Consider the following 144,179-nt stretch of genomic DNA (forward strand, 5'->3'; position numbering starts at 1 on the left):
TTACAATGCCTTTAAGGTTTATTTTGTATCTTCAGGTTTCTGCTCTTTTGTGATTAAATGCATACAGGCAAGTAGAATAATAATTATGTAATTTATGTTCATACACTTCCTCCCACTGGCATGCTGCTTCTTGACTGAAATTGTATTTGATTCATGAACAGCTACCTATTAAAGATGGCGGGGACAGATACTGCAAATCCCTAAGAGCAATCATGAAATAATATTTCAGCTACACTACTGATGTCAGGTCCATTTGCACATTTTTATCACTGATTCATGTTCTGTAACCTACCGCTTCAACCGACAGCATTTATCCCTGCTACTTTTGAATAATATTAAAAGCATGGATAGAGGTGAATCACACAGCTCTAAGTGTGAAGTTCTTACCATAGATTCAGGCAAAATAGGAATATAATTGTTAACCAAATCTACAAATACAGAGAGAAAAACCTTGCAACTAAGACAATTAAGTTGTGTTTGTGTTGTCTTGCACTCCAGGAAAAGTGTAATACCTCAAAAGTCCTAAACTAACACGTATAAATTAAATGGGAAGAATTCTGCTAAAGATAAAAGGGGCAACATTTCTCTTCTATGTCTGTATCTGGCTGATGAAACTAACCATAGCAACGTATTAGTTACAAAGCAAGGCCACTTAAAGACATGGTCCTGCATCGGGCCACCCATTGCGCCAAGCACCACTCCAGCTTTTCGCTTTATGGAAAAGGCAAAAGAGTGACAGGGAAATCAAAAGCAGACAGGAGTGAAGTAACTTGACCGACGTGACAAAGCGAGTCAATGGCAGAATAAGAAGCAGAAACCAGATCCTGACATTTTCCAGCCTTTGCCCTAGCTAGCGGGCATCAGAGTTTCTCTGGAGTCCTCAGACGTAGGCCCTGTAAACTAAGTTATAATTCATTCGGCTGCATTCCTCTAAGAACAACCTGCAGTCGATGGGTAATACCAATTCTTCACCTACACTTAATTCTGCGTAAATAAAAGGGAGATTTTTAAAGCTACGATCTGACAAATTCACTTCATTCTTTAGCAAATTCATGACCATTCTTTGACTAAATAACATTTAAAAGTGAGAGAAACACTGAGAAGTTGAAGGTAATACTCCTCATTGCAAAGGAAATCTACCAGTGCTTTGTCTAATTAGAATCTGGAATGAAGGGTTACGCCATTAAGTAAGTTGGGTGTAAGTTGCTCTTAACAAGACCCCTGAAATCTATGGTCGTTCTTATTTTACAAAGACAGGACTGAAAACTGGTGAAAATCCTCTTCTCAAGCATCGCTTATGGTGCTGCAATAAATACCATGAGCTACACAAACGCAGCCTAAACAAGTATCCAGTCTCATTCAGCATCAGCCTAAAAAGTTACAAAAAGTGTTCTAGAATTAAACTTTCAGTTAAGAAGTGGGGGTTTAGACATTAAATTGAGTTAAACTGACACTAAACCAGCCTCACTAAAGAACAACTATTGCATGAATGTATGAATGTATTTCATAAAGAAGGCATCTCTCGGGTTAAAAACACAGTTACCAAAGCTGAGATCTTGTTCTGGGTGGATTTGCAGAAGAGTACAACAAATGAAGCTGGGCGCCCTTGTATTACTACAGCAAAGCACCACTTGAAGGATTTCACTCAGGTCACAGAAAAGAACTGATGAATCACACAGTACACGTTAAGTCCTAAGATATATGTCCGAATGGAAGCTAAACTGGACTTACTAGATAACTTTTCCTGCGTGAGTAATATCCTGTTCTGAGAGCTGAACACAGAATTCGTACCTGTACTGAACCATCCCAGAGCTCTACAGCATCACATCTGTCACAAAAAGAATGAAACAAGCCATTTTTGTATTTTCATTAGTTACCTCGTTCACAACTTACCAGCTTAGTGAAAAAGCCAAAGTGGAGACAAGCAAGTCATCATTTCAGCCCAAACTAATGCTTATTTTCTTGCAAAGCTGTGAAAGGCTCAAGAAAATTGAGCCTTTTTCCAAAATCACCAGATCCAAACCAGGTAGCAGACAGTCAGAGGAAGGGTCCCCGCTATTTCAGTCCCCTAGTGTCTCTGTTTAGTAAGCCTTCAGTTTCAGATCTGTTTCCAGAATACAAAAGATCACGATGCATATTTTGACAGGCCTATTAAGATGTTTTGCTGAAAAACTGAACTGTCAGAGCTGTGGAAGACTGGACAAATCTGTATGATAATTCTTGTGCCACACTGACTTTAATTCACAGGGTAAGGATTAAAGTATTGCCCCACTGCAGTCAATTAGGGACCTCTCATGAGCAGCACATAATGTCTTGAAGGTTTTCCATTTAGTATCTATAGCTACACTCAACAATTACAACTACATCTTTGCAGCAGGGTTGGTTACTAACAGATTGGCTCCTCTAAAACTAGCCTAGTTCATCTGAATGCCACGTAATTCTGAAGCAGGGCCATGGGATTCTGTGAGTGAGTGAAGCTCTATGCCAACTGACAGCCCCGAATTAGCTAGCTTGAATTGAAAATTCCACCACAAGAGGAAAGTGTGGTTCCTTAGAGGAGAATCTTGATTCTGGGCAACATTCAAATTCAAGTGGAGTGTAGTGAAGATGAGCTATGTGCACAGAGAAACAGTTAAATCCTTTAGCCAGGTATCACTCATACATTTCTCCATGAATTCTTACCTACAGAGAAAGCCACCGCAGTTACAAACCACACCCAGCTTTCTAGAAAGTCAGAATCCCAAACACCCACTCAACACCTCCACCAAGAGTTTGTACGCAATACTAAAAAAATTATTATTTTCTCTGCAGAAATTTCCAAAGGATAAAGAAAGTGCAACACATCTCACATAGGATGCACCCAGCTACACATCTGGAAACCAGATACAGCCTGCAAGGCAAATTCATCTGACCCCGCTTACTTTTTTTACTGTCATCTTGCCATCTCCTGTGTATCTGTGCATGTCCATACATTTAGTCTCTGCTAGTTGTTGCCAAGCACGTGTAGTAAAAGGAGAAGAGGGTAAAGGGGCTATGGGAGATCACAGAATTTTCATCGCTGTCCCACAAAAGCGTCTCAAAAGTCATTTAATCCCAACGAAATTGAGTTTGGACCACCCAGATTGTATTATCCTTCACAAGCAGCTTTTTTCACCCAAGGACTACAAAGCAAATGTGTTTTACAACACACACAAACACACACCCCCAAGCTATCAAAAGTATCAAATCCTTTTATTCCCCCCACTTACTTCATACTGGAGAGTGTGCATCACTCGACCAGTTAGACCAGAAATCCTGAAGTCCTGACCTCATCCTCTACAGAATCTCACAAAGACAGAGAGTAGTCTCCTCGCATGCTCGAGCTTAAAAAAAAAAAAAAAAAAAAAAAAATTTAAGGATAGCACAGAGTTTATTGCATGAGATGTTAAAAAATAGCCTTCACAATAATGCATGCACTTAATTTACAGAATTTTAATATGGCATCTTTCTCTACTTGATAATTGCTGGTTTTTTTTACAACAGAAAGGAATGGGGACAGCTATTACACAATGAAACAACATTTCAGTGACACCGCCAGACCTCAATTAAAAGTTCCGTGCCGCTTGTATTGCTTCAAGGGATGGTTAAGCAATACCGACCCATTGCAAAGTGGTTTATGAATTGCTACTGATGAGAACTCTTGCTGAATAAGCAGAGTAGATCCTTTAATGCCAATTTCTTACAAACAGCAGCAAGGAGTGGAGAGAGACAATAATTAATGTGTTAGTATCAAGAGAAACAAAGAGCCTGCAAAGGTCTCTGTCCTTTCCCAGATAACAGACTGAGAAAGCTTCTGTAATATAGCTGGTACTGTAACGGGTCATGGAGGCTGGACTGAGGGTAAGCAGTGGTTGATTGATTAAGGTACAATTCTGACAGCATCTTAGAGCCTGGATAAAAATCCTTTCCCAAAAATATAGCCTCAGGCTGCAGGCAGCAAGTGAGGCCTGGTATTAGCGCGCAGGGCACACGAATTTTAAAAGCCAAAGCTAGTATCACTTCTAAACGCAACACATGACTACACCACATTCAGGAGCACAAGAATCAGGTGAACTGGAAAAGGGCTTTTATTGGCACTTTGTTAAGACAGCTGAATTCTGGGACAGTTAGTTTTCTTTCAAGAAATCCAACAAGCACCAACTAAATGGCAAGATATGTATTTGTACACAGTGCTAAAGAGGTTTGCATTGTTTAACACAACAAGAAATAAACAGCTTCTGCCCTCACAAATCCAAAAGACGCCACTGCCAAAATCCGGGACCGGGGAGGAAGCACCCGCACTAGTTATTGCTTCTCCCTTGGAAACGCCGACACAGCAAAACGGCACGAACCACCTGAAACTTTGCCACGACTGCAGGGTTCACACCTCATTTCTTACGAGAAGCACGATATGATCTTTCAGGACTAGACAAGGTCAGGACAAGTTTTATAGCTCACTCAAGAAAGATTTTCCAAGACCATATTAACCACATGTAGTGCTTCAGTGGAGTCAGAGGGAAAAGCATCACCTAATAAAAAAAAATAAAAATAGTAACTGCTTTTTGCAGCACCAAAGTCTCCCTTAACGAGCTTCCCTGACAATGTCTTCAAAGTCCTGGCTGTACAAGCTCCAGCCATCAAAGTTACCACAGCTGAAAACATTTGCCAGGCTGCTTACTGTCGTGAGCAGAACAGTCTGGACTGGGGGAATTTCACTCAATTTAATTTATTGCCAATTAACATAAAACTTTAGTTACTGACAGGGGAAAAAACCAAACAATGAAACAAAGCCTTAGGGAAGCACCTTTTTTTCCGTTTCGCCAGGCTCTGCCCAGTCTGCCACCTCTCCCGCTGCCTCCTCGCCTCAAGCTCCCTGGCTTTTCCAGCGGATCCCGTTCAGCCCCTCGGGTGAGGCCTTGGGCCGCGTGTGATGGTGCTGTTCAGCCACTCCTTGCTTCCTCCTCTTCTCCTCCACAGGTTCTCAGCTCTTCTTCCCGCTCCTCCGCTCCGCGGGGATCACCGTGGTGGGGTCCCTCCCGGCTGCCGCCCTCCCTCAGGCACCCGCGGCTGCGGCACCACCCGCTCCTTCAGAGGCCGCGGCTCCCGGGGCGGCCGGGCCCCCACAGGGCACCGCTCCAGGCCCGGCTACACAGGCCCCGGCCTTTACGCCAGAACACTCGTATGTGGCGCTTTCTGTGGGGTAACGGAAAGAAATAAGAGATTTCTCAGAGTAAAGCATTAGATTGTAACAGGGACGGGAGCAGTTTGAAAGCGAAGAGAGGACACAACATGGCTGACACAGAAATAGCATTTCCTCTGCTCTTTTCCTGAAACTCTCGGGGAAAGGCAATGCTAATTCAGAGCAAATGAAAAGGCCACAGTCGAGACATGAAATTCTAACAATTCACAGACTTTTTTTCCCCCTGCATTTCAGCACCTTGAGTGCTCCCATGTGGCAGTGCCATTTGAGTAACACCGACGGTGCTGGCGCAAGGGGACGCCGAGGACCCGCACACCCAGCCAAGGGTGACAGATCACACACGAGACACCAGGTGTTTCACATGTGCTCTCTTGAACCTCTTAAATGTGAAATGCACCCACACTGAGCTGATTAAAAGCTCCTGTGAGTGTGAATTCTTCTCCCTGAATAGGTTTCCACACCACAAAAGAACATTTCATACATCATATTTGAAACAGATCAGAGCCTTAAAAGCAACTTTATTCTACTGCCATTACGAAACAGAGCTTTCATTGTCTGCTGCTGAAATGCTTTGAGTCATCTTCTTCCAGTAATAACTAATCTCTCGCTCGCTCTCTTTGTATCTGACAATTCATGGACAGCCCAATTACAGGAGTTTCAGTTTCAGAGGATGGACTCAAACACCCAACTAATGTTAAATGAATTTGTTTTGGAGTATAATTCACTTAAGCAAATGAATTCTGATAATCTACTCTGAGAGCAGACTGTAATAATAAATGGTTAAATTGCAGCAGCATCGTCTAATGAAGATGGAGCCAAACATGATTACAAAAATCAGGAGACTGAAATAATACAGTATAATTTGAGAAACCTGACAACTATTTATTCTCTATGTAAAATCCACAGCTCACATTTTTGTCTAGGTTTTCATGCCAAATCTGTTTCTAGTTACTAACATTTGCGTCACTCGAGCGACCTGCCATAAAGCCCGCTTCACACCAACCCAGGTATGTGTGTGAAAGTCTACCGACATGTCTATCTCTACGCATTTCATAGACTTACAATATGGCTGGCACAACTTCGGTGCCAACGACTTGTCACTAGTTACCCTCATGAAGATCCAGCCAGGTCTGCCCAGGACTCTACAGGGGAAACAAAACCCAAAGCACAACAGGAGGAGGAATTTTAAGAATGGCATAATGCCCACGCACACAATTTCAGAGACAATTTAAATTTGATCTCTCTTAATTCTCAAGTGTTTGATATTACAAAGTAATAACACGGGCTTTTTTTTGTGTAACATCTAATCTGAGGGAAGAAACCTTAAAGGGAATACTTAGAGTGAATTGACAATTAATGTATTTCACTTTCAAGTATCTGCTCAGCAAGATCCATATTGAGCATATATCTCAACTAATGAGACGGAGGCAACCCTTATCTACAATCATAAAAAATTAAATGCAGCTAAGATACATGCCATGTGTTTTTGAAGATAATCAGGAACTTCATATACTGTACCTGCTAATAGACAGTTGCTGATCACACAAGATACGTCAGAAGATTTCCTCCAGACTCTGAAGAACGCCCACATATCACTAAAAGCTTTCAGGATTTTCCTCCTCAGAGCTGGTGGTAACTCTGGGTTAAGACTGTGTAAGCTTTCTCACAAAATAAGGTAAATCCATAGCATGTATTCACGAAAGAAGAGAACCAAGTATTAACATTTGCACATTAACACCCTCAGGGACCTCATTAAAGTAACTCTCTTTTCCCTATTATCTCTGCTCCCTCACACCCCAAGTTTTCTTTTCAGACTATATTGCAATAAACAAGAGAGATGTCACAAACCTACAAATAAAAAAGTCTGTCTCTCAACTTACATTCTCATTTTTCCATTATGATTTCTCTCATGAACAGAAAAGTTGATGATTTCCTTTAAGGGAATGCTGTCTTCTCTCCGAGTCGGACATCTATAAGACATGCAAATGATTAAGGAAAAGATAGCACAACTCCTCTGATGCAGCACGTGCTGTATTTCACAGCTACAAATGTTACAATCGTCAATAAAAGGAAGCGAAAAATTCCCTTCGAGTCATGAAAGCACTAAGCTCAGTTGTGAATGACGGCATATAGAATATGTTGTGACACATGCAGGAAGCATTAGGTTTTATAAGAAGAAAGTTCAGATTCTTCTTGCCAACACGATTTCCATAAGGAAGCAAGTCTTTGCCAAGAAGAGATATGTTTGTTTTGCAGATCCTGATATAGTCCTTACTATTCATGTATTTGAGCTTCCACTTGTACGTAGTGGCATACAGCGTGACTCAGTCTATCCTCTCTTCGAAATACAAGGAGCACACAAACCAAGTGCGGGAATAAAAAGGCCCACGCTTTATTCATCACACAAGGAAACAGAACCACCATCTAGAACAAAAAATATCTGGTGAGAAGTAATAAACTCTTTCTCCCAGCCAAATCCCACAGCAAATCCTTTGATCCACGTCTGAACTGTGTTAAGCAGAAGGGTTTGATCCCCTTGATCCAAATGCCTGCACCTCAAGTGCACAAACTGCCCAGCCTTACCTGTCGCCACGTGGCTACGGTCCAGGGTCAACCACTTGGCTACCATTGCTGGACACTTTTGAGGGCTGAATGCTTACCATCTGTTTCTGCTGGGCCTTGTCTGCTGCTGGCTCTCCTGCACCCAGGGAAGAGGTAGGTGGACACCTAGGAAAGTCATGGCTCACTTGAAGAGAGTCCCTTTGCTCTTGCTCATGTCCTCAAACCACAGACTGGGAAAGGCCGTAGTGATTCAGCTGGGAAACGCTCTGCTCCATCTCGCCTAGGAAAGAACTAAAAAGAAACTTGCATGTGAAATCCTGGAAGTGAAGTAATTCCTGAGAAACATAAAACGCACAACTGCAGCTGCAGTTCCAATTCGCTTTTTATTCCAAAACTTCTACTATTTGATTATTACAACTCTTACATGGAATAAGCTAAATTTATCACTGTTCCTTAATAGTGTTGTATTTTACAACGAAAATGGAACATTCATTCATTTTCCAGGCTTTTCCCCTAGAAATATGACATTTTTCCATAAATTAATTATTGCACATTTACTTTTCATTTACAAGAGCTAAGGGTATAGCTTTACTTTTCATTTACAAGTCAATAATATCTTAATTTCCATTTTCAAAATTGCATTTTATTTTTCTTGCTATATTATAGTTATACCTGAAGGGAGGAAAAATGCATTTAAGTTGGAGTGCAAAGTGTCTTCATTTCTAGTATTAGATGTACTTGTTACTAGTCAAAAAGTAAAGAACAGGTGCAAATTCATAAATTAACCTAGCAAAACTACACATCATCCTATATACTACATTTAACTGGCACCTACCGTAACACTTATGCATAACTAAGATACAGCAAAACTTTCTGAACTAACCCCCAAGGGCTTTGTGCCCAGTACAGCACTGGAACAGCCCACCCGAAAGGCAATGAGGACTGAGCAGGAATCCGATCCCCGAGGCTGAGATGACAAAGTGATGCCTCCTGGCCAAACACACAGTAAAAACCTATTTAACACTTAGCCTTCAAGTGAGTTTAAACTCATTAACTTAACATTTTGAGTTCATATTACAGCCATGGCTGCGAAGTGTGAGTGCGTGTTCTTCTATATACTTGTGCAGACACACACAGCCCGTCCTGCCCCCCAGCCCCAGCACTCCCTGCAGCTCCAGCGCTGCCCTGCTGCCCGCAGGAGCGCCGCGTGAGGGCCACCTACCCGCGCCTGACGCTGCCACTCGCGTCCGTATCGACTGACTGGTTCTGCCAACGGCTGCAGAGATGAACGGGACAGGTCTTCCTGCAACTCTGTAAGAGACCTATGGGAAGCACATGTTGCTTTGAATTTGAACATTGACTTGGCTACAGCGATACCCACCACAAGCCTCGACCTGCAGGTGGCCAGGAGTTAGATGTTCCTCTCTTAACTGAGCTCACTCACCTGGGAAAAGTCATCTCATCGGCGTTTAGCAATTCCCCTTCTCTCAAAGGCAGCACCCTACCCAGTGATGGTGATGAACTTCAATTACGCCTCTCATGTTATTCTGAAACCTCTGAGGAACCTCTTGACTGCTTATTAAAAAATAAAATAAAAAAGAAAGAAAGAGACAGACAGGCAGACAGACCCACCCTTTGCTATAGCAATAAAGATCATCTTTGTTCCTGTGGGCACAGCAGAAATAGAGCTAATGGGGTTCATCTGCAGAGACAATCTTGACCTCCGAACAACTACCTAAAAGCTGACGTTTTTGTAGACACGAAATAGACTATTCTGTTTAAAGAAAGACTTTTAGAAAACAGACGGTTAACACATTAACTGACTGGCCAGGAAGAAAGACTGTACACTGAATGAAGAAATTCATATTTTCGTATATTCGTCATATTTCATAGATTCAAGTCATATACACACTTCCTATTTGGCTTTTCCGTAAACAAATTCAACACTATACGTGGGAACACCACATCCACCTCTCATTAATACAGCCATCCCCCTTCACCATACAGGCTGTTTTCATTTATTAAAGATTACACCTGCTTTTGGGTGTTTTCTATTTAGTCCACAGTACTATATTAAAAATATTTTAAATAAATTGAATACCACAAAGCGTTTTACAAAATATTTATTTTGAAAAAAATCACTCTGTACAAATTTAACATTCTCAACACTGAACTTTTATAAAAATGCTAACACAACAGAAAGACGAGTGAAACATTAAACTGATCTTTTCTTAATTTACAAAGAAACGAATTCATTGTAAAGAAGCTATTGTAATGCTAAACATTAAAAAAAAGAGAGAAAACTTTATAAGATTTTACTTTTTTTGTCTATTACAGCCAAATACATATATCAAAGGATGACTTTTTCCATCCTTTTTATAAACGTCCCCCCCCCAACACTATCCACAACTAAACCAAATACCCAAAATGGTTTACACGTTTACTGTACACAGCTTGTGCTCCAAGAAAAGCTAGCACAATTTGATCATCATTTTCTCAGCGCCCAACAAAAAGTCACCTCTATACATTTGGTACAAAATTCTCTGTACAAACCAACTTTGCTCGTGGAAATTTGAAGCGATCTTAAAGGAAGAGTATTTGTGCCTTCAGTTTGGTACAGTGAAGGGACAGTGATTAAGTAAAATATCACAAAGTAAAATTCAGTAACTGGGAATACTGTCTTCTTTTTTTAATAATTACTGTTGTATAAAAAATTTATATACTGCAGGTTATTAGGAATGGCAGACCCTAAATCTAACAGTGCTAGTTTTATAGTCCTCATCATAAAATAAGATTTTTCTGTACATTAAGTTTCCTCTCTTCATTTTAAGCTATTTGTGAAAGCCGTTGTTGCATACTAAACAACCTGTTTTTTAAACAGGAGGAAGCGTCCCCTCATAAAATTAAAAACAGTAAAATTGTCACATTACTGTAAACGCAATTAAAACGAAGACTGACCAAATGCAGTGTGACAGGTAAGCCATGGTCTGGAAAGCTTTTTTCACATTTTCTTAACACAATACATGGCCGACACCACAAACACCAGCAAAAAAAGCTATGGAAAATTTCAAGTTAGAGCCAGGGGTGCCAGGCAGGATCCATACGGCAGAGATTATCCAAGCTATTCGCAGCTGCGACCAGAGTGTTGACTTTGCTTTCTCCTCCTTCAAACTGAGCGAGATTATGAAGTCGAGTCATGATAGCGGTAACAGCTTTCTGAACCAGGGAGACCAGCTGCTGGCTGTCCATATTTTCAGGCTGCCCAGCTGCTGAGAGTGGAGAGGAAGTATCCTCCTGTGTTTTTTTGTGCCATGCAATTATTTCATCCCGCAGCACAGTTTTTAGGATGCCATCAACCTATACGAAGGAGAAAAATCAGACCATTATATTTAATCCAAAGAACCATCAGGAGTTATAGAATCGTAACTAGATTTTAGTCAATGTCACTTCGACGCCTTTGGTCCCGCATTGCCATCTCCGTCTTTTGAAGATGAGTGTAGCTTCCAACTGTCTTCACTATTTCCTCTCAAGGTGTTTCTTTTCATAAAAAGCTTTCATTATGAAAACACAACACAATTGCTCCTACAGAAATGAAAAGTCTCATAAACTATAACATACATTACGATCTTCACACATGAACACAGTCACGTACATTCTATTTTTAGATGACTCCACCAAGTTGATGACTTGTCCCAGACACGTGCACACACACAGAGGAGTCTTCTGCAAAGATTCAGAGTGCTTTGAAAGTGGGGGAGGGGGGGTTGCACAATGACTATGCTCCCAGGGAATAGGGAAATTAGGCCAACATACAAAACCACATATTAAATATATTTTACCGACATTTGTAAAAAAGATAAATGCAGAAAATGTTAAAAGTATTCCTCTTCAGTCCAAAAGATACATAATCTCAAGCAATAATCGCCACATACCTGAACTGAGCCGGGCACCCATCACTCCAAAAAGAGTAAGTGGGTACCTGTGCTCTCATCTTCAAGAAACCACACAATCTCTCACCTTGGAAAGGACCCATAAGGATCATCGAGTCCAGCTCCCCACAGCACTGCCTAACACTAAGCTGTATGAAGAGCGTCGTCCAGATGCTCCGTGAACTCTGAGAGGGTTGGTGCTGTGACCACTTCCCTGGGGAGCCTGTTGCAGGGCCTGGCCACCCTCCCAGTGAAGAACCTTTTCCTAATGCCCACTCTGAGCTTCCCCTGCCGCAGCCTCCTTCCATTCCAGTCTGGTCACTAGAGAGGAGCTCAGCACCTCCCCGACGCTGCTGCCCCCGCGAGGGAGGTGCAGGCTGCCATGAGGGCAGCCCTAAGCCTTCTCTTCTCCAACCTCAACCAACCAAGTGACCTCAGCTGCTTCTCCCAAGTCTTGCCCTGGAGACCCTCCCGTCTCGGCTGCCCTCCCCTGGCCACACTCCAGTGCTCTGACGTCCTTCTTCTGTGCAGGCACCCCAGACTGCACACAGAGCTCGAGGTGGGGCCACACCAAATCCGTGTGGCCCCTCATCACTCAGATGGTGAAATTACAGCCTACGTCTGCAAATTTGCTTGCACGTACAAATGTGGCTTTGTAAGGTAAGATGATGAATTATTAAAAAATATTCTAACACAGCTTTCTGTATTATAGATAAAGAAAAAAAAAACACTTTAGGATACACTCCATCTTTTAAAAAGTAACTAGCTCACACCACAGCAACAGGACATTCTGTGCAATGTCCTTCTGGTGCAAATTGCCTGCCTAAGTGCAAGATGCCTCATTTTTGGAAAGCATTAGAATTTAAAATGAAGTTAGACAATTTCTTTAGAAAACTACACCCTGCTAAGAGCTAGAATCCATCAAAGAACAGCATATCTTTAGCATTCTATTCCGCTAACAAAGGGCCAAGACACATTTCTATTCACAGATGATTACGAAGATCTAAATGATGTTGCATTTGTCATTTAACTATTTACCACTGCCAGGATTTGGAAGGATCTGTGAGGCTACAGCACTGAAACAATCAGCTTGAATTAACATGTATGGACAAAAAAAAAAATTAAATTAGGGGTAGAATTACACCTATCTTCCTCCTATTCTTTCCAAAATTGCAAACATTTCAGCTGGCCTTTGTGATGAGCTCAGGGTAAGATTTAAAACCAAATACGGACTGTTCAGTTTCTGCCTTGACCAAGAAAGTGTTGTTTAGTTTATAAATTGCCAAATATAATATGCTGCAAACAACCTTTCAAAAGGTATACAAACCTTAAAGTTTGGCTGTGCAAAGCAGCGAGCTACTGCGATCATAGATGCTGTCAGTGGACCAGACACCCCAATGGTGGTAAGAAATTCAGAAATGTTTGGTGTAAGCCGGAACGGAACGGGACGGTTGGCATCCAAATCTCCAGTGGCGTCATTAATGTCAAAGCGAAAGTAAGCCACATTTAGCTTGCCAGTATCCTGGATTTAAAAGCAAGATGCACAAGAGTAATTAAAGGAACAGATTTTCATTAATGAAACCAAAATAACTTGGATTTTTGTTTCCTGTTAAAGCTCAGAGTACAAACAGTACTCCAATAGCTTTTCGCTCTTTCAGTCAAACAGGTTTTGAGCAAAAAAGTTAAAATTAAAGGCATGCACAAAGTCACGTATGTATTTCTCTCAAAACGCGTGTCCAAAACTCCCTAGTAAATACACATTATTGTAATCCCAAGCTTAAGGAGCAGACGGTTCTGTGGCATGGTCTCTAAGGAGTCATGCAGGCAGACAGGTCTCTCGTCTGGGCGTCCCCGCTCCGCACTCTCCATGCAGTGGTCGCTCGGGGTAAGCATCTGAACACTTAGCGAGAGGGATTAAAGAATCTTAATTGCTCTGCACAGTGTAGCCCTCCACACGTTAAAACGGCACTAAGACTTTAATACAAACCACTTCGCCCTACGAAGGTGGCAAGCCTCATTTTAAATGTTGAGTTAAAACAGAAAAATCACTAGTAATAGGAGTTGTAGCTTGATGTGGTGGCAATGCTGAAGAGAGCATGCTATTTCAAAAAGGGTATTCCCCTTTAAGAAAAGGAAGCTCTAAATTTTTTATTTTTTTTTTTAAATCTGTTTGACACAGAGATATATTCAAAGCAATATATTTGAAGAGGGACTAAAAAGAGAGAATTATCAGTCATTTACACGAACAGCTCCAATATCTAGGAACGATTTTACAGACAAAGTTCTAAATTCTCACCACAGAAGGCAGAGTTGATGTCCACGGGGACTGCAGTTTAAATTACTACCTACATGATGTGCAATCACATATAAATGAAAAGCCTACTGAAATGCACTGTTAATTATAGATGTCGAATTACTGTTTTGACTCATTTCAAAAGGATAGTCCGAATTTCCATTTGATCAAAGACGACAGCGTGCATCTAGAACAAACTAAAGCGTACCTGGGCAATCTGCAGCATTTCAGGGTTGAGTCTATTTAAATGGAAGATGAATTCTGCAAAGCCAATTAGGGCTAACTGAATAGTGAACATCTTCCGAAAAGTCCAGTAATCCGTAGCATTGGGGAAGGTATGCAACGCCCACTCCTTGAGCATGCTGCGCGGCACCATGTTACTCTGCACTTCTTTAAGTATATCTCGGAGAACCTACATAGGAAACATATTAGTTGAGAGAGATCAGTTTTAATACACTTCTTAGCAACAGACAAATATGCCAAAAGCAGCCGCCAAACTTCTCTCAACTGCTGTATCCCGTTCTAGGAAAAACATCTTGAACTTGGACACTTTCAATCCAACACTGTTTCCTGCCTTCTTTGCCAAAACACACATAATATTTTGTTAGCCCAACCTCTGCCCAGCTAGAAAATATTCTTTATCTTAAAAGACTGAATTTTTAATAAAACCATATAAGCATGAAACTGCAAGCAGGCATGTCGGAAAGCCTGAGACCGGGAAGTGGCATAACCTGATTTGAAATATCTTCTATTCAAGACTTCCAAGGAAATCAGACGTGCGCTAGAGACGTTTGACTCATGACGCTCTGCTTCCTTACGGGAAACTAATGGAATATACTTCACTATCTCCTAGCTTCAGTGCAAGCTGGATATGCATTTTGCAGCAATGAAATCCTTGCATAATGGCAAGATTTGAAATTATACAGGGGGCCTACAAAGCATGCAAGCTAGAGATGGCTCTCTGCAGGGTTTCTTCATACACTGCGTAAAAGGGGAAGGATTTTTATCACACAAGACAGGGAAAGACACTGGGTAAAGTAATTTGTAACATGTATTATTACAGCAAAATTACCTCCAAAATATAAAAAGATATAAGCTGAGAGCTTTATTCTACTGTTCCTGTAAGCGTACACTGTACAATAGTTTCCTCCCTGGATGTAAACATTTGCAATCTACCAAACCATTTAATTACTGTAGCATATACTAGCCTAATTAATTAGAAAAAGAACAGTTAGGATCTGTTCTATTACACCAGAAAGCATGATAGTCATACTGACTTCAATTAAATGGCTGTTAGAGAGTTTCATAACCTGAAGGAAAGATTCTCAAAATAGAAGCAGATGTTGGGTAACACTTCATTTTATTTTGTAACAAAGAAAGCCTGACAAGAGTTTCTCTAAACCATGTCTGGGATACATGGATACCATATATTTTCTAATAGCTATATTTGAAATGGGGCTGGCATTTTATGTAAGAATTTGCATTAACCTTAAGATAAAAAACATAAAATAACCTTATTTATCACAATCGGATGTTTGATGGAGGTTGCAGAGCAGGAAGCTTTGCTCTTTCTGAGTGCTATCGCTTATTAGGCTGAGATTACTCAACTGTTTCTATTTGACTTAGATGAAACGAATCCGCCGGCAATTTTAGGAGATACATTAGAAGAACATGGGGAAGGATGCATCACGTAACACGCTGTAACGGCTTATGTAAATTAGGAGCACTGTTTCCCATGTTATCAATTAATTATTTTCAAAGCATTATAGGAAAGGGCCAAAAAGCCACCAACGCCTTGTCTGGTTGCAGTTGCAGTTACCCAAACCAACCTAGAGTAAAACAAATACAGCAAAACCAAAATAAACCCCAAACAATCAAACCAGCTCCTCTGCATCTAACGAGAGGTGTGGCGTCGGGGCGGGGGGGACTGGACACTAAGTAGAGCCCACAAGAAAAGCCCTTGGTTAAAGTTCATCACAAACGGTAGTACCTGATGGCTCGCCTGAGTCCCCCGCGCTTGGACGGTGGCCAGTCTGTCATAGTAACGAGAAATAGGGTTGTCGTGCTCGATGCCCTTCTTGGCACAGCGCTGCTTATAGATCTCCACCAGGGACAGAGAAGAGGGATTGTCTTCCACCAAACGCATCTGGGGAGAAACTGCTACAACCCGGGGGACTGGGGGGGATTTGGGCAGGGTGAGAGAGGAGGGGGACGGGGGGCAGAGAGCAAAACAAAACAGTTAATCCATAACCCAAGAACTAAGAGAAGAATTAGCATGTAAGCATCAGCCCCTAAAACACAACTGTGATTATCAACTGCACACAACTAATTCACAAGCTCAGTTAAAAAGAAAGCAGAACATCTCTTAACATCATCATATTAACAGAAACATCTCAACTGTATTAGCAAAAAAAGCTGAGCACCCGTTATTCTTCCCACTTATCTGCAGAAAAGAGGGTAATATTCAGGTGCAAACGGGTTTATAGTATCTGATTAAATGACGCTGGCATTATGTCAATAAAAACGACTCTGAAGAACAAAACTACTAAACTCAACAGGGTATTTAAAGTGATTCAGAAAAAACAGGAAAAAAAATCTGAACATAGTTGAGGAATAGATGTTTAAATGACACTATGTGAAAATAACACAGGGAAGACGCAGCAAAATAGTCAATAATAAGAAAACTTAAGGCGCTGAGCTTTTCCCTGATGAGCAGTAAACTTGCAAAAAGCCTATCTGCGCTTTCACGGTGCTCCAAAGACGTGCCACCCTGCAGAGCCTCAGGCGCACCCCCACACCACCGCCAGGCAGCCCCTGCCGGAGCTGGCTTTTCCAGGGACACCCGTTGTCCTGTGGGACAGCCACCTGAGTCACCACCAAAACAGTTCTCATCATTCCCCTCAGAAGCTGTAATGATCTCAGAAATATATGGAAAACTTGTTTAAATGCATTTAAATTGTTTGACGTAATTCTTCAATCTTAAAGAAGAAAAAGCGTTCTGCAAGGAAGGGCTATTAATGAGCTATTTCTTCTGGTCTCCTTCCATTAACCTCGGGCAGCAGAGAAATGAACGTTCTTTATGTTTTTTCAAATAGTATCAAGCCACACAGTAGAGTATTATTTCCAAAACCACTATAGTTTAAAACCAGCTATTTGAAGCAAATAATCATGTTATATAGAGGATGTATTTCTGTATCAGTGGCCCTGTTTATCATATCTTTCAAGGCTTTTATCGACTGCATTTCGGTTATTTGGCCTTATTTTGGAGTGATGCAAAAGAGTCTTCACCTATGCAGATACCGTATTGACCTTTTGTTATAACAAATCCCGGGGCTTGTACATTTTGGTCTTTTTAAAGTCCGAAGCCAAAGAGACGTTTCTAGCTCTCTAAGTGCAACTCGCCTCATCTGGCCACCACGCTCCTCACAGCAGCTTTATGTCAAGAGACACTGCTGGCCCAAAAAGGAGGGCTGATAAAACCATACTTGGGTAAAATCAGATCTCAGCACTGTTTAAAAGGCCAACAGCAAAGTAGCAGCTTTGTCTTGGTGTCTTTGATTACAGTTTCCCTTACCCATACTGTATTCCCTGCGCACCACCCAAGGATTATTAGAAATGTACAATGTACAGAACTCATCTATGGGAACTTGGTAAGTGATTCATTGACCTTCTGAAATGAAAAGTATTTCTACATTAATATGAAGTGGCTACACAGCTGTAAGCTGGAACTTGCCAACACCCTCAGTATCTGTAAAACACAAGAGTTTAATTATCTTAAAGCATTTACATTGGTATTTGAATCACAAGCAGATCAAGTATGTTGCCAGGCGAGACTCTGATATTCTGTTTCTCATTTCATGAATGAATTATTTAGTATCGCCACATGAAAACGCCAAGATGCACAAGGAAAGAGAAAGAATTAAGACCGTGTTCAGCCTTCATTAGCTGTTCCTGGTTTAAATGCCTAAACGTGTGATCTTTTTATTACATGAATATTTTGGCAATTTATACACATAAATCACTGGAAGCCTCCTTAACTCTCCTCATTAGAGCCGCCCTACCATTATGTTTGTTAGTTCCGTAATGTTTAAGCATAGCCAGGTGCTGCTGGTGGCAAAGTGCGCTCTTCCAACCAAGTAACCTTTTACAGGATCACAGAAGTACGCTCAAAGTCCTGCAGCCAATACCTAGATTAGGAATGGATTTTATTTGGCAACAACTAACCAGTCCGTATATATTCCTGAAAGTAAGCATCACCATGGACATATAAAGGGACTTGAAAAATTACAGATACGTTATCATATCAGAGAATTCAGAAACTATATATCTAATTCAAAGCTCTACAAAAAATTCTTTCTTCAGTGTTATGTGGAAGAGGTAAAAGAAATTCAATATTCATATATTGCAACTTGGGGAGATAAAGCTTGGTTCCGTCCCTCTCCAACTGTCTCTAAATGCATGTTGGGAAGTACACGTATCCATTGCCGTAGCAACAGACCCAGCGGGCATGCCTCGGCCTTCCAGTGTCATTCACAGCTGAACTTGATACTACAAACGATGTGTGCAAGCTCTTCTAAAAACACCCTAGGTCGCATGAAATCACCTTTACCTCTTCAGAGGGGTGCTACAATACCAGAAAAGACTAATTACCTGGACAGGTGTGAATTTGCCTTCGGAATATTCAAAAGCCACAGTATCAGAGATTAGTCGTTGTCAAAAAGTTTAGCAATTAAATATAACATATATTTAAAAATAATACAAAAATCTCTCTTTTCAGTACCTGTAAAAAACAGATGTCTTTTTGTGGTTTCCTTCCTTTTCTCTAAGCAGGGGTTCAAAAGGCGAAGAAGCTGTAACACCCGCTCCTCTCTGCGAGACTCCGTCAGACAAGCGTCGTTCATGACCAGGTATGGGTAAATCTTGCCGTTGTGGCCTCGGATGTAGAGTCTTCTAGCTGCAGTGTTGTGTTTCTGAACGATCTCCACCCTGGGCATAAACCTACCGGGAAGAAAGGGATATTAAAGCACCTGAGCTAATATGCTCCAATATTAAATCATGATGTAAAAAAAAAAAAAAACAAAAAAAACCACAACAAACAAAAAAACCAAACCAAACCAACCAACCAAAGAAAACCCCACCAAAGTAGTAAGGCAGTGCAACTGTATTGCAGGGTACAATTCTATTACCCAGCTAGCCCGTGGTTTCTATTTTGTAGTCAAAAACTCTTCTGTTTGATTTATTTATTTTTTAAGAAAACGGTTCTTGAGCAAAATTAATCATTAGATCAGAGCTGTATCACTATTTTGAAGATCAGTACCCCTATTGACTACAACAGAACAACTAATCTCAGCTTATATCCACACAAAATAAAACCAAATACCCTCTTCATACAACAGTACAGTGGCTTAGTGAGGCAATGTAAATTACCGAAGGAGGATAAAATAAAAAAATAAAGATCTATACCAAAGTATGGCTCCATATATGTAATTTAAACATATGAAATGCACAAGACATCTACTTTTGCAGAGTGGACGGATGGAGGAGGTTTTCATTCTCTCCTCTGTTTTCAGAATTACAGCCACCGAAGGGCATTCGTAGGTTACCTTGCTATCTTGATGTAGTAGTGCGTTGGCTTTGGCATAAGGAATTCTCCCGGTATCTCTACTTCTGCAGTTTGAGCTGAAAAATTACTTAGGAAGCGGCACTTTTCCTCTATGAGGAAGAACTTTGGAAGCTGTTTCGTTTTTGCCTCCAGAATTTTGATCCATTTCTTCAGTTTAGAGATAAGATTGTGAAGTTTCATTGACCCTGGCACACTGAAGTCGAAGTCTAAAAGAAAAAAAATATACAGACATCCTCGGCATTTGAGATTCTATGGAGGGTGTCCTCAAGCAAAGCACTTTAAGGAGGCCCACACACAGCATCCCCCAATTATGCAGCAAAGCATCAGGCTGGTCTCAAACACTGTAGGAAAAAGGAAAGCTCCCGCAGTCGGCAGCTCCCCCGGCAGACGGCAGGCACACTACCAAGCAAGGCAGCAGAGAGACGCGGCCGCCCCTGGGCCCGCAGCAAGGAAAGGCCGCGGGCGGGGACAGGGACAGCGGGGCCAGAAGAGTCGTTCAGAAGAGGCAGAGCATCCCGGGGAGAGGACGGCAGAGCAGCAGTCCCACCACAGCAGGAGACGCCGGGGAACAAACCCTGCCGTCGGGCAGTGCAAGCCCAGCCCCCCCGGCGAGCTGCGCGGCCTTTAGAGGACAGGCTCTGCTGACGGCTTCATCTCCACGGAAAGGCTTTGGGTGAAGTCCTAGAATTACCTACCGCTTACACCTGTCAGAGCCTGCCACCTCTTTACACAACTCTGAAATATTCTCTATTTAGTAAGTAACGAACTTCCCAAGGTTTTCCTGTCTTTTACAGTCACGCAAACGTTAGAAAAACATAATGTGAAAATTTTAAGTACTATTATTGTATCTAACTGTCTACATACCGCAACCAGACAGACTGCGTAGAAAAAAAAAACAGGAATAAACCAAATGATTAGATCAGATCATTTAGTGAAAGAGGAAAAGTAAGCTTATTTTACAGTCGAGCTGTATAATTTTTTCCCTGCTTCATTAAAAGTGATTTTTTTATTTAAAATCAGTAGAGGCTTTTTACTTTTAAAAGGGATGAAAGAGCGTGATCTGAGGATACAATGTAGAATCTGTGAGCAACTGCAGGACAAATAGTAAAATCACTGTTACTATTATTCTACTATTCTAAACTGCAAGAAAATTCTCCTTATTCTTTCCTGGCTTAGGTAACAATTGCACGTCACCAAGGGAAGACCAGATACGACAGCCTATGCAAAAATGACAATATTATGGCAACAGCCTGCTCTTTCCTTCGCAACGTGCAGTGTTGCAGCGCGGAACCGTCTCCTCCAGCCCACGTGCAAGGGTCAAGGTCAATACACAGGCTTCAGAACGCTGCGCCAATAATTCTGTAACAGAAATCACTGCAATATCCACCCTTTTCTGGGCCAACACCAATGCCATCTTCTCAACACTGCTTTCACTAGTTTTGGAACACAGCAAAGAAATATATTTGAATTTCCCAAAAGAGGGAAAATGAATAAACCACATATGTGAAATTATGGCTCTGCACTTCAGTGCCACAACGAGAGATTAAACACAATCAGGTAAGAAGATAAACTGCTCGCTCTCTAACCCTCATTAGTTATGGCATCCCAAATTGCACAAGTTAATGAACAGACTTGAATTTTTAAAAAGCATTTCTATACCAGAGTCTAAAAGATGCCATTTTAAGTTCAACATGTTACAACTGAAAAAGCAACAGCAAGAAAGCAACACAGAATGTCGATTTGGTATTTCTGAGCTTTACAGCTAAAGCAGAACAGAATCTTCACTATGATTCAAGACAACAGAAAATTAAGTCTCAAAAATGAGTTTGCATCTTACTGCAGAACCTCCGTTTCAGTATGTCACACACACAGACACATTTTCCTAAGTTGACAAAAAAACCCAAAACAAAACAATCATGAGTGCTCAGAGGAGAAATTAATCTGACCACATAAATACGCTACAAGCATCCATCTCCAAGTACGCTAACAGTGAATGAAGTACAAGTGCACAGCAATTACTGCATATAAAAGTTTTTTTCAACCACAATTAAAACCACTCAAAACTCTGATTATCCCCAAGACTTACTCCTACAAACAAGCTTAGAACATTTTCTCTTCTAGCCAGCAGCGTTCAGACCACTCTACACCCACGCTCCTGTTCTCCAAGTTCTCTTCTTCGCGTGTGCGGGATACCATTACCAAATAAAATCATGCAGTCTGGGATTCCTTTCGTTTTGCTATTCTGTTACTTAAACAAAATCACCGAGAACACACAGCCCAGCACCCTTCATTGAGTATCCACAACATACTGCTATCTAACAGCATTTGCTCAAAGTCTTTAGTCTATTAGCCCAAAACAGAGCAAAAACCAGCACATACAAAACCCTTTCCGCCTCTATAAAAAAGAGCCTATAGTGAAAAATACAGTTTCATATTTATGGATGTTAGAAATTAGCATAACTCTGTAATACTCCCTTTTCTTTCTCACCTGGTCTGGGCAGCACATCTATTGCGGTATTGGAGTAAAACACTGATTCCAATCCCAAGCCTACCCTCTAGTGAGCAGTGGGAGTAAATCATTTCATCAAAGTGACAAAATTATTGAATCATTTATCTCCTGAATCTCTGAAGTGCAGGAAAGTATCCCCGAATTGCAACTAGTTTTTGTGCTAACGTGAATCACCCGAGTAGTAAAAATATGCATCAATATATAGTCCTTATTAAAAAAGTCCTTCAGTTCACCACGGGAATAGCTGTAGTTTGTCGAAATGCCTATTTTAAGATTTTTGCTGTTTTGTTTCCCAGTGGCAGATGGGAAAGCAGAGAGTTCAATGAGTCGTTTCACTCCTGACACAGAGAGCCCACCTGAGAAGAAAAATCACTGCAGCTGGAACAGGAAATACAAGACCAGACATTACTCGTGTACAAAGTCTCTCTGCTTTGCAGACATCTCAATCTGTGTAAATAGTATTTTTGTTTCAAACAAATCCACTTTTTGAGTACTTGCTACTGAAGATCTTTCTCAAGCTAACACATGCTGGTCTAAAATACGTTGGTACTACCACCGCCTTTTCCTAAAGAGAATAGCAAGTTTACCTCCGCTCCTTCAGTGGAGATACTGACAGAGGACCACGATACAGACTGGAACTGAAGCAGCTTGCTCTCTGTCCTCAATGTTGCTGACGCTCTTACAGCGTGCTATATGTATTTCCAACAAACGTGTTCATTCAGAGTCCTGAATGCCTCAAAAATTGCTACCTGACTCCATCCAACCCAGCATTACCAAAGAGTTCTTGCCACTCTGGGTGAAGGGACAACCTGGGGGCACAATGTTCCTGCCAATGAGACAGACCCAAACCATCCTGACGGTCCTTCACGCAACTAGGTACGGCTTCATCCTTTTGGAGAGCGGGCTCCACCATCACTTCTCATGGAGCAACACAAGAGAATACACTTCAGTTCGCAAATTAGAGTACCAACCAACACCCTGACCTACAGAACGCTACCATAGCACTAAAAAACATAGAAAACACCTCCAAACTAAGACTTAACACCTGAAAAAATCCTTCCTGCGAGACTGGCAGGAAACAGTTCTGATCAACAGGCGATTAATGCTTTTAGAGCAAGCAACAGTTCATCCGCAGGACTTCGAAGACTATTCTGACGCCAGACCAAGCCTGATCACAGTTAACGTTCATGACCCAGGGACCTGCAACAGAGAAGCCAGGACACCATCACATCAGACACTGCTCAGGAGGTGGAAGCTCAGGATCACTTCACATTCTCTCTGCATCTGATGCTGAAGAAGGCCCAAGCATCCGCCAAGACAGAAGAGCTGTCTTGCTTCTGAAGTGATTATTCAGACATTTATATACCCCACACTTTCCCAAAGGTTCTGTTTAATCTCACAAGAACTTTTGGAAAGCACCAACAAACATGACGGATCTCGGTGGCAGGTAAGCAGAAATATGAAGCAGGACTTAAGAGTTTATCACTCAGCTCCAGAAAACCACGACTGCAAAGACCAGCCCAAGGTCTCTTGATCTGGATTTTCTGGACAACATCCTGCTACCTAAAACTGTGAATGGAAGCAGAGAGCGAGCTACCCAAGTGATGTTACGGCTCACTCTTGAAAAAAGAAAAAACATCCTTAAAAAAGCTAAAAATTAATAACAGAGCCCTTCCCCCTGCCCTCTCCCCACACTTCAGAGAAACACTAGGACTTCAAGAAGCTTCTTTCTGATTCCAGAGTTTCCATTCGCAGCACAGAATTCATTCTGCTGGGTGCCAAAACTCTCAAGAAAATTATCTTGCCCATTAAGAGTATATTTTGGAATTTTCCATTCGTATTCAGCTTCAGTGGAGAGATGGCTACGGAAAGAAGCAGGATCCAAACTTTCATCTGCCCACAAAAGAACAATCGAGGCAGTTTTTCTCCTCCTTTCGCTGCTGCAAGAGCTCTCAAAGGGAGCATCTCTCAGCTTTTGCCTCTTCTTTGATGTCAAAGGTTTAGCAGAAAAGGAGAGAAGGAACAAAGAACAGATGGTCAAAGGACTACGCATTTGAAGTTCCAGGGGAAAAAATTCAAAGAAAAATTTAGTTTTAAAATACGTAATATTAGGATGGAAAAAGATGACCTATCAAAGCTCCAGCAGACCAGATGGCTGCAGACAAAGTATTTAGAATGTAAGAAATGGTGAGAGCCCCCAACGGCTCCAAACAGGAATCGAGACGCAACTCAGGTGCTGGCGGAAGAGACAATGCAACCAAACATAGCTGGAAGTGTCTACAAACCACAGCCGTCAGCATTACTCTGGAAACGACTGAGGAAAACAGCTCCTCAGCTTGGATACTGCTGAAATGGAAGGCAACCTCTGCCATTATCTGCCCATCACTGCTACCGGCAACCAGAAAACCAAACAAACGCGAACCTTCCAGTGTGACAAAAGGACACAGTAGGCATGAGTTACAAATGGTTTTCATATGTTAAAACAGCCTTTGCTATCTTTAGTACAGTAATTATAATCCTATTCATTTACTTATATACATTTTAGTATTATTGCAAAATTAATAATTTCATTTTCTGCAAAAATGCCTACGTATATCAACCCATTTAATTTCTTCTGCTTTCCCACACTTCATTTGTAAATTAAAACACTAAATTTATTAGATTAAAAACAATTCTATTTCTAAGCAAACTACTTATTTTAATCCTGTAGACATTCATGTTGAATCATACTTAAAAATAAAACATGAATACTTCAACAAAAAAATACAGAAAGTAATTACTGACTATTAAACCAAAGTTTAGTAAGAAGAACTTTGAATTTTATGACTTTACATGATTTTTACGTCCAGGCCTATGTTGGTGGTCTTTATTTAATATGTCGTTCCATATAATTGTTTATAAATGCTATGATTAGAAAGCAAACCTGAAAACCTTAAATGCCATCTATCTATCATAAAGACATGCAAAAAATCCACAACAGCATGTAAGAGCTGAAAATCCTCTCCATTTTTCATGTTAACTAAAAACTGTAGTTGAATGGTAATTAAACTTTGTTAATTATTTCTCTAGAAATGTGCTGAAACATCAGTTTAGATTCTGCAGACTTGAGCCTGGTGTTGTATTTAGTTTTCCTTTACACTTTTGGAAACTCCACATCTCTCTGGCGCTCAAAGGAAAGAAGGTAAGAGGTACAATGACAGACCACGTCAACAACACTCAGAGCAATAAAAAAGCGACTACACTACTGTTGTAAAGACATATAAACCATTATTAAAAATTAAAAACAAGTCTAAAGTTGTATTAAATGTATTTTTTCCCCCTGTAAGCTTACGTCAAAGACACACAAAGTGTTTCTACTTCCATTACCCTTCCTAGGACACTTCATCCATTAAAAAGTTAATCCTATGGTTCAGGACTTTCATTATCTGCTGTCATGTAACCGTTGTGCCTCAAAGAGGACATCCTGCCCTACACAGCGGGCGCGCGATGTGCGGGTGGTATCTACAACTGAGCTACGCTGGCCAGATTCCCATCACTTCACTTACTCTCACAACATTATCAGTAAAATGCCTGAAAAAGCACCGCGAGTCTACCTGCTGAACTCTGTGAATGCTCAGTAGCTGTGTTGACCTCAAATAATTTTAAGTTAAGGCAACTTTATGTAACTTAGAATTCTAAAAAGAGTAACTTTTCAATGCAAGATTCACTTTTGCAGAGGAACGAGTTTGATGCGGGAAGGGGGTGGTTTTTAAATCATTATAAAAGCGAAGATGATAGAGTTTAACTCATGCCAGAATCATCTAAGTCAGAGTCCCAGCAGGGTAAAGAGAAAAGTAGATTCAGAAAAAGATGAAAACCCAGGTCTTCGCAAAAATTCTATCTTTCCAGTTTTGAACAACTAATAAATTTGAATTCTGTTCAAAAAACCCCACCTATATTTAACTGTTCATTTTCATCTAACTCTACAGTTATCTTTAAGGAACAGCCGATGTTCAGATCGGAATTTATGCAGAACTCAAGATCTTGGCAACCCACACCACCGACACAAACCCATGTCGCCTTCTGTCACGCGCAGCTGCGTGGCCCTACCGCTTCTCCACGCATATCAAAACCACACGCCACTGGGCGCAAGCTTCTCTCAGAATCTTAAATCAACATCAGATACTCAAAGATGTAACCCCACTGATACAGAGAAAACGAATGAAGCAAAAAAGCTACTTCCCTTAAGTATCTTTTTTATTAGATCTGATTAAAGTTATTGATTCAATTTACCTAACGATGTAAATTTGTGTAATAGGATTTTTATAATCTAGTAAACCAAAACACTAAAGTAATCTTCTTCATCAGGAGTAGGCTGTTTTGAAAGACTTCACACAATATTGTCAGTTTGGAGTTCTGGGGTGAAAATTTCATTAAATTCTGGCATCACCATAGAGTAGAGATCATTATTGTCCCTCAGCTATAGCAGGCAGTCCTATGGAAATTGCAAAAATATCACAGTGAAGTAATCTAATTCATCTTTAGACACATATGTGCTTTGACCACAGCTGTAGGTAATAAAAATCCAACAATATACTCATTCTCTTTGTTGAGGTCTGTTTTTCACCTGAATTATCTTTATTACTCCACAGAAGACTGGAACAGACAAACTATTTCAGGTTTGTTGAATGACAGAAAGGTGCTGTTTTCTATGTTTTCCCTCAGGAAAGATATTGGAAGAAGAATAAAAACACCGAATGCCTTTATAGTTGAACTTGGGGGGGGATTTCTCTAGACATTAAAAGTAACATTTAAAAAAACATTTTTAAACATATACCTGTTGTAAATTGCCCTTTTAACTTCTGGAACACAGGATCTTGAGCTGTGGCCTGCGCTCTCCTAGCTAGTGACTCTGAGGCAGCGCTAGAAAACATGGTGGACACGTTAGAGACGTTCTCCAGACCTACTCCAAAAGTGCTGACTAACTTCTTGACAAAATTTAGGGTATGAGGAGTGATTTTGGCATCTGAAACGGCTCCACTTTTCTCAAAGGCGACCGAATAGCACTTCGCCAAGCCCTGCTGCAGTTGTCTGAGAACCTAAGGATTGACACACAAAAAAAAGACAAAACAGTCAGGAAGATTAGGACGCCTGATTTAACACCACGTATTTATTCCCACAGTGCATTTTATATAGTAACGTTATCCTCTCAGAAATGTTTATTTAAAGCTGTATTTTTAGATTGCATCAGAGGGTCAATCGGAATGGCGGCACTGATCCCTGCTAGTGCTGCACCACAAAGCACAGCCTGCGCCTTCAACAGCAGCCAGGTTTTACATTTCTTATTTTGTGATACATTAGAAAATGATGCGATACGAGGGATCCTTCTTCAAACAAACACCGTGCTAGGTAGGCAGCACAGAACAGCCTGACACTTTGCGAGGCGAGTAATCGAAGCGGAGTGGCGTGTCCATCTGCTCGCTGTTATAATTCAAGCTTTGGACGATAATCGCCACCTGTCACACACCACCAGATCAAGAAGGAAAGTGGTATCTGTGAAACATGCTCTAAGAATATAAATTTTCAGTTAGTACAAGCAACAGCTTAAATCCTAGAGGCGTTCATCAAATTAATAGTTTTGGGAAACCTCTGTACTGCTTCCACAAAGAACCAAGCTCCTTGAAACTCCAATCAGAACAATCAGTTCCACAAATACAACAGTTTACCAATCAAAACAAACAGTTACGTTTCAACGTTCAAAAATAATTCTAGATAAATATTTTGCAGTTAACTTTTCCTTAGATGATCCATACATCTGAAGGTGTACTAAAGCCAAATACCTCTTCGTGCCAATTCTCTCTGAACCAGACCATCTGATCTACAATGCCTTCCAGAGACGACAGCAGTGTTGGATGCAGTTCTCGCTGCATGTGCATAATCCTGCTGCATCGCCACATCGGCGCAGTGGCTCTGATTGGCCCCGGATCTGAGGCAGAGTGCGACTGATTTCCAACTGAACTTGGCTGCTGCTGCCCAGAATCTGGAAAGTGGAAAATTTAGAAAAATTAAAGTTACCTTTCATAACTTTGATACGTGCCTGCATGAAATAAAATAAATAGTTCCAAGAATTTGCTTTAGGTTTACATTAAGTATTAATCATATATTACCTACTGAATTTCAGAAAATTTGAAAAAACTTGTTTTTTAGAAAGAAAGCTCTGCTCCAAGTGCTGTTCAGTGGTACAGACTTCCCAAGGTTAGAGCAATATAAACACTCTTCAAAAACACCCAGGGGGCGTAGCCTTGGCTTTCACGCTACCGACCCATGCTCTTGAAGTAACTGACACTCTTTCATACGGGATCAGATTGTTTAAATTATGGGGGTTTTGCTGCCTTCCCTTTTGGGGCGATCTCTCACACACAACTGAAGAATAAACATGCTGGTGCCGCCAGCACAGACACTGCCGCAGAGGGTGTCTTCTGGCACAACTCATCTCCTGCGGCACAGCTGCACCAGAGAGCGAATGAGCAGAGATTTGCTCTAGCAGATGACCCCCACCTGCTTCCCATGACCCACCGACAGAGCGGTAGTTTGTGGCACAACCACTAGGAAAATACTTTATTGGTTATCACTGACTGTCATGTGGCATTATCAAGAATTTGGCAGGGGAACCTCTGTCGCTGGATATGGACGTAGTGAAGTATTATGGTACGTGGGCACCTCCTCCTCATCCAAAGGAGCACCCAAAGAAAAATAAGGCATTGTTTAATTAGTGCCCTTCAAAGTTTGATGCATAAATTTAATGAATCAATTCCCAAGTGGAAAGGGCAATTAAACAAACAATGCACTTTGTAACACAGAATACAGAACAGAAGGGAGAGTTTTCCAAGTAGCTCTCCTGGGATTTCCAGGAAATTATATGGACAAAAGAACAACTAAATTCTGTGGAATCACTTGACATAACAATTCTAAATAGGATTTGTTCTTGGAATAAAAGCTATTGTGCAAGTTGCTTAATGTTCTCCCCACCTCCCAAACATTTCCTCAAAGCCAAAACTGATTTTATTTTGCGTAAACCTACATGCTCGTTTTACTTGAAAATTAACCATAAGAAGTTATTATGGAGAAGTCAAAATACAGATTATTCAATGAAAGCAGTTTACCTCATTTGAGATACATGAACCCATCTTTTGTTAAATTATTTTTCAAAGTTTGACTCATCTGCAAAGAAACTGAATGTCGCATGGTTCATGCTTCCAGTCAAAATTAGACTAGATCTTAGAAAACTATGATTCTCTTCTGTATTTCAAATCCAAGAATTTTCTACCTCTCCACCAATATTTAAAGATAAAAAACCAGTAAAAACATTTGATTTTCAATAATTAAGGTGACATAAGAATGAAGGAGATGAAACTTCTTGGCGAATACTTTATTCAGGAAAATTCAAGACAGCTCAAGCCATCTGCAGATTTAACTTCACAGAAACGAATGAATGCAAGCAAAGTTTAGCAAGAGTTTTTCTCCTTAGCCTTGATAAGTTGGTATGTTTTCTAGACAATCTGTTTTCCCAGTAAAATCAGGTGAAACTCAAAAGAATAACTAAGTCAGAGAGAGCCCAAGGGCTCGGTGATTATCAAGCTCACCGCTTTTGTAGCGCTCCCGCTGCTCTATCTTCAAGGTGAGGTAGAGGGTCCTGATGGGGAAGTAGACAGCCTGGGGGTAGACTCTGCCCACCTGTTGGGAGACACACGGACACACAGCTCCCAGTTCAGGAAAACTGACTTGATCACATCAACACGTACAGATTCTCTTCGTAAATGAGTGCAATTCACTAATAATCAGAGCCTTGTTTTAAATAACAGCTTATGGAAAACTAGCAAATTGAAGATTCCTTCAGTAAGAGAAACCCAGAGCGGATGAAATGGTTAACTCCCTGCAGACACTCTTCAGGCATCACCTAATTAGAAGGCTACTGCGGGAGCTTGGCCTTTCACCTGCGCGTTAACGGGGCTCACTACTGCTCTACGTCAACCTGCACCAACACACGCCAAACTGCTTCCAGAGTCCAGCTCTGAAAACATGATGTTTGAACCCCGCTTGCACTAAGCAATAACAAAACAGTATCTAAAAACACCTGAACAGAAAGATGCCGCTTATTCTCCCTTAGTCTACAGATGTGCTTAAACCATCTCTGTACTGAGATACAGGTGTAAGTTCTATTCTTGGACTCTGCTTCAGAGCAGACGGCAATAGGCAGTAAAATCTTAAAATCCCAAAGCAATGTTAATCAGAACTCCTACCTGCCAGCTCAGAGGGACAGATCCAGGAAATCAGTTCCTTATCTAACTCCCTAAACCTTATCCTTATTCCTCTCATCATTTGTCCTACTAAGCTTCAAGCAAAAATTTATACAGCCCTGGTAAAGATTTCTGATGGCAGCAGACAGAACCTTGTTTTTTAAAAACAAGTCTAATAAAAACCAAAGCACTAATGAAACAGTTTGCCCTTTAGTCACTAAAGCTAACAATTCTTTATTCCTACTCCTACATTATGAGCATTTAACTATGTGTTTCTAATTGTGTTCTATAATGTTCACAAAAATGTAATAAATAGAATTCCAGAGGGAAAGCTATAATGCCTCGTGCACATATGGCATACAGTTTCACTGGATTTAATCTCATTAAGTAACATTCACTTTGAAATTTAAAATATTCTACTTATAGAGAGAAATTAGCATTTTTTAACTCATCAACGGTTGCAAACAATAGCATTTTTAAAGCTTGGCATTTTCTTAATTTGCTTGGGAAAATATTTGTCTCTCATCTTGAAAACAATGATTACAGCCAATAAAGAAGTAGTGAGCATCTTGGGTACCTGGCTGATGAGGTTGAGGAGGAGTTTGCCCTCTGAGCCCACCAGGCACGTCAGGAGCTGGGGAATCCAGGCCAGCCACTGGATGGGCGGGACGCCGATGCAGTACTTGTCCACGGCATCGGCCAAGGTGTTCTTGTCATCGTCGAAACTCAGCAGCCAAAGAACCTAAACGAGAATGTCAAGAGGACATCTCAGGGCTTCAGTTCAAGACACATCAATCATTACGATGCACAAAAAAACACAGATATTTTATTAATAGTGGAGTCCTCGAAAGCGTTAAAGGTGCCTCGGACACATAACAACTTACATTCGTTATGCCTGCCCAATGTCATTTTTTCCATTAGAAACAGTATTTAAAGGATGTAAAAAATAACTATAAGTGTACTATTTGCTATAAACCAGGACAGAAAAAAGCCAATGAACATGGCTGCATTCCACAAGTTGAGTTTTGGGTTGGGGGTAGGTGGAAAATGAGGCATGTTTACAGAACCTAAAATATATGCTATTCGGATAAATTAACTTTGATGCAAGAACTTGAGTATTTCTTTGTGTGTTTTTAATGATTTTAACTGTCCACTCCTAATAATACTTTTTCTACAACTTAATTTAAATGCAAATATATGAAGCACTGACTAAAAAAAAAAAAAAAAAAAAAATCACTAACAGTTATGCAACCAGGCAGGGAGAATAGGAGAATAATAAACTTCAGGGTGCTATGGAAGCCACCTTTAATCTAGAAAAATATTTTCTGTGTTTGTTTCATGTTCAAAATAGCCTTTCACAGTCTGCTATCGTTTTTTAGATTTTCTTCATGAGAGAGATTAAAGTAAATACGCCCAAACTGAGGAATAGATAAAACAAAGAGCTTTGGCTAAAATTCTGTTGAATTAGAGTAAGTTTACAGAAAAGGCTTATTTGGAATAAAACACAATACTGAGGTAAAAGTTAATATGCGTTATCCATAGTAATGATAAACAGACATCAAATCATGTTACTTTTTAAAGGACCAACGCAAGGATGCCTTTCTGCAGATACTTCACCGCATTATCTAGCAGACATGCTGGCTGTGATTTGTCCCTTTCCTCCCACCCGGGAAACCCCCAGATCTCCCAATGGAATAGAAAAAGCCAGGATGAGTGGCTCGCAGTGACCCAACAGCAACCATAGGCAGGCTCTCAGTCTAAATCAAAGCTTCCCATCAGAAACTGGTGTTTCTCTAATTGCACAAATGTGGGCCCTGCGCATTATCCCAGCCTGTTCTGAAGGGGTGGAGCTCCGAGCCTCTCGTGCAGACGGAGATCTTACCTTTGCTAAGTATTTCCTCGACTTGCTCTCATTCTGATGCCGACACGCGTGCAGGTAGCAGGTGATGGCGGACACACCCAGGTGGAGCTGACGCTCTTTCACAAAGATATTCTCCAGGTAATCACCCCACATGGCCCACGCTTTCACCAGCACGTCGTGCATCTGCACAGCTGCGGAAAAAGCTTTGTTTGCTTCTTCAGACCTGCATTGCGACAAGTAAGAGTATTAGTTTTATGCTAACAAGAAGTTACTAAATTATGTAAGAGTCAGACTTCTGCCAGGGTACTCAATTACTTCCTTAATACTCAATGATATTTTTCCATTAAGTTCTTTAGTAAGTTCTTAGGACTGTTTTGTCTTACCTTTCCTTCAAGTTCAGCACCTGTGAAAGTAAATGCTTCATAATGGAAACAACTGTGCAAGTACTTGAGATCTCCAGATACTCCTTGAAAATAACCTGGAAAAACTTCCAGTGCAGTACAACTGCAACCCAAGCAGAGCAACCGAAGAGCAAAAGCACATGCGTTACAAAGTGCTTCTCTGCTGAGTAATAAAAGGAGTAAGAAAAAGCAACACTGGGAAGATGTTCTATTAGCTGTCTTTTGGAGGACTACGGCTGACTTAACTGTTCTCCCACCAAAGTCATGAAAAAATTTACAATCAACAGTACGCAGAAAACATCAGTTCCGCATGCCCTCGGCTTTAAAAGGTTATTTTTCAACAAAAGGAAAAGTGTTAATCACACGGTTCTTGGTAACCGAAAGATTGTTTCTCTGATACTTTTGAAGGCTTCTCTAGGTTTCCTCAAGCGTTCCTAGTTCAAGACTTGGAGTGATTCATCCCTACACATATATATAAAATACACAGCCCTTGAATCTATGTAAGATAAGGATGAGAAAACTCACGTACACATTACACACTGAAATGAAGAAACTTTTAAAGCATTCCCAGATTCTTTATTAATAAAAAGTGCTCCACTTCTCCCTTACAGAACAAGTATCGAAATAAGCCACACAAAGCAATGTAATGCTTGTTTGACTAACTTTCTTAAATTAACTGCCAAGCATTTTTAATATAAAATATTAGCTTGGAGGATTATAGTGATAAATTAAAATGACTTGCTCTTGAGGCAAAACTACAAAAAGGAAAGCAACTTTGTGTGCCAAAGAGTGTATCGGTGTCTGTGTTACATGGCTGTCCTTCGCTCTCAGAGGCGTCCGCACCTCGCCTGAGGGTTTGGAGCGAACCCCCGCAGCAGCCGCTGACGGCTGACTCTGTACCACTGCCTCCCCTTTGCAAACAGGGACTTTCCAGGAGGTTTTCTTTCCTCCCTCTCTACAATCCGTCATTCTTGACACCCGCCATGACTGGTTTTGGAATGGTTTCTATCCCCTGGCCAGCAAAGGGCAGCAGTGGGAGGCGCAGGAGCAGAGGTGAGCTGTGACTCCGCTTTCGCCAGCAGCGGGGCGATGGCAGTGCCACGCTCAGGTCCCCAGCGGTGACCGTACCCAGCGCCTCTCCGTGTCCATGGGGCTGAGAACACCTGCTCTAGGGGCTGGCTAAGACTAGGAATCTCCAAGTACATCAGAACTGGGTTTTAAACAGAAAACTTTATCCATTCTGTCCTGAAAGAATACACAGAGATAGTTTAGCTGCCTTTCAATTTAGCTGCAGGAATTAAAAAAAAAAAAATAGAGATGGAGGGCAGGGGGGAAGGTACACTTTCTTCTCTTACACCTCAACTGAAACTAAGCCCATTGTGTTTTCCATTAAAGTAATTACATTCTGTCTGTTTAAAATTCTTTCTTGTATCCACAGAAGAAGATATTCATCATTTCCTGACTTCAATTGCTATGTCAGGTTGCAGTGTACAGCTTACAGCCTGATGGATTTCATCCCCTAAGTGTCCACAATGTAGTGGTAAAGGAATTATTCCACCCATATGTAACATGCAGCAATAATGCCATCACAAATACCGTGCATCCTAAAAGCTGTTGAAAGCTGAAGGGGTTTTTTTGGCATCACCGAACAAAATTTGACTGCTGCAATATTTGTTTGTTCCTTAAAATAGTAAGGTGCCTGGCAGCATATAGCAAAAATATTACAAACGTAGTTGTGTGAAAGCAAGGCTTGCACCTCGGTGTTTAATTGCTGCGATGCAAGATGTCTCCAACAAACACCACATTAATCCTTTCCATTCCATTATGTGAAATGAGTGCTGCAGTTCCACACTGCACGGCACGCCAGGCCCGCCTGGACCACCCCGCCACACACCCTCCTACGCCTTCACCAGCCGCAGCTATTAGCAGGACAGACAGTGAACAACGAAACAGAAGTGAGAAACAAAGAGGTAGGCTGGAAGCTTGTAGTCTGAACTTCCTTTCCTCCTTGGTTTTCTGTGTGATATTTACATTAAGAGCACAATTACAGAAACCTCCTTTTGTCATCAGTTAGACACCAGTTTGTCTCACTAAGTACTCACAGAACCAGGCGGGAAAAGGTATCTTACGCTGCAAAGCTTTGGGCAAACCTGTTCTCCTGGCCTCTTCCCATCTCAGGCCTTGAAATACCAAGCTTTTAAAAAACAACCTGGTGCCATGTTTGCTTTTACTATTTCTTTCCTGCCATACTTAGAAATATGACCAACCGTTACATCTCAGAACCGCAAAGGAACTCTCACGTATACTTTTACTTTCTCGTACAGCTGTGACAGATTTTAGGCTGGTATAAACATATGGAACGACTTTCCTGCTTAAATACTGCATTGAAATACTTCAGCTGCGTTTTCTCAGATGTGTGCTAGTGCCTCTTCCAGCCAACATACTCACTTGTTAATCTGTGCCAAGAACATTCCCTTCAACGCATAAAACTCAGCAGTCATCTCCTTGGTGAAGTACTTCAGATTGGTTGATTCAATAACTTCAAGGCCCTGTTAAACAAGCCTTAGTGAGAAAAGCCTTCTAAAATGGAAGGTTTTATTAACATGAAAGTGCCATAAAAAAAACAGCCAATATATTCTCTTGAAATGTAAATAGCCTGAGTTTCTAATATTTAATTTTAAAAATCTGGACTGACAACTATTTTAAGTTTCCACTGACCTATGCAAAACTATTAGATACTACAGCCAACATTCATCAAGTGATAGGTTATCTTTTCCACCGTGTTTTTTCATGTTATATTATTATTATTTCTATTCGTTACATTACAGTATTACTATAAGGCCCCAATTTGCAGCGGTGTAATCACACGTGAGTTTTGCCTACAATCACCCGTTTTCCTTTCCTTTTAAGAGACGGGATTTCCCTTCAGTATGCCAGCAGCCATCACCCTGAGCCAGAACCTCAAAACTGACTTCAAGCTTCAGTTAGTCTTGCAATAGTGGTGTTTCTTCCTACTGCAAAAATACAATTTTCAAAGTCCCTTCTATTTATGTATCTTGTAAGATTTAAAAAAAAACATATTTCCACTTCACTTTCTTTTCAGCGAATTTTTAAAATATTCACAGTATTCAGTTCAAAGAGGACAACGACTGCTTTTGACTAACAGCATTACTTAAAACACCACCCTATGCATGGTAGAACACGGCCAAGGAAATTCAGGCCCAGTTTATTTAAACCAATGTATCCGATGGACCTGGCAACCCTCCAAGTTCCAACAACCGCTTCAGAGGTAAAGCTACGCTACGCACCTGCATACATTCATTCTTGCCCATGACTCCAGCCAGCTGAAGATAACACTTCACTTGCTGGCGAATCTTCTGGAAGCAGTCCACAATGGGCACAGTTGGAATTGTATGAATGCGACTCAGTATATCCAGGGCTACGTTGACCAGCCCTTGCTTTCGAGCTATCTTTCCATACTGGATAATTGCCGAGGCAGAAGCATGAACTCCCAACATAGCGTTATTGGAACTAGGATCATGCTGAGAACTATTTTCATATGCAGTTACGATGGCTAGAAATAAAACATGAAATGTTTGTCATTATAAATAAGATCACATATACAGCAATATCTTGCACAGCAATACATACGAAATGATGACTTAAGATAATGAAACACAAATGGAAATTGAATAAAAACAAAAACTTGACAAAATCAACACCATTCCTCTACATTTAAACAAACAAAAAATACAAAGAACTTATTTCAAACAATGTGTTGTCTGGAAAATTACATGATGAATGCATGCTGGACCAGGCAGTTTTACCCTGGTAATGATGTTGTCTCCACATGAAAATGCTGCTCCAGTGGGATAAATCATCCGACACAATAGGTAACCTGTTCCTCCAAGTCTTTACAACAGTCTTCATGTCGTGTAAGCTGTTGTTCCTCCCCAGATTAGTTGGTTGCAATCCTGCATTTATTTGGGCTGCTTCCTGAAGTTCAATTATTTGCTGTGCCGCCTAGAAAACATTAAACAATATAAATATGATAAAGGATAGTACAATAAGCTGGCCAATTGCATTGTTAGAAAAAGGTCTCTATGAACGATGCCGCCTTTAAATGATGAAGTAAAGATCAACTATTTATGCTGTCCATTGGTCGCATAAATGACCCTTAACCAATCTAATCATTAACAAAATAGCAAAGAAAAATCCATGAGATTGATTCAACGCTTTAGTCATTGACTGAAATGTTGAATTCATCCACAGAATCACCTGCACAGAATTTATAAATTATTTTTCAAAATCAATAAAGGTGCCATAAGGTACTTTCTTGTATGCTTGCAAAAGGTCCCTGGGTAACTTCAGGCTCCTCTTCTCCAGGGACGGAGCACAAGCACCAGGCAGCTGATTTCATGCTCACCTCAGTCTGACAAGACCTAAATGCCCTGACACTATTTGGTTGCAAAGAGGCAGCGCTGATCCGCGCTTGCTGTGCTCGCCCTGGAACACTACGGGTTTGCTCGCTACGTTTAGCTTTGCGCAACAATGCCCTGGCTTTCCTTCACAGTAGTAACTTAAAAATTCCCACATTCTTTCTTTTATTTTGAACTTCAAAAGCTTTCAAGAACTGCCGTGTTGCTTTAAAGAAGCATTTTTTCTTAAAAAACAAACAAACAAACAAACAAACAAAGAAAAACAACCACCCCCGCACCAAAGGAAAGAGAGTTTACTGGAATTTACGCTTTCTCTTCACCCCCATCCCTTTCCCCACACACATCCAAATAAACCCACAGGTTAGCGTTCCATTCCAGCATACAGATTTGAACTTACCACATCAACCCTCATCGTAGAAAAGCACAAGTAAATATATATACAGTGTGCTAAATACAAGGATCAAGTAAACATACCGACCTTAAACAAAACTTAACAGAACTCTTAAGAATTACAAACCAAAAGTTTTAACAGAACGGACTAGTATAAATTCCCTGGTCCTGACCTGACTTCTTGATAGAAACTTGAATGTACAGAAATAGCGTCTACGTGCTCCTGAAGGTGTGACTGTAAGATATTCTGCAAAGACCTCAGCTGTGAGACGTTCCTTCCGCTCGGAATGGTCTCTCACTGACACCTGCTACGCCCAGGTTAGTGAGAGGAAGAACCAGAAAACGGCAGTAGTCTCAGACCTACTAAAGGCAGCAGACATTTTGTTAAAACTTCAACAACCTCAAGAAAAGGCCCACAAACTTTAATGGAATTTAATTACCTGTAGTACAATAAAACCAATGTAGTATTCTCTAAGCTACCACTTGGCAGATAACGGTTGTATTCATTGCTAATCAAGCACATAAGATAACTATTTGGGGGGGGGAAGGCAGTCCAAATTTACAGAGTGAAATCTCTTGAAACAAAATAAATTAAACAAAGTAATATTTTCCTACCATCATCTCAGTATCAGCTCTCACAATAGCTTAACCTTCATTCTACAGCCATTCATCACGTAAATTTAATTTTCTCACAGGTATTTAATCACATACTATCTGATATTAAGAAAAAGTAATTACTGCAGCGTAAATTCACGGCTGCATTTGTACCTCTGTCAGTCATTGACTAATTTATCATTTCTTCATGAGGGATATATACATATTAGATTATTTTAAAAGCTTGTTTTAATTGATATCTGAAAGCATTTAAATACTTTATTTAGCAATACTAATCCTTTCGTGCTGCAGATACTGCCATTCTTAGGGGAGGCAAAACTTGAAATACCAGTGAAAACTTGGCAGGAAGGAATTAATTTCATCAAGAAGCCTTCCAGCGGGATTGAATCAGCCCAAACAAACGAGACATTGTACCTACCTACCTGACAGCTTCCTCTGGACGGGGAGAAAAGGTCCGTACTCACTCCCTTTCTGTGAGGCACGGACTCATGCTCTAGGCTCGGGGGCTGCTGCATACGCGCGGCCCACAGGCACCACCATGCTAGCGGAGGGACCTTCGACCCTGCAGACTTACTGACGCGTGCATCATGGGGCACGACACGCAGCGTCACGCTACTCATCTTAAACCCAATTACAGAAGCCACCACATCAAGCAGAGCTGAGAAAGCAAGGTTCATTCAGAGATCCCCGGGCAATGGTCTGTCAGGAGACACATCCCTGCTGTCACACCGCAGATGGGGCGGCACCAGACACCCCAGAGCGTCTCCCCAGCGACGAAAGGTTCTCCACCGCAAGGAGAGCTGATCCTCGGCAAGTCCGCCTTTGTCAGGACACCCTGTTTTAAGTGATTTAAGTGTTTTAAGTGTTTTAAGCTACTTAAGATTAGATAACACCCAACTTCTGGCAGGGGTTTTTTTGTTTGTATTTAGGGTACGTGTTTTGCGTTTTGTTTGTCTGAAGTTCTTGTAAGCCCAAATTCATCAGCTGTCCCTCATTTCATTCTGTCTGGAGAGAGCAGCCACTGCTTCAATCCTGCCCCTACGTGAGGAGCAAGCTTCTCTCACAACTTTATGTGTGCTTGGCCCGTGTTTCTCCAGCAAGCCCAGAGATCCCTTTCAGATCAGACCAGCACGGCCCCAGGGGACTCCCGCAGCCCCTTCCCCTGCGGAGGGGACCTCTGGCCCCAGTCTTCAGCTGACCTGCTCGTGCAGCTGCTCCACAACAGACTGGAACTGAAAGGAACCAATTAGTTGGAAGCAGTAACCTTTTCCATCAGCACAGCTGAAGTGGGACGACGGTCACCCCCGTGCAGACAAGGAGCGTTACTGAAGTACGGCCTTCCACTCAGGTCAAAGCCACCGTCCTTCCTGCAGCTGCCATCAGACTAGAGGAGGGGAGCAGAGATGACTCTTCCCAACTGCAACACCTCTCAGTCTGTGAAGCAATGTGATTCAACACGGGAATTCTTTTTACAACATTACTGCAATGTTTTAATGCAATGTTGAATAGGACCTGCCTAATGAGCCAGCTGGACAACTAATAAAGCTGAAGAGCAATGCATGAAGCTTTGAGGTACACGTTAGTTTAGCTAATAAAAATCCACTCTCCTTCGCAGCCGAACTCATGTACAATGAGCTCCCTGTCCAATGAGAAATACCAGAAACTTAAAGACCAGATTCCTTCCTACTTCCTTCCCCTGATGAAATCAGAATGTTTAGCAATGTAAAGTAGAAGTGACGAAGAAAGGGTAAGGCTCACATTGGCCAGAATCTGCAGTATTTTTCCTAAACATAGTAGTGCTCACATGAAAAGTCCTTCACTAGCTACAGACTTTCACAGGTTTTGGTTCTTTGACCTTAAAGCCTAAGCCACAGGGACGTTCAGAACTTGCTCAGCCTGTTGAGAACGCTACTACTCAAAGAAATAAATACTAGCATTTCTAAATACACTTTTCCCTTTGAGCTGTTAATGCCCTGATTTTATAAAAAAATTTAAACCAAAAAAAATATAGGAGGTCCTTACAGTTGACAAAATTCCATACTGCATTTAACACTTTTAACTGAAAAGAACACTTAGGAGGTTATTTCAACATTTCTGCAAATAAGAAAATGCAATAATATACCCACCCAAAACGGACTTCATTTCAAAACCCACTGAATGTTCAACACCTCCAAGTACTGCCGCACATTATGCATTAGCCCACTAAAAGCTGAGCCCTCTGATCAATTTTTAAATAGTCACCTCAGTACGCCACAAGCGGAACAGATTCAGGTAAACTATAAAAACTTTAAAAGGAATCCAAATCAAAACGCACATTCTGCAACTTTTAACAAAAAAATACCATTATGAAAAACCGATCAGTACTATACAGTAAAATATTTTATGCTCACAGTTACTAGAAGTTCTGAAACCTGCTACTGGAAAGTAACTGGCAAGACCCCACTTTTCGTTCTTACCTGGAGAAGGGGCGTGTGAACATGGGAGACTACGTGAGGAAGCCGTCGCCATTCTCGAATAGCTAAACTGCTCGCCATCTCCACCAGCCGCTCAATGAAGTTCAGCTGCTGCTCTTCCGGGTGGCAGATCGCTAAGTACCCGCGGTACATGTTCACTTTCCAGGCCATCTCCTTCGGACAGCTCAGCTCCACCTGGAAATGGGACGGAAAGAAGGCTAGTGCCGATCATTCAAACTCCAATGCGCATGACACCGTGGGCCTGAAATCTACAACTTTTTGACTTCTCTTTCGTCCACTTTACATCAAACCCTTTACGGCTTGGTATGCAGCACGAAAGCCCTCTGCACTCTCTTCTGGTTGACACACTGTACCTTACCATTACAGTTATTTCTGTTATCCTCAACTGACTTTTACGCCTGAGCCAGCAAAGAGAAACTGGGAGGTAGCAACCTTACACTTACACAGTGAAAATAATCTCTTTCTTTATTACATTATCTACTGGATCATTAAACACAATGGCAATGCGAGCAAATGGAAATGAGTCTTGGGTCCTATCAAAGGCCACTTGCTATTTTAATAGCTCAACTTTAATAGGGAGATTATTAAAAATGTTTCACAAAGATTTACAAAAACTGACACATATTTGCCATCCTTTCTGACCCCTCTTTTGAATCAACTACGGAACTTGATAGAAAACAGCCACATTAAAGAATATCAATAAAATTGGAGTGGCGAATACAGCAGCACAGAAGCAAATATTCTTTCCCATGCTAATACTTACGCAAACGTGTCCTGACACTTTTACAAGAATCTGAGTAGAGCCACAAAAGCTCCATTTATGGCTTCAGCAGCATCTTCTCCTTAGTCATTTAGCGCATGTCTCATTACTGAAAATAGCTCATTTAATGTAACTGCAGCTAAAGCACCTCAGCAGTTCCTCGTGGTTGTCACTTCCACTCAACTTCCCCATCTCCAAACCCAGAACCTGTCAGACATGAGCCGTTTCATTCTGCTCCAACTCAAGTTTATAATATACTGTGCAATACAGCTCTTATTTTGGCTTTAAGGGTTTCTCAATGTTATTTCTACACTTAGCCACTGAAGTTGCATACTTAAGTAGGACACAAAACACCAATTGCTATAAGAACAAAAGTAGTTAATTAAAATGTAAATATAACCTATAAGATAATTTTTGTAGCATATGCAGCTCACGACTTAAGAGATTTGGCTTCACATGGGCTGATAAATGATAAAATCCATCTTTAGAGACACCTATTTAATTGGAACCATCAGTACTACAAATAGTGAAAAATTTCATTTCAAATGTTGCAATGGTTGGACACCCTTAATTTAGGTTCCATCAAAAGACAACATTACTTTAAATTAATTAAACAACTACTGTTTTCATAGTTTAGCCTTTAAAGCAAACACACTGACTGCACCTACCTATTTTCCCTTCCGGCAAAAGAAAAGCATTACAAAAGAATAAACACTACATTTAAAAAATTTAATATTCAGATTTTGAAGAAAGTGAGACATAACTCGGCATATTTGCCACGCGAGACTAAGTTGTCACAATGAAGCACGCTGACAGCATATTCTGCATACAGGAATTAAAGGATGCTCAGCATTTTTCATATCTTGTTTTATCCTTTGCAAATATTATGAAACTAGACAGTCAACTGTCAATTTGACATGCAATACTATTAACTGGTAGGTACTGGTTCACAACTTAAACAGGACTGATGAAACAACAAACCCCAATTAAGTGAGGGACTAATTCTTCTGGCTCTCTCTCTGCAATATGAAAAAACACTGCCTAAGGCTCTGCTCGGAGCTTTGTCAGTAAAACTATGTATTTTAAATATTCTATTCACCCCTTATTCCAAGCTCTGGCAACTGCAGTGGCGTCACACTCGATAGCAACGGTGCAATGCAGATGAGCAAGCGCCTCTCAGTTGGGATTTCATGCAGTATTCTCTCCTTTCAGAGGGCAGTTCTACAGCTGCTTTGTGTTCCTACCTTAACTAATCACGGACAAACAACTCTACCTACCAGGAAAAGAGGGTATATTTACTTAAAATTAAAAAAAACACACCCAAAGTTTTCAATCTTATATAGAACAGTGATACCAGATATAAAGCTAAGAAAAAAATCCCAGAAAGATCCACTGGTGACTCCAACACCGAGCCCTGTCATTTGTCCCCAGCAGCCCGCGACGCCTGTACAGCCTGAGAGTTCACAGCAGCCTCAAGAGCGATAACCGCCAGCTCATCCACACGGGATGGTTCTTAAAGCAGCTGGGAGAAGATGCCTAGAGAGGATAGGGAGGAAGTTACCTAAATATGGCCAGCTTTTTGCACGTGGAAGAATTCATCCAAATTTGCTCTCAGATAAAAATACCAACTATGTATTTTCTGTTGCATCTTCTCAGAAAACGGAGGGGTCATTTACGTCATGTTTCCCTAGCCATTGAAACTTTATTCAAAAAAAAAAAAAATTGTTTAGGAACACTTGGAAAGAAAAAAGATCTTCCAGATTTAAATCTTTCGCAGCATTATTTTCTGTAGGTAGTGTGCCCTCTGCCTTCAAACTGTGCCGCAGCAGCAAAATGTCACGGAGCGTTCATTCACCACACACACGGATAGCGCGGAATACACAGTCTCAGGAGTGAAACCAGGAAAGGACAAAGGGAAGGTTAAATGTTTTACAAGTGCATGCTGCTCAGCAAAATGAATTACAAGCAGAACACAGTAATGAACTCCATAATGAATCAGGAAGGTCAATAGCAGGAAAGTACAAACAATACGTATTATCCGTTACCAAAGGAAGACGGTAACTACCTCACTCGCCATACACAAGCTCCTTAGGTTCTAACAAAAGCAGCTGAGTACCGACCGTGCTGGTTTCTGAAACAACACAGAACAGGCAGGGCACATCTATGCTACTTCAGATGAAGAACGTGCCCAGGAAGGCTGGGGCATCTCAATTCTTAGAGATACTAAAACTCTACTAGACAAGGCTCCAAACGGAGCGTTGCACCAGATGACCTCCAGAAGTCTCTTCCAACTCAAACTGTTTTATGGCTCTGTAAACTCCACATTAAACTATAAAAGTATAATCATCGATTCATTAGGCTTCTGAGGAAACCTTGGAACATCAGAAAATTCCAAACTCAAGTTTTCTGATTCCACAGAACACCAAATAAGGAACTTACAGGAAACAACTGCTGGATGGGGCTTTGAGCAGCAGGAGGTGTCCCTGCCCAGGGCAGGGGGTGGAATGAGATGGTCTCTAAGGTCCTTCCAACCCAAACCATTCTATGAATTCCCACTAGTAGTGCTATCTCGAAGCCTCAGCACTCTCTGTCATACACAGATATGTCTAGAAGTCTGTATAATCATCATGATATTTACTTTTAGCACAAAACTTATCACAATTTGTCACAATTTGAGAGGACATAAAAATAGTTTTTAGCTTTATTTTTTTGAGTAAAGACTGTAGATTTAAACAGTGTCACTTCACAAAAGCTACTCTTTCTTATAAGCGGTCTGGGTATTTTTACTTGTATGCTTTCCAGTATTAGATTATACACACAAAAAATTGTTTGGAGAACACACTTGAAGTCAATAATCTAAAAGGTAAGCATGCCCTTGTGCTTATGCATTATGATTCTATTTACTTTGGCAGAATCAAAGTATTTTTTCCCCCAGAAGGAACCTATCCCTTCCTTTAATCCTGGTGATCTTGTCCAAGTCCAATCCCCATCTCTCTCCTTGCCAGTCAGCTCAAACTCAAAGCCAGTCTCGTTGATGCACTCTCAACGTTTAATCCAAGGCCCCTCTCCCCTCTGCAGTTTCACCAAGTGCTTCACACTTCTGTCAAAGGAAATCACTTTCTTCAACTTCTTGCTTCAGCCTATTTACCCAGGTACCCCTGTCACTCGTGGACAAACGTGTGCTCCTGCAGCCTCATACCCTTCTCGTTGCTTCCCAAGCTCAGGCTCATCACCTGACGTTCATTACGGGCTCGTCTTGTCCCTCACCTCTCATTAGCCCTCCACTGTCCAGTCCCGGCCACATGGGCTCCAACTTCTGGTGCTCCCAATAGATTTTAAAATTATATGTAATGGATACATTGCAAAATCAAATGAGCCTTACTTTAAACGGAGCAAAAGTAGACTCAGAGTGAGAATAAAGTTAGAAATCTAGCAGTTCATCTGCAGTAATAACATATTTGAGCACTTAAAAAGAAAGCAAAAGACGACAGACACAGGAAGCAATCCCCAGACAGCCAGCACAGAAAAACATTGCTCCTGAAAGAACAGCCCAGCTTCCAATCCGCCTCTGCTAAGCAAGGCTATGAAATCTGAAACAAAACACCCAGCACGTGCCAAGTAAGTAATCCCAATGCATTTCCCAACACGTATAAGCAACTTCAAATTTGTCACTGTCTTCAGAAAAACAATAACTACTGGTGTAATCTGCAGTGTACACCAGCCTCACCAACATGGAGATTTCATGTGCTGCTTTTAAAAAAAAATAATTTAACAAGGATCCTGAAACACGGCCTCACAAATATTCCTCAGATACACTAAGGTATTTAATGTAAGCCAAATTTAGCTGCCAAGTGCCTGACCCTCACGTTTCATACATGGCTTAATCCCCCGTCACATGCAGTGGAGATGAACAGAATAAACTGTGGTTAGCAGTTTTAAGTCTGGACAGTAGAAGCTGAGAATGCTTTGGCTTTGCCTTTCAGGCGCTAAAACAAACAAAAAACAACAGAGGCAACGGCCTTTTGCCCTTTTGCACCTGGAAGCACAGTTACATTGCCCAAAGGGAGGGAGATAATTAATAGATGTATTTTCATACCTTATTCCCTTGCACAAAAGAAAAGTTTTTTCCTGTAAAGGTGTAAAATACCAAAAAAAAGGCCCTCCCCAATATTGCATTATTTTAAATAATACCATATACTTGCATTGTTAATTCCTCCACGTGTCCCTGCTGGCACACACTTCTGTGGCAAGCATTTGTTGCTTTTTAATGACTCGTTACCATGCACCATATCTTTCAGCTGCCCTGGCTAAACTTCTCACACAGCACAGCTTTATAAACGGAGCGAAAAAGAGAAGCAGGCTTGTCTGTGGAAATGACACACTTCAACGGCCACAACACCCAGCTGCGAACTGAAGTGCAAGGCTGGCTTGGTAGAACTGTATCACTAAAACAAACAAAGAAACTAAACATTAGAGTAAAAAGCCCTCACTCACCTGCACCAGAGCCTCCTTCATGGCAGTCCAGTTTGAGACCCTCCATGCACATTCCAGGACTAGGTAAGGATTTATATGACCTTTTGATTGGCCATATTCTGTCAAAGGTTCCCACTGGTTCAATTCCTTTGAGCAACTAAGAAAGGCAAAAGCATTCTCAGTTTGGTTACCAAAAAAAATAAAATTTCATTAAAAGTGACTATTAATGTTGGGTATCAGAATATTATCTGCATATTTGTTTGTCTGCGAATAGTTCTGCAAGCACTGCAGAAGTTTTATCCAGATGGGAAGATTATTTTTTCATTTTATTTATTACCAGTTATAATATAGAAATCTGTGAACAGGGAAGAGATGCATTTTGCGTCTCCCAGAACAATCATTTTAAAAAGGAATAACAGATTTTAGCTCCAGTCTTTTCCATCAATAGCAAATTACATTTTTGCAACATTTCAGGCATATCACTTCTTAAGGTCTTAAGGGAATAAAAATATAGCTTTTTTTATTCCCTTAAGTTTCCCCTGTATCTGAGCTAAGGCCTGAGCCAAGTTTATTCTCGTAACTAATGCTTTAAACCAACAGGGTATTTTACTTCTATTGCAGGGTAAAAATACTTGTTCTACATCAGCTTTAAAGTCTTACCGAATCCAATGGTCTTCCCACAGCTGATACTCAGGAAAGATCGAAGGGGAAGCATTGTTCCGTTCGTGCTCTTTTTTAGCCTTTTCCATTGCTTTTTCATAAGTTTCTTGTGCCTAAATAGAATTCAATTTTATTTTTCCATCTACTATATAAACATTAATTCAACTTTCTTTTCTTTTAAAAAAAAAGTGGTAAGAAAATTTTTATAAATTCTAAGTTTTAAAAAAAAAAATATATGAAGTGTATTAACTCATTCTTGAATATAGTCATTATTTGGCAGCTTTACAAATGTCAGGAAAAACCAATGGATGTGCTGAAAAATCTCACCTTATGTAGGTATTACATGGCCTTAACCTACTACTTCAGCCAGTAGAGAAGCCATGGCACTTCCTATTTTAGAAGACTGAAGTTGTTTATTAATATTTAGAATATTTTCTTGATGACCAGAATAATCGTTCTGAGAGTGAAACTACTCAAACCCTTTCCAATATCAAGAGCGTACCTGTTCAAAAAAGCCGTGTTGTTCATAGGCAATAGCTGTTGCTGTCTCTGGGAATTTGCAGCGCTTCTGCCACAGTCCAGCCCACATGTCCTCCTCTTGTAGCAAAGAGTAGAGCTCAGCAAGGGAATCCAGGATTTCCTGGAACGTCAAGCACAGAGTCGAGCTGTCGTTAGAAAGCACAGTAGACAGCAAAACCACACGTTCTACGCCGAGGCAAACCGAGAAAGACATGGAAACAGAGAAGCGCTTATATAAACTCTTTTTAAAGCTCTAGAAGACAAGCAATTACTAAGCACCAAGTAGAGAGAAGAACAACCCTGGAGTACACGACAAACACACCCCTATGGCTTGTACCTTGATTTTTGCCTGTCTTCCCCAATAGATCAGATCAAATCATAGAAAACAAGACTGGTTTAACAAGCCAACTACTCGGTCTTTAGTGTAAGAAGAATCTGTAATATTTAGCTTCCTCAGCTGATCACAAACATGCCAAGGTAGATCATAACTACCCAACAGACTGCTAAACAGCAGCCTGCTTACAGGGAACTCAATTTTGTTTAGTCGGTAATTCTTCAAGATCATATACCAAGAGACTTGATTAGGAAAAGCACACGCCCTTTGAGGGAGACAGAGACAATACAGACTTCTACTCAAGATTTGAAATTAGGGGCAGAAATGGGTTCATCGAGTTCTACAGTGCTGCAGAGAATTGTGTCAAAAGGTGTCAAAACCAGACGGAAAACAGGGAGAATGAGAAAAATACGAAAATATCAATGACAGATGAAAGAAAAGCATAAGAAGTAGGTAAGACACAAAGTAGTCAATGCTGCAAGTGTCTGCAGTCACAAACACACGAGGACAGAAATTTCTTCACTGAATTAAAAAAAATAAAAATTTGGCACCACTTTAACAAGCCTCTAAATACAAATATTTAGAAGGGATAGTCCCCCTGTACTGGGCATTGGTGAGGCCCCACCTCGAGCACTGTGTCCCGTTTTGGGCCCCTCAGGACAGGGGCTGGAGCGTGTCCAGAGAAGGGCAACGGAGCTGGTGAGGGGTCTGGAGCACAAGTCCTGTGAGGAGCAGCTGAGGGCGCTGGGGGTGTTCAGCCTGGAGAAGAGGAGGCTGAGGGGAGACCTTCTCGCTCTCTACAGCTCCCTGAAAGGAGGGGGGAGCCAGGGTGGGTCGGGCTCTTCTCCCAAGGAACAGGCCATGGGACAAGAGGAAACGGCCTCAAGTTGTGCCAGGGGAGGTTTAGGATGGATGTTAGGAAAAATTTCTTCACCGAAAGGGTTGTCAAGCATTGGAACAGGCTGCCCAGGGCAGTGGTGGAGTCGCCATCCCTGGAGGGATTTAAGTGCGGCGTAGACCTGGTGCTGAGGGAGACGGTTTAGTGGTGGGTTTGGCAGTGCTGGGTTTACAGTTGGACTCAATGATCTTAAGGGTCTTTTTCAGCCTAAATGATTCTATGATGCTATCACACCATACTGTCACTGTGTTTTTCTCTTCACATTTCGTAAGGTATTTCAATTAATACAACACTACCTGTTGAGGAGGAGTTATGCTCTCCTGCTCATAAAATTCCGTTGTCTGTTTAGGCTTTATTTGTAGACTCAGTCCTTTCTCAAAGGCTTGATGTTCCAGCATCAGTGTGGAACGAAACCAGAGGTTGTGAGTTTTACCCAAGTATTTCAGGACACAAGGTCTGATGGGAATGGGAGGAACACACTGTGACATTGCTTCCACAAAGCAGTTCAGCGCGCTGGGCTGGCAATCTCGCTGTACCTGATGGCTCCCACTGCACAAGAAAGGGCTTATTTCACCTGCCAGAGCCTAGGAAAGAAAACATAAAGGCTAGTTACCCATTCATTCCTATTCCTCAACTGGAGAATTTAGATTAAAAATCTTGTTAATACAGGGAATAATCATGTGATAAGTGTATTTCTCTTTGTAAATTGAAGGGCCCTATTTATTTCAAAAGATGTATTGATAGAGGTATACAGCATTCACTAGTCGCAAAGAAAGGCAAACTTCTCAAAGCAAGGGAGCAAGTCATTTCTCACACAAATACGTTTTCCTGAAACACCAGTCATTTACAAAGAGGAGAGAGATTCTCACATGTTGCTGTCTGTCAGACAAGATTTTCCAAAGTCGTGAAAAAAGCTGTATCCAAGTCTTCTCTGCTAATGGCGTAGAAATATGACATAATTGAACAAAGGCACTCAGCAACGCTCCAGTCTAGAAACAAAAAGAAAGAGAAATGGGAAAAATACAATGAACACTATGGATATCCGGTTCACAGTTATACAGTTGTTTAAGCAGTAACACAAATGCTTTTTCCAACCAACACAGCAAAACTATGTTTCCTTTAGCAATACTGACTCCTGTAACAAGAATGCAATCTTATTTTCATGTTGACTGAGACTCCAATTCATTACTGTAACCATTTAAAAAAAAAAATAAAATTTTTTTGATCCCTGTCTTTGCTATCACTATTTTCTTAAATGAACATTCTTAAATGAAATGAAGTTAAAATACACTTAGAGGTGCAGGAGGATGAAATTAACCTTATAGAAAAGCAATACAGTAACAACTAGCGCTTAAGAATTTTTCACCCTATACAAACAAGGAATTACATCAGATCATAACAGATGTCTACAGAAAAAAACATCAGCTAAAAAATCAGAAGTGTCAGATAAAAAGAAAAAAAAAAAAAAAAGCACGTCAGGTCAGTTTGAAGATTTCAGTATTAAAACGATTTGTCAGGAAACCAACGACCTGTACCAACCTTCACTTCCCGAAGAGAGTCAAGGAACTTGTCATGCCGGTTGGTCAACATGTGCAGCTGATTGCCAATGTCCTTCTCAGAAAGCTCCTTAGTTTTAGGCGTACTGGTCTGGTCCCCCGGAGCCAACTCAATGTCTATTTCAACATCCTGTACAGAAGTAAACAACTCAAAGCATGCAGGTATTCTCCAAGTACTTTTGCTTTTTTTCAAACAAATACCAAATACCCTTCCAACCAACTTATTTCAGGTCTCACTATTTGTTCCTGCTAGTTCTTCAGGTTCAGATGTAGAATTGCTGTAGCACTAGAGTAGAGAAGGGGCTAAATGACTGAACACGAGCTCTGAGAAACGCAGGCATGGTTAAACCGCAATGCATTAAACGCAAGACACACTGAACAATCTGTGCATGTCATCTTCAAGACATATTCTCCAAACCAATTTGATGAGAAACTAGGAAGAGCTATATTCCATCAAAAAGATTTCTGTTTCTACAGTATTTTCTGTAAGTTACCTCTTCTTTGGATTCACTGTTTTCCCTTTCACGAGGCTCTTGCTTGACGTGGGTCACCATCGCGAAGGCCGCTCTGTCGTGACTGTCAGCAAGGTTGATAACGTTGGTGATGGAGGGCAGCATAGCACCCTGGCAGCTCGTCCCAATTGTAGTGTTCCTCTCGCACACCGCCAACAGCAGCTAAGACATTAAAAAGCAAAGAGAATTTTTAAATATACATTTTGCTGTAGTACTTCAAGGAAAACATCACTATGGTTTAATATTTATCAACAAGATAAAAGCTGCGAGAATATATTCAAGGCCTGTTTATCACCTTTATTCAATAAATACACTAAAACAAATACACTTAATCTGATCACATTTTGTCACCACTTTGAAGTTCATTTTGAATACTTTCAGGAAGAAATAGGTATCGTCTATGCCTAAAGTCTGTATTTTGAACTTTTGAACACTTGTGCCCTCAACCAGCTCACGTCCCACCTAGTTTTAAATAAATCAGCCAACAACGCAATTTCATTTCAGTGCGATCCCACCTAATGGTTGTCATACCACCAGCACAAACGCTCTCGCCTTAACGCTTTTCTTGAAATCATCTACTATAACAATTCTTGGGGTTTTTTTTTGTTTGGGTTTTTTTGGGGTTTGTTTTGTTTTGTTTTTTGTTTGTTTGTTTTTTCTTACAATCGCCATCATTTATAAGAGCTGGATTTTCTTAAGAAGTATTAAGCTGGTCATTAAGCTTTTTGCAGAGAAAATAGATTTTAAAGGCTGATATTAAAGCCACTTTCCAAATATCAGCACGATACTTCATGATTTAGACAATGTATTTCTTTTTAGCACCACTGGAAATATCTGAGGCAGCAGACTTGGTATTTTTAGCTTTAATACAGATAATACATACTACAAGACATACGTTGCGTAATGCTTTTACACACAGCCAAGAAGCACGGGGAATATAATATATTTCTCAAATTATAATTGTATTTCTGATACAAATAATTTCCCTACCTCGATGCACTGTTTTATCCAAAAGTGACTTCCCATTGCTTCCCAGTTTTGAGAACAGGTCACATAAAGCAGGCGCTCATAAACACGACGTTTCATAGAATTGTCAAAGACCTCAAAAAATTTGGCTCGTATGAGCGGCTGGGCACAACGCAAACCCGAAAGAAAGGCTGGCTCCAGTTTAGCAGTAAGTTCGCTACCCGAAAGATTCTCATCCCTAAAATGAATGCAGATGAAACAACAGAGATGTTAGAAAGAGAAGTCCTCTAGGGTTTGTACATAAAATGCTAAAACTCGAGAGGTGACATTCTGTAGAAGCCCACAGGACGCGGCATGCATCCAGGTGCAGCATTTTGAGAGAAACAGCAAAGAAAATGTTGCTGTTGTCAGAAAACTGCCCCAAAACTATCATAAAAACTCTTTCGGGATAAAATCTTATCATAATTGTGAAATAATTTCAGCCACATCTGTATCTTGTTTGAAATGCCAAATGGCATTGCACAGCCCCTCCTAAGAGGGCTTTGCACAGTTAGCCAGAAAACAGAACAGCAGCAAAGAGTAACTCAAAATAATGTGAATCATCAGCACAAAATTAAATACCTGGCTTTTTTTGATAAGGTAACTATCTTCATTATTTCATCATATCACAAAACCTGCCAGTTTAGCTAGCAAAGTAACTCTCCTGTAAGTATAATTTGGAATAAGTTTCCAAGAGAAAAAATAAACGTCCTTATACCCTACGGATGTGGGAAGACAGACAGATTTCAGCGGTCAGCACAGTGTTCCGAATACAATCAGCTACGAGGACGCCCTGGTATCTTGGGAAAGGAAGACGCTGGGGCAGTGAGATATTTTAGCGGAGGCAAAAAGAAAAACCTTCCTGAGGAGCTTCTACTTTCAAATTGTCTTTCATAAATACCTATTGTGGTCTCAGTGAAACAAACTGATTTTGCATTTTGGGGGGGTGGAAGGGGTGGAAATCACTTAATTCAGACCTAAAAAGATTGATGGCATGTTATAAAGGTCATATATGGTACAAATTATGAACCAATAAGCTGCAATAAATGATTAATTGCTATAATTACCTATAGACATAGTTAACAAGGTCTAAGAACTGGGCATTTAATTCAAGGTCTTCTGGAAAACGCTTTTCAATGTAAGTCATCATTTTCACTAGTAAAATGGACTTCTCCCGGAGAGTGGGTGTCTGGGTTAAGAGAAGACATGATTAATTTTGTCAATTCATCTTAAAACAAGCAGAGAACTGGCACATTCAAAGTACACCTCAGCCATCCTTTATATCACTCTTCCACTTCTGAAGTACTGAAAAACAGCTTGGTAGGTCACAGTTCTTGAAAAGAAAAATAACTCAAGCATTTATCCTTTAATATATGCTAGAGAATTTTAAAATCATGACTAAAAACAGGTTTTTCAATGATTACAAGATCTAACGTATGTTTTTAAAAGCATAGGTCCTTTTATATAGCACTAGATTGTCAAGTACTCAACTCTAGCAGAAAATAAGGCAAATTGAGGAGGCCACAAAATGTTACAGGAATAACCTGATTTAAACCAGCATTAGTCATCCTCCTCCTGAAGGATCTCTCTATCCAAGTTAATGTGAAGCATATTTTAAAACTTTTACTTTAAAACAAGTTCTCAGCAAAACATCTCATAGAAGCCTAGAAAACGCTAAGCATCTTTAACTCCAGCTACTTTCACGGGGGACGCAAAATATTCCAAACCTCATTGTGGGCATCTAAACACATTCCGAGATCCTTACAAACCTCACTGTCAAAACCCGAGGATGTATAGTTATTTAAGTATTTGAGAGCCATAATGATTTTATCTTCTCAATTTACCTGATTAGCTGCCATTGGGGAATTGTTTTTCACCCATTCTTCCACTATTTTTACCACTGCACGAAGAATTTTGGCATCAGTGGATTTTTCAATGAGAGACGTTAGAATAGCTTGTATAAAATTCTTCCTCATTTCCATGCTCATCACAGCCAGGCGAGTTTTCACAAGATCCAGGCTTAGCATTACCAGTTCACTTGTACCTGCTACGGATGAACAAAGACGGATTAGAGTTGTGTGCACACCTAGAAGACACCTAGTAAAGCAATTGTCAAGGTAAGATACGGTAGTTTTTAAAATAGCAACAACAATATCTGTTACCTGGAAACATATCCCTAGAAATAATGTTTTCAGCATGACTACTTTCCGTTCCTCAACAACTGGGACAGACTCTTTCCAAAAACAACCCCAAATCCATCCAAAGTCCTAAAGGCCAGCCTGGGTGGCTGCGTTTCAGTAGATCTTTGCTAAAAGGCATTACAGAGCCCCAGTACTGAAAAACCGCAAGACTGAAATACTATCGATGTAGCACACCTACTCAGTTCTCTTCGTTTCCTGGCCTGCTTATCTGTCAACTTTAATAATTTTCCAATTGTTTCTCGGTGTTAATAAAATTCACAAGGTTCTCATTTACTTAATTAAAATACGGGCTGGGAATCTAACAGCAGCAATTCTTTCCAAGTATTTTCTTCAGTAGCTTTTCCATTAATAAATTAGAGAGCTCTGTACTAGCACTGAATTTTCTTCTACAAGAACATCTGATTTTTTTTCAATGACTCATGACGTAATTCATTTGATGATAGACAGAATCGCAGAGTGAAAGAGATGCCATTTTAAGATAAACGCTGATGCTATTTAAACAAAAGTATCAGCTCCAACAAGTTACTATTGGAACAACTGCTTGTTAAATTATCAAATAGAAAGAAGTAAAAAAAAAAAATTTTGAAAAAAGTGAAAGCACGGAACAATCAAAGAAAATTCAGCTCCTCCCTCCTGAACACTGTAAACTCTTCAAGAATAAAAGAATTTCAGTATTTTTATATATGCTGTAGCTCAACAAACATTCACTAACCATTAACTGAAATGTTTGGTTTAATACTGAAATTCATGTATTAAGCAAGAAACAGGAACTCAAAGTGTATTTTAATCCTTCAACACCTCAGTAATATTTCCCACTAATGCTGACGTATTTTTCAATGTGTAAGAATGCACACAAAACCCTACAAAACCATTTGAATCCCTTTAGGATGAAAAGATTTTATTTAATGCCTTGCAACACTTCTAATCACTAGCAGCCCGAGACTACAGAACGCAATACCTGTATTTGCTTCTGCTGTGCCGGCTGCAGCCTGGGGGTTTAGGTGCTCCCTGACCATCTTCTGCAGAGAGCGCATGAACACCGAGATCAGCCTGTCGATATAGCTGGGGTTGTTGCTGCACGCCGACTTCAGAATCATTAAAGTGCCTGTGGATAAAACCAACACTTAGGAATAACGCTCCTGTTGAGCACGACAGGGGTAAGATGCAGGTCTGCAGTGTGGATGTGCTCGTTCTGTGAAAGAGCACGGGAGATGATCTACCCGTATTTTGTCCTGCCATGACAGAAGTATGACACTACCCAACTTACAAAGACTAGAAAGCTGGAGAGATTTGAAGAAGCATCTCAGTCTCAACTTTAGTCTAAACTTTAGTCTTCAGTCTAAGACCAAAAAGTTATTTTTGCATTAATCAAAATATTTGAAAGTTCTGTACATAAGTGTGTGATGGAGTGTGAGGGGGGGCAAGAGGGAGAAAGGGAGGACAGGAGGAGAGGAACTGAGAGCAGATACTTCTCCAAGGCCTTAAAAAAAATAATGTAGATAGATAAATATATATAGTTAATGAGGCAAAATGAACCTACTCCTAAAGTTGCATGTTTGTTTTAGTAGCAAAACTTTCACATGAATAGGGTTGTGTTTAGTAATTAAAAATAAAAAAAAAAATACACGATCTGGGTTTTCTAATCTAGAAACTTTACAGTTTTGTAAATCAGTTACTGTAGATTGAAGACGTTAACACTATTGAAACAAGTAATTTTGGCCCAGTTTACAAATTCAGGATGCCTACAAGGTCCCAGTGCCTTCAAATTACCGAGTCATTAACAATGCCTATCCCAATAGAAGCTTACCCGTGTACATGCAAACCAACCCGGTTTAGCAATAGCTATGCTCTGAAATACTTAACTCTAAAAAAAGCACACCCATCCTACCCAGCTATATCCTCTGGAAACCAACAGCTAACCTCTCCTTACTGCAACTTTGGCATTCGAGAAGCCTGCTTTGCTCCTTGAATGGCTGCTTCTACAGCTTTTCCTTCTTTTCCTGCTCAGGTGTGCAGAAAACCTGGCACGCACAGTTCAGCCTCTTAAATGCAGAACTAGTAAGACTTGCACCACCTGACGGTTAGACGGTAGCGCTGCTTGGAAGGGAGCTCTGGACAAGGGGTAAGAAACATCCTCCCTGGTGAGTTTGTTGTCAAGCCCATGCTGACATCTGCTGAAAGGCAATGCCCACAGCGAAATTACGGCTATCTACAGAGATCGCAGAGCAAAACAGTGAAGGACATTTGCCATTTAAATCAGCAAGTTTTCCAAAACTGTGCAATTTCAGGTCTGTGTTACCAACATAACCAGTTCTGGGCCAAGTCGTATTACTCCAGTATATCTTTGTCATTGCAATATGTAGCTGAGCTCTCTACCAGTAACATAAGTACGAATAGCAAGAAAAGAAGAAGATTCCAGCTCTTCAGAATGGCATATGCTAAAAATTCAGACTTGCTCACTCAAGAAAAAAACCAGTATTTTTGTAATTTCTTAGTAAGTGAGAATTCAAGATCTATAAATAAATAAATCTTCCTACACTATTTAAATCAGCTGATAAGTGAGGCTTTAAAAACAACTGAAAAGGACAGCAGAAGGCAATGACATAAAGGATGTTACACAGATTCCACGAACTATTCCATTGTCTCTCAGAGTCATACCAGCAGGATTTTGGTTTTTCCATGTACCAAGTTTCCTGTTAACTTTTACTTTACATTTTGGTTAATCTGAATGCTACATCTTTTTCCTGAGCACTCTGAATCCAGCAAGCTTCCATCTAGCCCCGCTGCAGCTCCCCACTTCCAACGACTGCTCCCATGTCAGCTACCAGGAGAAGAGAGAATGAAAGAACCCCCAGCTCCTTTCTTCCCAGGTGACAGACACCCCAAGCTCATCCCTTGGGTTAGTTCCAAATGCTTCCCATAGCTCCCTCCGCACGATGCCAGATCCCAGTTTCCTTAGGGAAAACAAAAGCTCGTGACAAAGCCCATGCTCATTAACCGGCACTCCCCATACTGCCGTCTGCCAGAGACGTGGGACACTTACCGAAGAGCTGAGAAGGGTTAGCATTAGTGGCTTTCTCATAATTAGTAAGTCCTTCATAAATAACCTTTCCAACGGCAGCGTAAAGGCACTCCAGCTCTTCGTACTTTGAAGCTACACTGGAGGTACCTGCAGCGTTTACAGAGTTGTGTTAACTTTCGGTAACATTAGCCACGGAACAGGCAGAGAACAGTCACACTGTGAACACAGGCTCAGCTATACCATCACCCGCACTTCGTCTTGCTAATAAACAAGGTAACGCCAGCAGATCCCTCATTAACAGAAACCGCTTGATTATATAGCAATGTATCTCTATAATACTGCACCACTTCTGAATAACTCCTTTGATGAGAAGTCTGAAATTACTCATTTTTTTTTTATATTTTTTTAAGAAAAGATTTATCTAAACTAGTTTCTATTAAGACACAGCGTATTACGTAGGGTCTTTTTTTTTTTTTTTTTTACAGTCTATCTCCCTTCCTTGTTTTAGCAAAAAGCAAAGCTTAACAACTAAAAAATTGCACTTCTGAAGCTGAAAAACTATAATGAAAAAAATACATTAAATTTATAGCATGCATTTCTTGAACCAAAGTTATGACAGCCGCAGGTTATTAAGTTTTTATGTCAATGGATAATGATGTATTCCACACGACTACTTACTTCAGCTTTTCTTTTTTCAAACAGAGGTTGAAAGTGCAAGCTAAAATGGACCATTAAATGCAGGAATCATAAAACAGAATATTAGCACATTGCAAAGAGTGTCTTCACCCCGCCCTTAAGCACTGAAGTCATGCAGCAATAAAGGATAAAAGGAGGCAGAAGATACCACATACTTGGTTCCGTAGGGAAAATACCCATCAAGCGAGAAAGCAAACTGTGGACTGCTCTCAAAACCTTGGTGTTGCCACAGGTCATGCAGGCTGCAACACCTCGCTGCAGCGGCTTGAAGCTGCTCAGGATCGCAGGGGGCTGCAGCACAGTTAACAGGAAACTCAAGACCTCTAAGCCAGTGCAAATGTTGGCAAAGTTGGCCTGATTGGGTTGCTCCTAAAGAGAACACACAGAAGAAGGTAGTGAGGGGGGGAAAATCACACAAATATTACGCAGGTTAGTAAATGCAGATCAAATCTGCTGGAATCCTGTAATAAGGTTGAGGTTTCTACACTAGTAATGTTTCACATCCATCTTTTGGATAAGGCATCCAATATAAAACTGTAAAATACAAGGCACTATAAAATCTTTAACCTTAAAAATTTTACTTAGCCATTTACAGGTATGTTCCTGCTAGTGTTTTTTGTGATCCTCAGTTTTGAAAGTTGCCCAAAACCTTGCTGGTTAGAAATGCTTTTGACAGAGGATCATGCTTTATTCTCCTTGTCAACGTCTTTCAGAGAGAGACCTTCAGTGAAGAGCTAGACCAGAGTATTCTGTGGTAAGTTATAACTTAAAGGTTAGAAAAGATGCTATGTGGAACTAAAGAAAAAAAAAAGAAAAGAAAATATTCCTGGACTTATCTTTGTAAACCTACAAAATTACCATTAAGACAGTAAGTCTGTTTGCTGCAGAAGCCTTATTCTTTTTTCTGAACCTCTTCTATTAACTGATGCCACACAGCATAAAATTAAGACAAAAAAATTCCTGTTCAGAGGGCTCCCATCCTTGTATTAAGTAAACATCAACAACGTCCACCTTCCTCAGGTCTGAGGGGCGGCATGGTGCATTTGTTCTGAGCGGGGGGAAGGAGAGGTGGAGTGGGCTAGGCTTTGATTTTGGCTCCCTCTCAGATACAGTGCACTTTGCCCACCTTCCCCAAATTCATGGAAGATGATAAACTGGAAGATTTGCCTGAAAAAGGCAGAGGAAATAGACAGCAGTTGACATTCTGGAAGCACATGAACTCTCTGAATTGCAGTCTCTAATACTATTTTTACACCTCCCCCATCTTCCCCTGTGCTCCCGAACGGGAGGACAACGCTGGTCCGTACACGAATGTAGCCCTTCAGCAGCCAGCACGCAGATACTCACAGCTTCCTCTGGCTGCAGCGCAGAGAAAGCGCTCAAAGCCAGGACTTGCCTGAAGTCAAACTGCCACTCCTGCCCAGCCTCCACCACCTGGCACTGAAACAGCTTTGCAACTGCGCAAGCGAGGGAGATGAGGAGGAGATAAATCCTCGTGCAACAGTGGTCACCACTGACAGCAGTTCTTCCCGTTGTAGGCTGTCAAATGCCATCAACGGGAAAAAAATATTATGAATTTTAACGGCAGTTTTCACTCAGGTTGCACACTACTTGGGAAAAGATGAGCTAAGCAACAAATACGAGCTCCCTGGAGCACTATCAACACTTGTAAACCCAAACCAAATATGAGCCACATCAAAAACTCTTCCAACAGAAGGAAAGGAGGATGAAAGTAGATACTTGCCCTTTCAAGGACTATCTCCACAAAGACAGCAGCATTATAAAAGTATAGCACATTTAGAAAAATTGGCCACAGTGAATTTTCATGCAATCTTGGACATTTTAAAGTTTCCAAGAGTAGGATGTATTAATCCTTTATTCAAAGAAACAGAAAAGTGACATCAAGAGAGCTCCTAAAAGTTTAACAAAGTGAGAGTGGCTAGTCTATTAAACAGTATGATACAAATAAAACAGGCGTAGAAAAACTTATTATATGGCAAAAAGCACACAAACAGCATACAGATGATAAACAGAATAGGTTGTATCATCAAATACAGGAAGCTAGCCTTTCAGTGAACTTCACACTACCATAATGTAGTCAGAAAACTAGGAACACACAAAGATCAATCTCAATTTGTAAAACTTCCTACTCACAAAAAAAAAAAAAAAAAAAAAAAAAAAAGGCACCAACCAGTAGGCCATCCAAATTGGGAAACTACAACCTATTCCACAATCAAATACAGGCAGCTATTCCACCTCCTCCCAAGTCTATTTTACTATTTATAAGTACTGCAGCTATACAAATTATAACCACTGATGCAATTCACGCACTTAACAATTTATGTCTCTCACTACAAAGAAGAAAAGATTAAGACTGTAAAAATGAGTACCCAGAGATGGCTAGTATTCTGCCAACATACGTGCTAGTAAAACCTCAAGACCTACAGGACTGGAATGTTACCCACCACAGTCATTAGCAGCTTATCAAACCACTGCAACTTCAGTTCCGATTTGGGCCACATGTCTGGTCGTAAAGCTGTCTTCAGAAGGTTGACGCAGCGGCGAGACAGCAATTCCCCAGGAGATCCAGCAGTGTTTGAGTTGTCATTTACCTAGCAATTAATCAGAGTTAAGAAAATGACACCCTTTTGTAACCAACTCATTAATTTATTATGCATTCCAAGCAAGCATGTAATTTCTTATTTCTGAAATGGATGAGCTTAAGTAGTTTTATCAGTGTAGTCACAGAGTATTTTAACTGCATGAAAAGCTGACAACTAATAGTAAACATCAGAACTGGTGTCTAAACTGCAAGCTAATTACCCCAAATCACCCATCAAAGTATATTTAAAAAAAAAATTAAATCCCATACTTTATTACTGCAACTGTGAACATGCTCAAGATGGTTAATCTTTTCTGCTCGCAAGGTATCCATAAACATACGTAGCTCTTTACTCAATTCATCTTTAGGCTTCAACAGCATGTCGATTCTGTGCAATGGACTGTGGTGTATAAAATCCCATGTCACTTACCAGCAGCGGCTGCTGCAGAAGCCATAAAATTTGTCAGCTTTGAGCTACACCCAGCTAATTTCCCCCACTCTAGAAAAGTTAATTCTTAACAAAATTAGGGTGGAAAGCTTTAGTTCTACATGCTGCATGAAAAGAAGTAATTTCATGTATTTGACCTTGAAAATACAACCACAAACGTTATCCTTAGATATGTAATTGACACAGTCTTTCCCCATTGAACTCTCTAAATATTCTTTAGGTTTTGGGTAAAATATTCTTGCCATTAAATCTAGGCAATAGAACAAACATACTTTGCAGCATCAGGCAAATATATAAATGAATTAAGAAAAAACACTTAGGGGAACTTTTTGAAGTCTTTGCCTGGCTCCAGCCAAATTCTACGAGTCACGTTTATTTCAATCATGTCACTCCTGATAAAGTACTTGCTTGAGAAGAGAAAGTAAAGAACAAACAAAATCCTAGAAGTGATCAACAGCATAGTAAAATGAAGACTCTTTCAATTTCAAAATCTGGATTGCAACCATTCGCATTTAAAGTTTAAATTCCAAAGCACGCGCTCCTTGCATCAAGCTATAAACAATACAATACCAAAAATAAGAAGCTAAGCATTCCTCATGAATAATAGCCATCATTTGTGAAATGAAAAACATGCAGAAACTGGTTACAAAATTCAATTTCTTTCCTCCTTAAAATAAAAACATTTTACTTTTTGTACAATTTCACATTAAAGTTTCTATCCTTTCAGCAAAAGGGAGTATCCAAACACTAGAATAACCCGAGCACAGAAGAACTCCTATGAAAAGAGGGGTTTATGGATTTGGCTACTAAAGCCACACTGGTATTTGCACATCAGAACAAACACACTACCTGGCAAGCAATTCTAATCAAGAAATTCACGACTGTATCGGTATGCTGCTTGTCAATCGGCTTGGAAAGAAGCGCATCGGCTCCTGGCAAGGACTGGCTACGTCCAAATACCTGCGTGTATACAAACCACAAAAACCGTGAGCAACATTTAAGAAGGATAACAACATGCAGAACAGATTTAACATACTTTCTATACGTATAACCTTCGATTCAGTGAGTTTCAAGTTATGTGGAAAAAACAATTACACTAAATTGCTTAGTCTGTGCAGGTTATAATTTCAGAGTCTCTGAACAAAAGCTCATTTTTTCTTACAGCACTTATTGCTCCTGTAGCTGTCCTGAATCGTTTCACTTCTTGGCCAGAATCCACAGACAACCCTCTTTTAACAGCAGATGAGGCAGAACTTGCTCCTTCTCCACCTGCGCTTGAATCCATATCTGAATCGGGCTGAAATATCAGCAATGTGCATGTTAAAAAAGCATCTAACTGTATAACAAGTCAATCTTTACCAAGCTTATTTAGACTTCCTACCTGCTGGTCTTTAATTCTTTGCAATTCCCATTTAATAACTACTTCGGCAAGATCCACAGCTAATTTTCTTTGCTCTATGGTAACGCTGGGAGTGAAGCCCAATCTCTGCATGGCACTAACCATATGCTGAACCAAGTGATGTCTCACGGGATAATAAACCTGAAAAGATGGTTTCACAGTCACGTTAGCCATTAACCAATACAGTTCTACACGAAGAATACAGAGACGAAATAAAGCAAAATGGTAAAATAGTCTTTAATCCCAAAGTCTGCTAAATTTGTACCACGCTCAAATTCTGCAATCCGGAAAAGTAGCTAGTGCTTTGAAAATAAAATTTTGGCTGTAATTTTCAGTATTGACTACTGATTTCATGGATCCAAATTAAGATGTTCTTTTGAAGACACACGATTTTTGCCAATCCTTTTAGAGAGCTACAACTCGCGTGTGAACACACACAGATATTCTTTCAAAGAGCATTCAGGCACCGAGTCCTGAAAAGTGACTGAAACGCGTACTAGCGGGCTCTCTCTTTGGATGATATTTTAATGTGTGTTTTCAAAAGTGCTCCTATACAGACACACTGCAGCATTCCCCCATTTGTTTAATGTTTCCCAACATACATTAGCTGGAGATAAAAGTCACCTTGTTAGCCCCACAGAACGTTTAAAGTCAAACAAACGACGATTACTGGAGGATGGAGAAGAATATATAGTTCTGCACTTTTTTTAAAGAACTCTTAAAGAACCTTCACAGCTCTGTTACACTTGCAGACTTTCACCTAACATCATGAGTTCTAACGTCAATCACGATAAAGCTTAATAAGTGGTTCGCTATTTAATTTTAATAGTTGTTTTCAGTTTTAAATAAGTATCTTTGCAGACAGTTGATGCCTTTTGAAGGTAAACCATATAAATCAGATTACGTTATTTTCTAATCAAACTGCAGTTCACCTCGTTGATATCCGAGACACAGCAACTACCAGAATAACCGGAACAAGTACCTTGAAATGTTGCACTATCAAGTGCAAAATGTGTACGAGTTGGGGCACTGTATGACCCTCTTCCACAATGATTTTTCGTGTCCAGTGAGTCAGCATCTGATGTCCATCCTCCATGCGAGCAGGCACAGCTGGAGTCAGAATAGCCATCGCTTGCCTGACAATAGCTCGGGCCTCCATCGCGTGAGCTTTTAGAAGACTGTGAAAAACCTAAACAGCAAAGTTTCTCATCAACATTAATATTATACGTGTTTACAAAAAATGAAGCCTTTATAAAGAAAGAGAAACTACAACATGCATTTTCTAATCAACATGATTCTTCCTACAGGCCCATAATTTGGTCGATAACACGATGAGAGTTCATCGTAAGTACACAGCGTGTACTTCTGTCTCCCTTACTTTCCCTTTTTGTTCCTCCCTCTCCACTGTCCAATTTGACGTTTTCCTTTGGTCCCCACATTCCGTTTCAAATGAAACATCTGTCTCAAATGAAGAAACATTACATTAATTCACCTAAAAGGACTTTTCATGGTCCCACTGACACCCGCTGTTTTCACTTACCTTCAAGCTTCTTTCTGCCCTCTCTTGTCCCCAGATAAATTTGTATTAACATTTGGGTTGCTCCTCTGTATTTGTTTGTTGCATATGAATTTAACTGTTAGTTGCATACTAATTATACAGAACTACTGTGCCGCTTCTACTCTGCATTTTAAAACAAATCCCACTACAGACTTTCTCACCATCCCCTCACTGTACGAATAAAAGCCCGGAGTCAATACCTGCAGAACTATCTTCTTATGAATAGCAAATTTTGCGATGATGTGTGCCAAAAGCAGATGTCCGCTGTATTTGCATGCTGGGTCCACACATGCCTTGGACAGGAGGCAAGGCCAAGCAAACGTCATCAGACGCCGCAGTTTGCTGTTCCGGTTTTTGTTATTGTCGTGAATGTGATGAGGAGCATGCTCAACCAGAAGCGTGGCAAACTGCAAGAGATAGATCCTGAGAGAATCCAGCATATCCGCCTGCTTTTCCGGATCAAGTACCTAGTTCCAGGGATGATCAAAGAGGAGACAAGGAAGGTGAGAAAAACCAAAACAAAACAAGCCAACTTTATTATCCATAAAAGCAAAGTCCGAGGTTTTTTTTCCTGTTCGAGCATTGTTTAAGACAACTAATAACTATAACCACCTTCTTGATTCAGTTTAATACACACAAAACAACCTCCTGGTGTGAGAACATTTAAAAAATGAACACATCTAGGAAATTCCTAAGTGCTAACCAATTAAAAAAACCAAAACAAAACAGAACCCTCACCCTCATCTTCAACATCTATTTTACAACTGCTAACTTGTCCAATGAAACCAAAGTGAATTGCAGAGATACTGATGTTCAGTCACGGAAAGCTTTGCCTCGGAAAACCGCCGGGATTACAGCCGTTGAAGGCCCATTTCTGAAGAGAGACAGGCAAGGCCGAAAGATACCACAAACTGAAAACTGCCTGCCAGTCCTACCGATGGCTGATGGATCTCTCAACAGTTCAAAGTTATGATGCAATCTGATATAACCGATCGTAGTATTTAGAAATAGCACAACTAATTCAAATCAGGACTGAAAAGGCAAATTAGAGGAACAACTTTTTGTTTTAATTTTCAAACACTTCATTGCAAGCAACGATTATTACCTTTGTAATAAAAACACTAGTGATGCTTTCTGGATTATCTCCCTCTGGGTTTGGGGGTCCCAACAGCTGTTCACCTTCTCCCTTTTCAAAACTGTACAAGAAAGCGGGATTCAGGATATGCTGCAGCACCTACAGAATATAAACAAAAAAGCAGTTATTCTCAACTATCGGATTTTATAACGGCAGTCAACATTCAAGTAATTTCATATGCAAACCTGCATGTTAGACATGCTCACTGTGTTACAAAAGGAAGCTATAAATAAAACCTTAAGAAACAGATACACACAGATTTTTTTTCCCCTGTTTTCCCCCTTCCAAGGGCAAAGATTCTTAGACAGTGTAAACTAAAGTAGTCAGCATTGAAAGCAAGATGAATTGCTGTCTCTGTTTATTATCGCTCTTCTTCAGGTATGGTATTTTCACCTAAATGGCTCTGCCAATTATCAAACTCGTTGACATTTAAGTAAGCGAGTTTTGTTGCCCTAGTTCCCAAGAAGAAAATTAAACCTAAATATCACGCTTCTTTGATTTAATTGCTTTAGTTACCTTGGCTTTGAGCTCATCTCCAAAGTTTGGGTCATTGAAGTCTACAAACCGGAAGAACAAAGCCCGTTTTTGGGGAATACTGTAGTTTTTTGGGATGTCTTCTTCCATGTATTCCTTTAAGAAAGTCATATTGCAGAGAAATCGACCCGTAAAAGCCCGAAGCAACTGGAAGAGCAACTCTATATCACCGTAATTCCTTCTGTAAAAACACATAAAATAAAAAGCTTCCGTGAAAAAATACCCAACCGAACTACTATGCTGATGACGTGGTGAAGACACTAATCCTGGTTTTAAATGAGCAGAGGGCCAAGAGCAGGCAGCACCAGAGGCATGGTTTGAGCTGATGGCAGTATTAGGAAATATATTAAACTTTCTCTTCAGTAACCGCAAACCATTTTTAGTACCCCCATATACATGTACAGTATTTTCAAAATTTTTAAAAAATGTACGCAAGCTATAGGAAAGGAATGTTTTTACATACTTGCAGTAATTCAGTAAGCAATATGCTAATAGCTTAGGTTCTTTCCAATTCGTCGCAGCCATATTCTCTTTTCGATGTCTCTCCTGAAAAGCTTCACTCACCCATACACGCTTCAGCTGATTCACCAAGGAATGTTGATTTGCTAACCAACATTCATCATTCTTAACAATAATACTTATGATCTGTCAAAAGCAAAACAAGACAAATGCACAGTCAACATGCAACAGATCTGTCAGTAGAAAAAAATTATAGAAAAGCACTTCTTTAATGTCAATTAAGGCTTCTAAAATATTCAAAAAAGGAGTCAAATAAAAGCAAAATCAATTTTTAAAGGAATTTCTTTTTAAAAAAAAAAGTTTTCTGTTGCCATATTTTCCTCCTGTACCTCACTTGACTAAAAATAAGTACAGTTCATTTGAGTCTCTCTTCCCTTCCTAGAGTGACGCTGACTACACACATTTTACGTTTTTACAAGTGTTTTTCTACAAGCTATAGCACATACACAGACACTTGGAAGCCTGTATGCAACAGCTGTGTAGCTAAAGAGGGTTTAACTATCGAGTGCAGAGACAAACAAGAATAAACGAATACCTTGATAGCCTGAAACTGAAGATCGAGACGCATTGTGGTAGTGCTTGGAGAACCAGGTCTAACAGCTGCTTGGGTACCAACAGGTAGCAGCAGAGTGATAAATCGGTTGGGATTGGCTGCCAGTACATCTCGTAGAGGTTTGGCATCTTTATGTTTTAAGAAACTCTGAAGGGGGAAGAAATAATTTTAATAACAACCTAAAAGCAAAAATACCAAAAGGCTATATCATTCCTATAGCTTTTATAATCCCCACGAAATTTGCAGAGGTTCTATTTCATATATATAAAAATACCCTCTGCAACTTCAGTAATAATCCTGATATGATCTGGAAAGGTATAAAATCAACATCTCAGGACAAACAAGTACAAAAGGGAGAACAGGCACCCTACAGTCAGAGGAAGGCCCTGATTAAGGACTACAAGATCGTACAGGGAAAAAAGAGATGGAGAACATGAAAGACTTTTTGTTCATCAGATTTGTGAAGAGGAGGGCTTCTCCCCGCTCCCCTCCCCACACAGCTTACCATAAACATTCTGCTCCACTGTGGGTCGTTTAAAGTGGCTTCCATCATGAACAGCTCCACAGTCTGGGACGGATGGCGTGTCAAAAATTTTATCAGTGGCTCCCTGAATGGACTGCCAGCCTGAAAGGTTCATCAAGCTTAAATTAAAAACGCGGAGTATTTTCTACTGATTTACTAGCACTCAGAAAAATGCATTTGACTCGGCATTTGTGCAGATACAAAGTGTTCAGAACTTCTATGATGAGAATTTATTGACAGTTTCAAAACTTCACTTTTAAGAGTCTAAGATAAACGTTAACACCTCCTAAAACCCTGAAAAGCGTATTTATTTATTGTATCAAATATTCGCACACCATGTTTAAGATAGTATAATTGTTATATATTAATGTTTAAAATTACAATAAAGTAAAAATACCAGTAATGTTAACTTCCACTTTTACCTCAATTAACATTGCTCGTTCTGTTTTCATAACAACTTCCAACAGAGGTTTAACCAAAGTTTGGGGGGCAGCTGGGATCAGATGGAATAAATTTATAATTGCTGAACAAATCTTCATTTCCTGCAGGCAAAAAGAAACACGATTAAGCTAATATTACCAGCTAAATGTACAAAAACAGTACCACACATCCTACTTCCCCCCCCACCCCCGTCTACACGAGCATAGGCAGCAACCACACGCGAAGGGTTAACACAGGTACAGCAGCGTCTACTTACCATGATGTATGGAGAAAATGGCTCTTGTGGAAGTCCGCCCTTCCCCCCTTGTAATATCATAGTTTAATTTTTTGTCAGTAGAGGGGTGTTTTACAGGTAAGGGCTAAACAGTGTGCAATGATAACGGTGATGGGGGAGTCCCGGAGCGCTCGCTGCACTGCGCCAAGTGGCTCGTGCGTCGCAAAGCCAGCCTCTCCTCTCCGAGCAGCTTCTCCCGCACACCCCACGACCCCAGAGGGGCACGAAGACGACAGACAGCTTTCCCACAGCACTGCTCAGCGTATCTCGCAAACAGCTGCTTACCTCAAAGAAAAGCCAACTCTCTCCTCCCACTAGATATTAAATACTTCCAACATCCAAAATAATGGTGTGTTTTTCTTTCAGTGTGTAATTTAAATGGGGACTATATTTCAGTTAACCAGAGTGTGGATCTTCTTCAGTAAGAAAAGGGAAGGGAAAAAACAAAACAAAACATCCACCCTCATCATCCCTCTAAAGCCAATTTCTAGTATGCAGTATGCAAAAGAATATTACCAAGTGCATTGCATTTCCTCAACTGAATTTAAACTCAAAGTATTAGGTCCCACTCCATTAGCACGATCTGCCTAGAGAAACCCCCACAAGACGGCTCTCGTGGAGCGAGTTCAGGACTGCAAACATGTATAAAGTCTTTTGAAAGCACTTGTGCCTTCACAGAAACTAAAACCCCTGCTCTTCCTAGTACAAACATGCTTAACATCCTAACAGCAACGGTATCGAAACAACTCTGCCACAGACAAACAGAAGACAATTCACAGCACTGCACTCAAAGGCACAATGCACTCTGCCCAAAACACAACATTAAAACTAACAAACCACAGTTTAAAAAAAAAAAAAAAAAAAAAAAAGAAGAAAAGAAAAAATGAAAAACAAACAAAAAACCACAACAACAAAGAACTTCCTGGTGCCTCCACTGAGTTTCTCACCTCTACCCCTTCCACGGCAGGCTGAACCAAAACAGAAGTCACAGCATGAAAAGAAAAAGCCCACAAAAGTATCAAATAAATTAACAAATCAGTATATGCTATTCTTCAGGTTGCAGTCAGAAACTGACTTCAGCAGGGTTATTTTCTCATCTCAAGCTGAAAGAATGGAGACAATGAGCATCTCCCATGCCCCAAATTGCTCGCCTAAGAATCAGGATGAAAAGCATCCTTTTTTCTACTTGCACGTTGTTTAGACAAAGCTTCTCAAATGTTTGGACTAAATAAAAAGATACTGGAGATGATTAAGTCAGGGGAAACAATATTTTAGCATCTTCAAAGACAAATTTGTCCAGCATCAATTATGAAACCACTTTCAATACTTGAACTACCAAGCTCTGAAGTCCTAACAGGCTGTAATGCAGAATTTCCACCATGGTGCCACTGCTCACGAAAGGGACAGTCAGGGGTGACCATCTATTCAAAACTTGGTTTTCAATTACCAGACATGACCTAAAAACCCACACCTTTCTTTGGGGAGGCAGGGAAGAGAGGAAGGAGGGATTTAAATCAACGATTTTGCTCACTGGGCGAGTGAATAAGATCTTAGTCACTACTTAATGTGTTATGTTTTAGCTTGTTCATTTACCTGAACAGCCAAGTCACAGTTCAGGAACACAGCAGGACTGTCACAAAATTATTTAGGTGAACGAAGAGATTAGTTATTCTGGCATCCATGTGGATCTTTACAGTAGCTGTTAATTGTTATGTAGCATCTATAACTGAGATGCCTGAAGTTTTTAGCCTGTCTAGAATCGCCATTCACACAAGAAAACTCATTCCATAGACTTTGGACTGTTTCATTAAGAAGTCTTGCTTCTCAAGAGCCTACCCACTCTGCACTATGCTGGAGAACTGCACGACAACATCAGCATCACCAGCGAACAGCACCTTCATAAAGTGCTGCTGGAAAAAGATGAAAAAACTCTTTAGGCCAAAAACGTTATTGTAAGAGTTCTCTGTACCGTGTCAGCCCGCAAACATAAGGCTTTCCTGACCAATTCCATCTCCGCTGCATGTTTACCATCTCCTAGATCTCGCCACTCACTCACTCAGATGCAACCTACTGCAATAACACCCCCCAACATTGCTTTTAAGTGAGTATCTCAGATTTTGGAATCTCACCATGGTCAAGAAGAATTCAGAGTACGTGAAAGGCCAGCTACCCTAACTCCGACCACCAGTTTCACGCTGTTCAGAAGGTACAATTACAGCGACAGCGCACTGTACATGGGACACATGAACACAGAGTGCCACAGCCGTTGTGTAAAGACCACACTGTCTGTGCCCTCCTTCAGTTCCCTACAGTCTTTATTTTTAAGGAAACTTTAGAGCAACAAGTGGGAGAAAAAAGGTAATAATTCATTCAGCTTTGCAGTCAGGCAATTCTATTTGAGAATGTTCCCATAGACTTCTCTCCTCCCTCAAGCTGTGACAGCAGATTCCTTCTCAAGCGTCTGCTGTGCGCCATCCCCTCAACACACACAGGTTTTAAACCAACACTAAAAAAAATTTACAGGTTGAGGAGACTAGAGACACAACTACATAGAATACATCAACTGAAAACATTAAAAACAGAAGAATTCACAATTAGATGCGATTTAGGGACAACTAAAAACTGTTCTAGAGGTGCCACATTGAAAGACTATTGCTGTAAAAAGACCTGTAATCATCACGTTTAGGGAAAAGTGGATCGCCAAAGAAGGTGGCCTCAGAACTACTCTGAGCTGAATAAAATATAAATCCTTAAGTGAAAAAAGCAGTTTTTAAGTTTAAACATAAGAAGCAAGTTCTATTCCATTAGAGAACATCCAGGTCAAACACCAAGCAATGACTAAATTCAGACTGAAAAGCTCTCTCTGCAATGACAGGAGAGAGGAACGAAAAGCCAGTAAGCCATTTCCATGTTTTGAGAGAAATAAAAAGCCAATCTAATTTCAATCTAATTTGAAAAACAAATAAATTAATAACATTTGCCCCCAATTTTTTCCTAGTTGCAATAATGAATTTCAGCACTTAATAGAAGTTATTAATAAAATCTTAATAGAATTACGGGACTTCTGGTAATCTACAAGAAACAAGACTGAAGCAGGAGTTCCCTTCAGTGCTGTACTGCTACGAGCACACGCTGTTGTCATTACACTCTGCAATTTTCCATTTATAAGAAAACTGCTCAGCTTCCCACAGTTCAACGTTGAGGCCATTAGTTTGGATGGGAGAGAGACTGTACTGTGACCTCAACTGGTAAATACTGAACTTGGTTTTCATAAATTATATTTAAAATTAACTGGGATTATATTATTATTCAGTATAATTTTCAAATACAAACTACGTTATGAACATCAAACATTAGTGAAAAAAGAGGGATTGTGCTGCTGAGCTCATCAGCCATCCCCATGAAAAACAGAATTCTAAGCAGGAAATCCTGAGAAAAGACTAAAACCCCGTGAGCTGTTCCCACACCAACCTATGCAGAAAAGGCTTTAAATTAACCTTGTCAGCAGATAAGCAGCTCCTCTTACTAAGGATTTGTAACAAATATTCAATATACAAATAAGTTCATTAGCTTGTAAGAAAACATCAGCGTGCAATCAGTTATGGCAACATTTACAACTCAATGAGTTCCGTAATTCCAAAACATTAATACTATTTATTTCTTGTCTTCCTGCATAAAAGCATTCATTAACTTACATTTCCATCACTCCGTTGTCCACCTTTGTGTGTAATAACTACAACTTCCATCCATTTACGCAGGTGTTGCTATAAAGAGAGGATAATTAGTATTATAATTATACTGTTCTGTTTTAGCAAGTGACAACATATGCTACGAGAAAAGAACAAGTAGAGGCAGAAATGATTGTTTGAAGAAAACTAAGGGGAAAACGATTAGTTATTTTCATTCCCTCAGATTGAAGAGTTTATTATTGCTGAAGTCCTCTGCATATTCAAGAAAGCAGGGGTTATAAAAGGCACAAAAATCTGAAGTCTGATAGGTTTACACTTGTTTCATTATTTGCTTGATATGTATGCATTTAAATATTTAAATATCCATGGCAAAAGTATAAAGAGTTTAAAAACTGCAAATAAGAAGGGCAATACCTCCCACCATTTTATAAATCAAGAAAATCGCCAAGACAGACTTAGCCCACTAGGAAGTAAATCACATCTTAGCCGGCACCTTACTTAAAGATAAATTTGCCCAAGCACACGTTAGCATAAATCGGTGCGTTTTCACTAGAAAAGAACATCTCTTAACTTTCTGGTTTAGTAGCTCTTTAGAAATTAACTCAAAACGTTTAAGGATTTTTTTTCCTGTTAATTATGAAACAAAAATCTTTTACTTTCAATATATTGAGTCACTATGGAATTGTTCTTTGACTTTTCAACAATACTTCACACTTCACTTCAACAAATACCAGCTGAAAAAACCCCAACTTCTGGAAGAGCTAAAGAAAACTTGAATGAGCTTACCATCATCTGATCACAGAATTTGTCATTAAAAGAGTTTGGAAAAAGTCTAGTGACAGATGTCAGACGATTCACAACATTCAGCGTCAGACTTCGGTAGTCTCCCAACATCATAAGCAATGGTCTCATGTGCGTATGAATTTGATCAACTTCTATGGTAGCTCCTTCCAAGAACTGCAAGGGAGCACAGGACCAAGACACAGATGGAGGGGGGAGCAACTTTCATGCGAGCATCTTTCTTCAGATAAATTCTGCTGACCTGATTTTTCTTCTTTTGTTTTACTTTCAGAATGTAATAGCTTAAACAATATTTATTGCTGGAAATATATATAGTGACAAGATGGATTTGGGAAGCACTTAAGTATTTCTGAGGCACAGTAGGAGATTCCATAAAATAATCAAGTAGGAGATCTTAATTACAGATGGATTGAAAAACTGCCACAGCTATAAATTAAATACACAGCTACGGACAAACTACTTAGACACCGCTTTAATAAGAACTGCCCATGAGGCCAAAGTCAATAGAGCAAATTCCCGTGTTACAACCTGCATGCATCCAGAGTAACATAAAAGGTCAAGAGAACCTGGCTGCAAGCGGCCAGAGAGAGCACTTCCTGCCGTAACCAAACATCCCGTGGGCACAGTTTTATCACCGGAAAACGATCAAAAAATCTTATACCAAATGCGTAGGTCAGAAGCACCCTTATTTGCTCCCTCTGACCTCTCAAGCCAACTGTGCTGCCATAAATAACGGATTCGTTCCCTTTCATGGCCAGAGTGACAGGAAAAGCAATGTCTGCCCTCTAATGAGTCAATGGCCTGAACAAATGTAACCCACCAGTACTACTATCATCATATCGCCTGTCACACGCCAGCCAATCGACACAGCATTACAAAGAGGCTATAAGTATTTTTATTATCATTTTCTATATTTAGAAGAATGGTATTAAAATCTTGCTGAGTCAGAATTAGGCATATCTATTGGGCAACAAATCACGATGAGAGATCCGTTTCCCTGCCCTTCCAGCTCTTTTACACTGTAACTTAGCATCCACAGAACAGGCGGTGCAGTGCAGCACCACGTACATCTGAAACCGATTCTGACTTTAAACAGGACAGCCCCAGTCCTGCTCCTTAACCTAACTGCCATACCGGCATGCTGAGCCTAACTCTGCTGTACCACTTGCTTTTCCAAAACCAACTACGGGGTCTTGTCCTGGTCTCAGCTGGGACAGAGTTCGTTTTCTTTCTAGTGGTTGCTGTGTTTCAGATTGGGTATGAAAGGAACGTCAATAACGCATATTGGTTTAATTGTTGCCAGGTGATATTTATAGTATTCAAGGACTTTTTTCAGTATCCCATAGAAGCTGAGAAGGAGCTGGAGAGAACGCTGGAACAGCCGATGGAATATTCCGTACCACAGCCGTCATGCTCAGTACGTAAGGTTGGCATGGGATGGTGGGTATCTGTGATCAGTACTCAGGACCATGCTAATTCACCAGTTTACCAGGTGCTGAGAGTGACACGTGTCCTTGTTATTATTATTATCATTGCTGTTTTCCTTTTCGGCTATTGTTCTATTAAAGTGCCTTTATCTCAACCCATGAGTTTGGTTTTTTCCCTTCCCCTCCTTTTCTCCCTCTTCTCCCTGCCCTCCTGAGGAAGGGGGAGACCTGCGCCAGCAGACAGTGGTCCCAGCTGCCGGCTGCGGTTAGACCATGACAGGTCTCTACCAATTCTTTTAGGAACAAAGAAGAAATGCAAGAAAAGCTTTTACAACAAAGCCAGGCGTGCAAATTTGTGAAACTGCTGGGAAGGACTGACACTGTTTATGTAGAAAAGGAGATACATTTACAAAGACCAGACAAACAGAAAGAATGAAAGACTTACCATGGTCTTCGTCCAAGAGTTTAACACGCTTAATTCAACCAGAAGAAATTTTTATGGCTAAGTTCAAACCTCCCAAAAAACACATCTGACAGAAACTTAATTATATTGGTGTCACTAACGAAAACTTAACAGAGCAGCCATAATTCCCTGTAGAGGACTCTCCCAAGAAGCTTTGTAAGAAGGAAGCAAAGCAGAGAACAATGGCCTCAAACCCAACATTGTTTCAATACACTAACCTTTCTCATGCACGCTTCTCCTGCCTCCTGCAGTTCATTATTTGTTGAATTAAGTGCCTTGAAAAGTGCAGCAATGATTTTCTCTCTCGACTGAGGCAAGTAATTGCAGGCAGCCAGAGCATCTGCAAATATCAAAGTAAATTTGTTCTCTTTGTTAACTCAATTTCAAAAGAGATGGAAAAAAAAAAAATCCTAATTCTACATTTCTTCTCTTCAAGTTTCTTTTATTTCATCTTAAATTACAGACAGCTAAAGCATGGCAGGCTTTGCCAAAAGCAACAGCCATCATAAAATAGTGAAAGAATGGAAGTTCTATTAACAGTGTTCTAAAGTTTTCCTAATGCCATATAACATATTTAGTCTAAAAATATTTTGGGTTCGTTTCAGAAACTAAGTCCTAGTCATTAAGAATGCAGTGATAATTTCCCATTATTCTCCATTAAACTGTGACCTCTCGAGAGCAGTCATCAGTCTTCAAGTGCCCAAGTTTTCTTCTGATCTTGAGAAGAAGACTGCCCGTTGCTCACAAGGACACTCTTCTACATCAAATTTGGTTTAGGAAATTTGACTTACTTAAGGCTGCAATCCGAAGAGGTACAAGTGATGGAAGACTTTTGTAACAAGGTAGTTTCATTAAGGCAACATCTTCAGCCTCACACAAATTCAGTAACTAGGGGAAAAAAAAAAAAAACCAACCATCATTTTAGCATAGCGTTGTGAATCATGTTTGAATGGGTATTATCGGTTACCTTTTGAGTCTTGCTTCCTCAAAGAGCCAAGTTTATGCAAACACACTAACGAACCTCCAAATTTCACCAACGGGCAAAAATTCTACTCTTCTCGTTTGGACAAGACAGCTAGGAAACCAAGGGACCAGACTCCACACTAGTTTTATATCCAATTTTACTTAAACTGTTAGGGACTCAAAAACCTTAACAAACAGTATCTATGTTTTGGTGGTACAACGATTTATTTAACAGATATACTGTGCGTGAAATAAGACCTAAATACGAAAGTCAGTGCTACTAGACTTGGAGTGTAACACCAAAGTTCATTTAGTATATTTCACACACATTTGAATATTCTGCTTAGCTCAGAGCTATTATTTTGTAGATAAGGGCAGACCTCAGTTCACATTTCAAAAGATAAATTCTTACATTTTGGTGAAAGTTTAAAGCGCACAGAGAAAATACGTATTTTTAACAATGAAACTTCTAATACTATCACTACTTAAGTATCTACATTCAAATATGAGAAGATAAAAAGAAAGTACCTCTGTGTAGAACACCTTGTGTTCCACAACATTGAGATCCATTGTAAACAATCGGGGCTGCAAGGTTGTGCAAAATGTATTTCCCTCCATCAGGCCAATCTGGGCATTAGCAGGTTGATGCCTAAGTAAATGCTTTTTAGGAGGAACCATGTCTTGGAGAACCTACACAATGTAATTGAGATCACTGAATTAGCAGCCTGGTCAAACGACTCCTCAGAGCTAGCCACTAAGACGACATCATTACCCCTGGCTCCATTTGCTGTTGGGGCTCCAGAGGTACCTCTTTAGGACTCACTAGGCAAGAAGAGAAGTATTTCTCTGAACTACTTTAATTCACAGTCGGTTAGCGACACAACTCAGTATCTGTCACTATTACATATTCTCTGTGAGCAGATCTACGATATTTAATAACCTCACGTAACCTTATGAACAACAAAGAAATTCATAGGCTTAAGCATTTCAAATGTTCAAGTCAGGAAACGGTGAGTATTTTAAGCTGCTAAAACATAAAACATCAGAATAACAAAAACATTCATGTTAAGCTTCTTCCGTTACACCAACTTCTCGCTCTCCTCCATACACCTCCAAACACCTTTAGCAAAATAAGGTATCAATTAGGGGGCTTCTCTATATGTTCCCGAACTACAATAACAACATTTATAATTTCCTATGCTGTGGTGGCCCTTAGGGCTTATGTACATTTACTTGTCTTTCAAGAGAATGATTGCTTTTAAGGAGTATCTAGCAAAAAGTAATTTAACCATCTTTGATCTTTACAGTCTCTTTCTGGATAGGGAAAGGCATACCAATATGCCTCATATTTAAAGAATAACCCAAATTGAGGTTCAAAATGCAGCATCTACCTAGCCTAGCCTATGTCTCACCGGTGGCAGGACAAGCAGCCCACAATTTCAGGAAGTAAATCAACCTGAAGACACTACAAATCCTGGCTAAGCAGTCAGGCACAGCTTGCATGAATCTCTACAGTACTCCAGCCACATGTATTTTACAATAATAAAACCTAACAAATGACAAGCATATGCTCTCAAAGCACTAAGAATTGAATTCACTAATGTGAGAAAATGTATGCAGAAAAGCATCTTGCAAATACAAAATGGTAAACAACTTAAATTCACTTTCAGTAAGTATTACCTCTTTGTGTGGCTCCATAATCACCGTGACGCTTTTTCCAGTGACCTGTGCAAGTACCTGCAACGAATGCATGGCCTGCTTTCTGACAGTAGAGTTTGGAGAGGTTACTTCTCGAACAAGGTCGTGTGTTACATGATGGAAAGATTTCTCCTGTGCTGCTAGGATTTCTTCTGTTTTTTCTTCATCTTTTAAAGGAGTTGCACATCTAATCAAAAGCTGTTCTAATGTGGTCTTTGCCATAGCAACTGCTCCATTGGAAACCTACAGTATCATAGATTATTTTTATTAAATAAGTGCAGAACAAAGATCACAAATCTACACGCTACTCATAAGTGAACTTAGCCATTTGATGAATCCTTTGCAAACGGCTAAAGACATATAAAGCTTGAACAGAACACATATCAATTAGTCTTCCCACCGATCACTCCAAAACTGCGAGTTGGAACGCAACACAATTTTATAAACAAACTCAAGCACTGGCACCCTTAGCAAAGTTGTCATCATGATTCACAGAGATGATGTCAGGCAGATGATTCTCGGGGCATCTGTAACTACATACAGTTTTTTGGTAAGATGAACACCTTTCAAACTCAACACAGAAAGAAGAAAAAAAAAAAAAAACAGTGTTTTTGATGCAAGTGACAGTGAATCTCTTTCGCTGATCTGAATGCAACCCCTACTTTTTTTACTCTGAAAGAAGCGAGTGTAATTCCAACAACTTTGGCAGTTACGTGGAAAAAACAGACCTCACTCCTAACTTCAGGTCTTGGTTTAAGTTAAAATGATTAAAATTGACTCATAACTATCACAGATACGATATATTCTGAAGTTAAGTAAAATCAATATTAGCAAGAGTTTAATCTGTGTGAATTTAAGAACAAAAGTTTGTTTCCCATACTATTTGACATAATCCATTCATTACATACCTCTCCAGTTAGATCCATCATAACAAAGAGAAGTGCCTTCAGGAAAGTCTGCTGGTTCTGCAGGACCCAAATTAGTGGCAGTCGCTCCATGAGAAATTTAATTGACACAACACCTCCTAGTTTAGCATACCAAGCTTGTTCGTAACAGCAAGCACATAACCGTTCCACAATGTACGAAAACAAGGGAAGCTGACAAGCCTGGAAACAAAGAAATGTATCAGTTTGCTTTTTGAGCTCACTGGTAGCCTGCAAAATATTTTAGAAGTAAAACTGCATTGGCTGAAACTAGAACATCTGAATACATTTTTTTAAAAAATAAGTAAATACATATATATATTACCCTTTCCTTTGAACCCAAGATAATGCTCGCAACATCAAATATCACTGCCAGAGCCACCTCGCCTATTTTGCAGAGTTCCTTCTCCTCATAGGCCATGCAGATTGCGATGGCATCAATAAGCACCAGGGGATCCATGCCTTTTGAGCCGTTTTCTTCACTGTGAAACATGGCTGTGCTAGGCTGGCTTCCAACCTGATAGCACTGCAGCAAAAAAGGACCTGTGATTTGTATTGGGGAAGAAAAAAAACCAAAAGATAAAACAATGGCTATTTCAATATGAATAGTCTTTCAATTAGGTTTTACTACTCCTCTCACTAGCTGATGGCAAACCAGTAAGCACTGTGCCTATTTGCATATAAATGGATTGTGAGGCATTCTTCACTCTTACAAGAAAAAAAGATTACATCTACTTGCATATTTTCTTCTATGCACTAGACTGTGCCCTGAAAGATTTAATTAAAATGAAGAATCATAAAAATTCAAGTTATATTAATGTGACAATGAAGAGCGATAGGCTTATAGCATGTCTTTTCCCAAATTACTTGTCACACAGTCCCACTCCAAACAAAAAGTTTTCTTCACAGACAGAAGACACTGCAGTGCTCTAACATTTATTCAGTTCCTCTGATGGTCCTTCAAAACCACAAGTGGAAACAACCCAACTACAGACCATCCACAAAAGTAACTGCATATCTCAAGTCACACAGATGCTCTAAAAATATAAACTCTTCCAAGCTGTAGTTATTTTGTTGAGTGTAGCATTTTAAAAGTATTATTAGGTGATTGATTGTTTTTTAAAACTTGCTCAATATTTTTACCGCTCAAAAGAATTAAAACATAATTCAGCCATCAAACAAAACCCAACATACCTACGCAGAAGCAACTGCAATATCACGACTTTCTTAAAACAAACCGCTGTTAGAAAAACTTCTCTAGCCCTCTCCTGACAGCCCCCACGATCTCTGTCCCACTGTCCTTACCACACTGCTGGGCGACCGCCACCATTGTGTAATGGCGGATCAAGCTGGCTACGAACGGCAGAGCGCTAGGCCTCAGATCCTTGATGACTGCTGACATGAACGCCCCTGTCAATGCCTGCTCAAACGTCTTACGAGCTGGAGTATCCTGAGCTTTGTACCGATGTGAAATAATCACACTGGGTATGGACTTCTCAGTAAAGCTGAAAGACAAGATTAAGCTCGTTATCGTCCTAAACTGCAGTACTGGCAGCTCAATCGTGAGCATCGTCAAGTACTTAGTTTACGTTTGCTCTCGGTATCTAACACCTTCTCCACCTCCCGTTCTCCCCTCATTTTGACAGAGCTAGACCAGTTCACTCAGTCTGTATTAGTTTTGTCAACCACTGGGCTCAAACATGATGGATAGCCCAATTTCATCAGGGACATTTAAAGGCGGTGGTTCAGAAGAAGCCACGTGCATTACAAATAACAGGTATACGGCCATCACACTGCAACTCAATTACAGAATGTCGTTTCCAATATTTTGGCATTTTTCCCTTTTTTAAAATGACATTTGATTTTAATCTTGAAAGATTGAAACATTATTTATCAAATCACCACCCAACAAAACCTATTCATTGCAAAGCTATATTTGTGTCAAGTCTAACAAGTCCAAATTATAAAAGCTACTATACTCTTTAGCTACGTTTACTACACTGCACAAGTCAAAGTCAGCATACACTTTGTGGGCAAAGATGTCAAAGTTGTCTAAAAGCAATAAACTCATTAAGTATCAATGACTAAAATTGCAAAAGATGTAAAAAAAAATTCAATAAAAAGCCCCCACACTAAGACAAACAGAGGTTACGTGTGTCACTATGCTACAGTTTGGTCACTAAATGAAACTGAACTTTGCATCTCTCTCACTTCAGTAAAAAGTTAGATTACATACAAAACATCACAATCTAAATTAATCTTTAAAACACAATTAAGCACCAGAATATTCCAACTATTTAAATATATTAAACTAAGATTAATTTAAGAAAAATGTCTGAACATATCTAACAGATTATACATCGGACTGTGATTAGCAGAAGAAAATTACAGTATGAAACATTAACATGGTTCACTGGCATTAAATAATATGCTGACAAAATTCCTCTTACTGGAAAATCCTGCATTTATTTTAAAGGAAGCAGGATAAACCAGTAGGTAAAAATCCCATGAAGAATACATTGCCTAGACTAACCATTGCTTCTAATTTAGGTTATTCTAAAGACACTATAAATTTTACATACACATTTACGTTTAAAGAATTGTCATACTTGGGATGTGCAAGAAGTTGGTATAATGCGTGTTTATTATCATCCAGGCTCATCATAGCTACTAAAAAACACTTGATTACTTCCCACGCTTGTCTCCGATAATACGGTTCCGTGTTAGCGCTCTTCAAACAGTCCAGAGCAGTCTCAATCGCCTATAACGAAAAAAGACAGATAGTACCCAAACACTACTTCTTAATGTTTACAAAAAGGTGATTAATCAAGGGAATGGTACCTTTAATACAAATTAAAAGTAACTTTAAAAGTACGTACAATTTGGACTGCCTAAGTTAAGAAATGCAGAGAACGCCCGAGAAAGCTGACTTGAACCTGTGATGGCATTTGCTGTGCTTTTATTAATGCAAAGTTTCATGGCAGATACATTTATTTCCACAGTCAGAAAGCATTTGAAGTCGTGAGTGAGGTACACCTTCATTCTCTCTCTCCCCCTCAAAAAAATTTTCCTCATTTTCCCTCCAGCAATAATTGCTGTTCCTAATCTCTATGTATTGTAGGTATACAATGCATTTATACATATATATAAATGGGACCAAAAAATGTTCTATCTTACAAATTACTTTGTCATATTTTCCATGCAAATCAAGAGCTACATCATACATGGTGAAGTGTCCCTGTAAGCAACTTCTGAACACTTAATGGAAATATTACCCTTCTTTTACTTTGCAAGATTTATTTAATACATTTGAGAATAATTCAAATAATTTCTGAAAATATGAAAGCAATGAAAAGGGGGGGGGTAGATCTTTTTGCTAAATTTCTATTTTGCATATATATAAACACAGCTACTTTCTATACTTCCCAAAAAAAGAAAGAAAGAAATTAAAAACAAATGAGACAGATATTATTAAAAACAACCACATCAAAAATGTTTTGGAGTGCACAAAATAAGGAATTTCAATACCTGATCAATGGTCAATAAAATCTAGCCATCCACGCTCCAACAGGATTATGCAGAAAAAGTGGGCATTTTCCTTCTTTGAAAGGAAAGCCATCTTTCTCCTTACTGACTTAACCAGCTGTCATCCCATCACTGTTTGAACAACCTTATCAGCATCTCAATGAAAAGAACTATGAGTTTTACACAGACCATAAAGACTACCAAAGAACTACAAGAGAACATGGATTTCTCATTTCCAGTTTATTCCACTTCTTTTTCCTTTTAATTTGACATTTCCTTTTTCTAGGTACCAAGTATTCAGCAGATAACATTGTTTCTTGGTCAACACCAAGAAGCTGAAGATCGTTCCATGTCCTTAACCAACATGTTAGATGCATACAGACTTTGGAAAAGTTGGTTTGAATTAAACCTGGTGGGATAGGAAAATCCCAGCAATTACAGTATTCATCCGTATTCAAGTCATCAGCTTCAGTACAGAGGGGAAATTAGTAAAGCTACCTGCATTTCAGGAATCATTTTTCCAAGCTATTTTTAAGCCTGTTGGCTGTATGGAGCCAAAGAGAGCTACCTGCCTGTAAAGGAAGTTTTTTACTACATTCAGATCATACCTACTTATGAAAGTGTAACGGGAAAGATAAGTATTAAAACTCTACAGGCCAAATTAACGCAAAATCCAGCTTTGCTCTCAGATCCCAAGACACAGACACAGATTAGATTCCTGTAGTTAGTGAGAACTAAGCATTCGTGATACCCTGAGATTGTCGGATGAAAGCCGGTACAAGTACAAAGTGGTTTTGCAGCTATAAGTACTGTACCCAACCTACGGACTACAAACAAAACCAAATCATTTGAGGCATTAGAATAATCATCACTGAAGGATTTCTACAAGAAGCTTTTGGTACACTTCAAAAAGAAAACAGGGCGGTTTTAGAGTAGATTCCTGCTCCTAATCTAAGCGGTACACCAACAGTTAGAAAGGGGGAAAAAATGCAGAGAAAGCACGCACTTGTGCCAGTTTAGCTCCCTATCCGATCACTCTGTAAAAGTAGAACAGCACGTTTAAATCTATTCTTATGGGGGTGACATATAAAACAGTTTAAAGGGAAAACAAAGGAAGAACAGGTTGGCAAGCTCCTGCTAATTTTGCACGTCAAAATGAAACAAGAAGTTAGGGTAGCCCTACCTGCCATAAGGAGACTCTCAACTGAGCACTACATGGTGAAAAAGGAAAAAAGCTCCTTGCAGCGATTTCTGAAACAACATTTGGTCTTTAGCTGCCAGATCTGGCAACTCAAAAATTACTTGGCAAAAAAAACCCAACATCCCACCAACCATAAGTGGGGTTATGTTCTGTTTCTCCATGGCAATATAAATTAATTAGAAATCTCTTCATCTAATCGGAGGGATATAAAAAAAAAAATCAGATATACTTTTAATTATGTAAATTCTATAATTTTAGATATTTATTAATTCATATCTGGAACTGGCAAACATACCACATATTTTATTAAGGTTTTACACGCAAACAACCTTCAAAAAAATCTGTAATAAAGGAAAATTGAGTAAGATGGTTTCTCAGCACAGAAAATACCTCAAGCCCTTACCTTTTCCATTGGGAGCTGGATGGATGCTTTACAGTCTGAAAATTCAATTGTGATACTGGGCCCTTGGATTTCTGTGACCACATATTGTAGTTTCTGTGATTCCTTTAACATCTTCCTGTTACTTCCACCAAATTTACCAAGTACACGGTAAGCCACGTGAGAAATGCTGTCTGCAGGATTGCGCAGTGTACGCCACAAAGCCTGCAAGTATTTGAAGTGTTATATGGTCAGACCAGTCTCACTTCAAAATTTTTCAAGTTGTAATGTTAAAAAATGTCAAGGAAAACACTTATTCTTGTATTTGGGTAATTGATCCTGCACAACTCCAGAAAACACTCCTATAGACTGAATAAAAGCAGTGGCAGTTCGCAACAGTTCAAGTGCTTTGTAACAGGGTTGTCCTAAATGCAGTTCTGGATCCCACTGCTGTGAACGTCAGCTACAAAATCTTTACTACGCTGAAATGTAATTTCATGTTTACGACTAATATTAGATAAACAACATTATGAATTAAAGAAAAAAAGAAGCAGGCCAGTTAAGGCTGAAGTGAATTAACCTCAAAGTGCTAGTTTTTAAACATAAAAAGCAAATAAAGTAAATATTATAGTTAAACAATAAACTATACACAAGCACTGTATTAGGGGAAAGAGCCGCATGTAAAACATTGTTCTGAATTTCAGCCACATCATCTTCACTGTACATATGACATCATGTAGCTGTCAGTCATGACATGCTGAAGGCACTTAGCTTTTCTTGTCTGTTTTTTAGAAAAATTAACAAATCTTAATCATTTTCTGTACCAACTCATCCTAAACATAGTAATATTCTTGCTATTGAGTCCCAAGTCTTAACTTTAACCACCTAACGGGATAGAGAAGACATGACTGATTCACTTTTAAATCTGTCGGAGTTTTCAGTTCACCAGCACTACACCAACTGGCCTTTGACACACAAATCAGACCGGCGTGCTTCTCATGACAGATCTTTCAAGTTCCTATAACCAAAGGTTCACCCCAGTTTCTAACAACATCTAGCGAACCCACGACCTCCTGTGGTCCCCGAGAGAAGCACGGGTTTACCTGCATCAGCTCAGCTCGAACGGGCTGGATGTGATCATAGAGGAAGTCCGGCTGCAGGTTGTCCACGCACAGCTCCAGAGTTCTCAGGCCTTGGCTGACCAGGGTCTGGGACCCATTGAGAGCCGACACCAAGGGGTCCATCAGCATCGGCAGGTAAGGCAGCAACGAGCTCAAACGAACCGGCACAGTCAGGCAGAGCTCAACAAACAAGTCTTTCATGTGCTGTTTGTGAAGGCCACTTTGCAACATATTAAGCCCTGAAAATCATGGGTAAGTTACACACTCAAAGGAAAAAGGCAGTCCACAGTGTATTGTTAGAAACTGCTATTTCCTAAACTCACAGTAACCTCACGTTTTTAAATTCTGTAACATATATAGCTCTGTAAATAACATATTTACGAAATATAATACCATTCACAATTATAACTTACATCTAAGGATTTTATGCAGTGAATGCTTTTGTAGGTACATGCATATACAAAAAAAATAGTATCCATGCATGTTCTAAAATTTAATATTAGATTCAATAAGTAGCATTTGAATACAGCAGATGAAAACCAGAAAAAGGTAATTTGACTCAAACCTCAGCCTTGTATCAAGGAGAAAAAGAAAAAAAAAAAAAAAAAAAAAATCAATCCACACAGAACAAGTTGTTTTTAAAATATCTGGAATCCTGAAAAGAAACATTAAATGAGTTCAAGTACATTCACTGTCCCATACAGACTAAACACATTCTGTAACTAATTTTTCTCCCCATCAAGACTTCATATATTCCATAAACCTAGCTAGCACTTCCACACTGACACGGATATTGCCTACTGGTGTACAGATGACGTACCTATTTGCTAACTACAATAAAGACTGCCCCTACGGCTGTAGGTGGAACCACGGGATTCCATGTTCCTGAATCGTTCCAATTAGCTTAGCTTAGGTTTACGTAGTTCACATTTCCTTGCTCATCCTCAGTATCTCCGGAACACAGCCCTTGCAAGCACAAATGCTCAATTAATCAAACCGATTGCTATTTCATTTTTTTTGCCAACGGACACTACTTGCATTTATATTTATCAAGCACTCGCAGGTGCACACACACGCCCTCAGCTGCAGAACCACCACAGCTTCTCTGCAATGCTCTTCCCACAAAGCCGGCGAGGGCCTGGCAACGTTCCTTCTCCTGCCACTCTTACCCCGCAATGCTTTGTACTAACAACATTATCTATAGCTAATAAAAACTAAGGAAAGAAACAAGCAGAAAAACCCCAACCGCCCCACAATGAGAAGCAGAACAAGAAGCAGCAGAAATTGTGAAGCAGCCAGAACTATGGAGCCTGAAGCAGCGGATAGGAAATGAAAATAAGCCACGTTCAAGATATTTAATCAACTGCTAAGCTCAAAATCAGAAGCAACTTATGAGGGTTAGGGCTTTAGTTTTGTCTTGTTTTAATACATAACATAACTTTATTACTACTATTTACATAAAAAGACCAGAAACTGGGGTGGGGAAAGAAGGTATTGTTCTACCTTGCAGTAAGTTTGGTAACAGCGGCAAGAATTCTTGATATAAGAGATCATGACTGCCTCCTCCAATAGATCTGAACAGTGCTCTGAGCAGCAGGAAATAGTTATAGGGCTCTTTGGCAGTCTGTGCAAGTTCCATAGAGCTGTTCACAATCTTGTGCAAATGTGGCTATAAAAAAAATAAAGCTTGGAGATTAATAAAATATCAATTTTGTCATTATTGTACTGTACAAGAGTTTAGCATGAGACAAGTTTTTCAGATCAAAAGCCTTCAGCTGTTGCAAGTACTCTGATACCACGCTAGTTTTATACTGCTGTTGAAGAAGCGTTAAAAAGTAAAACTGTATTTGGACAGTATCGAGAACCCAGAGAACTCTTTAATTAATTAAACCCTGCTTACACATTAGCCAAATGATCAAGTCTGGTTGCTACTCCAAGCAGTAACTGCATTAAAACAAAAAATCTTCTGCAAATCTGAGACAGTGAAAAACATTTGCTCCACAGAACCTAGGGATGTCTAGCAGAAATCAGAAGTGTCACAACGACAAGAGAAGACATTTCACAACATTAATTTGTTCCAGATCTAACTTAATCACTAATTCTTAATTGTGGGAAATGATAAAATTTCACTTTGAAAGTAAACTTTTACATGTAAAAAAATGGTTATGGAACTGGTGGCCTTTCTAGAGCAGAGGACAGTAACGGTTGGCAGGAATCATTAAAAATAATTGATAAATACAAGGATTCTTACAGATCATGTGCAAACAGTGACAAAATTATGGATTTTGTTAACATCTAAAAGCTTTCTACATTGCTATGCAAATGCTGCAAATAGCCTTCATCATTCAATTAAATTGTCTAGCCAAGGCCCAGATCATCAATCCTGCTGAAACAAAAAAATGCAACAGAAGCGTGAAACTGCGGAGGCAGTAAATCACTCTCTTTAAATTGGATCTCCAGCCTATAAAATCCAAATGACCTTGATTCTGATGACAAATGAGAAGAATTTAAGCAAGATTATATGAATATTGCTTCATATTACTTATGAATATTGCTTCATATTGCTTTTATCTTTCAAAGAATCTGGAAAATTAGTAGTCCCTACTCTGTTCTACCCCGAAAACATACACTGAACTCATCCTGCTGTAACAAATCGTTAAGCGCAGAAACCGTTATCACACAGTTACCCCTACCAGAAATTTTGTTTATTCTAAGGTAGAAGGAAGAGAAATGGAGAGAAATGATGAGAGAAGAAGCACTGTTCAACTAATACCTTTAGGTTTTTTGTGGATATAGGCAGCTATTACTTTTATGAGAAAGCAGACTCTTGCTTCAAGCTCAGCATTTCTAAACTTACTGAATAATGAGATGATCTCATCAGCGTAAACAGATCCTCAGACTACACAGACAATATGTTGTCAATAGAAAAAGTAGCATTCCTTAATCCAGACTTTTCAAGAGAAAAAGGAGAGAGAAAGGAAAGCTATCAGAAGTACTCAGCATGGATTCACCAAGGGGAAATCATGTCTGACTAACCTGATAGCCTTCTACGATGGCATGACTAGATGGATAGATGAGGGGAGGGCGGTAGATGTGGTCTACCTTGACTTAAGCAAGGCGTTTGACACGGTCTCCCACAGCATCCTCATAGGGAAGCTTAGGAAGTGTGGGTTAGATGAATGGACAGTGGGGTGGATAGAAAACTGGCTGAAAGATAGAGCTCAGAGGGTTGTGATTAGGGGCACAGAGTCTAGTTGGAGACCAGTGACGAGTGGTGTTCCCCAGGGGTCAGTACTGGGTCCAGTCCTGTTCAACATATTCATCAATGACCTGGATGAGGGGATAGAGTGCACCCTCAGCAAGTTTGCTGATGACACCAAGCTGGGTGGGGTGGCTGACACACTGGAAGGCTGTGCCGCCATACAGAGAGACCTGGACAGGTTGGAGATCTGGGCAGAGAGAAACCTTATGAAGTTCAACAAGGGCAAGTGTAGGGTGCTGCACCTGGGGAGGAACAACCCCATGCACCAGTACAGGTTGGGTGCTGACCTGCTGGAGAGCAGCTCTGTGGAAAGAGACCTGGGAGTCCTGGTGGACAACAGGATGACCATGAGTCAGCAATGTGCCCTTGTGGCCAAGAAGGCCAATGGCATCCTGGGGTGCATCAAGAAGAGCGTGGCCAGCAGGTCAAGGGAGGTCATCCTCCCCCTCTGCTCTGCCTTGGTGAGGCCGCACCTGGAGTACTGTGTCCAGTTCTGGGCTCCCCGGTTCAAGAGGGACGGGGAACTGCTGGAAAGGGTGCAGCGGAGGGCTACAAAGATGATTAGGGGACTGGAACACCTCTCTTATGAGGAAAGGCTGAGGGATTTGGGTCTCTTCAGTCTGGAAAAAAGACGTCTGAGGGGTGACCTTATCAACGCTTATAAATACTTAAAGGGTGGGTGTCAGGACGATGGGGCGAGGCTCTTTTCAGTGGTGCCCGGGGACAGGACAAGAGGCAATGGGCACAAACTTGAGCATAGGAAATTCCACCTAAACATGAAGAGGAACTTCTTTACCCTGAGGGTGGCAGAGCACTGAACAGGCTGCCCAGAGAGGTGGGGGAGTCTCCAACTCTGGAGACATTCAAAACCCACCTGGACGTGTTCCTGTGTAACCTGCTCTAGGTGACCCTGCTCTGGCAGGGGGGTTGGACTAGATGATCTCCAGAGGTCCCTTCCAACCCTATGATTCTATGATTCTATGATTCTAAGAGCAGACAATAACTAACTCAAGAGGTACGTGTCACTGAACACGAGGTGAGTGAACAAGATTCACCAACGCACAAAAAAGTGATTCCAGTCTAAGCAAAAGTCTTCAGTTAATAAGGAAACAAAGGGGCAAAAATCTGCAGGAAGATACGCATATCCCGACCATGAAGTGACACGGGTTTATGGCAATCCTGATCGGATCAGTCATTTATACTCAGAATTAGCACATCACCTTATAGTTTCAAATACGAAGCAAACGTTCACAGAACCCGTCTCTTATAAATAAGGCAATGTACCTGGCAATCGGCAAAAATGGAGATGTATCACTATAGTGGTTCAAACTTGAAAAGACCATCAAATGTTAGCGTAAAACTCCAAGTTTCTTCACACGTCTGAAGAATGTATTAAGAGTCAAAACAGATTTTTTTGGTTTTAACACAAATGACCTTTACCTTCAGCATTTGTTCATTTTCAGCTGCAAATAGTGAAACCGAGCCAAAGACTAACTTGAACAGCTTGAGATACAGATTGGAGAGTTCCACGTTAGAGCCCATTTCTGGCAGCCGATCCAGAAGATACTCCACCAAAATGGTTGCAAAGAGGGCAGAGGTAGTAGGGTTTGCCAAGAAGGAGTTGGCAACAATCTATAGAAGGAAACCACAATGGAATTATTGTTGCTGTAATGAAAAGAACCGAGGGATAAATGCGCTACCCATTTAAAACAGAAAAACTAAGACAAATTTCTTCCACCATCTCCACTGCTACCCAAGTGATTCAGCTTATCCCCAGTGGAAAACAACCATGCATATAACTGAAGTATTCAACTTTAAAGCTTAATTTTAAATGTATATGATAGGACTTGTGTTCTGTAAAACAGTAGGTCAGAACATTAACGCAACAACCTGAACACAGGAACTCCACAATGCTCAATACTTCTCAGGGATAAAGTCCATTCATATCTTCTAAACCAAAGTGCTCATGTTTGTATTGAATCACTTAGTCTGGAAAGTTTTCTCAAAAATCCATCTTTACAAAGTATTTTTTAGACTGCTTCAAATCTTGCATGTTAATTTCAACATTATTATTTATAATTCCACTTCAGCCTATGTACTTCACAGCATAAGCTATTTTCCACAGGCTGTGTATTATCAAATGAAAAAAGTAAACGAAAACATAATACCTGAAGAGCATAGTTTTTTGAGATTCTCTCCACCATATAAGGAACAGTGGTTTGAAAGATTTCTTTGAAAGTTAAAGGGTTCATCATTGTGAATACACCAGCAAAATGCTCCAGAACTTCCTTTTCCTCTTTCATTCTGACTGTCTGACAGTTTGCTACTCGAACATATGTCTGTCCGTTTCCTGCTATTTGGACCTAGGGTGATTTAGAAAACACATATATTGGCTACAGAATTTGAGTAACTTTTTCCCCACTATGTTTAAAGTAACTTTTGAAAAAAAAACCAAACAGATTTTGTAGGTTTCACATGCAAGCCCCATACAATCAGAAGCTGGGCATAAGAGCCAACAGTGACAATAAAAATATTAAAATAGAGTGTTTTCAGCTCAGATTTTAAAACCATGAAGACAGGAGTGGAAAAAGACAACAGAAGGAGATATCAGCCTATCGTGAAGTTACTTAATTTGAAATCAGATACATTTACATTTAATCAGTACTTTGTGTAACTACAGAAGATAAACATAGCCATGGGAATGCTTCAACCGATAGCTGAACTATCTCGATGAAGAAAAGATTTAATCCGCTACATGAAAGAAGCATTTTTGTCTGTCCTGCCTGCATAAGCACAGACTGTGTGTTCTTAACAGCTGTTAAGAAAATTTGCTCCTTGCAAGTGGTAAGTACTTTGAAAATCATAACATTTCCCAATAGCTGTGATCCTGAAATTAAAAACGTAATGAAAACATGCTACGCGTGAAATCTGTCTTTTAGCTGACAAATAAATCCTTGTTAAAAGATCTAACACCCAGTAACTGTACAAATAAAAGCACTATGTGGGCAGGTTACATACCTGATAAATATCTAAAGCTTGCATTGCATATTTTACCAGTTTAATATAGATTTGAGTCTCCTTAGGTTGCAACTGCTTATTGGGAATGAACTGTGCTTCTGAAAGAAGATAAAGAATAAGACAGTAGTTAACCATTAAAAATACTATTTGCTTTCACGCTAGAGAGTTTTAATTGTAGGATCACAAGACAAATATAATTAAATATTATGCAGTTTTACCACCAGGAGCTTTGCATGATGTTATGCCCCACGTGATTGTCTTGACACCACAGACCAAAGTTTTTACTAAGCTTCGGCAATCTGTGACCTGAAACGTCTGTTTGTCTTCTTTTTCTTTCTCCCCTTGTTTTTCAAACACAGGTACCGGTGCAGGGGCCACTGGAGTGGCCGGGGCAGGAGAGGGAACAGGAACAGGCGCTGCATTTGCTGCTGTCGGTACTCCGGGTAACGCGGCTTCAGCAGCCCCAAGCTCAGACTGTGGCTTGCATTTTTTAAAAATTACGGAAAGCTGGTATCGTGCTATAGTGTGAAATTTCAGAACGAAAACCTACGGCACAAAGAGGAGAGGCAAATGTAAGAGCAGGGACGGGGAAGAAAAAAGAAAATAAGTTTCTTCTTCAAAAATCTTTCAAAATTCAACAGTACCAATACTTCAAGTCAGCATACTGAGATCAATAAAATTTACAGCTAAGTATTTATACAGCTAAGTCGGTCAAGAGACAGCAAACATTTTTAAGTGTACCAACAATGTAGTTTTCTCACTTTTAACAAGTTCCAAAAAATATATATTTGCTGAAAACTAGTAAATCCCTCGACTAAAAATTGATCTCCCTACAATTCTTCTTAATTTAAAACGAAAAGCTATTTGAATTCATTTTTTAAAATAAGACTTAATATTTCAGTCTATAAATCTTCACTATTAAGCATACAAAGCTCGAATTTTTCAGATGTATATGTAATGTATGTTAGGTGTACTAAAAGATGCATACATTACAGGTTTAAGTTTTAGTTCTATGCAGCATATCGGATTTAGAAAGCAATAATCAGTCCTGCAGACGAGTGGTCCCCAACATTTCTCCCTCTTGGTTGACACTAAACAAGGAACACGTTGCACAAGGTCTCAGTTTAAAATTTTCTGTACTTCCCAAATTTTAAAGTCTAGATCTACTTGGCTTCCTCAGACATTTCCCCACTGCCACCACAATTCTGCATGCTCCCTTCTTCTCCAGACGTATCTTCTCTGAATTCACATATTATTACAAATTTTAATCTGATAAACAAATGAACAAACTGTGCTACATTACAGATTTTTTAAAAAGTAGGAAAAAAAGTAGTTTATTTGGAAGACAAACCCTACTAGAAAGCTACTTCAGTTTGAGCACTCTGGAATAAAGGACCCGTTACAATGCATAGTGCGCAGATTTTTCACTTGCACCGTCACTTGCATTTTGTATTTAGAATGAAAGCCTTTCCCCAAACCACTGCTACCTTAAGGAAAACAAAAAGTTCAGGGGCAATACTAAATAATCTGGAGGTGCTTAAAATGACTAAATCTCTTCCCTGGTGCATCCAGAACCATGACCGTCTGTCAATGGCAGAGAGGAGTCAAAGATGGAAGGGATCCACTACATTCAGAATTCGTAGATTGCCCTTCCCAAAAAAGGCAGCCATACGGGTTCCTCACTCATCTAAAAGCTTTAATGCCAGTTCGATTTAGATTTCAAGACATGCTCTTACATCCCAAAACGAGATTATTAAACCAGTATTTACCCTAGCAGTGTTTTACTCTACGATTGAGTGAATCTTCATGTTGTGGCAGCAGAAACACTAGGCAACCTTTTTCCATTAACAACTCGGCTGCAGCAAGCTTCCAGCGCATCCCTGATTTTTAATAATAACAAAACAAACAAAAGAAAGCCCCTCAAAAATCCTCCATATAAAGAAGATCCTTAAAAAGGATCAGTAGGTCTTGAAAGTGGGGATATTTCACGTTTTACAGGTTGTATTGGGCTATGCCAAGCACCTGCAAGATAATCCTCTTCCAGGATTTAAAAAAAAAAAAAAAAAAAAAAACACACACAACGCACCCCAAAAAAAAACCCACACCACAAACACCTCACAACAAACAAACCACACCATAACCAGAAGGCATCAAAAATACACTATTCCTACCTATTCTTCAGTGAGGAAGAAATTAGATTACAACTCAAATTTAAAAGAAAATTTTAAAAAATACCAACAGTTAAGCTACCCCCAGCATCAGAGCCATTCAGTTTCTTGCTTTGAAACAAGTCACTGAATGAATAAGCTGAGTGGGCAAAGCACCTCTGCTGTTCTTGAGATACTATCCCTGTTGCACAGCATTTTAAGGAGCCCATCTCTGATACAGCACGCAGACTGTTTCTACATATTCTCATTTCTGAAGAAAGCAGAAAGTAAAATGTGATTGACAACATACTATAAACTAGGACATTCAACTTATTATCAAATGTTTTAAACAAATCAATACCTCCAGCATTCTCATAAGAATATCTCTACCATTTCCATTTTCCTGTTCGCTTTTAGACCGGATACAGTCCACCAAGTTCAGCAGGAGCTTGCAGGACATTGTCTGGATGCTGCTCGGCAAGGACTCGTCGTCAATGTTCTTGGCAAACAACTGGACAGCGAGGGAGAGGTCGTTGAGTGGTAGATGCTGACGGACGTGATGGACCAGGTCTGCCAGCGTGCTGTATGCAAGCGGTCTATCAGTAAAAACAAGAAAACACATTGGGGACAATTAAAATCGGTGTTAATTGGACTTAACCAATAATTACTGCCGGGTGCTATTTCCAAGATTCTAAATCCAAATTTTCTATTTTTATATGCAAATGCAGAGTTCACAAAGCTTTTTGAGTTACATGAGAGAATGATAACCTGTAGAACCTCAGAAAGACGCATCACACTGTCCCACACCAGGATCACCTCTCTGGTCTTTCCATTGCTGAACAATCCCTGCACACACTTTCATCTACAGTTAAGTGCAAATTAGCATGTTTTAAGCCACATTTTAAGCAGCGTTGGTAAGCTGTTTCACAATTAATCATTGACGATTCATGATTTCAAAAGTAGTTATGAAAACTGACAGATTTTTAAAATAATTTCTTTCCAAATACTGAGTTTAAGCAAATACTTCTAAATCTAATACATGCTGTGAATAAGGTACACTTAATACTTTAGTAAGAGGAAATAATTCTCCTAGTGCACATTATTTTAACTTGGTCAGCAAAAGCACCTAAAAACTAGTAGACTATTGAAGACTCAGAACGTAAGTATTCTCCCCATTTGTGTTTTCAATTGTGAATGAATAAGTTTTAAGGTACTTATTGACGAAACAGTTTAAATCTCATGCAGATTTTACGCTCGACACAAGACTTCGGCGGTTTTGTGAAATATTGGGAAGATACTGAGTTGATTTCACTGTGACCACTCTTTTGGTTGTGCTCTGCAATTCAAAAAAGTGAAATACTTTTCATTTACCCGTTTATCTCATTTTGCCCTGCACCCCCACTACCATGCTGCACGATCAACATGTTAAACACCAACCACTCTTCACGGCAGCAGAAGCCCTTCCAATATCAGAATCTAATAAAATTAATTATTTAAAGTGAAGATTGAGAACAATATACAGAGACTGTTGTAAATATTAATAAACCTTGAAAGAAACCAGCCCTGGCAAGTGCACAGATAGCTATCCCAAACTTGCTGTCATACCTCAGTGTCTCTCGGGCAGTGTATCCGGAGCCAATTAGTATAGATTCATCAAACAGCTTGTCCATACATGGAATAAATTCTAAAATTAAAAAAAGAAAAAAAAAATCAAAACAAGTAGTTAAGTATTAAACCACCTAACTTAGGTATTTCACACTAAATCAGAAAATTAATTCCTGAAGTTTATAAAAGGCAGTGTCATTTACAAGGAAACTTTCAATTAACCTCTTGTGCCTATGAACTGCCCTGACACTTGCCCCTGCAGTGACACTACAGTACGCTGTCAAAGCCACAGCGTTGACACGAAAAAAACAGTTACATCTACAAAGAGAAAAAAAAAAAAGCTTATATTATTTTCAACTTTGCAGAACTTTTTAAATGTAACTATTGAGTTACTGAAAAGGACAAGTTTGGGCAACACAACTTTATTTTATATGGCATCTTATCAGACAAGCTCTATCCCAAAATATCAGGAGGAACACATGCAACCTGGGGCCCAGGGAACAGAGGAGGATTTCAGCAACAAAAACAGTGACAAAGCCAGACTCAAGAAGCATTTTCTTTTTAATATGGAAATCAACAAGTTTATGGAATTGATTACGTCACTCCACCCTAAAGGCAGGTGATAGAAATGGCAGGAAGGAGGAACTGCTCCCACTTCCAAATAATGCAACAAGCTAAAACTTATTAATAAATAATTGAAAAGTCACAGAGGAACACCCAGCAACCTTCAAACTCCACAGATTTCCAAACAATATTAAAGATAAAAATCTAGCATCTTCTGAACGAAGCCTGAAACGGACAAGGAATCAGTGAGGTCCACTGAAATGAAAGGGACAGTGTGGTAGCTGTCTTTGCTTTAAGAGAACGTCACATTCTGCAAAACCACAGAGCAAGAGAAAAAGAGAGCATCCGCATTGGTTTTTGAGGGGGTAGAGATCTGGAAGACTTACAGTGGAAAACGCAAATAAAGAACAAGAATAAAGATTTTAGATGCAAAGACAATCCATTATTTTACAAGGCAACCACCACAGCAGTCGCAACGCGAGAATAAATTCAGTCATCGCCAACAAATAATCATAGAATCTTCATGGCTGGAAAGGACCTTTGACATCGTCGAGCCCAACCATACAGACACAAAAAAAAACCCCTACAATCTCTGTCACTAGAGCATGCCCTGAAGTGCCAAATCTAGACGTTTCTTAAACACCTCTAGGGATGGTGACTCAGCCCCCTCCCTGGGCAGGCTGTTCCAGTGCCTGACCACTCTGTCAGTAAAGTCATTCTTCCTCATATCTAATCTAAACCTCCCCTGCCGCAGCTTCAGACCATTTCCTCTGGTCCTGCCGTTATTCACCTGGGAGAAGAGGCCAACCCCCACCTCTCTCCAACATCCCTTCAGGGAGCTGTAGAGGGCAAACTAATGCTGTGGAGAAAAGAGCTGAGTCAAAAAGATGGCTGCAAAGAAACTACCTTTGATCATCAAACCACTGTTTGAAAAAAGGAATTAGTCTTAGATGCACTAGTGTCATCAGAGCAAGGAGATTAAGACACAAATCCTGACAATGAAAAAAAGCAAAAGGAATGCAAATTAAAAAAACAGTAATGAGTTTTTGTGTGTTGAACACATTTAACATTAACATTCCTGTGTTGTGCTACTAATCCTAATGTGAACTGGTAAGAGAAATTAAAGCAAAGCAAGCAATAATCAATTGCTTACACCGGATCACTGATCGAACTCTCTCATTAAACTTCATAACATAGGAATATTTTACTTCGAAATTAAGAAAAGTTCACAATATTTGGCCAGAATGAGAATTTCAGAAGCGCCATACAAACCACTCTGGCTTTTTGAAATGGACATCTCAGTTAAAATGGGCAAGACCCACAAACATGAAACACGCCCGTCAGCACTCATTTTCCCAAGTCAGTTGAACTGCACCAGCAGAACGACCGAAGCCTTCTACACATCTCCACATACTTTGTACCCTATTTCTCCTCTTCCTCGCACTCCTTATTGCTCCTGCGATACCACATTCCCTCTTCTCACCATTTCCAAGCATTTCCTCCTCTACACCTGCTTTGGGGCAGGCAGGGAGCCTGGAGCCGGGCTGGAGGGAGGCGTTGGCAGCACACATGCTAAAACGCCAGCCAGCGGCCATGAAGGGGCAACGAATTGCTAAGCTCACACTGCTCTTTGTTCCTCCAGCGAAGACACTAACTCAGGTTTTGTCCGCTACCCAAACACTAAAGTTCACAAACAACACAGAACATCTTATCTTTAAGATCTCGGTCCTCTGTTGAATTTTGTTGAAACTGGTCAATTTCAGAAGTAATTAAGGAGAGGCTGAGAAACTTAGAACAATTAAAATGATTTCTTTAGAAAAACAGTTAAAGAAACAGCTTTCCATGTGACCCCAATACTAAATTCTAGAAGTAGGAAACATGCTGGTTTTTTGGTGAGCTCACAATACCTGTAAGACATCACACTGCCCCATAACTGTTGTTAGCAGAAGGAAAAGGAAGGGGACCACACAGTAACGATGAAAAGACAGAAGTTAATATTTTACAAAGTACACTTATCTCCAATTTTGCAATTCTGCCAAAACAGAACATATCCACCCAACCCAGTCAATTCGGGCAGACCAAAAATAGCTTTCCTCTGCTAGAAGCACATTCTATGAGCTGAATCAAACATGGTATCAGTCTTGACAGAACTACTTCCGCTCAGGTCATCAGATTAGGATTTTAAAGTATCCGTACAACTGTAGGCACAACTACAAACCAACACAAATTTTTATCATCAAACGGTAATTACTCGGAACCTGGAAAGCTAGAAAAGCCACTTGTTCAGCATGCCATCTTAGATTATTTTATTATTTTTTTTTTTTAAGGAAAAAGAAAAAAGGCAAATCAAAAGCCACAACCACCCTAAAAATATTCAGAAGTATGCAATAGTCCAAAACAAATAGTAAGCAATATGCCTCAAATACACAGAAATACTTGAAATCTTTCCAGTTTATAGATACGTTTTTAAAGAGTACTACATACGGCTCCTCAAGTCTGTCGTCAAGATGTGCTTAGCAGCAATCAGAAGCTCCTTCCGGAGGTGCGCCGTTTCGGCTGGGCAATTGGAGAGCAACTGCAACATTCCCTTTACCATTTGCTGAGAATATTTAGCCACTAATTCCTATAACAAAAATTAACATGAATACAATTGTTATGACATTCTATTTTAAAGCTTTGCTTTACATTTGCAAAATAACATTCAATTGAAATTCACTTGTTTCTCTTTAAGGAGTCTACTTGTAAAAACAAAATACAACCGCCATTCCATAAATGCCCGGGGCGGAGGGAAAGGCACGTTTTTACTTTGCATTCGCATGAGAATACTTCTGACGGGACAACCAAGTACAGCCCTGTCTTCACATTTGCTCCCCTCCAGTCCCTGACGCGCTGCAGTCACACCAGCCACTGCCCTGCCATAAAGTAACTGGAGATCTGTTGCACTAAGAGTAAGAAAGCAATAAAAATGCAACCTACCTGGTAAATTCTTATGATGTAAGCCAAAAAAGACAACGTTTTAATCTGAGCAGCGATAAAATCTGCATACAATTCCTTGTTATAAAGTTTATGTTGCCTGAAATTAAGTTGAACAGTGGTTACGATTTTGTTCCTCTTTAATACCTTCATTTAGAAAATTCACGGAAGTTTCAAGTTACATCATCTTTTGGTGGGGTTCTTGCTTCATAAGGGAATAAAATCCATATGGGGCAGCCCGTTTTCAACAAGCTCTCTGCCATTCAAATGCTCTAAGCAGAACTGCACAGCCCTGAGGAGCCACACAATTTCCGCTCTCTACAGCGAGCACCAAATGGGCTCCGTTCCCCTGACTGGGGCAATTTTTTTTCACCTAAGCTACACCTTGGGAGAGCAAAAACGTATCACTGGTGGTATGGCAAAGATTAAACGACAGCAAGTGTCCTAGCTAACACTCTCTCCATCACATACTACCTGTGGCAATGCTGATTTCTGAGAAACTCTACTTAAAAAAATGCATTATCAAACAATAAATTGGGATCTACTGCAGAACTGTGAGTTTTATCAGTGACATATAATGGAACTATTCAGATTTGCCAATTACTTCACCTACAAAATTTGACAATTTCGCATCAAATAAGCATTGCTACTTTTAAGATTAAAAGCAGTAAGACTAGAAGCAAAAATCACAGGATATAAGACAAAAATATTTTGGGCAATACTGAATGGCAGGTTTAAGTAGTTTATCCCAATATCATCAAAATATTGCTAAAATGCTCTTACCTCGCTTGAGCAGAAACCTGTATTATAATAGTGTTCATGATCAAGGGCACAAATTCAGCTACTACATTATGAATGTTCAGCTTGTAGAGCTTAAAAATAAATAAAGTATTATTAGAGAAATTTACGAGTCCCACTCGCAGTCAACTTATTTGAGAGCTAATCAGAAAAAATTAAGACATTTCAGCGGCTTATTTTTAGACCATATTTTAATCTTAAAAATACGTTACATTAATTTTTACTAGTATGTTAGCCAGCAGAAGTGACACAAGCCATTCAGTAACAAAAAGTATTTACATGCAAAATACTACAGTATACTAACCTGGTACATAAGAACAACAATAATAGGTAGCTCAGCCAAGACTTTCAGAGATAAAGATCCTCTGGGAATTATAGAATGCTGAAAAAAAGAATACATGTTTTATAAACAGTTTAATTATTCATCAAAAAAAGTATTTGAAATACATTTTTAAAGAAACTGCTCATTTTAACAGCACTATATTTATCGCTAATAACATTTTAAAAGCACAAAACCATGTGGTACTACATTAAATAAAAATCCCGTAATTACAGCTGCACAGACAATACCTGAAAAATTTCAGTCAGCTTCTACAAACAAATCTTGGTGAGAAAGACAAGCACAAAGAAAGCCTATTGCCTTTACCTGCCCTTACGACTTGGGGTATTGTGACACAGACAGCCTCACAGCTAAAGAGGAGTTAGAATGCTTACTGTTCTCGTTTCACTGTCCTCTCGCTCAGGGTTTACTTTCACCACAATTGTCGTAATCATGCCAACCATTTCAGGAGTAGGAACGGTGTTCTCTGGAATCACCTGAGGATTCTCAAAATACCGATTCTACAAGCAAAGAACAGAAGAAAAACATAATAATGCTCGTAATAGTCAAAAGGCCGTTTACCTCACTGGAATTCCTCCATATAATCTTTCCCCACAACTTATTACAGACGGTTTTTTCTTCTCTGCAGATGATGTTTACACTGCAGTATCCACCAGGAGTACACACGCGTCCTGCGGTCGTCCACTCCCGCTGCAGCAAGAAGCGGAAAAGCATCCCCAAGCAGGGTGGTGCTTTGTTAAAGAATCAAACGGGAGAGCAGGACATGGCCCCCGCAGAGACGAAGCACACTGAAGAGCTCTCTGCTGGAAAGTACATCCATCACCTCACCTTTCCCTTAAAAAAAGCCATTTGGCTCCATGGCCGCCACTGCAGTCAACTGATTAGTGCATTATTGTATACATTTGCCTCAGTCTTCTCATATTAGTATGGGTGCTAGAAACAGAACATTTTCTAATTCAAAATGTAAATTTCTCCATATTTATATGTATTTTTATTAAATATTAAAGTGATATTTACTTTGTATCACTAGATACAAAATGTAGTATCTTTTAAAGATAAAATCAAGAAATAAAGACTAGTTTTCTGACTATAGAAAGGGCAATTTAAGAAATAAAAAGCTTACCACTACTTTTGGGAGTTCCTTGTAAATCTGTTTCACAAAGTCCAAAAAATGATGGATCTAGGAAGGAAAAGTCAGTTTACCATAACAAAAAAAAAAATTCACAATTTTAGAATCTCTGTATTAACAGTACAATTACATAAAATCTTTAGTCACCACTAGAGCATATTTTTCGTGATATTTAAAAAGAACCCGAAAGCATTCTCCTATTTCCTCCGGTTCTGCCAATACTAATTTGAATTGCACTTGGCACAAAATTGATTTACCTATCATCCCAACACAGCTCCAACACAAAATTCTTAGAAATAATTACTATAAAGTCCCAGGGGAAAATCAAGGAAAGAAAGCAATAGAATAAAATGCAAACTTTCATATACTCCTTCATGAGCCACAGGAGAGAAGCAGGGCTGGGGGCAGGGACGGGACTGGGGATACACATGACACAATCATAATATTCCTTTTCCAGGATTTTCCCTTTCACAACCTAAAAAGGCACCAGTTCTCTTCCCTTCTGTGGGAATTCTCTTCCTTAGTCTAATCATATTGCCCACAAACACTTAAAGCAAAGACAACTAGGCTTTAGCAGTCTGTTCTTTCCCAGGGGTGCTAGCACTATGCAAACCTCTTTTAAAAATTACTTCAAGGTTAAAAAAAAACCTAAACATACGGTTACCACAACAGGTCAGCCAACACAGAAGGACATCAGGAAAACAACAACCAACCAACCAATCCACTTGAGCAAAGCAACAATTCTGAAGAGGATGGCAACAAGTTCTATATACCGTATAGCAAAACTTAGGACCTACTTCTTGGGTAATGGCTGGTCGGAACTGTTTGTGCAATTCAATAATTATTCTTAAGCAAATCAGTACATTTTCTTCATTCTCCGTCTGAAAAAAAAAAAGAGAATCTTTAGTGAGCCTACGGCTGCATTCTTCAACTACTCCCTAAGTACTTCAAAACCCTGTAACATTATAGTCCTCTCAGCAACCTACAAGTGCTCCATTAATATGAATTTTCACGAGCAAGATCCTTTCCTGTGATAGAACTTCACCCTGCAGCCTTAGACTATGGCTAACATTAAATTCACACCCACTGGACCAAAAACCAGAAGTTCCAACCGCTCTGTACCCTCAGACCTGTTTCTAATGCCCCACAGAGACACAAGCGGGGCTATTCACAGACCGAGACACCTCCACATAGAGCAGGTTATTTTCTGCGAGCTTCAAATGACAACATCTTCAACTCCAAGTAAGAAACAAGACAAAGTCTCTAGAATCAGGTATCTGCAGCACTTATATGAGCCAGAAAAGCGTTCAGGAATGAAATCTTGGCTAGCATGAGAACAGTTCCTTGCATTTGTACAATCCAAGTTTCTAAAGGGCAGAAGAGAACATGCAGAAAACCTGTAGATATTAAGATACCACACTGTGAAGCCTAAATAGAATGCCCTTCCACTCCTGCTCTGGAAGCACAGCTATTGAAAATCCTATCCCCAGCAATTTTTGGAGATGAAGAGAGAAAAATCTTTCTGAAAATTTGAAACAGTTAGAAGACAAAAAAAAAAACAAAATACCTCTAGAAATCTAAACATCACAGACAGGATATTTTTGGTATGAAGACGAAGATGTTCATTTGTTGGTATTCTGTGAATTATTTCAAGCACTAGCTTTCGGAGTTGCTGTAAAAAAAAGTAAAAAAAAATAAAGATACAATAGAACTTCTTAAAAGCCCACAAAAAACAATTGGTTAAAACATGTTTTCAGATTAATACTTCTGCATGCTTAAGAGAAAAAAAAAAAATTGTACTTCATGTAGACATATGCGTATCCACAAACATATAATGCTTCCTACTACCCTTATATGTGAATAAGGCAAATTTAACAAATTTACAGTTGAAAAATGCAAGTTATCATTTTTACGGAACTCAATTTTAAGTATTTAACGACATAGATTCAACTTTCGCCTTTCATTCCACAGTAAATTCAGTAATTTGTAACAACGTGCCATATTTCAGTGAGAAAGCCAATGCTCTTGCACCTTGTTTTTCCCCATTTTTCATAGAAGCCCAGATTTGCGAAGTTTGTTAAGTAACTTATTTAGAAACTGGACTTTTTCAATTTCATTCCAAATGCCACATCTATTTTTAACAACAAAGTCTATACATAAATCAGTTCATCAGGTTAATCAAGTACTTCACCGAAGAGGCAGCACACATTGCCAAAGGCCAGCAGTGCTCCACACAGCTTACCTGCGCTGGCTTCTCCTGCAGAAACTGAACTTCTCCATCCTGTAGAAAGGTGAGAAACCTAGGGATGATGTGTTCCAGGAAAGTAGAATATTGAGGGGATGATGTCACATTCTGATTAAGAAAAAAAAAAAAACAACACACCAAAAAATGAGGAGACAGGCCTAATAAACATTACACAGATGAAGTGACCTTCAAGGCCACTATTAAACGTTTTCAGTGACTTTTGAATGGACTCGGTGATTTGGTATCTGCTGACACACTCAGAGCACTACTACTGAAATGAACAAAAGTGAATGGAAATTAATCTCTTTCCTCCGATCCCAATGGACTGTAATATTTTTTTTCTATTTTAATACTGTCACCTCACATAGAAAACGAAACTGGCATAACATACAGCTATTTTAAAAGGGAAAAAAACACCACAAAAACGCTGTAGGTGTTCTTGAACAAGATTGACAAGCACTCTCACGTTTCACTGCTTTAGGATTCCCAAGACTTTTCAGCCACTGTTAAATTGAGATTTTAGTTATTTCTACAAATAAGTGTACATGCATGCACCACCCAAACCGAGCACTACTTTCCCCTGTGAAAATGATCTTGCGCTACTGTCCACTTGTGAAGCCGGAAGAAATATTAGATGAGCAAGCTTCCTCCATCTGAACTGCTGCATCTGCCTTAAACACAAATCTAACTTGGCCACTGTGAGGTTTATTTGGCAACTCAGCTGCAGTTCCCGTAGGTGCTGTCAGGCAGTTCTCTGCGGCGCCTGTTACACAGCAGCACACTGCTCTGTTAATAAAGGTACAAATAAGAATGCAGCATTCTTTCGAAAAATCTATATAGGTATTTCAGGGGCTTATCCACATTATTCCTTGAATAACATAAAAGTTTTATGAAGCCACCTCCTTTTATAGATTTCCACTACTATTCTCTACTTCACAGTAAGATTTCATAAAATGCGACCATAAAACTTATTATACTAGTCACTGTGCAAACAAAGATCTTTTATCTCAAGGGCTTTCAAGAAAGCAGACAGGTATCACAGCAAGGGCACAAACACATTTTAAATGCATGTGCTGGTCTGGCCTGGGACAGAGTTAATTTTCTTCACAGTAGCTACTATGGAGCTGTGTTTTGGATTTGTGCTACAAATAGCATTGATGACAGAAACGTTTTGGGTCCTGCTGAGCAGTCGAGGCCTTTTCTGCTCCTCACACCACCCCACCAGCGAGCAGGCTGGGGGGCACAAGGAGCTGGGAGGGGACACAGGCGGGACAGCTGAGCCCAACTGACCAAAGGGATATTCCAGACCATGTGACGTCATGCTCAGCGATAAAAAGATGGGGGAAGAAGAAGGAAGGGTGGGGGATGTCTACATTGGACAGAGATGGATTTGACGGGTAGACCATTTGGCGGATGAGGAATTGGTTGGATGGTTGCATCCAGAGGGTAGTGGTCAACGGCTCAATGTCCAGATGGAGATCAGAGACAAGCGGTGACCCTCAGGGGTCCATACCGGCACCAGCACCGTTCAGTATCTTCATCAATGACATAGACAGTGGGATCAAGTGCACCCTTAGCACGTTTGCCAATGACACCAAGCCGAGTGGTGTGGTGACACGCCTGAGGGACAGGATGCCATCCAGAAGGACCTGGACAGGCTGGAGAGGTGGGCCCACATGAACCTCAAGAGGTTCAACAAGCCCAAGCACAGGGTCCTGCCCCTGGGTCAGGGCCAGTATCCATAAAGGCTGGGGATGGAGAGCAGCCCTGAGGAGAAGGACTTGGGGGCGTTGGTGGATTAGAAGTTCAACACGCCCCAGCAATGTGTTTCAAATAAAGCAGGTAAGGACAGTATATGTTATAGTGGTAGCACTTTTTTTTTTTTTAATTGCAACATGACTAACAAACTAGATAGAGAGAATTACAGTGATTCTAAGATTTTTAACTTATTCTACAGCATAACAAGTTTTATATTATTTCAGAACAGACACATAATAACCAAGTATTCGACTAAAACATAATTTCTGTTAACACAGGTTTGGTTTAATTTGCGTCTCACTTTTTTTTTCCTGCTGCTCATCTAAACTTGATGCTTCATCACTATGAAAACGTGTCACCAGAGCCGTCTCCACTCCTGATGTCAGATTCTGCATCTGACAACTCCTCCCTCACTTACGTACTATGGAACTACTTGGAGGAATCAGAGGGACCTCTGCTTCGCAAGGGCACAATACAAAGTGGAATTAAATAGAAGAAAGCTTTAAATACAGAGATTTCATATAATTCAACAAAGTTGAAGAAAAAAATCTATTACTTCACCTTTATTTAAATGCTTACTAAATAAAGATTAGAGCATGAAAGAGTTATCGAAGTCCAAACGTAATTCTTCAATAGCCTGCCTAATTCCTAAATACAAACCTGAAAATCAATGACTTATAACAACACCGATGATAAATCACAAGATACTAACTTACAAGATACTATTTTAATGACATAACATCAGAAATCAAACTAATATACATTAAGCACAAGAAAGACGGCCATATCAGAAGTGGGGGGAGAGGTTGGGGGGGTTTTGTTGTTTGGGGTTTGTTCTTTTTTTATCCATTTACCTCAAAATTCTCGCTGACTTCCTGCATCATTTTCAATTTGGTTTCATCAGCTGAAAAAAAGGAAATTCAAGCAAAAAAAAAATAAATGTAAAACTACATCGTGAAGGAAAACACCAGGTTCATTGATGAAAGAAGCAATCAGATCTTATCAGTTTAGCTATCACTGCCCAGTTATAAGGCACGCAACTCTCACAAACAACCGTCACACAACCGCACACACACAGCTCGCTCACTTTGGCTCATGCAAGTATTCTCATCACTTTGCTTCTTCAAAAATCAATACTCAAACAAAATTCAAAGTGAATTCAGCACACGTTTATCAACTGTCTAAACAATATTCAAACTATTGAAGAACTGTAACTTTCAACAGAAAAAAGTTATCTTACGTGTATTGACATCTGTAAGAGCAGCCACAAACTGCAGGTATTTTTTCATCAGAGTGGTTTGGTCCACCACCGTAGGCCCTTGTGCTGAAACGAATGCCATCTTGGAGGAGGGAGGATCAGCTTTCAGCACATAAAATCAAGACTAACACACCTACATAAAAATAAAGCAAAATATTTGTTAGTTTAAATGACTGGTTAACAGCAGCGACCACATCACCTACACCCATTATTTTGGGGTACCAAAGAGGACGCATCTTTTCCAAAAATCACAACTGTGACATTTAGTTAGGCTTACAAAGATACGCCTGGCACGTACAGCACTCGCTATGACAGGTACACGCTTCGGGGTACAAGTGGCTACTGGGCTCTTGTCACCAGAGGGGACAGCCCGGGTGTGCTGGCCCGGTCTCCCCGGCAGCAGAGCAGGCTGGGGGTGCCCAGGCCCCGCTCCCCTCATGCCGCCGCGGACACCGCGGTAGCACCCGCTCCCAGAGGGGCCAGGAGCCGCCCGGCGGCTTTCCCGCTCGGAGAGAAACCCGAGATCACATCCCGCTTGAAAGACCGGCGGCCTCCCCTCAAGCCGCTGCTTCCCCCCCGGCTCTCCGGCACAGCCCGCCTCAGCCCAGCCCCACCAGGCCGGAGAGCCCCGCACACGCCCGGCTCAGGGCCCCGCGCTCCTCACCTTCCCCGCCGCAGGGCTGGTCGCCGCCGGGTCACTCCCCGCTGCCGGGCGCCATCACACCGGCCCCATCCCCGCCGAGGCGCCCGCCCTGTGAACACGGACACCCGTGAACGGCCGCGACGGGGCCTCGCCCCGGCCCCCAGCCCTCCCGGTCCCCGTCCGAGGCCCAAGGCCTGCGGGCGTCGTGCTGGCGGGGCTCCGGCCCCTTCTTCCTCCCCGCGGCCGCCGGTTCCGCCCCGCAGCCTGCGCCGTGCCGGGCCGGGCCGGGCCTCGCCTGCCGCCGCCCCGCTTCACCCCGCGCCCAGGCCCGAGTCCGGGCCCCGCCGAGGCGCCGCCGCCCGCGGCGCTCCTCACCCCGCGGCTCCCCGGGTTCGGCCGGCCCCGGCCCCCCGGCTCCCTCCTTTGTTGCTCCCGGAGGCCGGCGGCAGCGCATGGGCGCAACGGAAGCGCCCGAGCCCAGTTCCGGCCGCCGCCTCCCGCGCGTCGCACCGGGTCCCGCCCGGGCCCCTCACCGCGCCCCGGCGCAGGGCACCCGCACCGTCCGGCGGCTTCGCCCCAGCCGGGGAGGGCGCCTGCGGGCCCCCGCCGCCGCCGGGCCGCGCTGCCTGAGGTGAGGCCGGCCGGCCCCTCAGCCCCGGGGTCTCCGCTAAGGCGGCGGCCGCCGGTAACAGCGGGCGAGGAGTTATGAGTTACCCCGGGCAGAGGCGGCCGCTGTCGGTGCCCCCGGCAGGCCCGGGCCCCTCCCGCCGAGCGCCCGCCCCGCCGGGGAACGGGGGCAAAGCCGGTAGCGGGGGGCTGATCTGTACGAACAAGGAGAAAAAAAAAAGGGGGGGGGGAACTAGGAGTAAGGAAGGGCTACGAATAAGTACTTAAAAAACCCCAAGAGCCCTGCGCTGCGCTGAGAGCCGCTGCCCCGCTCCCCCGTCGCGCACCGGGCGTTACGGGCTCCTCGCCCGGCCAGCGGGTAACGGCCGCCCCGGCCCCGGGGGCGCTCCGTGCCCGCCCTGTCAGCCCCGCACCGGCACAGCCGCCTCCCCAGGGCTGAGCCGTGCCCAGCCCCTCCGCACTGGGCGGCACTTGTGCTTTTTATTTATTATTTCTCTAAATCCCCGGCCGTTTTGCAGCAGCCCGCCCCGTTGGCCACACGGCCCCGCGGAGCCCCCCCGGGGGGGGCCGGGCCGGGCGCTGCGGCGGGGGAGCGCCCCAGGGCGCGGAGCAGACACGCCGCCGCAGCACCGCGGGGGCAGCGCCCGGCCCGGCTCCGCCGCCCCGAGGATGCTGCGGCTGCTGCTGGTGCTGCTGGTGCTGCCGGGCCCCGCCGCCCCGGCGGCAGGTAAGGAGGGGCCGCCGGTCCGGGCCGTCACCGCCGCCGGGCGAGGGGGGCGAGGGCGAGGGGGCGGACCTGGAGTCGCCGGGGGTGGGTCGTCCCCTGCCCGGGGTAGCTAGCCGTGCCAGGGGATGCGGCGGGCGCGGAGTTCATCGCCAGGCGCTGGGAGCGGGTGCCCGCGGTGGAGCCGGGGGGTCCCGGCAGCCGGGGCTCAGATCCGCCGTTCTGACCCCAAACTGCGGGCCCGCTCCCCCCGCGCAGGGCCCGCACCGCACCTGGGCAGCCACCGTCGCTGCTGCGGTGGCCTCGCCGCGCTGCGCTCTGCAGAGAGGCCGGAAAGGTAAAAGAAATCCCTGAACTGGGTGAAGTGTCTGGCTCCGCCGGTGACTCGCTGTGTGACCTTGGGTTGGCCACTTAATCTCCAACTGCTGTGGCTGTTGGGCTTCAGGGTGGCCCTGGTTTGTAAAGCGCCGTGATAAACTCCAAGAAGTGCGAGATAAGCGTGAGGTAGCTGGCTGTTTTTTTCCCCAAGTTCCGCTAAAACAAAGCGGAGAGTAGCCCGAATCTTCTAGAGACTGGAAACTTCTCTGTGCCAGATTTCCTCAAATCACAAGCATTTCTCTATTAACTCAAAAATCTGAACTCAGGGCCATTCCTTGTGTTGTGAAATGGGAACAACGGTGTTGCTGAGACAGTGATGTCACCGTTATTTCTCACAGTCCGTTTGCATCCAGATCTGCTCAGCACCCATGATCTATGGAATAAAACGTGGGCAGTAAGCAGATGCTTGGGGTTCTCCTTCCACCCCGTGCCAAGCTGCTGGGCGCAGAAGGGCAGTGCAGGGGAGTGCTGACCCCAGCGCTCCCTCCACATCACAGGCCATGGATGAGAGTGCCCAGCGCTGCCCCGTCACTCGCTGGCGAGAGGACAGCCAGGCAGAGCGCTGGCACAGGGAGGGAACGTGCTCCGTGTTGGAGGCAAACAGCCGGATCCTGTTCCCAGCTCTGCCCCAATTCACAACCCCCTGTGGTAGTTGCCTATCCTTTTGTTTTGGGATTTGGGGGTTGGTTTTGGGTTTTGTTGGTTTTTTTTAATCCATGAAGATCATTTAATCTTGTTGCACTGCTATTTTTTGGAACAACTGAATGTACTCTTTCCATAAAACCCAACCTCGCTCACACTCTGCCCGTTGCAGTAGTTGTAAGAGCTGAAGTAAGGAGTCTTGTGTAAACGTGTCAGAAGAGATCTCGGCAAGCGATCCAGAGGGATGGTTCAGTATCACAGGTCCTGCACTTCTCACGCCTCACTGTTTCACAGAATCACAGAATGCTTTGGGTTGGACAGGACCTTTAAAGGCCATCTAGTCCAGCCCCTGCCCTGGGCAGGGACACCTTCCACTAGATCAGGTTGCTCAAAGCCCCGTCCAGCCTGGCCTGGAATGTTTCCAGGGATGGGGCGTCTCCCACCTCTCTGGGCCAGTGTCTTGCCACCCTCAGTGTAAGTAGTCACCTCCCTCGCCCTGCTGGCCACGCTGCTGGGCGTGCAGCCCAGGATGCAGGCGGCTTGCTGGGCTGCCAGTACCCATTGCCGGCTACTTGTTTGGACTCATATATACATGCAACAGTTTCTGTTTCAGGTTTTTAAATGGGGGGGAAAAAAAAAAAAAGAGTGCCAAAGTCTTTGCTGGGTTAAGTGTCATTGTGAGTCACATAACGACAGCTAACTAGTAAAATGAGTAAATAAATTTTTTAAAAAATGCAATAAAACAAGGTGGTGTTTTTTTTCTTCTTCTCTCCACAGAGGAGTATGGTCTGGAAATAACCAACAATGGTCCCATCACAACGGGAGCTCACGCTACTGTTCATGCCAGTCTAAGTATGAAGAATGACAGTGTCGCGTCAAACTTGTATCACTTTAACTGGATTTATGCTCCTCTGATTCTGATCGAGAAATCCGAGCAGCAGTTTAACTCCGTGATCAATGTGACCGGTGAATTTCCTGGGACTTTCCCTGTATCTGTCTGGGTGACTCACAGAAACTGTTGGTTATGTCGGCCGGTCGCTAGAAACGTCACCGTGCTTCAGATTACAGGTAAAATGGCTTTACAGCTTCTATGAGTTAATTCAGTATACAGCAGAATGCTTGCTGCCTTTGCTAGCATCAGAAAAACAAAAGCCAGGCTTTTGTAAATATGACTTCTGCCGGAAGAGCTTGGTTTGTGTTCCCTGTGAGTGAGGGTGGGCTGGGACAGGCGTTTGGGCCGTCCTGTATCCACCTACGTGCAGGCAGCAGCGTGAGCCTGCCCACGCGTCCCTGCCTCTGAACTGAGAGGAACTGCGCTAGGAACCAGGTACTTAGTAGCTGCAGCTCACACATCAGCGCTGTCAGCGATGTCCCGACTCCCAAAACCATGCTTCCTGTACCGATGCCCAGTATTTCTAGTCTGAAAGTTAGGACGAGCAGGAGCAGTGACAATCTACTGATTTTCCCTGTTGCATGACATAGCAAAATCTTGGGCCATCGGCACAACAGAGCCATTACGTTTTCTTTTAAAGTTCTGACTGAGTGTACTGAAATTGGATGTGAAGTCATAGCTCATTTTCCAAACATTGCTAAGTGCAATTTCAACTTACTGGGAGTATTCATAACCAGAACATGCATTTTTTGACAAATAGACCAATGGTGCAGTGTGGTTAACTGAATCTCTGCTACAGGGACTGACGTGAAATATCACCTGGCAGCTTCCCACCGTCCCTTCTTTCAGAGACAGTAACCACGTCCCTCCAACCACGTGTCCCGGTGCTGCACTTACACACTCCCAAACAGAGCCGGCTCCCAGCCGAAGATCAGGACATGCATGAGGACAAAAGAGCGGACCTCAGGGCACAGTGACATTTGGGGGAATAGCTGGGATTTTTCTTTGAGAAACACCAAGCTTATTGGACAAGTCTTTACAAAAGTATACGTGAGATCTTTTCTCTGCTAAGAACTGCTGCCTTGCTGAACGTCCACTTATTCCTTTCCCGCTTTGCATTACCTCTCGTTCTCATGCCACACGCAAAAGGGACAGGGGCTGTCTATAGCTGCGAAAGGCAAGTCCCGTCGTACCTCTCTGCCTTCCCCAAGCCAGAGCACCCACGGGGGCTTCACAGGCGCCCAGGGGCAGCTGCCAGTAGCTCTCTTAAATCACAGCTCCAGTGACTCCTGCATTACCAGCCCCAGTCTGAAACGGTAATTGTGATTCCTGTTTGTGCCTCAGCTAGAGAACAGTTAACCAGATTTAATGAATTGTTAACACGGTAAGAGTCTGTTACTGGTAATTAATATCCCATTAATTTTATAATGAGCTGATAAGTGTATCATAATAATACCTCGTTATTCATAGGTTAGAGAGGATTTTTGATCAGCCTTTGCCAGTCCTTGTAAACAAACTGAAGCACAGGATCTCCTGCAGATGTCACAATCAAAATTTCACCCTATCTGTATTCACAATATATAGCACATCTATTATTCACAGTATTCAAATTTTCATTTCTGTGGAAGTAGCTAAAACTAAAAAACCAGAAAACCAGCAACAACAAAAACCCCACCAAACAAAGAAAACCCACCACCCCAAACATGAAGGGTGTGTGTACTGGTTTGATTCTGAATCCCTTGATCTAGATACTTGATGTTAATCCCAGTTCTTTTTAAATCAATAGTAGAAATTGACATAGACTTCAATCAGTCCAGGATTATTTCTCTCAGTTCTATTAGAAGCTTTATCATGACCCATTGTATAACCTCAAATAAATAATTTAATCTCTCTGCCTCACTAACACATGCAACAACACTGAGTAATAGATATAAAACACCCTTAACCACCTGGACTAGGACACAGAAAGACTTATGCAGTACACTTTAAATAATGTTTTGATGCTCATCCAGAGCATGCCATGAAAGTGATATATGCTGTCATTCTTTTCCCACCTTATTATTCTGCAGAATTTATCACAGGGAATCTTAGCATTGCCCAGATAGAAGACAGTAGACTTACCACGCGTGGTTCTAGTTCCTCCACGGGCGCCGTGACCCGGATTTCTTTCTGTCTTCATGACCCAAGTCATTACTTCAAGTCAGCATCATTTGTCTACAACTGGGATTTTGGAGATGGGTAGGTGCGGCTGCTTTGTTTGCTTTAATGAGTATTCAGGATGGTTCTGATTCAGATGCTCATCTAGAGAAAAATCCTGATTAAATCATAGGACAAAGCAGACACCTTTGTCAGTTGGTACAGTCTCAGCATGTCAACCAGGTGAATTACCAGAAGCCACTGCACTCACAAAAAAACGATGTTTTAAAGACCAAAATTTCTTGTTCAAATATAGGCTTAGGTATATTACCGTGTGTGCAATGAGCTGAACTGAACTGAATGAACTGGGGAAAGTAGCTTATTGTAAATTGTTATTTTAAAAAATCATTGCACCTGCAGATCTCTGCAATTAGCAGATTGTTGTTGAATATGTGAATAATTTTCTCCTCTCCTCTCTTTAGTTTCTTTGATTAAAAATGCACAAATATACTCTGGATCTTCACTGATTGCAATTTTATCAGTAATGCCACAGACATTAATCCTCGTTGATATGGACATAAAGTAGAATTAGAATCACAGGCGACTTTTAGCATTGTCTATAAAGAAAATATACTCGAGCTTGCTCCTTTTTAAATCAGAAATGTGCAAGGACTTGGTAAAAGACAATTTTGATTCTAAATTTTTTCATATTACACATAGGGTTTATCAGATTACCAAGGAACCCTTTGTCTACTATAACTGCTCTAGCATGGGGAACCGCACAGTGCATCTGAAAGTCATAGCTGAATGGCAGCAAATTGGAAGCATCATACACGAAAGAGAAACGGTGCAGAAAACCGGTGATTTTACCACTGCTCTGGAGCTGCTGGGTAATTATAAAGCATTTTGCATCCTCAAAACAGAACTTGCTATATACGTACAGACACAATCTAGCTTTAATGTGGTAATATGATAATACAACTTCAGCATTATTTCACATGCAAGAGCTGGTCAACAGTATTCAATGAAGAGTTCTAGTGCAGAAAAACTGCAGAAAATAAAATCTGTTTCTTTTTCATTTACCGAAAGTTTTACTGTTTTTTGTAAATCTCTCACATACAATTAAAACTTAAAATGTTTCCTGTAAGTTTTGAAGGATTTGTTTGTTTAATTTATGCTGTCAACCCCTAAAAAATAAGCATTAGAAAAGTCTCATTGATGTGATCAGCTTCCAGAGTAAACAAACACATAAGTAAAAATGTAAAGGATTAACAAAGTAGTTGATGATATACTAAAAAGAAATCACAAAACATTCAGAAGACTCATGACAATTCTTCAGGTAGGATTCCTTTTTGGGTGTGAGGCAAGTGTTATTATTGGTTTGAGTGATGGAACTAAAATCTGCAAACTCTATGAAAACAAAGCTTCACCAGAAAACCAGTTAATTTCAAGTTCATAGGTGGAGCATGACATGCTTTTTTTCTTCCTCTCAGATGCTGTTAAAAGTATTAATGTAGTGGGCTCCAGAGAGACTCACGTAATGGAAAACTTGAGTTTATCTCTTCATATCAATGGCACGTAAGTACCAATTCAGAAAGTGGATGGCACATTGGCAGGAGTGGAAACTGGAGATGGCATGCAAGGAAATACAAACAGCCAAACCCGACATCCCTAAAAGCAGGCTTCGTTTTAGGATGGACAATGTTTGCCAGACGTAACCTCCTAGCCACAGGACTGGGCCTCATGCAATAGGAGTTTGTGATTCTAAAGCAATGACAAAGGCCTGAGAGATGGGTTATCAAAGCTAGAAAATGAGCTCAACACATAAACGTGCTGCTTTCTTTAGCAGAGAATGTCCTAAAGAGATAAGGAACAAAATACTAGTAAGACAGGGTAAAGAAAAGCTCGGTTTTCAGAATCAAAGTCCACAGTGCGTAAGGTGAATCCAAGCAGAATAAGCTGGAACAAGGGTCTGAAAATGCAAATAAAAGGCATCAACTAGACATGGGGAGAAGACACACAGCCATAAAGTGAATAGCACCTAGATTGCCTGATAGCAAATAAAACCTTTTTGTTATTGTAAGGGAGTACTGTGATCCTTGCGATTTATTTACCTTTTCCAGCTATTAGGCCATCGTACAGAGCTCATCTCACATTTCTTTCCAGTTTGGGTTGTCAGGGTGTTTTAATCAGAAGAGTCTTGGGTGTGCTTCAGTAGCACAGACAGTGATTTCTTCTGTGTGAGAAGGACAAAGAAAAAACAACCTATACTCCCTTGGAAGCGCCGGGAAAAAAGATTCCTTTTATCTTTATTGGAGAAGGACTAAGGGCTTTTCTACACACGATAGCCTTCCCATGCCCCACGCAGGTACCGAGCTCTCGGCTGAAAGCCTTGCTTTTATAGAAGCATCACAAAGAACTTTTTCAATTGACAAATACTACAAACCAAACAATTATGCAGTTGATTAGTTCTCTGTTTGTATTTAGGTTAACTTCATTATTTTCAGAATTACTATTCTACTTTAACCGAGTGATTCATCAACTCTTAGCTGAAATTTTTGCGAAGTTTTCACCTAAGTTTTTTTCTCTTGTCATTTCAGCCCGCCGCTGGCTTTGTGCTGGCTGATAAAGTCCGAGTGCATCCCACTCGACGGTGAAAAATGCCATCTGGTGGTGATCAACGGCTCCTGCTACAACCTCAGCCATACCTTCAGGGATGCGGGACAGTATTGCCTCAGCGTCAGGGTGGAGAACGGCGTGACCGCGCTGCAGACCTACCACGGAATAAAAGTGCGGCCGTCAGGTGAGGGGCAGCCCTCGGGCAGTGACTAGCCCGCAGGCGAGCTTCCTGGGAGCTGGTGGAAAAGCCTAGGAAGCAGGAAGAGAGTGGAGAGCCGGTAGTGTGCTTCTGTAATTGCTCTGAACTTCTTGCATCCCACTGAACCCGTCGTCTCAAGAGCATCTTGAAGCTAATGAGTTTCCTGGGAAGGCTGAGTTACTTAAATTACATATTTTTCTCTTTAAATAGTCTGGCTCTTGTAGTTCGAGAGGATAACTAGGAAAACATATGCGTCTGTAACACTCCCTTAATTAAGCAGTTTCAATTCTTCTTTTTGTTTAGTTTAGCTATATTTTTCTTAAAGTTAGGTTTTCCTAGGCCTCCATTCAAGACGTGTCTCTGTCCCCCAGCCAGCAATCCCTGCTGCCCCCCCAGCCTTGCTCACACACGCGCCTCTTGGGTCCCCCAGTCATCTGAGGAAGGGCTTAGGTGGCCAGGTGAAGAGGACCTGACCGGGACAGGCTGCGATGCAGGATGGTTAAACCCTCGCACTCCGAAGGCACCCGTGTGTGTTCAGGGCCAAGCGTGCAAATCCTCTTTGCTGGAGGCTGCGAGCTGCTGGGAGATGAGGTTCCTCCCTGTCCCCTTGGGGTACCACGGGATACAAACACCCTGGGGGGACAGGGCTGACCTGTGTAACTGGGTGGGGGGTTTAGGCTGTTCAAGGGAAAAGAGGGGTGAAAAGGGAAAGACCCTTACAACCCCGCATTCTCACTTCTGAGATGTCAGAAAGACTTGAAGTGATCTGGGCGGAAAACTTTATTCTCTGTTACACGCATGTCCTTTTTTCTAAAAATACAAAATTTCTCCTAAAACGTCATTTCCTTCTCCCTGTTGCCTCTTCTCAGTGCATCATATCACTCCAGCAATGTCCCCTTGTGCTCTTTCCTAGGGATCCACCCGGCTCTCTTTGTCCTGCTCTGCATTGCTCTGGTTTCAGTGACGCTGGGACTGGTGCTGTACACGACCTTTCGAAGTAACACACAACAAAAAGATCTCGTGGAGGTATTCGGTTACTCCTACTCTGAGCTGGGATAGTAATGAGATGCCTTTCAGCCATGTCCCTTCTTTAATGCCCAGGCAAACAGAGCGGGAGGGAGCATTTCCCTGGTACGTCTGATCCGTTCCGTGGAAAAAGTCCAAACAGTGTAGGCAGCACTTTGAACAACAGGCATGCTTGTGGCTGGCCGCGGAGAGCTAGAACTATTAGTCAAGTTGCCAGGGCTATCGGGGCAGTTTGTTATTGTTCCCAAGCAGGTGCCAACAAGGAGGTATCCATGCGAGAGGATCCACCTCTGAGTGTTTAGTTTAGCAGGGGGCTAGTGAGAGAGGATACAGGGTAGTACGAAAGGGTGGGTATGTTACCTAAAGTGGCACTAAATTGCCACTTGACCCTAGAATGTGACCTTTATCTCCCCAGCTCCCTTCCGTCTCTGGCGTAGCTTTCACGTGCATTTGTAATAAGCATGAGCTCCTAAATCCAAGGTAGCTTTCTTGGCCCTTTGGAACATACCTAATACACTTTGCATCATGCCACGATGTGAGTATCACCTCTAGAGAGACTGCCCGTGAGCCAAGCATAAGTCAGAAGTCTGTTTGAAATGGTGGCTGACTGAAACTGGTTGAGGGCCAAGTGCCGCTTGTGGCCCAAAGTATTCTTGCTGGACTCACCTGAGCCAGGAGGATCCAAATTAAAAATGATCTCTTTGATGTTCCTTTTCCAGGTAGCTGACTTCGACTTTTCTCCACTGTCTGATAAAAACCTGTCTTCTCATTCGGAGTCAGGCTGTGGCCAAATATGTTGCAGATCATGTTTTCTTCGGTCATCTCAAGAAGCTGCCAGGGAGAGTCATGAACTTCTACATTCTTTTTATAAGCCAGTCAAAACGTACACAGTGTGAAGAACACAATTGCACTTTGGTTGCACTAACTGCCGAGTTTAACTTTCTCACTTGTGATGAGTTAAAAGCCCAGTGCTGCATGAATGGTTTGGTTTTGCCCATGCGCTGAGGTTAACCACTTTTAAGTCCAGCACTTGTGTGTTTCCTTCTCTGAACTAAAAAAAAGCAAGCCCTGAAACACAGCTTTGTACTTTTAAATTATACGGGTGTATACAGTTACAGCTGTAAATGCAGCATTTTATTCTTATGGATTGTTTTATGTGCAGGTTTGCTAAACTCACTACCTCTTGTAATTTCTCTGGTCCTTCTGCTGTCTGTTTCAAAGAAGAAAATGCTTAAGACAAACATTCCTCTCTCCTGTGTTACAACAACATGACTGGAAATGGAAGTCACCCACAATGCTGTTGAATGTCTATTTGTTCTAAAAAGGAACTGTCTTGTCCAGGTTGAGAAACGCCTAGGTACTTCCAATGACCCCAACTACCTAATTACATTGTCTTTTTTCCTCCTGTCTTTAAAGACCCCTTTTTAAGTTAATGGGCCCCTGTGGGACCGCGGTGGCTGGTGCCCTGCTCACCAGAGCTCGCTGCTACCAGCAGTTTGGTGGGGTTGCAGCACATGCTGTAGAAGACTCCACATCTCCAACATTTCATGAAGGGGTACACCACTCTCATCTCTAGAAGTAGCTTTACTTCCCCCCCCCAAGGCTGTTCATTCTTTTGTTTCTTATATTACTACCCAGCTAGTCACCAAAGCTCTTCTTCCAAAAATGCAACAGCCAGTAGCTCAAAGCTGCTCAGCAAAACACACTAAACTCAAATTCATAGTCACTGTTCAAGGCTGTATAAACTCCGTGCCTGCTGCAGCCTGTCTCCTACTCTCGGCTCCCTGCTCAGCTGGGCTTTGCCGCCTGCTACGAGCAGTTCTGAGTATACCGGAGGCTTTTCAACAAAAATGTGGCCATTGCTTTTTTCAAACGTGACACACCTTTACCCACTCTGATTTAAAGCCTATGGGTATCATGAGCTTGGGGTTTTTCAAGTATGTCATAATTTCTCAAATGCACCGACTGGGAGGTAATGGTCTGAATGTGAGGGGATTTGCCGTGAGGTTTTCGGGGTGCTCATCTCATTCAATTCTGCATTTCCTCAGAGAAGCCCAGAGCTTTAGTTTGTCTGTGAAAGAAATTATGTGACCTCAGAATGGCTTTGTTAATTAACTTGAAACATTCAAAATAGAACAGGATCATTTAAGATAACAAATGACCCAGTAAAACCAAGTTTTTGTCAAAAAGTACTTTCCAAGGCAGAACTTCTTTTGGCTTTTTTTCTAAAGAGGAACTGGATTCATAAGCAAGCTTGTTGATCAGGAGTGGTGCCCTTTGCATTCCTTCTCAGTGCCCTGGTGTCAAACTCTTACTGTCAGTCGTAGTCAGTCACTGTTAAAAATGTGCCTCTCCTTAGGCTAGCAAAGAAGGTATTGTTCTCGAGAGCTTCAGTTCTATTGCTTATTCCTGAGATCCAACTATCTGAGCCATTGCCAAAGGTACCTGACTTCTTCTGGGGTGTCAGTGTGCTCTGTGAATGGCTACCCAGTCTTTGGGCACTGGAAATGACAGATTTTGGATGTGAAAAATGCAACCCAGGGTGACGGTGGCCCTGGACAGTCTGCAGAGTGGCTCTCTGCAGCCCCAAGTTTAGTTTGGGCTGCTGCTTCTATTATGTTTGTGACAGACGTGTGACCCTGGCTACTGTAACACGCCTAAAGACAACCCCTTGGCACACTAATGAACGTGCAAAAAGCCTTTTCTTCTGCATGGCGCGCTCCTAGCAAGGACGGTAAGGATGAGAGCAGAGTCGGTTACAGGTCCCTGAACCAGGGGTCATCTGGGTTGGAGGAAGATCGTATCCCAGGAGTAAGACCTGTGTTCTGCCCCGTGTTCCATTAACGCCCAGCTGATTCACAGGGTGCCATGGGCTGGTACGCCACGAACATCACTGCTTTGGTTTTATGCCTCTGAGCTGAGATACGACAGATCATGCCAAACCTGGCCACGGTGGATATCAACCCCCAGGGGAAAAAAAGAGGGACACAGAGTTAGCGATGTGAAAGACGGGCCTAAGAAAATCCCCAATTTCCTGGTGAGGAAAAAAGAGCAGATGTCCTTCAGAAGAATATGGGCTCTTATTCCCTTCCTGAAATGAACAAAGGGTGGCAAAGGAGTCAAATGATTCAGAAAGGTAGAAATGATAAAGTGCTGCAAAGCGGAAAGTCAACACTACCAAATAGTGGAAGATATTATTCAGGAGCAGATGGAAAAGAATAGAGGTTAGAAAGAAAGACATCTCTTGCAAAAAATAAGCAGTGGAGAAAATACACTTCAAAGGGCATGTCAAGAAGCAAATTAACCAAGAAAATTGAAACAACCTTAACAAATTGAGGTGTAAGTATGAGAAATATTCACAGGAACGTGTTCCTGAACCCAGTATGAAACTGCTTCCTGCACAACAGACTGATCTGTGGGTTCAATAAATGCCTCTGAAATTGAAGACAAAAGGTAATTGAGCGGTTCAGGATATAGCAGGGAGATTAGTGGGACGTAACAAGGATCAGCAGGAGGATTCATTTTGTTAACCTTAGAAATCAATGACCTGGAAAAAGGAATGTTCAGCAAAACGATGAAACTCACTGATTCAAAACAAGAGTCCAGTGAGTGCAAAGCCAAAGAGCGATTGAATTCAGGTGACAGGCAAGAGTGTGAGTAGATAAAAAGTTTAAGCAATAAGAATTAATTACGAGGAAATGCATTTAGGGACAAAAATGTTCTGGAAAGGCACAGTATAAAAACACACGGTAAAGGAAAAGAATGTTTGTTATTCTGTAATTTGTCATATAAACAACGGTACCAGGTTGTGCAGTAGGTGTGGGGGCAAATTGGGCCTTTATCGTAACAGCAGAGCATACGGCTCTGAACGGGCCAAGGCTGAATTCTGTCTTTCGTCTCTGGGAAGAGATTACACAGCCCAGGCTGTGGCAACAGTTTGGATTCGCAAGACCTCGATTGTGTTTGCTGGATGCTGTCGGAATGGAAATTGTTTCAGCAAGAGGAAGGCAAAGACTTTCATATTTAAATGCTCAGCATTATTATCAGATAATCAGCCAACACTTCACCTTGATTTTGGAGAGCCAGTGCCAGTTTCCCGGGAAACTGAAGTGCTATTCTGCAGCTGTCACAAAACTGTGTAAATCCTGCAGATCTCAGCTTTGACAGCCCACTGAGCACTACAAATGTGGATTTTTAAATTGCAGCCACCAACATGGGGAACGCAGAAGTTCCAGAAACTTCTCGGGCCTCACCTTCCAGAGCCGGGTGTGCTCACGGCCAGCGTGCGGAACCCCGACAGCAGCGTGCGTAAGGGCAGAGCTGCAGCACAGAGCCGAGTCGGTACAGAACGTGGCAACTGCACAACCGACACACCTACAAGAGCAAATTATACTAGAGCGCCAGTATACTGTACCAGTTGTTATACTAGTATTACAAGTATACTAGCACACGACTATATACAAATTATACTGGGGCACTCTGGTCCCACGACTGCCCCAGCCAAATAAATTCCTAATGCATTTACTCGCAGGAGCCCCGGGAGGCAGAGAATTGCTATTATCACCGCTCGCGGGAGGCAAAACGGAGCCGTACAGGGATATGGAGCTCGCTTGAGTGCCGGGGCAGGTGTGGATGCCTGCATAAAATTCAAGATTAAAAAGATTACGGAACGATGCAGGCTATCTACCTAATCTTGGTTGGTTTTACAGTCCGTGGAGCGAAAAGTGCTGCATTCAGGTTGCCTCTTAGAGACAGGAGGCGGATACCGGGCCTGCCCGCTGCGGTCTGTGGAGCGCACGGCAGGTGTCTCCCAAGGCTCGGGAATGTCTCCACAGCCCCACCACGGCAGCCATGAGCCGCTGGAAGACTTCCAGTGAACACTGTTCCGCACGCCTCGCCGTGGCATGCAAGCTAAATGCACAGCCAGGTTGGAAAAAGATGCACATTATTCCCAGCCCAAGCGCGGCGTTTTGGGCGCCGCCCCAAGCAGGGCCGGGAAAGGGCTCCGTGTCCATCGCTACGCACAGGGACGCTGGCCCGCGCCAGGAGGCCCGGTCGCTGGCTGGGCGGCGATGGAAGGGCCGCGGGGGCAGGCTGGGCGGGCGGTCACGCTCACGACAGCCGTGGGCTCTGCGTCCCACGGCCTCGACGGGCCACCACCCCGCTCCGCCGACGTGATGGCCGGGGACGCCGCTGCGCCAGTGGCAGCCGTGGGACTGGGCCCGGTCCTGGGAACGGAAGTGACAGAGCTTTCCGTAAAGGAGGGTAACTGTGAAGTTTCCATCTGCAATGACTTAAGTTACGGAAAATGAAGAAGAAAGCAGTCCACAGTACACAACGGATTCTGCGTGCACACAGCTGAGCGCCAACGCTTCTTAAAATCACCTGGAGGCCCCCATGGCTCCGGTGGACGGTCTCGGAAACAGGGAAGCAGATGCAGCAACAAACAGGCACATTCTGGTTTAATGGCTCTATAAACTCAGCCCTTCCCGGCAATATAAATTAGGACTCTGTCATTTAAAGCTTCTTTTCAGTTTCAATTTAGATACAAAATGAGAACAGACCACAGCAATAAAAGCTCTCTTATCTGATCAACAGCATGTACTTAATAGCAAAAAAAAAATTATGCCATAGGTTTTTAATGTCTCTTCAGGTTCCTGTCCTTAATCTATTCGTCTTTCATTATATGCAAAGTATTTATAATATTTTGCATTGTATCAGAAAGGAAAAAATAATCTAAAAAATCCAAATGCACCCACTAATTAAATAGCAATGCCCTTACTTTCATTCATGCGATCTTGATAAATTACAGTCTTCCCATACTAATTAACTTCAGGTTTAATGGATTTCTCTCACCACCCCAAGCCATGTACCAAAACACAACACGCTCAATTTAACAAAAACAAGCCAGTATTGAAGCTGGCCGGTTTGATCGTGCTTCAGCAAAGCGCTCCACCACGCGCCCGGGCGCAGGGCAGGAGCAGCCCTGCAGGAGCCGCGCCGGGGGGCGGCAGGGCCCAAGGAGCACGAGGAGCCCCGCTCCCGTGGACGGCCCCATTCCCGGCACCATCAACCCACCTTGGGCGAGCATCCCCGGAGCCAGGGCTAGCGCAAACCCATTGCTTAGCCCACTGTCAGATTTTTTTCCACCTGCAATGAATTCACTCGCAATTCACACTTGCAGTGGACCCAGAGCACGTTCATGGGTGACAGGGGACACACAGGGCTGTCTCTCGGCCCTCATGGTTACGGCGGGTGCCATAACGGCAGGTCTGCGCTTCTCAACCGACCTGAGCAACACACGAGGCTCTGTATTTGCATGTTAAAGTGATTTATGATATTGAATTAGGCCATTAAAGGAAGGTATTTCTGTTGTTCAATAATCTGTATGCTTGGGGAGTTGATCAAGGTTATAAGAAAGGAAATTTGGGTGAAAACACTGAGGGAAAATAGCAGAGCTGTTACACAAGGCGCTATCAGGAAGCGACTGTCAGCCCCTGGCCCTGGGGGAGAGAGATGGGTCAATACAGCCCCCCCGAGCCACCCGGGAAAGACATGGGGGTTTCTTACAGCTTGAGTTTTGAGTCTGACATTGTTCCAGGTAGATCTACTTGTGATATTTGGAGTTCTTACTTATGAATTCTTTTCTCCCTCTAACAGCAGTAGGACAGTAATATGCTCTACCCTGTCAAACAACTGCAAGATTTCACTCACGGATAAAATTATTCATACTTGGTAAGATGAGTGTTTCACATCACAGGTCCACCTCCACAGAAGGAGTGAGGCATCCATCTCTCAGAGGCGGCTCTCCGCAGATTGCAGTTGCATTCTGAAGTATCCTTAAGACCGATCCAGGCCCCGCAGCTTGGATGGGGAGGGGAGAAGCTTTCAGAGGCAAGTGGATTTGCAAAGAGCCGTTATTTTAATCGGGTTTTATTCCCTTTTCTCTATTTTGTTCTGTCCTTCCCTTTGGCTTGGTAATAAGTAGTGGGGAAAACCTGCTTGCAGACAGGAAGACATCATATAATTAAAGGTAAATCATTCCATTTAGCTCTGTGGGAACAACATCCTTTTTCACAATACAGTATGTGGAAAATCAGGTAAGCAGTGCATGCATTTTTCATGAACAGGAGGACCCTCAACCATTACTAATGAAGTACAGAAAGAAAAGACAGGACTCTCAGTAGGGAAATACCATCCATTAAATGCCTCCCTGGGGATCAAATGACACTTAAAATTGAGAGACACTAACTGCCGCCTACATTTCAATCGGTACCAGCAGGACGCCTATTTGTAAAGATTTGTGCTGCCTGTACTCTGTTAGCGTAAGATGCCACATAAATACTTTGTGATCTTTGCAGTAGGTATTACCCCTTTTTTCCCCCAGACCAGGAGCCTGATTTCGCTTTTGAAAACGGTTGATCCTGCACAAGAGCAGCCCCGTGAGTGCGCAGAGGCCCACTGAAGTCAATGGACTGCTGAACATGGGTTCTGAATGTTTTCTGATCAGGGCTTTAAATACGTCACCCTTTACAACAAGGCTTCCATGGTCGCTTTTGTGAAAGCCTTTTACTAAATACCTATCACCAAAGATCAAAAGGCTTTTGAAATACGTCCCCTAAGAAAAGCAAAAAATGAGAACTCAGAAATTCATTCATTTCAAAACTGATTAATCAAAGACAGCTCTTTGATCAGCAAAAAAAGTCCTCAGTTCCAAAACAATGAGCACTTTAATAGGGAACGATTACATTTCTCCGGGTGTGTTGTCCTTGAGGCAGACATTGGGCTCCCATGGGCGTCACCGCCACGGCTGCCCGGGGCTCGGAGGGACGACTTCTTTTCATTACGGTACCACCCGACAAGGCCACAGCTCCGTCCCAGGAACCACCTGTTGCCTCCCTCTGGCTCTGCCGAGCGCACGGTGACGTTTGCACCGGAGCTCCCTGGGGGTTGTGTATTGATATGTGTGTGTGTGTGTGTGTGTGGAGATACAAACACACGTACATACAGACGTATTTATGCAATATCCACCGCCATTCAAATGAGAAAAGCACAGGGATTCCTTCCTGCAGTGGATTTTACATGACTCCTAAAAAAAAAATAGTCACAAATAGCAGAGATTAACCAGCAGTGTCAAGGTCTGAGAGGAGAGATTACAGATCCCACAGCGCAGATGTTTGCAGCCGCTGACAGTCCTGTGATTTAAAGAGCTGTTCTCCCGCGTCATTACAGGACGGGCAAACGTCTGCCACAAATAATCATCAACAGCTCCTGCCCGTCCCCGGAGAGCTTAGTCTGGATCAAATGGAGCCTGCTCAAAACCTGCCGTGCCCGTCGCAGAGGTGGCCACAGGTCAGTGGCAGCCAAACTGAAACTGTCCTCCGGTGTCAAGGACTCGTCGGGGTGTAGGACGCAGTGGGGACGCTTAATCGCCACGCTAAACCAGCAGGAACCCACCCCTTTGCCCTGCTCATTTTGAGCTGCTACAGGATGATGAATTGCCAATGACTTTGGGAGGGTCACAGTGGCCATGGGAAAGCAAGGCATATACGGTTGTTATTATTAACAACCAGCATTCTGCTGGTTTTCACACCACAGACACATCGCAGATGTGCAAATTATGTAAAACCAAAATAATTCCTGGAGATCAACTGTCATGGAAGGAGAAACTACTCCAAAGCAAGCGTTAAAAAAAAAAAAAGAAAAGAAAAAGAAAAAAACATCAGCAATACCAGGACATTACAAAGGGACCCTCTGTCCAGAAAGAGACAGAGGAAGGCACAGCAACCTTCAGGGAAATAGCAACGTGAACAAAAAGCAGAAAAAGAAAGTATGAGGCAATTCTATAGGTTTGGAATTTTCTGGGTAGCATCTGTGCTTCTGTAAAATGTGCTCCTGAGAAAGACAACTGTAATCAAGGCCTACGTGCAACATTACGGAGAGTTTTCAGAAAAAGTGGGTATGGTCATTCACTGGCAGTGACACAAAGCAAACTCATCGCCCTCTTCAAGTGAGAAGGCTAATGCCCAGGGAGAGGGGTGTGGATTCACAGCCCGTTAGTTCCTCTGCACTGTCTTCTTCACGTAGTTGCTCTGCCGGGTGCCATCAGCCTCAAAGAGCTGCCCTGCTCCCGCAGCACTCGCTGGTGCTTGTCCCTGTCCCTGCGTGGGACCTGCCACGCTGAGCGAGCCGTGGGAGCGTTCCCGCTTCTCATCAGCCAGCTCCCACCAGCCACTTGCCCCCTTGGCTCCAGCCCCGCTGTCGCTGCCCGAGCCAGGCTCCTGCAGACCCCTTCTGCCGGCAGCGGGAACGGGCAGCAGCCTCTGGCAGAGAAGTGCCGAGGAGCATCTGGATTAGTAGCATCCTCCATCGGCTCGGCTGGACCAGCGCAAGGGCATCTGTGCTTTCTGAGCAAAGGGAGCTGCTCCACACAAAGGAATTCAGGGCGTTCGCTGATGCGCTGTCAGTTCCCAGCCTCTTTACTTGCTACTAATCGCTTACACGAGCTTTGAGCCAACCTTCCTGTTCCCTTCCCTCTCTCCCTACAACAGCAACTTTACTATCAGTAATTCAGGCAATATAGTGTCTCCTGGGTACAATGAACACACGGAAGTCCCCTTGCAAGCCCCAGACGCGCGGCCGCTGCTCTGCTGTTTATGAACAGCAAGGTGTTGCAGCGTTTGAGCCAGCAGAGAAACGTGAAAGGAAAGAGAGCTGAGCAGGTTTGCCATTTTGCAGGGCTGCACCTCTCTTCTCTTCCATCCCAGACTCTTGGGAGTCTTGAAATACCAAACCCCATGCTAACACGTGCTGGTCCGACTCCGCTGTGGCCAGCACTGGTCTACACCACCCACGAGTCTAAAAAACATTCTACCCCAAAATGTTAAACTCTCGGAGGATCGGAGTCAGAGGATGAATCAGGCTGATGGGGAGCCCAGGAGGTCTCTAGTCCAACCTGTGGCTCAAAGAGCATCAGCTGAGGTCAGACCTGGTGGCTCAGAGCTCTCTCCAGTTGGGTCCTTGAAATCCCCAAGGACAGAAAGTGCACAGCCCCTCTGGGCAGCCTGCTGTCTCCTATCCTCCCACCACACACCCCGGTGAAGAGTCTGGCTCTGTCTTCTGAGCCCTTATTGTCACAAGGCTTTTTCTTCCCAGGTGCAAGACTTTGTATTTGTCCTTATTGAATTTCATAGGGTTCCTGCTGGCCTTTCAGCCTATCAACGTCCCCCTGAATGGAAGGTCTGCCCTCAAGCTACAGACAGGTAGCACCCAGAATTTGGTGTCACCTGCAAAGTTGACAAAAGCATGCTCCACCACCTGCTCCAGGTCACTGGTAAAGGTGATAAACTGGACAGACCCTGGAGCACTGCACTTGTTACACGCCTTTGACTGTGACCAGGATCATTGAGCCAATCAGTTTTTTAATCCATTGAGTTGTCTGTCCGTCCAGAACATAATATCCCACACGAGACAGAAGAGTATTCAGGGGGACTGTTGAAAGCCGTGCTGAAGTCAAGGTAAATGACACACACTGCTCTTCCCTTGTCCACAAATCCTCCTGTTTTACCATTGAAGGCCATCAGACCGGTCAGGCATGTTCACTCTTGGTCAACCTGTGCTGACTGCTCCCTCACAAGTATGTCCCAAGAGGAACTGTTACTTGATGGAAACGACAGAAAATTCAATCATCAGATATTCCCAATCAGCAGCACCAAGTCCAATCAAGTTCAGAAGCATCCTCAGCCAAAGCATCTTTGTTTCAAAGACGGATGTTACGCAGCAGAAGGGCCGTGAGCTGGCTGGTGCCAGAGGGAGCCCTCTCCTGGCTGAGCAGGACCTACCAGCTAAGAGGGTTCAGTCGGAAGATCTGATGAAACACTTCCATCAGAAAATCAAACTTGAAAATAGTTCATGATCAGCGCTACAAACAGTAGATTAGGCAATGAGTGCATCCAACCAACTACTTCAAGAAATGTTGAAACTACTTCAAGAAATGTCACTAAATCATTTTTTGGAAATCTTCCTGTTACCCTAAGAAGTTGCTGTTTCTTATACAACATCCCAAATTTCGATGTATACTGGGGCACGTTCTTAGTGCTGTATAATTTTTAAAACAGATGGGTCTTGTTTAGTTCCAAAGCTCTTGAGTATGTCATTTTTAAATACAAACTGGAAAATTTCCACTTAATTTATGCCTCAAAGTTAGCATGATTTCACAGCAGCTGGATCTGTTTCACTAACTCATACGCTCCGCGAACAGAGCCGGTACCTACGTACTCACCTCTGTCTTCAAGGGGGATACAGACCCACAGAACGCAAACGTTTCACCTCTGCCCGTGGGCCAGCATTCCTTCTTGCATGAGATTGTACTTGGGGCCTCAAGGCAGGCTGTGCCATTACGGATTCACGCTCAATTCTTCATCGATGCTGCACATGCCACACTTCTGTAAAACTGTTGCAGAATTTTTTGAGAATTTGCTTTCTTATTTTAAGCAAGACCATTTTTTTATAGTCCTTTAGCATTATAACCAAGTGCCTTAGTGCCATCTGTCGAATTACTCACATGGAGCCATAAAAACATTCTAAAATAATCTAATACACCTTTTATTTGCTGGTGAGTGCCACAATTTAAAATATTTCTAATTCATATTTGACACGGCTACTAATCAGCGCTCAATATCAGAGGACAAATAAGTATTTTTTCTTTCTAATGATATGCAGCACTGTAACTTTTCAAAAAATGCAATGTATATGTTACCAGCCCAGCACTGAATCTCACGAGTCATGAAGTTTTGGAGCATGACATTGCATTGTTTGGACGTAGGAGAGCCTGCAGAGCCACAGCCACAACATTTTAAATGGGATATATTTTTTAGCCTAGAAATGCTGGAGATATATGTGGCTATATATTTTTTAAAATTGCTTCCTTTCCCCAGAAAGGGAAGAAAGATCGTTAAGTGGTTTTATTGTGGCACAGAGGGAATCACATTGGCTCTGAGAGGAAAGCACATCACCATCAAAAAGTCTTCAAGAGTGCATCAAGGATCCAGAAAGCTGCACTGAAACCACCTGGGCTTCCCTCCGCGGATTGCAGGAGGATGAGCTTTGGTGCTCTGGAGGAGTCAGAGACACCACGAGGGGAGGGAGGAAAACAAGGCTCCCCACGTTTCAACACCTTACGGTCAGTTGGCCTGCAAAACGTGCTGAAAGCTGAAGCAGTGATAACTACAGTTTACACTATTGTCCTCTCTCTGATGCCTTAATGCAGCATTTAATGCTGGCTTCACTGTCACAGCCCAAAAGAGGACTGCCACACAGACAATCCGACAAGAAAACAAACAAGTGGCTTTATGTCAGGCGGCTTAAGAGGAAAACGCACACAGCACAGCATTTCGAGCTTTTCTCACAAAACCATGCCCATAGTGCCTGGCCGTTTTCAGAAGCCCAGAGAGCACGTGAGGCCATGGGTGCCGCCGACAGCCAGCGAAACCGGAGGGGTCCTGCCAGGAACAATCCTAGCTCTGCTTCTGAAAGTTGTCCTTCTTCGGTTCCTGCTTATCAAGATGGCTTTTATGCAGTGAGTAACCCAGGACTGCCTCACCGCCAGAATTTCACTTACTTTCAATGCACCTTTGTAGTTCTTTGTCCTTGTTGAGACTTTTAGAACAACTCCATTATAAAAAAAAGGCTGATGGAATACCAGGTGAGCTGTATCTTTTCAGGCATTTGGAAGCACCACAGGTCTGCCAATAATTCAGGGCAAGCAGAGATGCTCTTCCATCACACAAAGCTCTGCAGACATACAGTAAAGACATATGTGCATCCAAACATTTCCAGGCACATGATAAAAGGCATGTTCCACCTATCTCTGACTCCTCACCGCAGATGAACTCTCCCAGTCTCTGTTCTAACATTCAAAGGAACAAAGGGATTTTTCTGCAATGCTGCAAATGATACAGACCTCGAAGCAAGAATTTGATTTCCAGCTTTCTAAACACTCTGTGCAAAGTCTCCATTACAAGTAGTCACCTTAGGTCCCTCTGTCTCTTGTCCCCGGCTAACTCAGCTGTGCTTCTACCTCAGAAACCTGGAGGAGGGGTGCGATGGATGCAGACACTGCAGATGGAAATGGCAGCTAAGAAAAGCACTTCACTTCAAAACCTACCTCATCATGCAGGAAACTCCTGTGTAGACAATCCTTAGTCATCATTGTTTAAACCCAAGTCAGGGATTTTCATACACTTCCTCCTCGCGCCTTCATATGTACTTTCCTTCAAAGCCCAAACCAGACAACATTCACGGATTTGACACATCATTGTAGCTGCACCATTTCTAAATGGTCTTGTGTGGTTCAGACAAAATTAGATTTTCAGGGCTCACACTGATGTCAAAAGACTCAAAAGACAGGAGCTGGTGGTCAGCGAGGTAAACCAGGGGAGGCAAAGAGGATAAAGCCGGTATTTTGAACAGCAAGCCCACAGCGAGGAACCCCATCCCCTGGGGAGGCACGTGTGTCCGCAAGAAGCAAGTGGTCCCTAAGCCCCGGGGCCCTTATCTGTCCTCTCATGTCAGCCAGGAGCTGCAACCTGCTGCCTCCCCAGGGGCAAGATACTACGATGAGCTGGATCAGCAGCATGTTGACTTCGGATCGCAAACCCCTCCCATTTACACCAGGTTTCTGTTAACATGCTTAGTGTCCAGTTTGCAAAAATATATATGTATTCTGAAAGACTGTCCTTGACAGGTTGCCAGCTCTTGTGCTGAGGGATGCAGTCCAGAAATCCGGAGCTGCTAGGCTCCATGTGGCTTGCTCTCTCTCTCACAAAAAAGAGTATTTCTCTTAAGAATAGAAGGTTCCTACTGAAAGGGTATCTGTTATGGAAACCTGCCGTCCCTCCCAAGGGTGCTGCCTTATCGAAAGCCACAGCCTAGGTGTGTATGTGAGCAGGGCACACCAGCTGGGATACGTGCACCACGTCCAGGTGGTGCTGCGGGGAGCTGGCTACAGGTTGCTGCCCTGGGAGAGGGACCTGCCTGGTTCTCAGTCCCTGGAAAAGGGCTGAGCCCTGGGGCTCTCTGTGGAAAAAGATCTGCCTGAGCTACTTGTGCTGCAAGAGGAATCCCAGCAGCTCAGACGTGGGAGTGTGTTTTGCCTTTGCGTTAGGACGATGACGGGGCCGGGCTGTGTTAACCTCTCTTACACTAGACAGGATATTTCATAAGCAAGATGAACATTCAGTAAATAGGGACAGGTTGCAAATCCCTACCCCGTTTGTTATCTAGAGGCTTCCCACACTCCATACTTCAAACAAAGATGAGATTTTTCATTGTTTGAAACCAGCCAGAGATGCTCCTCCTCCCTAAATCTCTGCCTGTTCCCAGTACGCCACCAACTTTTGCTTTTAAGCTTCAAATGGCGTGAGTTTTGTGTGCCTCTGCAGTTCTGTTCTCCAGTGGGAACCTGAGAAGCTGAAATACTGCTGCGAAGCGTGTCCTCTCAGGAGTTTCAGCCCAGGTTTGAAGACTTGTGACATTCAAATGGATGAGAGAAGCTTTAGAGAAGTGACTGAACTTCGGGTTATTCTTCTGAACTGCGCTCAGACGCCAGCCCCTGAGGAGTTCACCCATCATTTTTAGAACCTTATTAACTAGAGCTTAAGGGAAATAGCTATAGATTTTATTCAGCAGGGACATTCTGCCGTGTGGAGCTCTCTGCATTCATTTCCTTTTCAGCAGTGTTTCAGTATTGCACATTATTTAGGCATCAGATCTGAACACAAATAATTGTATAATAAAAAACAGTGACTCAACAGGTTATTACCACAATAACTCCTACACCTCCACTGCGTACAGAGTTAGCTTGGTTGCCTAGCCCACTTTGGAAGCAGATGTAGGCAGTGCCATTCCTCGTCACTCTGTGCCATTTATCATCCACTAAACAGAGCACGTTGCTTGGTCAGTGCGCTATTGAGACCATGGAGCGCACTCCAGACTGAAGGAGGGGAGATGGATAGCAAACCTCTGCTTATAACTATCAGCAAATCCTTCCTACACCTCTCTCTAATGCTGCTTCTCCCACTCTTTAGTTTGCAATTAAATGCAGAGCTTATGCGGGGTGGAAGCACTTCCATCCCATCACGCTTCACTGTTGCGTTCTCTCCTGCAATGCCCTCTTCCATTTGACTCGTTTCCCACAGCCAGAGGGATGGGGGCATCGTTTCCTAGTCTTCCTGACTAATTTCTGGAAGATTCATGAAACTAAACGTGAAAAAAGGGAGAAGGAAACCATGCATTCATTGATTTAAACGCTCGCATTACACCTGCAAGTTTGCCGTAATACACGCAGGAGAACACAGACCCCAGACTCCACAAAGAGATTGTGCTTCTCAAAGTTTGCGTAATTACAGAGTCCGACAACCCTGCCAAATTCATGCAACATGACAGAGAATCCCATATCTCTGCATTACAGCTTCAGCCATAGTTACAGCGGGCTGTTAAAGCCTGCTGTAAGACTAGGAAACAACCAAACAGATTTTCAGTAGAGAACGGTCACCCAACTCTCCTCTCCGTTATAGTATCAAAGTCTCTGCAGTTTACATCTCAAAGACAAAGGAAGAACCAAACAGCAAGCCAGGGAGGTGGCCAGCTGCAGAGCAACCTGTGCGCTGCGGCGTTTCTCCCTCTCTCCAGGCACCTCAGAGGTCCCCCAAAGCCCCAGGGAATTACGCAGCCACGAAAAGGAGCGGGACTGAACACACCGTGTGTGCAGGCAGCACAGCCAGCCCCGAAATAACCGCGCATTTCTATTCGCTTGACTTTTTAGCGCTTGTGCCTGCCCGTCTGGGAACTCATTACAGCTCATTGCACCAGCAGCCGCTCACCCTGTCACATCTCAGCGCGCGCCAGAGGAGGCTGCCCTTTCATCTCCGTGTTTTTTTAAGCTAAGCTTTAGCACATCAGGGGGAACATCTTTGAAATCCTCACTGATTCCCACTGGAAAGAGTGCCAAGTGAAAGCATCATTTCCCACAGACATTTTCTTTCCCCAAGGCCACAGGCAGGCTCAGCTCAGCCCTGCTCACAATGTCACCCAGCAGCACAAGCAGCCCAAAGCCCAGCACTTCTGCTCTTCCAGCAATATTCCCTTCTCCAGGTCTCTTCAAAGCCGACAACTCGCCTGTCCCAGCCCCCGCTGAAGGTGCAGTGGTGGCAGGGGGCAGCCGCAGAGCTACCAAGGCAGCTTTGACAGCTTTTTGAAGCTCATTTAGCCTCGGCTTGGACATTTTAGCCCAAACTCGGTGCCAGGGCTGGGCAGCAGAGGTTTCTGGTTTGGTGCTTTGGGCTGGAGCATCCCTGGAGTAGGGTGACAGATGGTGCCCCAGACGTGGGCACGGCCCTGTGCACGGCTCCTGCCTGGGACGCGCCGGGCACAGGGCTGGAGCGGGTCTTCCCTTCGCCCATCGTCCCAGTACTTCTCATTTTGAAGCAGCATTGGGAAGAAATATTTCACTACAGCAAAGAGCCTCGTCTCATTATCTGTGTGGCCTTTTTGATGAATTATAAAGAGCTCGTGCTGCTTGCTAAGCATGTTACAGATGCCATGCCACAGGCAGATTTTTTTTGTATTTTTGTTTTAAGTGAAAGAAATGTTTTCCAGAGGTTTCCTGTACATTACAGAATGATCTTTGTGCAACACAGAGACTGGGTGCTCTTGCCAGTTTGGAAACACTTGTACAACACTCATGCCAAGCATGTACTCTGGATTTTGTTTTAGGGAATGCATGACCCTTCTCTCTATCACGTCTACACAGTCACATAGTCAAACCTTTTATTTTTTCACCATTTTTAATTTCTCCCCAAAGCATCCCTGCGAGACAAGACATTTTATGATCCCCTTTTTTCAAAGAGAAACTTTAAGATTTGTATGGATCACAAAGAGCTTTAGGCACTTAAGTAGAAAGTGGAAGCCTAAATCCCACTGAAAAGAACCAGAGATAAACCCTCAAAAGGACTGAAATGCTTTAATTCTTCACTGAATTTCTGCCTAAGTGATTTGCCCAAGGTCATGCAGGACATTTGGAAAACCAGATCCAAACTCCGCGGCTTGCTCAATAATTACTCTCCCTGTGGAGGATGGAAATCTAGTAATTTTGCAAGGTCATTTGGGAAAACAAGACAGGCTTGTGGCAGCTAACCCCAGTGGGCAGCAGGTATCTTTGCCCGCACACAACATATCAACGCAACTATTCTGCTTCCCAGAGTGTTTGCAGGTAGCCTGGAAATCTCAGCACAGGACTGCATTGTACCCGGCTGACATCACCTAGGGCAGGGCAGAGACTTGAGCCAAAATCCCATGAGTTCCACCCAGTTCCTTAACCACAAGGGCAGTCCTCCCCACGTCATCCCTCTTCCCTCTGGGGGGGTCAGGACGAATGAACGGAGCCTTTTCAAACACCACAGGGAGTGTTTGATGTGGTGGGGCCTGAATTGACTCTTTCAGAGTCCCTGAACCTCTTCCATCCTCATAGAAAAACAAAAATCTTCAGATTTTTTGTTTTAAATTCAGATCTAGTTACTGCTGAGCTCTAGAAGCAGCATGTACACACAGGAAGCTTTATGCCTCCCTGACTGGTGTCAGGCAGAAAGTAAATTATTTATGAAAGCACTCCATGTGATATTTTATTTTGGATTTAAAGAGGCAGGAGTGATGGGAAGGATAGTTTAAAAAAGAAGTTAAAAACACATGCAAACCTGAGTCTTTTAGTTTTGCTCAGGATCCACTCCCTGCTAAGACTGGTTGCGCAGAAGCATAAATATGATCTGATCTCTATTTACATGGATAATCCCATTCACTTCAGTGGACTTGCTCCTAATTGCCACCAATTTATACCGGATAAGAATCAGGATTTGTCAAAAAACATCTCTGGTGCCGGCGCTTCAGGGTTGAGCGGGTGTTTGCAAACACAAACCCACTTTTCCTCCCACCGTCTGACCCACTTGTAGCTTTTCATTTTCCATGCACAAAATTCCTCAATGCGTTTCTTAAATGAGCAATAGCCAGAGAGCCCCGACCTGCCATTGCTACACAAAACAAACCTACCTGAAATACTGTGCTGCTGCTGCAGGACTGAGATCCCAGATAGTGGAATAAAACTGGCAGTAATACCCCAAAGGTTGCTAGGTGTCATTTCAAATCAAATATTCCTAAGTGACTGTGGCTTAGAACAAAGGCCATCACCTTAACCATCACCAAAGGTTTAACCTCCAGAAGCAACACTAAAGGCAGGTTTTTGAAAAGGACAGAGAAGTCAAGCCCTCTCCCTGTCTGGTACTTGCATACATCGCCAGTCTGGATGGAATTTCATAGAGAAGTGAAATGATAAAACACCTCAATAGCTTTTTAGCGTGGCTGGGTCAGGCCACAGAAGCCAAGGCATAAGCATGAGCCTCGTGTGATACGTGATGTGAAGTTGTGCATCAACTTGCCCACAACTTCAGGAGGCCACTCTAGGGAGCAGATTCCAGTTTGTCTCTCTCCCTGTTGACACAAAAAATCTATACTTCAACCCTGGCTTTAGATCCTTAAACCACGTGCTTTCGCAGGACTGTCCCCCAAGGCCATGGTTAAGCAGCCGGACTGTGCTCACACTGACTACGGAGTTACAGCTGCCCTCAGTCCTCATGGGATTATTGTGTCTTCGATAACATCTTCCTCTCTTTCCCTGTCCTAATCCAAAAATATTATTAAAATTATTATATTACTATACATCCTGCTGCACGTGGCAGGCTTTACAGCCACCCAGCAGCAGTGCAAGTAATGCGCAGCCTGGAGAGACACCTGAAGCGTTTCACCTGGTCTGGACCAGTCCAGGACTGGTAACACCTGAATAAAGGCCCCCGGGATGGGATCAAGTGCCACCTTTGGACTGTCCCCACCTTTGGGTTCCAAACCTCAGAGTCCATGACGGTTCACCTTGTTCAGACACATGGGTTTGTTTCGAGGCTTTCTCGCAACACGATTAGTATATAATTATTCAAGTGTCCTGGGCAAAACCTAAGAGACTGGCACCTTCTTTTGGTCAGGAGCACCGGCGTCAGCAATGGCTGTGCTAAAAACAGTCCTGCCCTTGACTCGGATTCGACTTTCATTTCAGAATGAGTGGCACAAACCACGGTGCAGAGCTTGCAATGTACCCAGCAAAGTTATTTCTTTTTATCACAAAGCTTCTCCAGCCTCGCATGGAAAATCAGCTCTGGATTTCTCAAGCTGCTTTGATAACTGCGCTGGTGCTGAATTTTTCCTGAGCCCAGAGGGTGAACACAAGTGCAGACTCCGCTTCGCAGCAGATAAATGAACTACCGGCCTGGCGAGGGCTCTTTCAAGCCTACAATAAGACGAGCTGCCAGGGCTGGCGTATCCGGGATAGACAATCCAGACGGATTCCGAGGACACTGACAAAAAAGCCGTATTTCCTGCCCACGTCCTCTTCGTGTCCACCTGTACTGTCAACCACTAGTGACTCTGCAGCGTCCTGATCGTTTACACCCTAGAACTGAACACGAAAACTCTTTCTTCCCCCTTAAGAAAGGCTGCAATAAGCTTTTGTTAACTTTAATTTTGAATTTCCACACTTTCGCATCCTTTAGTGCCCACTCTGATAACTGAGACTTCTACACGCAGTGGCCCAGAGCTTTACTTTGCTGCTGTGTTTCGGGGCCAAGCAGACATTTACATTCGTAATGATTTAGGGCCATTGGCTGCACCGAGCTGGATGTGACCCTTCGTGCCCATCCGCCCCGGGGCGGGCAGCCAGCGCGCTCGGCTCTTACTGCTCTACGACCTACCCCACTGCCAACAGGCAGATTTGGGCGTGCTGGCAGAAATACGACATTTCTACTGTAAAGGCAATTTTTTTGTAACTTAATAGCAGCTCATGACTGTAGAATTGTGACATAAATCCAGTAAGAAATAATATTTTAATTTTAAAATAAACAGCGTTTAAAATAAGATTCCTCCAGTTGATGTGCATACCTATTTCTTCCCAGCTTCTTAATTCATTTCAGTAAGATGGTGTTTATTTCTGCCGCTGTGCTCAGATCCTGAATACAACGATTTTGACACGCTTGCTCCTTTCTCTTTTTTTAAGCCGCATAAGGAATATTACTGACTTGTTCCTGCCACCATCTCAGCAATAAGGCCACAGGATTTCATGTCAGCATAAAAACAAAAGAGGAAAAGTAGAGATAAACTTTTCTGTAGCATTTCAGCAGCTGTTACCATAGCAATAATTCGTTTCACCAAGCCACCAAACATCATTTCAAGGATTTTTCCAAATGCCCGCAGAAGAAGTAGCGGCCATCAATAACCTTCTTCTACACAGCCTCCCAAAATTGTCACAGACCTTTCTCTTACGGTATTTGCTGAAAGCAGAAACAAAACAATGAGGGCTAGAAATAACATCTCTCTTAAGATGGATGGGTGCGAGGAGAGGTAGACGTGAACCAAACAAGGCTGCATCTCCGTGTGCCCAGGCCTGGGCGTCCCCAGCCGCCGGCGACGCCGCCTGTCAGCGTGAGGTATGTCAGCGCTGAGGCAGCCGGGGTCCTGAACGGGAGACGCTTTACAGATCAAACCAGCTCTTTTAACTGTCTGAAGGGTGTCACCTGCGGGGCAGTATTTCGTAATGTGCCAAGCAATGTAATAAAATGACAGCGTTTTTCACTGCTGGAAGTTTGCGGGCAGGTCCTGGGGCACGTTGCTAAGCGGAGCACGGGGCAGGGGACATCCGCCGCTCGCCTGCTTTTCTGGTGCTGCAGAGGCACGGATGTAATTACAAATAGAAACACAGTCCTGGTGGCAGGAGGACTGAGATCCAGTTATGCCATTCACCCGCTGCCACTGAAAACTGAACCATTTACCCGACGTTTTTTTCCCTAAATGCACTGGGACTGCAGGGTTAGAGAAACAACGGGGTGGGCAGCAGGAGGATGTGCAGCACCTACTGATACCTGGGGAATACACAGGAAAAATGGCTTCCCAGGGCGGAAAGCGGTGATTGCTTTAACTTCGTGTGTCTGCAAGAATGACCGCAGTTGACCAGCACACCAAGGACCAAGACTGAAGTCCCGGCACCTAAGCCTGGGTTTCTTGAACCCCTGTAATAAAGTTTCTTTAAGCTCCTCCTGGGACAAAGAATTACAAAGGGGAGTTGAACCTCCTCAGCTTAAAAAAATGCCATACGTGCACACACATTCTCAAATATTGGGTTTGTAATGTTCAGAAAAGCCGTTTTCCCATAAAAGTTTACTTTGTGCGAGTCCCAGGGCAGAGATATGCAGAGTTAAGTACACTCCTAATACATTCCTCAAATACAAAGCACTCTCATTTTTCTCTTACGTTCAACCACCACCAGCACAACAGATCCTGGACTACAACCGGGGCACCTAGCAACTAGCAACATACAGAGAATAACGAGAAATATTCAGCAAAGCTCTGACCTTAGCAAGAACTTAAACACGCTTAAGGAAAAACACTGCTGAATCCAAGCCAGGCTCAGAACCAATCTCCTTCTGACCTGCTGTCAGAAAGTATTTTTTTGGAAGCCCTTCTGATGTCACAGGAGTTTGTGTGCTGGAACTTGCAGCATTAGTCATTTTTCTACATCGTCTGAGCAGAGCTTACAGCAAGCTGTCTCGGTGATCTTCAGCTGAGCGTCCAAGTCTCCTTCCCCGTCGCCGCAGACTCTCCCTTGGGGAGGGTGGGGGCGCGGGGCCCGGCGCCCGCGCGGGGTCGGCAGAGCCAGCCAACGGCTGATGCCACCATATGGGCCGGGAGCGACCCGCTGGGAATGAGCAATCCCGGAAACCGGGCGCACAATTACACCTCCTGCTGCATGTCAGCCTCTGCCGAAAACCTATAATTAAACTGATACAACGATAATGAACAGGAGATTTAAAAAGCAGATTCAGGAACTGCAGGGACACAGAGACGTTCTTGATTCTATGAGTTTTCCCACTGGGCGTTACAAAGCAGCTTCCACCGGCCGTGTCTCGGCCGACAGAGCTGAGGCGGGTCCCAGGTGTGCTGGGGGGCTGGTGCTGGCCACAGCCCGGCCTTGTGGTGCGGGACGGGGCCCGCTGCGCCCTGCGCTCTGCCTGGCCCCCCCAGGGCCGCGCTCCGGGGGGGGCTCGGCGCCCACCGCAGGTGGAATAAACCCAGAGTTTGTGCGGAACTTTCGGTAGGATCAGGCTTTTACCATTTTCTGTACCCTCACAACGGGGCTGCTTGCACAGTCAAAACCTGAGCATTAAAAGGGGTCATGAAAACCGTCAATGAAACAGAAAAACAGACAATTTTGTTTTAGTTAGACTCGGTATTTGTGCAACTGATAATAAAACATTCTTTTTGCATCTGGGCAGGTTTTACATTGTCACAGGAGTGCAGTGGCCTCGCTTTCTAAAAGGAAGCATGATTTCAAAGCAGGAAACAAAAATGTTTCATGTGAAAACACATCAAAATTACTCAGTTCTCAGGTGGCAGGTACAACGCTGACTTTGTTTCAAGTTTTCAGTGAAACCAAAACTTCGTTTTTCTATCAAACAAATTATTAGCAAAAATAATGATTGCCCAGATAACTAAACTCCAGCGAGAGTCTCTAAAACCGCCAGCACAGGAAGCGCCAGCCTGGTTGTGCCGCCGCAGGCTGGAACAGGCTCCTCATCTCTGCAGAGAAGTGCAGGTGGGAACCTAAAACCCACTTCAGCCAGGGGCTCACACACGTACGCCCAGCGCTAAACCAAGTGCAGATTAATTATTCACAAGCACTTCTGTGCCCATATAACGTTAATACTGCGAGATATCACTGATTCTGTGTTAAAGATATTACATTAGACAGCAAGAAACAGTATTTGTAGACTTCAAGGCAGCTTGTATGCAATACTATTCTGTCAAAAGATCTTTTTCCTTGTCAATCATACAGCTTCAGGATAAGGGATAAGAAAGTTTTTTACTTATTCATTAATTAGTGCTTAGCTTTATTTGAAAAATGCATCCTTCACAATGTGTCATGTTAATATGCCATAGCGTTTTGAACATTATTGTTTTTATGCTTATTAGGCATATACTGCTAGAAGAAAGCATTTTAAATTAGATTAAATCTTATACATGTTTAATGCGGTGTTCTCACAATTTAAAATGCTACTCTATTAAAATAGCAGAGAGAGAAATTGACTCACAGAATAAGAACGTGAAAAGAATAGATCATGAGTGAAATGAATAATAGATTAACTGAATAATCATATTACTACCTATATGAAGAGTACAAATCACAGCAATTTAATGCTGTCGCAGCAGAAAAAGGGAGCGCAGGCTCTCCAGTACATAACTATGTTCATTAGCCAATATGAAAAGTAAGAGGGAAGTGTGATTAGTGTTAATGAGAGGCCACTTCATTGCAGCTGATGCCGACTATCAATCCCAAAGCATATTGGACAAGACGCTCTTCTGGAGAGACTCTCCCCAGGCTGTGGAAAGACATTCCACCGTCGCCCACCCTTCCACAGCCCCGACTCTGCCCCTCAGCAAGACTGCGAGAACCATCTCCCGCACCTTACTGCATCGCTAGGGGACGCCGACTTTCAGTGCCATCATCCGGACAGGGCGCCCACCAGAGCCTGGCAGCCCCGAGCCGGTCACGGGAGACATACTCTGTATAACTTTCAGTAATGACAAGTCATTAAGAAGCCAAACCAAAGGCTACCAACAGCAGTGGAAAGATTCCCAATGATTCAAAAGGGATTGGATTCAAACTGTAAGTCTCCGTATACATCTTCACAATACAATTTTAAATCACCACATTTATATATCTTATCTCTCTATATATTTGATTCATTCACTTACATAATTGCTGTGAGTGCATATCTGAATCCACGCCTCCAGCACTGGGTTTGAGAGTACGGTGATAATTACATGAGAGGAGCCAACATTCAAATCACGATAAAGCCGGGCTATTATCCAAAACCGATACCCCAGGGAGTTCATTTTCCTTACTGTGCAGGATACACAACTTCAGGACAGTCGTCGGAGTGCGAGTCCCTAGCAAACTTCAATGGCCCTTAGCCAACGGAGTATTAGTGCAGGATGCTGAAGGTGCTGTATAGGAAAACTGGAATTACAGGATCTGGAACCAGGACTCCTCCGCATGGAAGAAACTTCCCTCTAACAGCACAGCTCTGTGGACCAGCTGCAACCTGTTCATGATGCTCGCTGTCCATCCTTTTGTCCGTCCATCCATCCGTCCCCTGATGTCCCCTGCTCTGCCACCTCATTCCTTCCTCCTCAAAGGGTAGAGAACACTCCAGGTCACTTGGAAAATGGGGTTCAAATACTAATTACTACAAAAAATATGAAGCGCTAAACAACCTGTGCAGAGAGACCTGCTGGCTCTTATGCCATTCACCACTCTGGCATTACCAGCTATTCAATTACGAAGCTTACAGAAGAGAGGAGTGATTAAAACGGCAACTGGCATATACAAAACAGGAGTTGCCACCCAACAGGCTGTCTGTTAATGAGAAAGTAACATTTGTTAGAAGTTTCTAAACTTGACCTTGTCGGCATCAGATTGAAGGAAGAGGATACAAAACAGGAACAGCTGCTGGCATTAGGAGCGGATTGTCGGCTGAATTCAGCATCAGAAGGGCTCGCAGTCAGTCTGCTCCGTGCTCACTGAGGGCTCTTGGTAGAACGTGTTTCGCTATCTAGGGACACGCGGGTTGAGAGAGGGAAGAAAGCAGGGAGCGATATTGCACAAATGCCAAGGAGAAGACAGTATCAGCACAGAGAGTAGGGCCAGATTCTGCCTTTCCAGCTACAGCTGGACGGTAGGAAAGGGAGAGAAGAGAACCTTAGTGGCAGCAGACGTTAATTAGGTCAAAATTTAAGGTCAAAAGCCTTGATGAAGGCAAGGTAGACAATGTCCACTGCTCTCCCCTCATCCACCCAGTCAGTCATGCCATCATAGAAGGCTATCAGATTGGTCAAGCATGATTTCCCCTTGGTGAATCCATGTTGACCACTCCTGATAACCTTCTTCTCCTCTACATGCTTAGAGATGACATCCGGGATGAGCTGCTCCATCACCTTTCCAGGGGGGAGGTGAGGCTGACTGGCCTGTAGTTTCCCAGGTCCTCCTTCCTGCCCTTTTTAAAGACTGGCGTGACACTGGCTTTCCTCCAGTCCTCAGGCACCTCTCCTGTTCTCCGTGACCTTTCCAAGGTGATGGAGAGCAGCTTTGCAATGACATCTGCCAGCTCCCTCAGCACTCATGGGTGCACCCCATCAGGGACCATGGATTTGTGGTGTTGTTTGCCTAAATGATCTCTAACCCAATCCTCAAGCAGATGGTCAAGAGAGATACTTCTCGGGGGCAGCTGCAGGAATTAGGATCATAGTGTTCTATCTGACCACGCTCAGCCACTGAAGCATCCTTTACAGAGCATGGCCAGGTGCAGTATGGAGGAAGTAAAGTTGTCTCTGACTTGAAGAGTCAGTCATCTTGAGTCCAGGATCACTCACCCGGTCCCTGTACGGGGCCCGGCATCTGTTGCACAAAAAAAAATGTTTCTATTAATTAAGTGTCAGTGATTCAGAGCCATGACAAGGCAAAGTGACTCAGTAAGGGACTGATTAGGAATGCAAACTCAAACTGCCACGTTCTTGCAAAACAGGGAATTTTTAGCTTTACAGCTTGCTGCGTAGCTCGCTGGACACCCATGCAATAAGAGCAAGATCATTCTGGCAGCTCAAGCTGCCAAATACTACCCAAAATTCCTGCCACAGCAGGAGCAAATCACTTGACAGCAATTGGTGCAGCAGTGGCTTTGGATGCAGATCTAGGAGCATACGCTGGCTTTATGCTGGCTCTCAGCATCTCACAGCTACAGGTCTCATATCTCAGCACCCCAAACAAGACGTTTTATCCCTGCAATAGTCTCTCCCACGTATAAAATTCCCATTGCAGAAGTGCATGCCTACTGTCAGGAGACCTTGTTTAGCATAGTCTCCTAAAAACCAAATCCTATTTTCCAACAGTGTAGCTATAAGAATCTAAGGATGCAAGCAAGGCTTGTAGAAGGAGGAATATCCTTTGTTATGCCAATTAACGTACGTAGAAAAAACCCCACGGATCCAGCCTGAAGAACATGGGTACTTCCTCAGGGCTGAAATGGAATCAAACTGAGAACAAATCGCTTAGAGTTCAACTTCATTGTGTTGATTGAGAAAAGGATTGAACAGAAAACAGTCTCTGCAAAGACTCTGGACCATAAAGATATAGGACATGATTTGCCGATCCAGATATTGCAGTTAAATATCATACTATGCAAAACATAATAAAAATGATACTGAAAAACAAGGACAGAACAGAAAGGAGAAGGGAAAATGTGACATACATGATTTTATACCTGAGGCTTCAAAAGGACCATTGCCCAAAAACTCAAGAACATAAAATGCCCAAAAACTGACTGAAAAGAAAAAGTAGACAGGATGAGAATTGGGAGTTCTTGAGGAAAAATCCAAGAGATGGCCAAGAGCCACAATACCACAATTTAAAAAAAGAACAAGTTTGACTAAAAGCACATTCTCATTCGTTGTAAAGTGAAGAAGGCAATTAGGAACAAAAAGCCAATATAAAATGACTGAAAAGGAGGAAATCAGTAGGAATTACCGTAAACAAAATTAGAAAAGATGAACTATATATTAGGAAAGCTAAAAAGGACAGAGAAAGAGCCATCGCAGGCCTGGCTGAGGACAAAGAGTTTAAACGGAGCAGAAGAACCTCAGCAGCACAGCAGCTATGCAGCTGGCAAAGGGTTCAATAATAATGCAGAAGAGGTAAAATTGTTAAATACATATTTCTGTTCCATATATGAAAAGGGCAGTAGGAAAAATAAATGTCTTCCAATCATTGGGTAACTAAAAAGGATGTTAAAGATCTAGGAATAAACATTTTAAGGCAGTTAAGGAGAGCCTGCACAGAAGAGCTGGAGCAGAGTTAGATGAGATCTTTTTAATTTTTAATAAACCTTGATATCTCAGGGAAATCCATTCATTTTCAACCGGTTCGTTTAAAGCTAAATTTGTGGATATATATCTAGGAACAAGAAGCGTAGCTAGGCACAGCTACAGAATAAGGGACGATAACCTAGAAAATGATCCTTAGATGTACAAACGAGTAAACGACAAAGAGGGTGTAAATTTATTTCCATTTGAAGCACTTGTGAGATTGATGATGAAATATTCTATAATTCCCTGGTACCCCAATTTTGAAAAATAGCCAGGAAAACCAGGAAAGTTGCAAAACCACAGAATTTCTTAGAGGATCAGGGAACATGCCTGATTTTGTAAGACAAAGAGCTCAAAGCAGAGACCAAGAGCCACCTGGTTGACAATGTATGGAGACCTCGGCGAAGGAGAGGGAAAGGCAGAAGGGGAACACATTAATAAAAGGCTCCTTACTCTAGATGAGACTGGGAAATTCAAAACAGTGCCCTGCAACACGTAGAATATAGAGGCTGAGTAAACGCTAGAGCAAAGGCTGGGGAAGAGCAGGTTGTCCCAGGGTGGCCCCGTCTCCCCCACTCCGCGACGGGGAGCACGGAGGGCACAGCGGAGAGCAGCACAGCCTGTGCCGGGGGGGACCAGCCCTGTGGGGCCAACGTGAAATGGGCCGCGGGGTAACTGCCATCGAGGCTGCCCGAGCACGGCAAACCCCGCGGGCAGCCCTTTGCCGACCCAGCAGGGCTTCCGTTGAACAGTTCAGAAGGTTTTGCCAAGGGCAGCACCACAGCACGACGAAGTCCACCAATACCGTTGTGCCTGGGATCAGCAACCTGCCTCAAAACAAACCAGAGCCTGGCCACCCCCTGAGCCCGAGATTGCCTTTTGGTGCTGTGCTTGCAGCACAGGGAATCCCGGCCCATTACAGTGGCGCTGCTGTGGCAAATGCCCTCACCAAAACCTAAGGGGAGGAGAATCACAGATGTTCTTTAGAAGATGATGAGCTATGAGTCCTTTTGTGCATCTCTGTCAAACTCAACCAAAGAAAGAAGCTGGAGGCTGGTGACAAGTGATAGGACGAGGGGAAACGGGTTCAAGTTACGTCAGGGGAGGTTTAGATTAGATATTAGGAGACATTTTTTCACTGAAAGGGTTATTAAACATTGGAATAGGCTGCCCAGGGAGGTGGTGGATTCACCATCTCTGGAGGTGTTTAAAAAAAGGGCAGATGGGGCACTGAGGGACATGGTTTAGAAGTGGCTCTTGTCAGGGTAGGCTAAAGGTTGGACTCGATGATCTTAAAGGTCCCTTCCAACCTCAACAATTCTATGATTCTATGATTCTATGATTCTATGATTTGAATACAGGAAAACAAATCAAAATGGATCCAAACTACAGAAATAACGAATTCACGATCTAACTCCTGAACAATAACTTAGCGGAGGTGGACAGAAACAACCCTTCCCCGCGTGCGAGAGCGGCGTTGTGCTGCTCATTTACTCATTGCTGGGGCCGCAGCCTCCGCATGGGTCTCTGCCTCCCACCAGCACTGGCCGTGACATTGCTCTTCCTCACAGCTGTGTCACCTTGAAGGCACCACAGGAAGCCTAGTGCTGCCTTCTGCGAGACACAGGCGATAAAAAGCCATGCCAGTTCACAAGCTTAACAACGTGTGGAATAGGTTACGGGAAGGCAAAGGACCCCAATCATTTGCCCTTGCAAATGGGAAAACCACCAGGCTTGACCGAGCTCCGCAGGTGCGCACCTCAGCCCTTGGTTCAGCGAGGAGGACGCGCAGCCCCGTGGCGCAAACATGGAGCCCAGGCAGCACCACCGAGAGCTGGGCTGCCTGTGAGGGAACAACACAGAGCAAGGAGAAAGCACGTCCTTTGTGCATTGAAAATTGTATTTCACGTTTCATTATTTATAGCAAAACTTCACGTCCTGACAAATCTGCAGGGCATTGCTTCGTGCAATTTTTTGCATGAGTTGGCAGGGCTCTGCCGTATTAACATCGATACAATTACCCTTACACGGACATCTCCCCAACAAACTCGGTCCAAGGGTGCAAGACACATCAGCTTTCAAATGTTCTACCTTGTAAAATTAAAGTTATTAGAAAATGTAATCACCCTCTATCTAGTCTGTGTCTACTGGATGTATTTACACTCCCAAGAGGGGTTAAAACAACATTTTTAGCAGCTGCCTCCAAACGCAAATCAAATCTTTGTGAGATGCTACGCTGCTTTGCATATTATTAAGCACGATCCTTCCCCTCCGCTGCAGGTTTGCTTCACAGTCTCGTCCCTGCGTGGCGGCTGCCACCGGCTGCATGTGTGACGCCGGCCCTGCGGCCACAGCGACGAGTTAATGACGTTAATGAGTCCCAGGGAGACAGCGGGGAGGCCAGAGCTGCCTCTTCGGCTCTGGCAGGAAGGGAAAGCATCAAAACGCTCCCGGCATCTTCTGGGTCTAAAATGTAGTCAGTTGGCGGGTGTTTACACGATGTTAACATTGAACTGGGCGCTTCCTGGCCCCAACACGTTACATTTTTATTTAATCAGCGTTGCAGCATACGGCCTCTGACACAGCAACGCCGCGGGCCAGGTTTTAGGCGCTTGCTCAGCAGGGCACCAGGCACTTCGGCTGCCTCCTGCCCCTCTCGCCCTTTGCATGGCGATCCTGCAGGATTTACCCTTCAGACGCAGACGGGTCTAATTAACGCCCGGCACAAGCC

General features: G+C 42.2%; 2 protein-coding genes across 4 annotated transcripts; one reads left to right on the plus strand and one right to left on the minus strand.

The window, feature by feature from the left end:
- Positions 1 to 9,903: 9,903 nt before the first annotated feature.
- On the minus strand, positions 9,904 to 105,613 carry TRRAP (transformation/transcription domain associated protein). Of its 2 annotated transcripts, none has more exons than XM_063342696.1 (72): positions 105,518 to 105,613; positions 105,164 to 105,251; positions 104,482 to 104,632; positions 104,096 to 104,145; positions 101,481 to 101,591; positions 100,806 to 100,910; positions 100,036 to 100,119; positions 99,233 to 99,289; positions 98,484 to 98,609; positions 98,074 to 98,151; positions 97,755 to 97,843; positions 96,975 to 97,071; positions 96,483 to 96,621; positions 93,435 to 93,513; positions 92,191 to 92,425; positions 89,901 to 90,228; positions 89,683 to 89,780; positions 88,833 to 89,027; positions 88,105 to 88,296; positions 84,906 to 85,071; positions 83,385 to 83,641; positions 82,306 to 82,506; positions 79,786 to 79,937; positions 78,482 to 78,681; positions 77,502 to 77,719; positions 77,162 to 77,359; positions 76,236 to 76,496; positions 75,084 to 75,245; positions 74,384 to 74,480; positions 73,811 to 73,932; positions 71,688 to 71,858; positions 70,908 to 70,976; positions 66,920 to 67,039; positions 66,480 to 66,599; positions 65,957 to 66,121; positions 65,366 to 65,547; positions 64,885 to 65,083; positions 64,339 to 64,467; positions 63,434 to 63,700; positions 62,658 to 62,864; positions 61,658 to 61,816; positions 61,439 to 61,573; positions 61,126 to 61,236; positions 59,692 to 59,838; positions 57,382 to 57,595; positions 56,552 to 56,677; positions 54,467 to 54,613; positions 53,152 to 53,354; positions 52,375 to 52,496; positions 51,293 to 51,506; positions 50,285 to 50,464; positions 49,774 to 49,920; positions 49,104 to 49,223; positions 48,531 to 48,818; positions 46,986 to 47,123; positions 46,484 to 46,596; positions 45,845 to 45,980; positions 40,573 to 40,764; positions 36,500 to 36,695; positions 35,981 to 36,246; positions 35,121 to 35,221; positions 32,293 to 32,494; positions 30,988 to 31,152; positions 29,757 to 29,847; positions 27,954 to 28,153; positions 26,951 to 27,212; positions 19,606 to 19,831; positions 18,783 to 19,000; positions 15,993 to 16,177; positions 14,211 to 14,414; positions 13,037 to 13,231; positions 9,904 to 11,137 (listed from the first exon to the last, which is right to left on the minus strand). In XM_063342696.1, exons 3-72 carry the CDS (start codon positions 104,579 to 104,581, stop codon positions 10,853 to 10,855), a joined length of 11,514 nt encoding a protein of 3,837 aa, XP_063198766.1. In that variant the 5' UTR covers positions 104,582 to 104,632; positions 105,164 to 105,251; positions 105,518 to 105,613; the 3' UTR covers positions 9,904 to 10,852. The 2 variants fall into 2 exon arrangements, with proteins under 2 accessions (XP_063198766.1, XP_063198765.1); XM_063342695.1 differs by having other exon boundaries at positions 36,467 to 36,695.
- Positions 105,614 to 105,633: 20 nt separating this feature from the next.
- Positions 105,634 to 115,750, plus strand: TMEM130 (transmembrane protein 130). Of its 2 annotated transcripts, none has more exons than XM_063342699.1 (8): positions 105,634 to 105,773; positions 108,291 to 108,581; positions 110,475 to 110,643; positions 111,262 to 111,431; positions 112,035 to 112,119; positions 113,142 to 113,344; positions 114,273 to 114,385; positions 115,105 to 115,749. In XM_063342699.1, the coding sequence occupies exons 2-8, from the start codon at positions 108,368 to 108,370 to the stop codon at positions 115,279 to 115,281; spliced, it is 1,131 nt and encodes a 376-aa protein (XP_063198769.1). In that variant the 5' UTR covers positions 105,634 to 105,773; positions 108,291 to 108,367; the 3' UTR covers positions 115,282 to 115,749. The 2 variants fall into 2 exon arrangements, with proteins under 2 accessions (XP_063198769.1, XP_063198768.1); XM_063342698.1 differs by lacking the exon at positions 105,634 to 105,773 and adding an exon at positions 105,808 to 106,496 and having other exon boundaries at positions 115,105 to 115,750.
- Positions 115,751 to 144,179: the final 28,429 nt, after the last annotated feature.

The sequence above is a fragment of the Chroicocephalus ridibundus genome, chromosome 8 (genome assembly GCF_963924245.1).
Source record: "Chroicocephalus ridibundus chromosome 8, bChrRid1.1, whole genome shotgun sequence".
Classification (NCBI taxonomy): domain Eukaryota; kingdom Metazoa; phylum Chordata; class Aves; order Charadriiformes; family Laridae; genus Chroicocephalus; species Chroicocephalus ridibundus.

Excerpts from the sequence above, each read along its gene's own strand:
- TMEM130 (XM_063342698.1), top strand. The coding sequence starts at position 106,439 with ATGCTGCGGCTGCTGCTGGTGCTGCTGGTGCTGCCGGGCCCCGCCGCC. Across the intron at positions 106,497-108,290 it reads CCCCGCCGCCCCGGCGGCAG|AGGAGTATGGTCTGGAAATA; the intron begins GTAAGGAGGGGC and ends TTCTCTCCACAG. Across the intron at positions 108,582-110,474 it reads CACCGTGCTTCAGATTACAG|AATTTATCACAGGGAATCTT; the intron begins GTAAAATGGCTT and ends ATTATTCTGCAG.
- TRRAP (XM_063342695.1), bottom strand. The coding sequence starts at position 104,581 with ATGGCATTCGTTTCAGCACAAGGGCCTACGGTGGTGGACCAAACCACT. Across the intron at positions 71,859-73,810 it reads GAGAAGCGTGCATGAGAAAG|TTCTTGGAAGGAGCTACCAT; the intron begins GTTAGTGTATTG and ends GCTCCCTTGCAG. Across the intron at positions 62,865-63,433 it reads ATAAGAAGATAGTTCTGCAG|GTTTTTCACAGTCTTCTAAA; the intron begins GTATTGACTCCG and ends TTTGCTGTTTAG.